Source organism: Colossoma macropomum, unplaced genomic scaffold, assembly GCF_904425465.1.
Source record: "Colossoma macropomum unplaced genomic scaffold, Colossoma_macropomum, whole genome shotgun sequence".
Classification (NCBI taxonomy): Eukaryota; Metazoa; Chordata; class Actinopteri; order Characiformes; family Serrasalmidae; genus Colossoma; species Colossoma macropomum.
Genome location: NW_023494793.1, coordinates 14,308,963 through 14,427,951, shown reverse-complemented (window position 1 = coordinate 14,427,951; position 118,989 = coordinate 14,308,963). Strand labels below are relative to the sequence as shown.

Below are 118,989 nucleotides of genomic sequence, written 5' to 3'. Positions count from 1 at the left end.
TCGCTGTCCAAAGAAAAACATGTACCCCATTTTTGTTCATTTTTATTTTTCTCCATCATTTCAACACGGCAACTGTCCTTTACATTGTGAAAATTGTGAAAATTTCATGATGATTGGACCAGTATGAATTCTCCAAAATCACTTGGAATAAAACCTCTTTACATTAACTTACAGAAAGTTAAGAAAGTTTGGCCCTTTTCTTTTTCTTTGGACAGTGACTACTGTGCTGGTTTTGCTGGTGACCAGCTATGCTGGTCTAAACTGTATTTTCTAACAGGGCATTTCTAATGTTTGTGCTATTTTATAAACCAGTCATAATTTATTTTTACATGACCATTTTCCAACCTCTCTGTATCCCTTTGATTTAAACAGACTATTTTTGTTACTGTGCCTTTAAGACTGATGCATGTAAATGATTGGCTGTCCTGTATTGTGCCTCATTCAAAACGCAACCTAGATTAAAACACTCCTTATAACTCGAGCATGAGTGGGCGGAGCTGAAGTGCTGCAGGCTGAATAGGTGGATATACATTGGTGTGATGGTTTGTATGACATCACAAAACAGTGAACTGAAAACAGGCTTTAACAGTGCTTATCTAATGCGTCAACCCACCACAATCAACACAACCTTCATATTATTCGTTATCCACTGTGTTGGCTAATTTGATTGTGTGGTGATTGTGGTGGTCACCCTTGCCAAGTTGGTCCATTTGGCATCTCAGATGCTGGCTGAAAGTTGCTAATATCACTCCATAAAATAAGACCTTAAATAAAATAAGGTGCTAAATAAGATACCACTGAGTAGGGAGACCACCACGGTCACCCCAACGGCAATGTTCTTATTAATGCAAAGATTTTAATAAATTATTTCATTTTTCAAAGCAATACCTACAGGACCACCACAGAGCACTGCAGTGATACTAGCGTGGAGTGCAGCTGGATTTTTTTTTTTTATACACTGTGTCCACTCACTGTCCACTCTATTAGATGCATCTACCTTTGGACCAACCACATTGTGTATGATGTAAAGTCAGAGACAGTAGCTCTTCTGTTGCCATTCAGTTTGTGTTGGTCATCCTCTAGTCCTTCATCAGTGGTCACAGGACGCTGCCCACAGGACGCTGTTGGCTGGATGTTTTTGGTTGGTGGACTATTCTCAGTCCAGCAGTGACACTGAGGTGTTTAAAAACTCCAGCAGCACTGCTGTGTCTGATCCACTCAGACAAGCGCAACACACACTAACACACCACCACCACGTCAGTGTTACTGCAGTGCTGAGAATGATCCACCACCCAAATAATATCTGCTCTGTGAGGGTCCTGTCGGGGTCCTCACAATTGATGAATGGGGTAACAGATCATGCAGAGAAACAGATGGACTACAGTCTGTAACTGTAGAACTACAAAGGGCACCTACAGGAGAGTTGCTCTCAGTTTTTCCAAGAAATCTGCAGGGATAGTTTTCCACACCTCAAAGTTCAGCCTTAGAAGTTTTCTGCTTCTCACAATCCAAATAATCCCAAACACATTCAGTGATGTTGAGGTCTGGACTCATTAGTGGTCAGTCCATTGTTCTGAGAACACCAGCAGCTTCTTTAATTTAATTTCCTTTTCTCATTTAGAGCTTCTTGACAGCTACACGTCCTTTCACACTCATAGCGCTGAGTTGTCTCCTCACAGTGGAGGGATGGACAGAAACACCTGAGGATTTTTTCAGATGTGAAGCAAGAGTGGAGCTTGATTTTCTCCTCTCTCTCAAAGATGAAAGCTCGATGGTGTCAGCTTTGGGGGTCTTTTTTGAATTCCAGTTTTGGAAACTCCTTTTTCATTCAAGCAGAATATCTTTTGTCTTTTATCTAATCTCCTCAGAAATATCTCAGGTGTACCTAATAAAGTGGTCAGGGAGTGTCTGTATTCACTTCCACACACACGCTTGCAAACTCCACAGAGGATTCTGCTCTGCATTGAGTGAAAACAACAGGGACTGCACTGAGGGTCATTGGCTGTGTTTTTAAAAGCATTTAGCCCTCTGGCAATTACTTAGGGCTTAATGTACAGTGTCAAAACAACCGTATTGATCCCCTGATTGATCAGTACACTCATTCTTTTTTCTCCCTCCTCTCCATGTCCTACATATCTTGTATATTGTGTGCAGTGATTTATATAAAGCAATTATACTACATGCTGTAGTTTTCATTTTCAGCAGCCCATTACTGTTATTACCCATTACTACATATCAGAGATGCACCAGTACAGCTTTTTCACAACTCATGGATTCTAAGAATACAGATACTGAATTGAAGATGGCTAATAGTCAGCCTATCTTTCATTAATGATAAGGATATATAAGCCATGCATGTGAACGTCAGGAGTGTAACAATCTTATCATACCTTATTTTATTGTTCAATACCCTCTCAATTCAATAAGCACAAGCATTAAACAGTACATTTAAAGACTGGGGCAAATTAGGTACAGTTTATTTCTAATAATGTTGCATGAAATATGAACAAAAGTAAGCCCAGTTTGAGAGAAACCCTTCTGAAAAAAACGCTTGCCTCCTCAAAATCGAGAACAAGGGGGAAACTGCCCTTGCAAGCGTATATTAGCTGGGGCTAACATATCACTGTGTGGATAGTGCATTATTCAGAAATACTGTACTTTTATAGATGTTAAATGTTCTAATAAACTTAAAATTAGTTCATTAATATGTCAACATAAGCATGATTTTCAGGCACTCCTCATTTTTGCTGTATCAAAATGTTTATCCAATCAAGACGCTCTTATATCAAATGTTTGTCCGAACCCAAACTGAGTCCAAAAATGACCAGAGCCCGATATAATTCTGTCTGGAACTGACCATCATCACCCAAAGTACTGAATAAAACCTGATAAGATGGCGCTGCCTAAATTATCGCATAGCGACAATAATAGCCATCATTAAGTCATGAATAAAAGTAATCTATAAAATGAGGTGATATACAAAATTCCATTTTAATGAATGTATTTATCAAGCAATGCTTTAGAACAACATTCCAAATGTTTTTGGCGTGGGCTTTGTGGACCTCGGTGCTAAATTCTTGAGTGGGTGACTCCAGCACGCTGTGGGAACTGTAACATGAAATTTGAACACAACCCGAGTGAACAGGTTCTTAAGAATTGACGCCCCATCCTGATCAAACCTGACAGAACTGGACCAAACCCGACGTAAGCAGTTGAGTCCCGTCAGATTCAGGCAAATGTTTCAAGCTCTAGTGGACGTTACTTCAGTGTCTTTCACTCCACATCATCTGCTTTGACATGCTTTCAGTCAATAGCACGTAAAGAACAAAGCTGTAAATCAAGCTGTTATGTGGCCTTAAGTCAATAAGCCTGACCATGTAATTTAGGCCTACTGTACGTAATCGTATTGACTGCTCTATAAACGCGGAGCCGTAAACAATTCACTGTGACTTACACAATACACACACGTACACACAAGCTAACATGGTAAGACATGACACTTTTATTAAATACAATGTATCACAAGTGCCCCAACGTCATTGAGAGCATCTGATCATATGGATACACGTACTGTAACACTGATGTCATTGTTCTGTGTCAACAGGGTTTTTGCTTGAGTGTGTAACCGCGTATAATATAAAGAGACCTGCTAAAATAAGAGACATTTAGTTCTCTCCACACATATGTACTGTTAGGAACTCCTCTTTTACATCCTTAACCACTGTCTCGTCCATCAAGCATTGTTTTCCATGAGGCCTGGACAGGTGAAGGCAATATGGCAGCAGTTTCCTCTAATCTGCTGTCGTCTATCCAGCCTGCCGCTTCAACAACGCTAATGATGAGGCATTCAGAAGATACGTCCTCGGGGCTGGAGAGTACAAGGCCCACAGCTTGCTGCCAGATGGCCTGAGTATGGACAGTGGAGTAGCTTTTAGACACTTAGAGGAGAAAGACTAGAGGAGAATGGCCTAAAAGATCCAGGTGGTTGGTTGATATGTACTCACAGTTTTCTGTTCCAATATAGAAGAGAAATATTGAGTTTAACATAAGGCAAGCTTAACTGTCATTCCTTTATCTTCATACATTACCTGCTTCAAAGGCCTTTTCACTCAGGACATGCCCTGTTCCGGCATGCCTGCAGGAAAAGACTGACCGGAAATGCTAACATGGCTAAAAACTTTTGAACCAAAAAACCAATAATTGACGTTTTTCTGGCCAAATGTTTGACCAAAATCGGCACCAGTTTTATAGCCATATGCATTTTTGGTCAACTGAATGAAAACCGATATTCAACAGTTAGCATTACATAAATGAGGTCATGCTAACGACCCTACTGGAAGTCATTCATTGTTAGCATGGTTAACATTTTTGGTCAAACTTTCAAGTTCACTTCCAGTTTTCGCCCGTACCGTCCACCACGGGAACCCAGTTCATACATTCACTCTGATCAATACACAAAATAATTTATAGACAGAAACCTCAACAAAATACAAAAGTGCATCCAGTTATGGTGGAATTCCACAGATTTGTACTAAATTTCTATATAAGAGATGTCATTTAGAGTGGTTTGATGGGAAATGGTTCACTGTTGAGGAAGTTACGATTCGGGTTCTTTGCAGTGGTGGTGATAGGAACCAGGAGTCACAACATCTACAACGCAAATATAGCCACTTTTTTTTTAAAACAAGTCGACCTACACGTGTCTCCTGAGTTTTCATTCGTAATGCTAATGTTAAAATAGTAATAAATCTGAAAAAAATGTTTTCTTTTGGTACTATTTTGCCTTCTAACGCCCTGCATGTACCTCCATGCCATGAATGTTTTTTTTAAAAAATACTGTTTAAGCCAAACTCTTCATATTCATAACTAATAACTTTCTGTGACGGATTGTCTTTAGCATTAAACTCTTCAGATGTCTGGTTCCTATCACCATCTCCACATCAAATCACTCTGAATGACTGTTAAGTTAAATCAGCAGAATTCCTCCTTAAATAAATAAATAAATACATAAATAAAGGGAACAAAAACAGCTCAAACATAAAAACAACTGACTAAAGCTAATTTTACACAACTTTACAAGTCTTTAGTGACTTACACCACAGTCTGACTACAACTGTGTTCATGTGTAGGTGCGCACATTTATATCAACTGACTCAGATAACTAAGCAGGGAAAAATGCGGAAAAAGAGAATTTATGTGTCTCAAGTCTCAAGAGTTCTTTGTTACTTCATGTGGTTATTGTTGTTATTAAAAAGTGCATTGCCGAAGGGAGAGTTTGTGGATACAATAAATAAAACTGTTAAACGGGCTGTGTTTTGGAAAATCATTTCAGACTCCCATTTTCCATCGTTTTTCTTCATTTTGTCCCTTTTTTCTCTCCTCTGCATTCCATGTGGGTCTTTGGGGAATAGGTGCTAATAGCAGACATTAGTACTGTAATGAAATATATATTACACCATAACAGCTGCGTAACCCCTGGCTTGAGCACTACATCACTGCCTCAACTGAATGGTAAATCAGAAGAGAGAGAGAGAGAGAGAGAGAGAGAGAGAGAGAGAGAGAGATAGAGGGAGAGAGGGAGAGAAGCAGGCCATAATTTAGCCTACCCCATCATAATCAGCCACTCAGGGTAATTGGGCTCCTGTCCTAAATGCGCACTAACAGTATTGAAACATGGGCATGGCCTCGTCTCAAATGACTCAATATCCCCTTCAGTAGTGCGCTATTAGGAACACGGCTGCCTTGAAGGCTCCTGGTGCTGTAGTGAGCAGGCTTGCCATTTGCCACATGACATTTGGTCAACAGCTAATGCGTACAGTTCCATTAAAGTCTCTAAAATGTGAAACCCTATTCGTCCCATTCTTTCCCTCAGAAGTCTGCGTATGTGGCCGTATATCACCATGCTATGGTTGCACTCTTTGTTTTTATGTATGAGCATGGGCAGAAAGGGAAAAGGCAGGATGAGATGGAGGAATAAAGGACTGCACTCCTCCATCGCTCACAGTTATGGTACATATTATACAGTTACTTTATTTTTCCAGTTCCGGAGGATGGACAGTGCTGTTCCTGAAGTCCTGGAAAAACTATGCGCGTCGAGACCAGACAATATTTACAGCGACACTGCGACTGCACAGCGAGTATCCGTTCCGTCCAAGTGGAGAAGTGATCTGATAGCGCGAAAAAAAAAAAACTCCATAAATGTCATTTTTCAGTGTCGTATTTCACTTCCTGCTCCTAATACTGATAAATGAGGCTCCTGCTGCCTAGCACGCTACACATTTAGAATGACAGGAGCAGGACAGGAGTGAAGGGGGGAACAGGAGAGAAGAAGAGAGGGACAGGGGTAACAGAGGCAGTTTTGGGATCCACACACACACAGACACACACATACAGGCACACTGCCTCTCTCTCAGCCCAGGATGTCCAGGTAGACGGGCGAGGCCTTGGCCAGGTTGAGCAGCAGGTTGTGGATCTCTTTGATGTTGAGGCGAGTGTGAGGCTCTCGCTGCCAGCAGCCCAGCATCAGGTCATACACCTCCTTGGGGCAGGTACGCGGCCGCTGCAGTACACGACCCTGAGTGATACACTCAATCACCTGCGGGTGGCGAAAGAGCATGTGGTCAGAAGCAGTCGCAAGAAAGAGATATGATGGACAGTTACATGATTGGTGCTAAAATGTTCTAGCAAGGGCTGGTTGATGCTAAAAATGTCCTTTTTTTCCTTATCATTTAGCATTCAGAACAAAGCCTTGTATCTGTTGCCCTTCAAATTGTGTTAACATTTCATATTATTAAATGTATTATATTAAATCATATTATTTCATACATTACATGAAGCAATAAAATGCTTTAGAATTACTTGGAAAAAAACTTACATCACATTAACTTCTAATCAAATTTAAAGCTACTCTATGTTTGTATTTGGAGACCTCTCTGGTGGAAATGTGTAACTGCGCACAACATGCAGAAGAACATATTGTAACACGAGTTGTGCTTCAGGCCACATCATACGACTCTTTCCCCCCAGCGGATGAATCTGTTGACTGCAAGCATGTTGAAAGAGTATTCGAAGAGAACTCAGTCAAAGCTTGGTGAAGGACGTGTCTTCCGAGGATGTGAATGAATTATCTACAACTGTCATCACATCTCCATCAGTATAATGTTGATTTAGCAATTGAGACCGAAACTTGGTGCCAGACCTTCTTTTTGAGTCTGTGCATGTGATAATAATATGTAAAGTCGTATGATGCGGCTTGAAAAACTCCGGCATCTCTTCCGACTTTTAAATTACTATTTTAGGGTTTAAAGGGTGACTTGCAGCAATACATGCACCATATTTCAGTGTGCTTTTTTCCTTCTGACTCAGTAATGCTACTTCTTTCAATCAAGTTTACATAGTGCAGCTTTAAGAACATTTTTTCCCTTCTCCTGAAAAGTGACCATTTTGGACATAGGAGGTTTTGACATGATAATGGTGATATGGTATTACTAGCAGGTTCTAATGCTCAATTTTAAGTCTGAGTAGTATTTTGGACTCTGACGAAAAAGGCTAATTCTGATGTATTATCCAAAAATAACTAGCTAGTTATGACAAAGATCACTCATGTCTAGTTCCAGAACTTTCTAATTGGATTCAGATTGCATGAGTCACTGCAGAACCCAGTATGAACCACCCCTATTTAAATATATCACCACAATAGAGATGAACAAGTGAATCTGAACCAAAAACACTCTCATGGTTAGAAAAACAAAATTCTAAATCGAACCTTCAGCAAGAGAATGAGATTTTATAACATTTTTATGATTATTTATAACATTTTATAACATTTTTATTAATATCATCTATACATTTTTATTATGAAGTGGTAACGTTTATGTGAAGAGAACTATCAACAAATAAAAAAATAAAAGAGGCAGTTAACAGAACTAAAATTGCAAGTAATGATGCATAGCTCTCTTCCTAATATAATTAATTATTTATAATTTATGCTTTTACAATATAGTATTTAAGACTGTGAATATGTGCAAAAATTGAGAAGAGACCATCATATCAGTCAGTCAACTAAAAAAAATGGAATCTAAAATTATAAACATATAATTATTTCAAGCAATATTATGGAATAACAGAATTACTAGATCTTTAAAATCTGTACTGTTATCAGCACAAAATTTCGGTCAGGCCCTAAAACTAATCCTAATGGGAATGTTCTTCTCTGTGCAGCACATAACACAGCACTCTGTACGGTACAGCACAGATAACGAATTATGAACAATCCACTCAACAGAGTGCTAATGCCTGTAGAGTTAGTGTGAGTGTGTGTGTGTGTGTGTGTGTGTGTGTGTGTATACCTCATTGTTGGAGAGCTGATACCAGGGCTGTTTCCCGTAGGTGAATATTTCCCAGAGCACCACTCCCAGACTCCAGACATCGCTCTCGGTGGTGAACTTCCTGTACATGATGCTTTCTGGAGGCATCCAACGGATCGGCAACATAGTGTGACCGCCCACCTTTAAAAGGCAAATTCAGAAGATCGAACGTCAAAAATACAGAATACACTTGCTGAATAAATTAACAAAGTCAAAACAAAAACAAATACTGTACTTCAGGATCAGAGTTTTCCTTGAGACATTTTAACACTGTTTCTGTTTCTGCTGGACAAACGTTTAAAGTGCCAGAAATATATTAAATGTTTCACATAAGTTTTTAAGATCAAATACCAGTGTTCAGCAGCTAAAAGGAATCCTGTTCAGGATATTCACGTACTTCCAAAATGTGCCAACCAACAAAAGCATTTTGCAAAGACCTTTTCTTGTTTTGGCTTTTGCAGTAGGATTAACTGTCTGTAGTCTAAAAACGTGGATCTGAAGTGGTAAACTGACCACTGAGAAAAGTAGACTGTACATATTCTTTTTCAGAAAACATCATTTTCATACAAGATGAACTTTATAATGTTTTTCCTCACCATTCTGGAACTTTAGTAGAGCTGGAACAGCCTATACAATGCACAATGAAGTCCAAATAATCATTAAGGCCTTTGTTTTGAAGTCATTTCCAACATTTTCTCTTTGTATTTATCAACAAAAACATTGCAGAAACGGGTAAGACTTTGAAGATAAAATTCCATTGTATTTACAAAGCTGGAGCTGAAGTAATACAGCAACTTTCTGAACGTTGTTGGCTCCAGGGGAATTGGACTGACCTAAGCTTCAACCCCAAAAAAACCATCGCTTCATTTATTAGCTTTTCCATAATGCGTTTGCACTGAAATATTAATTACGTATTTGTAGTGCAGTATGTGGATTAGCCTCATATTAATTGTTTTAACATACTGGACTCATCAAATATTAAGGGCCAAAGCTTTTAGGCTTCTTCATCAGTCCCACAGAGCCTAGACACTTTACTGAGTGGGAGAATCTCCAAAAAAGCAGTCTATCAGACCACTACTATGAACCTTAGTGTCTCCCTGTCTGACACACTCATACACTCATAAAGATACCTGCCAAGGCTTTTACTGTTGTGGACTGAGGTTATAGACCTGTGGGTTGGAATGGAGGTTTTGTAGGGCACTTCTCTATAAAGGTCAGCTGACCATACAGCAACTGACCAATTTATTACAAAAGCCGACTTGTCAACCACTCTTTACCCCACTGGCCAGTTTTTGACCACATGTCCACTGTTGACCAGATATTGTTTTAGGCAGAGAACCAAAAACTGACCACTGAGAACGACTTAGACTGGCTTAACACAGCAAAACTTTCATGCACCTTTAGCTACTTGACACATAAAACTAAATTCCACTTGAGTTGCATAATATAAAGCCTCCTGCAACTCACTTGCAACTCATTTGAGACTCAATCATCTCAACTTCTTGAAGCAAGTTTCCATGAAACAGCCAATAATAACAGTGCAGATGACTTTATGTAGACAGAGCTGTACGGTGTATTATAAATATAAGCTGTTGGCTAATAGTGGAGTGTTTGTCAAATTGCATGGAAACTGCATTGCACAAAACTAGTTGCATGAAAGTGTCACCATGTAAAACCAGTCATAAACTGTACATAAACGGAAAAGCTGCAGTATCTTTATAGGTATAATGATGCACATATTTTTATAGGTTTGATTTTATTACACTTTTTGATACTGAGGTCAAGATTCGATGACATTTTCAACCTTCAATATCAATAATTTATTTCTATTTTTCGACACTATGTTAAAATCTTTACCCCCTTACCAGCTGTACACCAGCAAGGTGGAGCTTCTAGTTATTTATTAGGGGTTTCTAATAAAGAGGCCATTGAATGTATAATTCATGCAGTCAGAAACGCTTAAGCTGGTAATAGCGAATGATGACTAGTTGGGACCGGTGTGCATTATGCAAATGAGTTCTTGCTAACCATCTCCATTAGCTTCTGTTTATAACTAGCCATGTTAGCCTTTATGAGTGATGTGCACTGTAACTCCCTCAATGTAATAAAATGACTTCCTCTTCTATATTTATAACAGATGGAGTACAGTTTTTAACTATTACACTATAAGGTAAGGGTTTCTAACAAGGTACGTTTATTTGTGAACCAAGTGAAGTACATGATTCATCAAATGAACACTGCCTCTTCCATTTGTCCTGGCTGGGACAGCTATCAGCTAACATGGCGACTATGCAGACTCAGCATGTGTCCTCCAGCATCCATGCCCTGCATTTACAAATCCATTGCTCAGCTTTTAAAGCTTCATGAGGTTTATGAAGTTTGATAACCACCATGCTGAATGGCTGCTGCATGGCAGCCCAGGCTTTATGCTCGTAATTCTCAGTAATGTCAGTAACAAGAGCTTATAGAGATTCATGGTGTCAGTGGTGTTTTATAAAGGTTTATAAACTCACAGAAATCTATGAAGTTTCATAAGGTCAGCAACAGTGATCTACAAGGCTCCATAAAAATGTCATTCAGCGCCAGATTCCAGCATTACACAACCAGCTTTCACAACCAGGCTCCGCCCCTCGGCCGCTGGCTTTTCACAGCAGCTGTTTCTATGGAAACTGATGTTCTATAGGGCTAATCAATTCTGCGCCTGAGGCTGTAACACACGCGCACACGCACGCACACACACACACACACACACACACACACATACACACACTTCTGACTTGCATTACAATCACAAAAGGGGCCGGGTTCGGCTCTTGACTCATGAGCTGGAGAGCGTGATCACGTGATCGGCCCCTAGAAATGCCTGAACTTCAGTAAACTTACTGGCAAGGCATCACTACTGCTGCTTTAAAGGGCCCCATACTCTACATTTACTTTTTGAAATTTTGTCTCTGAATTGCACTCGTTATTTGTGTGGCTTCATATATCACATTTTTGGGCAGTTTTCCTTTCTTTATACACTGTTTTTGTTACTGTGCTTTTAAGTATGTTAATATGTTAATGACCCCTGTTCTGATTGGCTGCCCTGTGTTGCACGACATTCAAAAAGTGGTCCGGGCTAGAATGTACCGGACAAACTGTTAAGGTTGGACTGAATTCTCAGAGATGTTAAACTTCAGCCTCTCTCTTCAAATCCTGGAAGACTGCGATGGTGGATTTGCCTCCTGACAGCCTGGAAGAGCACAACATTTAAATGTTTTCTCCTTTTCTTCCAGTCCAATAACTCTACTACAGATTGTGCGTAGTAACAACACTCTACATCGCTTCGACATGAATGGGCAGGGCTAAACTGAAGCAGGCTGAATGGACAGTCACAACGTGTTCATGGTTGAGGCTTCACACCCATTTCTACTACAGAAAAAAAATACAGCCATTCAGTAGGTCATAATAATAAGAACGTATCCCATAATTATGACTTCATATCTTATAACTGTTATTCAGTATCACATAATTATGGCTTCCTCTCTGAATTATGAGATCCTGTCTTATAATTATGACTTATCGTAATAGTGACTTTGTATCTCATAATACTGACTTACTATGTTATAATTCTGACTTACAATGCCATATTTGTGACTTAGTATCTCGTAATTCTGACTTAACATTTCATAATAACTTACTGTCATAATTATGAGTTGCTATCTCAAAATTACAACTTAGTATCTCAGTTATGACTTAATAACTCATTATGACAATTTAATCATTATTATGAGATATTAAGTCATAATTAAGAGAAACGTTCTCAAATGTTCTAAACCATTAATGTGAGATACTAAGTCATATCCATGAGACAGTAAGTCATAACTATGAAAAACTTCCTCACTATTATGACATCCTATATGACCTTCTTTTCAAGTGGTGTAAACAAGCTACCATAGCATGGATAGACTGCATGAATGGTATGTTTTGAAACTTTAACAATGTTTACATTAAAAAAACACACACTTGGGTTTGGGTTTCGAAGATAAAGATCTTTTTAAATGACACTGGATATTAAGGTGGATCCACTGAGGGGGAGAATTACAATGAACGCAACATCTCAAGTGTAAAATAACAGAACACCCATAATGGGTCTGTTTCTTTCTTTCTTTCCATCCCTATCCTTCTTCATTCCTCCCTTTTTCCATCTCTCCTTACTTTCCTTTTACTGTCTCTTCCCTTTCTAGTGCCTCTACTCCTCTACACCCCCCTGACTCCCCCCCCCTCCAGCTGTCTCTGTACTCTAGATGGCGGATGGGGAGGTGAATGCTAATCACAGTTCTTTAATGACTTTTTCAGTTTCTGTCTGTCGGCGCCGGCGCTCTTGTCCTTTTCCTTCTCCGTCACCATGGAAACCCCCCCCTTTCCTGTTCCCATGTCCACCCCTCTACGCCCCCCCTCCCCTTTAATCTGAGAGAGACTTACTGACGGTGAATGTGGGGCCACACACACACTCATGCTCATGCTCACGCACATAAACACTGCTGACATCACAGAGGGGACTGGGTACAGTCAGGACGCTTTCTCCAGAGCTGCTCAATAAGTGCGGGGAATAGAATATGGAGGGCATATTGATCCTCACTTATTTTCAGTGCGTCTGGATCTTATGTTCCAGCGCTCGTTCTCTGAGTAAAGCCTATAGATTCTGTGGTTTCCTCCTGTGTGCTCATAATCTGCAGACATGAACTCAGTGAGGTCTAAGAATCAACAGGCTAAAATGCTTAGGTTTCGCATGTTCTTCACCATGACCTCTGCTTTGATTTCTAACACAGAAGCCTTCCATCACCTGTTAAGGGTCAAGGCCAGTGGTTCACAACCGTTCTCCTGCATATTTCAGTGTTTTCCCTACTTCGACACGCTTGATACAACAAGATTATTAACACTGCACTACATAATTTCTGGGGATTTGGAGACTCTCTGGTGGAAATTTGTAATTGCACCCAATGTGCAACTTCAGACCCCTTCCCCAAGTGGATGAATTTGATTATTGCGTTATTATTAAGTGCGTTAATAGAGGGATGTCCTTGAAGGATGTCTCTGCTGAGGACGTAATTGAGTTATCTACTATTGCCATCATATCTTCATGAGAATAATGTTGATTTTGCGTTCTCCTGAATGAGTAATACTACTTCTTCCAGTTTTACAAGCCAAAACACAATTTGGGTGCCATTTAGCCCTTGTAACTCTTAAAAACTAAACTTTATTTTTAACATTTCAATGTCATGAGAAAGACTATTTGAAGTGTGAGATGACAAAATAATAAGGTGTTTGAAATGATAATATTTCAAGGTAAACTGTAGTTATAATGGTAGGGGACATATTTGTGAATTTAGAATCAATGGGATACACTCGGGTACTCCAGATCCGTACAGGAAAACATTACAATAGACTATTTAGTACATGACAAGTTAGTATGATGTCACTTAACTATCGTATTTTTGGTATCATTGTTAAACTATCACTACAAAAGCCAAAAACCTGACAGTTGGAGTTTGGTAGAGTTTGCATGGGAGGCATTTAGGAATAACAAAGTCTTATTCAGTGGAAGATGAGTTAGAACAGTGAATCAGGTAGAAAACTGCACAGAAGAAATGACAAATAAAAGCACAGATGACGGCTATGTAGGCCCTCATTCATTATATACTGCATTATTTTTAGACTCTATAGCCACTTGCTATTTATCTGTAGTGCAGTGGAGAATATCAAGTGCACTCTTACACAGTGCACATAAATCACCACAATAGGTAGTGCACAAACAAGTGGATGCAAGGGTTGGGTAAAAACAGGATGCATGTAACAGCGTTACATAACCAGGATACAAAAAAGTAACTGTATTCAGTAAAAGTTGCAGTAAAAAAAGACAGTAATCAGATTACAGGTACATTATAAAAACAGAGTGATTACTAGCAGATTTACTTTCAACTTTTACGTACATAACTTTTGTTGAAATGTGCCGTTTCAAATCATTCAGATCAAAAGTAGAATTTAAGAGTTTTAAGGATGGGTTGCTGCCATGAGAGATTTCTGAAGGATCCCCCCAACAGCAGCAGTTCACTGTGTTTTATTCAGCCAATCTATAGAATTTTTAGTAAGTATTTTATATTTAGTGGTAGAACTGATATCTGCAGTGTTTTCTTGAAGACATCTGAATCAGTCATTTCTGCTGGTTTCCATATGGCCAAATTCTACAGCAGCAAACTGATCTGATCTGGACATCAGCTCTTTTATTCTTGTTGTTGATCTGTGAAATTCTACAGATTGACCTGCTGTAAATCAAACTTGTGAGAACAATATGTGGCCAGATGTTAATGCCAAGGTGAGCCAACCTCAACTAACAGTTCTGAAATGCATAAAGAAAGCACAGTCCCGTCAGCAGTAAAGTTGGTTTCATTTTAGTTGTATGAGTTCTTTCTTCAATAGTTTTAGAATGACTGGTGCATATGTATATGTGTAAATTGTGAATATTTGTGTCTGAGACACTTAAACTTTATTTTTCATGTAAAATTAAATTCATTGGACACACAGATCTCTGTGGGTTGCTGAAAGCGCTGGGAGCTGAGGGAGTGTCTACGCAACAGAGAACACAACCAACTTCTATAACTGAACTTTGGAGGTGTGAAAAGTTTAGGTTAGTTTAATTTAATTGTTGGGGCTTTTGTGTACTTTACTGCTAAATTTGAATTCTGCTTTTTTTCCTGATGAACAGCTTGAAAGATGGTCTTGTAACAGTACTGTATATAATAATACACACACACCAACATTTTCTAAGACGCCTATCTTACTGAGTTGTGGGGTGGGCTGGAGCCTATCCCAGCGCTTATTGGGCAGAAGGCTGTATATAATAATGTAATTCATAAATTATTTGGTGAGTCACTTGACAAACATAACCTTTAAATGTGGCTCCGGACATATAAATGACGAAAAAATTAATCAATAAATAAAAATAGACAATCTAAGAAGTAAAAATCTCCTTGATTTGCAAATGAATTATGAGGACAATAAAAATGGTTGCTGTAGTTGTTTACGATGTTATAGTGTGCTAATTCTGTTGCTGTTATTATTATCTCTACTTCTGATATTTCTATATTTAAATAGCCACAAACTGTCAGACTGTAAAAGATTTCTTGCTTTAAAACAATGAATCTGTATTAAACTGACCTGATTACAGGACCACTTTATGCACAAGGAGAGAGAGAGAGAGAGAGAGAGAGGGAGAGAGGGAGGGAGAGAGAGGGAGGGAGAGAGAGGGAGAGAGAGACAGGAAGTAACACAGGGAGATGTGAGAAGCCCTCACCCGGTAATAATCTGTACTGTAGACGTCGCGCGACATGCCAAAGTCTCCAATCTTCACCAGCAGGTTCTCGCCCACCAGGCAGTTCCTCGTGGCCAGATCTCTGTGCACGAAGTGCTGCGAGGCCAGATAGACCATCCCTGCTGCGATCTGCTGAGCAATGTGCAGCATCTGAGACTGAGTCAGCTCGGCCTGCTGCTGCACCTGACCATCTGCCATCAACACAGCATCAGGACCATGAGCCCTGCAGGGACACAGAGAGAGAGAGAGAGAGATACAGAGATACACAGAGAGAGAGAGAGAGTCAGTAAAAGAGATATACACAGAGCGAATGACAGAGAAAGAGATACACAGAGAGATACAGAGATGCACAGAGAGAGAGAGAGAGAGAGAGAGAGACAAAGAAAGAGAGAGCAGGGAGCACAGACAAATAAAGAGTAGAAGTTGCATATAAGGCTAAATATTAAGTCTTGGTATAACACAGTTAGTAACACCTAGCTGCCCCCCACATGGCAGACAAGAGTTTGATCTCCCACCTGAGCAAGCACATCATGTTACACCACTAAGAGTTCTTGGGCAAAACACTACATTCACCTACCTCTGTAACATGACTAAATTATAAGCGTCTCTGGATGAGACTGATTGCCGAATGCATAAATATAATATGTATTTTTTGTAGGTAATAATGAGAAGCATTCTTCCTCCACGTTAAGAATCTGAACCTGACCGTAGCCAGACAAATATTTGGGAAATGATGTCCAAACCAGGATGAGTTCAAACAAATAATCCAGGCTCTAGCTGTAACTAAATATGCTCAAGTCAATAAAGCTTCAGTTGAACTGAATTCAATTGAATTGAGTCAGACACGCAAGACACCCACTGAGCAGCGTTTGTGCTGAGGGAAGTAGTGCTTACAGAACAAACGGAGGGGATGTGGGTGGTACAGTACTGAGACTCAGACATTTCTCATGTCTCCTGTGGATTTGGAACAGGTTTCGAAATGGTAACCGCACCCCTATCATTTAACAGATCACAGAAGGAAGAAGGACACAGAGGAAGGATGTGAGGAAGCACTGCTGGAAAACAGCTGCTATCACACACACGCACACACACACACACACACACACACACACACACACCTGAGGAACTTGTTGAGGTCTCCATGCTTCATGTACTCGAATACCATGATGAGGGGGTCACTCTCTACGCACACGCCGTAGAAGGTGACAATGTGCTCGTGCTGCAGGTTGGTCAACAGCTCGGCCTCACGATGGAAGTCTTTACGTGCATTCTCGCTGGCTTCCTTTAAGGTCTACATACACACACACACAGACACACACACACACAGACACACACACACACAAATTCATATTTACACATAAACACACATATCAGAGAGTGGTTAGTAGTTGGGGAAGTTTATACTTGAAGAAATCCTAACAGTGTTTGGATAATTGGACCAATTTCTTCTTACATTAGTCACAAACTCTTACCAACATGGTGAAAGTAATGAACTTTGGCCCAATCTCATTTCACCCCTCGCCCCTACCACTTAGCCCTACCCCTCCGTTTTGCGTGTTCACGTCTAGGGGAAGGGTGTCTCGATTTTTGTTGAGATAGAGGGGTGGGGCGAAGTGTTAGGGATACATTTTCAGAGGCACACTCCAAACAGAATGTTATGAGAAAAAAAGAAAATACGGCAAGATGGCTTTGCGAGCGACCAAAGAAACCCACAAATGTGAGAATTTTCTGCATTAAAAATTTGTGAGAACCATTGTCTTATCTTAGTTTAATGTCATTTCAATGTATTATGGCCCATTTCTTCATAACAAGCATCAAAAACCGCTTGTAGTATGCTGCTCCATTTAAGGTGGATCAGGAAAATTCAAGCAAGAAGCTGGTGAATAGCTGACTTCAGCTTCATATCACCGAAGAATTAGCGGTGGGCGATAATAAATAATTGTAGAATCCCCCTCTTTGAAAGGATTTGATGCCCTAAATGTAACTAAAGCCCAGCAGCGAGGTGGCTGAACTTTACCCTCCTCTACTATCATTGCAGACTGGCAGGGTCGCCTACAGAGCACCACTGGTTGCCTGTTAATGAAGTAATGTTCTCCTTTATTTGAGTGTTGTCACATTTCGTAGGAGAAGAGTTTCAACCACTACCCCTAATAACTCAGTTCCAAGGGACAGGGTGAGATAAGAAAACAAGGGGTAGGGGAAAAAATAAAAAATGGGATTTGACCTTTACCTCCATAATCTGATATCTCCCACAGGTTCAGCGCTGACCTCTGCCAGAAAATAAGAGCTTAATACAGAAAGAAAACAGGCTGCTGCAGGGCTGCTTACTGTGCCATGGCTCCCTTTGAATTATGGTTTAGGTTTTATTTTTTACACATTTGACAAATGTGGCTAATGATCAAGTCACAATCAGTCATATGCAAAAGTTTGAGTGCCCCTAGTTTGAGTGTTAAATTACATGTATTTTTGATTTTCTAGATGAAAATTACTTAACACATCCTCTACACACATTTTAATGCACAAGTACTATCTATTTGCTAACATATTGAGACATTCTAAGAAAAAAAACATAAAATGTAGCCTGTGCAAAAGTTTTACATTGCAAATTTTATGTTTCCCGAATATGTTAAACTCAAATAAAGAAATTGTACACTAAAATTAGCATAACAATCCCATAGATAAAGTTGTTCCCTGTTGGAGATGTGTTATTTTCAATTTGAAAAAAAAAAAAAAACATGTACTTTAACCAGGGGTGTTTAAACTGTCGCATACAGCTGTATATTTATTATTTTTGAGATAGTTTTAATATTTACCATGCAGTAACCAGCCTGTTTAAACCAACTTTTTTCCTAAATTATATGCAATTTGCCTCATGGTTCAAAATACTACTCAAACTTCAAACTGAGTGCTAGGAAATACCTATAAATATTAATCAACTGGGTAATTATCAATAAAAAATAAATTTACGTATGCACTTCTAGTCCTCACTCTCACAAATCACACACTTTTAGTAAGACTGTTTATTTTCAGTTTATTTAAATATGGCTAATTTTTCCTAAAACTGACATACTAAAGCTAACTGAAAAGATATAAACCATATCCTGTTCTCTAAAAAGCCAACAGAATGATCTTCATGTATTGTGGATGTAGTACCTTTACAGCCACAAGGATTTTCTCCTGGTCAGGTGAGAGGTTATAACATTCAGCTAGGAACACTTTCCCAAAGGCTCCTTCACCCAGCTCCCTCTTCAGGACGATGTTGTGCCTCTTAATGTGCTGGACAACTGAAAATACACACATACACGCTTCTTTAGGCTGGCTTTACACGATGAAAGTTGCACACAACTGTAGTTGCTTGAAACCTACAAGAAACTAAATTGCACTTGAGTTGCATAATGTAAAGTGTCCTGCAATTCACTTGAAACTCAGCTGCAATAGTTGTCTCAATTTTGTCAAACAAGTTCCATGAAACAGCCAATCAAAATACTACGATATGATACTAATGTATCATATTAATGTGATCATATCAAACAACATCATGTCAAACAACTGACTTGACAGGATCAACAGACAAGAAAACAAAATAGAAGATACTACATTGGATGGTTGAAAATAAGATTCTGATTGAATATACACAAGGTTGGTAGTTTCTCATTGTCAGTTACCTGAGCCATGACAACATACAAACAAGTCTACTGAAGCTAATGTTTCTGTAACGAGCTGGCTTAACTAGCCACTAGGTAACAACTGTTTAAATGGCTTCTTGTGCCACCGTTTTGTCTTCTTTAGTCTGCAGTTATTGTGATCCACATGTGGCCTTGTTAAAAAAGTTGAAAGTTGAGAGACATTTTACAAGAAACTATTTCACTTTTGAGGAAAAGTTTCCTGCCGGAGATGTGAGAAAAGCAGCTATAACTGAGCTAAAACTTAAAGTAGAGCAAAGTAAGTCTGTGTTTTCATTTATATTTTTTAGTCCATACTAGTAGCACATACTGAGACATTATTTACAGCCAAGATGGTAAAATGGGCATAAAATGCTGTGGCTCCCAAGGTGGTTTGATTTTGGTTAAAAGGACAAAATGGCTCTTCTTTACACTTTGGGTTGCTGACCACTGGTTTAACTAGTAGAGCAATCAAATGTGTTGCGTGTAACTTTCATTGTTTTTGAAGTGCTTTGTGTAACTGTAAAGCTGTGTGGAAATTATGTTGCATGCAACTCACAACATGCAATGAGTTGCATGAAAGTTTTACCATGTAAAGCCAGCCTTAAAGCTACATTTCCATTTTGACCGATGCTACTTGTAAAAGAAAAACTTGCACCTATTTTTTTGCAGTCCTTTTCAAAAGCAAAGTGAAGTGTTACAAATGTGCTATAATGTGCTTTTAAATGTGTAAAACAGGTTCTCTGCTTGGGATGAACAAAGATGCCTCACAGAGCTAAGTGAACTCAAACGTCCCCTAACAGAGTGAGGACAGTGTGGAGATAAGAGGAGATTAATCAGCCGTTTAGTGTGCTGTGCTAGCGAGAGAGAGAGAGAGAGAGAGAGGGAACGCAGCTCTCTGAGATTTATCTCTGATGTGATTAAGAAATGCTTTTGAAGAAAAACTAGCCAGTCAGCCGATTACATTAGCGAGGTCTAGATGATGAGGCTGCATCGATCTTCAGTAACTCACTGCACACCATAACCCAATATTAAAAGGAACCAGAGTGGGGAAGAAAGTACAGAGAGACGGAGAGGAGGAGGAGAATAAAGAGGGAGGTGAAATATGAGGGTGTAAAAAGGGAGCGTGTGTGTGTGCAGGCAGATGTGCATTACTCTGAGGATATTTTCAGATGGCTATCTATAGGCAGACACAAATAGCAGAACACACAGACATGCATCGGATTAAGAGGGACAGACAGACGGGCCTGGAGACAGACGGTGAGAACAGTGGGGCAGAAGGACGGCTCACAAGTACTGAAAGCTTATTCCAATACACAAATAGCTAAATTAAACTTTATATTCATCAGTTATTCAAATAAGACATGTTTACTGTAAAAATAGCACTATGATCAATTGTACATTAGTCTTTTTATATATAGGGTGTGACACAGAACTGCAGAGAATGTAGCAACACAGACATGAGATATTGTGTCTCAAGCTGACATCCACATCCATAAACCTGTAAATCTCTAAAATTCTAAAATAAGTAAATAACAGAAAGCAGTGATTCTGTTTGACTTGTGTTGAAAAAGAAACTGTACAACAACATTATATTTGATGTTTTACCTTAGGAACTTTATAACTTTTGTAAGCATTTGCTCATTCCAAATTTGATGCCTGCAACATGTTCCAAAAAACGTTAGGAGTAACTTGTTACATCACCTGTTACATCACCTTTCCTTTCAACAACATTTAATTACGTTTGAGGATTGAAGACAACAAGTGGTCCAGTTTTCTATTCTTCATTTTTCAAGTTTTCAGCTGCACATCTGGGCCTTCGTTGTCGCATTTTGCATTTGATAGTGTGGTTTGGTGTCGTCATGTTAACAAAGCACGAGCTCCACTGAAAAGGTCATTGTCTAGAACCCAAGTGTCAAACACAAGGCCCATGGGTCAATTTAAGCCTGTGGCACAATCCTGTTTGGCCTGCAAAATTATTTTCATTTTTTATTAATATTAGCCTATTTCAACACGAGCTGTACTACATTTCCCAGCAAGCACTCCACCTATTGGACAGCACCACAAAAATAAACAATAAAAAAAAGAACAGAAAAACCTACTGTACACTGGGGACATTCAAAGAGGTTTAACACTGATCTGCAACTAATGTAGTCTATTGTTTTATATAAAACAATTTGTTTTTATTTAAAATTATTTTTGAATTGTTCAAGTATTCAGTGCCTATTTTTTGCCATTGTAATTTTGGGATATTTTGAATAAACAATGGCCCGTTCAGGTCATGGCAAAATGTTAAGTAAAACTAAAAGGAAAACACAGCTGGACCATAGATTTGTTGTTTTTCAATATGGCCCTTTTAGTGGTTGAGTTTGACAAACCTGGTCTAGGAGCAGCATATGTAGCATATATATCCATATTAGTGCCTTAATAGATGTGTAAGTTGGCCATGCATTGGTACTAACACACCCACATACCATAACAGACCCTAGTTTTTTAACTTAATGTTGGTAACAATGGATGGTCCCTTATTCTTTGGCCTGGGGAACCTGACATCTGGTTCTATCAGTCAATTTCAGATGAGTTTGAGAATTGGGAGAAGTCAGCAGCATTTCTGGATATTGCTGGCTTCCACTATGCCGAAGTTGACATATGGCTTAAATAGTACAGGTTTAAGTTGCATTTGTGCATGCACCAACGTTTCTTTAAAATATTCCCAAGCCAATGTGGCGATATTCATTACAGACACATGGCTGTTTTCATACAGTGTTATTTGAGGGATGGAAGGTTACAGGCATACAGTTGTGGTTTTCAGCCTTGCCCTTTATGCACAAAGATTTCTCCCAGTTCCCTGAATCTTTTGATGATATTAAGCACCACAGAAAAATGTTGTTCTAAAATCGTTGGATTTTTTCCTGATGCATTTGGCAAAAGTGATGAGCCTCGACCTTACCTTGCTCATAAAGGACTAGGCCTTTACTGGATGCTCGTTTTATACCCAAATATAATTGCATCATCACCATATCCCAATGTTGCCAATCTTAAATTGATCCTGTCTCAACTTTTTTTTGGAATCTGTCACAGGCATCAATTTCATAATGAGTGTATATTTACAAAAAAACAATAAACTTAATAAGGTAAAACATTAAAGATCTTGTCTTTGTATTGTTTACAGGCCTAAGCAGACTTACAAATCACTGCTTTCTGTTTTATTGGTATAGTTTTTGGGAGTTTAGCTTTGTAAGTGGAGCTATATGTACAACTTTCAAAAACAAGACAAATGTACAGCGTAAAAAGTTAGAGTTGAGGGTAGAGATTTCATGCTGTAAGTCAATGCATAGTTTGTTAAATCACATGCGCTCATAACACAAAGATGAACCAGTAAACCTGAAGGGTCAGGTATGGATCATCTGCATAACAAGTAAATGTCAGACCTTTAATGTTCTTATTTTTGATTCATAACAATATAAAACATTAGTTTAGATACTTGAATACTGTTCTTTTAGTAGACAGCTGAACAGTAAATATAGATAAAACACTCATGTCTACTCACAGGTGTCTGATTTGAGCAGGCTGCTGGTGCTGCGGAAGTACTGGGGGTTCTCGATGACGGGGATTTTGGTCATACCAATGATGACGGTGTCTGTGTTCATGTCAGAGGACGAAGGCGTGTTGGAGCCATTCGACACGTGATGGAGAGGGCTAGCCGAGTCGTCATCGTTGCTAATGACCGACGATGGCCCTGAGGAGGAGAGTGAGTAAAGAACAAAGAGAAGATAAAGGTTTAAAGAGGCTCGTAAATTCCCTATAAAATTAAATGACTCGAGTTTCTTTGTCACGCTCTTATGATACAGCTGCTTACATTCTCTGAACTGAAGAGGACAGGCCCTAAGGGAGCTCTCCTGCTGCTTTATTTTTAGTGGATAAAGATACGCACGCTAGTCATCATGAATGCTAGTCATTATGAATGCTAGTCATCGAGAAGTCGTCTCTAATGACTTCATCTACACGGATCAGCCATAACATTAAAACCACCTCCTTGTTTCTACACTCATTGTCCATTTTATCAGCTCCACTTACTATATAGGTGCACTTTGCAGTTCTACAATTACAGACTGTAGTCCATCTGTTTCTCTGCATGCTTTGTTAGCCCCCTTTCACCCTGTTCTTCAACAGGACCCTCACAGAGCAGGTACTATTTGGGTGGTGGATCATTCTCAGCACTGCAGTAACACTGATGTGGTGGTGGTGTGTTAGTGTGTGTTGTGCTGGTATGAGTGGATCAGACACAGCAGTGCTGCTGGAGCTTTTAAACACCTCAGTATCACTGCTGGACTGAGAATAGTCCACCAACCAAAAATATCCAGCCAACAGCGTCCTGTGGGTTGTGACCTGTGACCACTGATGAAGGACTAGAGGATGACCAACACAAACTGTGCAACATGAGCTACTGTCTCTGACTTTACATCTACAAGGTGGACCAACAAGGTATGAGTGTCTACTGAAGTGGACAATGAGTGGACGCAGTGTTAAAAAACTCACTGCTGTATCTAAACCACTCGTACCAGCACGGCACACACTAACACACCACCACCACGTCAGTGTTACTGCAGTGCTGAGAATGATCCACCACCCAAATGGTACCTGCTCTGTGGTGGTCCTGTGGGGGTGGGGACCACTGAAGAGCAGGTTAAAAGGGGGCTAATATGCAATAAGTATAGAAACAGAGAGGTGGTCAGTGTATTTTCTAAGTCTGCTTCACAACAAAATGCTAACATTGCTAAAAAGCTTATGAGCTCATCTGCACAATGCTAGCTGGCTCATGCTAGCTTTCATTCACTGTTTGCAACATTATTACATATAATTTATTCAGTAACTCACACAGAACATCTTACCTGCAACGTTCTCATGTATAACATGCAAGTAACATGGTGGTCCACCAATTTTTTTCTGTCAGTTTTCTGGTAGGTTTTTAACATTAGCCATTAGCTTACCTCACATATGCTTATGCTATTTCTTCCTCACAGGAAGAGAGTGGGGTTTGTTGCCAGTGTTACTCTTGGCTTGCTCATTAAAAGTCTGCTAAAAAGTGCTACACAAATCAAGCGAACTGAACTGAATATTACAATGTGACTTAAGTTCCCATTCAGAAAAAGGAGGCTCGCTGAAGCGAAGGAGAGGCCAGTCTTGTATGTAGGACTTCCCTCTTTCTGTCCCAAGACAAACACATTGCTTGGCTGATAACATCTTGAAGAGCTAAAAGAGGGAGATCTTTCTTTCTTTCTTTCTTTTCTCTTCATCTCAGTGACCTAATGAACCTCCCTGGAATGGTCTTGTAATGTTTGCACATTGCCTAGCCCATCTGATAAATGTTCTCAGCACTGGTTCACAAACTAGCCGAACGGTAGCAGAAGCAGCAGAAGCGGCTCGTCCCACGTAACGGCACAGACATCTTTTGTAATCGCCTTTTGAAGTGCAGGAAAAACAGCGTACGAGCACAGTGGAAATGTGTCCAGAAATCCCACTCACAGTATCCTTTGTGTATTGTACTGGATGGAAGGGATGAATTATGGCAGTAGTCAGTCAGCGAGGCTAACTGGAGCACACTTGTCTGAAAGCTCACAGAGAGGATCGCCAGTGCTTTCAGTACTACAGCGTGGCAAACAATTCAATTATCCAGCTTTCAGTACATTCCGTTCTTTACTTCAACAAGCTAACAAACAACAAATTACACATGCTAATTTAACCCAGATGGGCAGAAATGCATCTGTTAGCATAACATACATAAGTTTTATTCAGTAGCATTTTACCACTGTTATATCAAAACCCATAGCTCTATTTTTCGACCATCTGGAAATGACAGACATTCAAATTGATGAGAACATGTCAGGATGAATGGACTTTGCTTAATTTTGGACCATTTCTATTGGCCCATTCATCATGTTGTTTTAACACAAGTCAAAAGGTAACTGGACTTTCCAAATTATGCAAAAAATTACATAAAATAAAACGTAAAAAATGGAGATAGGTTTTTTTTTTGCACACAATATACATATATTTGGATAATCCTACTGAATTGGTTCAAAGTCAGAACTGAAACTACATTTCAGACTTTAATGTTTAATGTTTTGAATGACCCTATCTTTAATTATGTTTATTTTATTAAAATAAATTATTAAACATTCCATTTTGTTACTAGCAAAATGATCATAACACTACTGAAACTTTATTGAATGTTTCAGTAGTGACTGTTTCAGTGGTGACAATTAGATAATTTTGAGCAGAGCCAGTACATGACTAGCAAACACAGCTTTAAATAGTTGTACACACATAAAATCTGATTATTTTCCATTAAAACACAAAAATTTACATAACTGCAAAAAAAAGATGTTTCAGTAGTGACAATTCTTAATGTTACACACTGACTTTCAGACTGTGGGACACATTTACTACAAAATAATGGGATCTAACTGCTCACTATGTGGCCGTGGGGGACAGGGATGCAGTCTCACTTCCTGGGTGTGGTTAATAAGACTAAAACTCTTCAGCAGTGACATGAAAATGTGGCACAGCATTTTCTGAATAAACTTTTTTTATTTAAAAATTTAACTTGAGTTGAAATTTAGGGGTTACGGTTTGGGACAGCCAACAGAAAGCAACCTATAACTAATGGTTTTGTATATATTTAGCTGACTACTATCTCAATTAATGCCTTAGGTTTAAATAGATCATAAGATAATCCTTGTAAATGTCTAACTTTTTTAGAATAGTTTTTTTTACTGTGGGACCAACATTTGAACTAATTAGGTAGAATGGTGTATGTATGTATTATATTTATATAAGAAACACTTCATTCATTCAGCTTTTTTCACCAGTAAAACAATAAATTTACTTGTCATCCTTGATCATTTCTCTTAAACTACAACTGCATGTGCACGTTTGAATTTTAATACATTTATACATATCGCTGTTGTCGGAAGAAAACCTCATATCTCCAAAATGATAACTTTACAGGAAAAGAACAAAACTCCTTTACTTTTAATGTAAGTCAATGGAATCAGAGATTTTTCCAAGTCATTTTGGGCTGTTTCTTTTGGTTCATTCATCATGAAATTTACTCACTGGTCTTGTTGATTTTCTAACACATCCTCCACAAAAAATACACATCTGTACATTTTAATGCACTGTTTAATTACTGTTTATTTGCTGAATTTAACACACACACACACACATTATCTAAGCAGCTTATCCTCCTGGGTCAGGGGGTACTGGAGCCTATCCCAGTGGTCATTCGGCTGAAACACCCTGGACATGTGGCATGGACAAAGGAGATGGCACATTTAATATATAGTTTTGTTTTTTCCAATATGCTAATTTCAGCAAGTAAGTATAAAAGAGGCTCTACAATGCGCACAAAGATACCAAATTTAAGTTTATTCCATTTAGAGGATGTACTAACAACGTTTTTAGATAATCCCTATTTTTGTTGTATCAAAAAACGCATTAACCACTGTGTCACATTAAACTGAGTTCTAAATTTTGTGAATTGTTACACTCCTAGATATAACACATTTTGTATTTGTGTAACACAGTGTGATGAATGTTAGGCTAAATTTTATGTTTGTGTCTCGTGTATTTTCCCTTCAGAATATGCCAAATGAGGCCATGTTTAAATTATTTAGTTACTTGATTGATTTAACAGTTGAAGAGTATTGAAAAGAGAGTAAATTTGATTAGAGATATTAAGCAATTTGGATATTTCCTGTGTTCTGTTCAATAAACACTGAGGGATCTAATGCCAAGTGTTTTAAATTGATTGCCATAGCACTGTGTGGCTTTGGTATCGTGCTACTACTCTTGGTATCAGTATCGCAGCAACCCCAGATCAGTGTCCAATGGCCTCTGGTATACAGCATCGCACACTTTCCATGTTTGGGTATTCTGGAAGACATGAAATCAAGTGGGTGTTGGTCGTCAATGGGTCATTTTTAGCATGAAAACCAACTACTATACCACAACACTACAGTCTGAACTTGTGAGTCATTCATTGATGGTTCAGGAGAAAGAATTGTGTGTTGTTGCAACATTTTCAGTATTTTTCAGTAATAGATCTTTTTTTTCTATGACTGGAACTGGTCATGAATGGAGCACTGAAACAGTGTGAGAAATGCTTTCAGCTGTTCTTGGAACAGAGGAACAAAACAATACAGCAACTGTCTTCCACACACAGTGAAGTAATACTACACTTGTGAGGTCCTACACTGAGTCTGGCGATGCATGAAGTCCTCACACTAACCTTTCTAATGATTTCCAAATGCAAAGCTTTGTCCTCTTTTACATTATTTTACATTATACACTAGTTTCTGTAATAATATGTAATATAAAATGTACAATAAAAGCTATAGTTTTTGTATTTAAAGAACGTTTTTCCTCATGAAGAGCAGCCAGATGTCCCCACAACCTCAAAATGTTCATGTTTTGATCACTCTGGGGACATTTGATCCCCACAAAAACAGAACACACACAAACACACACAGTACTGGCAGTGCTCTAGGGAGCTTGCACAGTGTTTGAATGCAGATAGCTGATTATGGCTATTATAAGCATATGTGTATCTTGCTTCATGACCTGAAAGACCATACAACCTCCCAAAACAACTAACTGTTATAAAAGAGCAAAAACAAAAAAGCTAATTATGCAGTAAAAACAAAACATATGAACTATGTGATTTCAGATCTGCACCTAGGGTGTAAATGTGATGCCTTTGCCTGATCCGTACCTAAAACTTTTAGACCTGAACTGACCAGGCCCAAACTGCTAAACGTGAAACTCCACCTGAACCCACTTACATGTGCATTGTTAGAAAGAAAGGTTCTGTGCAGATACATTTTTCAATCATTAAAGTACTACCAATGCAAAAGTGCCATAAAAGATACAACAGTGGTTTTAAGGTTGATTGATTATGTACCTTAAATAAGTTTTCCCAGGTGAAAACTACATATTTGTACCTTTTCATAATCTATTATTTTAAAACAGGACAATAAAATAAAAGCCTGGAGACGAGGCGGGGTGTATGGAGTCAATACCACTTAGAAAATATAATTTGAATGGATTACAGTACAATTATGTTCCCTGACTAAAGGTACCTTAGACGTAAGAGGGTATCACCCCAGTGACAATAGGGGTACGGCCCCAGTGACAGTTTCATGCTTTAATTTCAGAGAGTGTACTAACAAAGATAGAACATTGCAGACATAGTTTTATATTGTTTTGCTTTCTTGCTAAGTGCTTGAGTCGATCAACAGAAATTGAACTAATAAGTTCACACAGTTTCACTGATATGAGGCACCAAAAGCCATTTGAGTGCTACTGAGTCAAATTCATTCAAATCTTCAGTATGTTCTTCCAATGTTTGCGTCAAAAACGAGCCTGAACTTCAATATTTTCTTGGGCCCTGTCAGTTATCAGACCTCTAGCTGTGATACAGTGATGGTAACTGCATTAAAATTTACATTGTCATTTTAGATCTCGTCCAAAACAAAAGAAACATTTTCAGTCATTTCCTGAAGGAAAGAATGGCAGTAGCCGGTAGCTATGACCTTCTAAGCTGCAGGCAAGTTCTGTGGACACTAAGCCATCAATAATATCAAAGCAGGGCACTTTTAGCAGTGAACATTTAGTAGCACTCGTAACGTCTCTCAGTAACCCCAAAACAACCTCCTCAAAATGCCTGACATGTCAGCCCCTCTTTAAGGACTTGATGACAGTGACAGTAACAAGAAAACATTCCTAAGGCTCCAGTCAGCGATAATCCGGAGAGTATGTTTTGCCTGAGTTTCCCTCGGGAACAACCTGTCATCAGGTAACAACACAACATCACCATAAAGACCATTGGCAATCCAGGCCTCTATCCTGCACTGCGGCCCACAGCAAGATCCGCTCTGCCACAGAATGTGGGGATAATGATGTGATAATTAGTGGTAATACAGAAATGGACAAATACTCATTACATTCTGTCAGAAATAACTGGGAACACTGGTTTAAACTACTTTAAAGTAAAAGAAAGTCATTTCTCAAAAACCAATGATAGTCTGTGAACACTGAACACAGACAAAGAAGTCTGGACAATAAGCCTAGTGGTGATTATATTATAAACAATTTAGGTGTTTTTTTAAACGATTTAATAATTCAAGCATGATAAACAAGCAGTCTTCTCACATAAAGTTCTGCTGATCACTTTAACACAGTTTTAACAATAAACAATCTTAAATGTTGCAGTTAATATATAACTGCTAATTCACCCTTTAACCCTGAAGGTTGGCACGCAGACTGCTGGTCAACATAGCAATGCAGACAACATCTTGCCTAGCTAGGAGGGGGGCCAAATGTCAAAGAAAAGAAAGATTTAAAACGAACATAGGTAATTTGGAGACCAATGGACTTTCCATTTATAATCACTCCAGCTGGTATCCTGATACATTTAATCTGCAGCAAGAAACTGTCAAACACTAAAAAGTCATGAACCTGAAGTCAGCTTCTCATTCAAACCTTAAATGGTGCAGCAGTTACATTCTGGCATCTCATGGACCATTTAAGAAAAACATTTTTTCTTTGGGGAACCTTTTATTTTTGGCACTTTCTAGCAAAATGCGGGACTGGTGGTCACCCTACTCTGAAAACGATGTCAACAGTCACATTAAATGGACGTGGCCTAGCTAAAAGCAGTAGTAGCAGCCATCTTGAAGTCTAATTTTGACCACAATTGTGTCCATTTTTCTAGATATCAGTATGTCATACAGTGTCAGAGACAACACAAGCAAATCTGTTTGAGATTACTTAACAACTTGGTGCGGTTTGAGATAAACCATTTCTACAATGCTAACTGGTCAGTGTACACCTAGCTACATTAGCCTTGCATCTCCAGTGCAAAACTAAAGAAACTCCAAGGACTCATAGACTCCCAATGTACATAAAATAGGTGCCCATTTTGCAAATGCAGCCATCAGTTTGATGAAGAACATGGCTGAGGTGCAGACACATTAGCCTTAGCGACATCTGAGTAAACAGAGCCGGGAATCGGAGCTTGTCCTGATGCAACGGCTTGTCCGGTGGCACATGACAGTGCTGAGTGTTTACCAGAACACCATGTGCCTCATTACTGATGAAACAAGAAATGGCCATCTCTGAAAATGGACAGACAGTCTTACAGTTGACGCTTAGATGCTAAGACCATTTCAAAGGCCATTAGGGCATCATCAAGAGCGTGAATGATTCAGTGCTAGTAAACAGGTCTTCTTGTAGTGGGTTTACCGTAAGTTGTTCTGTTTTTACTGGTTACTCTTGCTCTGCTACTGTTTGCAGTAATCACAAAAAAGGGCCAGCAGAGTTGACAAAGGATGGGTCACATTTCAACAAAAAGCTGACCATCAGGCCTATGCTCTGGGCGACCTTGCTGGTTAGTTAGACAATGCAGATCAACTCACACACTCATACACTTTAACCTGTGTCTGAAACCCTCATGTCGCCAGGGAAATCTCTCTCTCTCTCTATTACACATTCACTCATACACACGAGGGGCTGGACACCGTTGGACATGTGCTATAAGTTTATGTCTGCAGTGAAAATCATTGTAAATGCAGTTTAGCTGCAGGGGTCAGATTGCAGTCTGCTATGAGGGTGAAGAAGGTGAAACGTACAGAGAGAAAGAGAAGGAAACAGAGACAGAAAGGCTGATCAAGTGCTTAACGGGTGACCAGGGGTCAGGACCTAACACAGCGTGGGAGCCCTGAGGCAGAATGGAGGTCAGGCTGTTGTATTGATCCACTCTGGTGCTCAGGAGCTAATTGAATGTTGAGGGTCTCCAAAGATTAACGGTCCTATGTTACTGATCGCCGAGTCAGGAAACATTCACACGAGCCACTATGGTAACCCTGTATTAGCACGGTAAGCTAATTTCGCTAGGTGCTAATGGGTTTCCCCCAGACCTTCCAACCCATATTCCACTGAAATCCTTCAAGTTTATTGAAATGTCAGTGAACAAGCTGACTAGCATGGCTGGCTATTGCCAACTACACTGTTTAATAAAGGTTCTGTGCAGGTACACGTTTCGTTCATAAAGTTACAAATAATGTAAATGTTCCCTCAAAGGTACAACAGTGGTTTTAAGGTCCAGTTGTGAACCTTAAATAGGTTTTTTCCAGGTGAAAAGTACATATTTGTACCTTTTCATAACCAAATGTTTTAAAACAGAACAATAAAAAAAAAAAGCCTGGAGACAAGACGGGGAGTGTGGAGTCAATACAACTTAGTAAATATAATTTCAATGGATTATCGTACAATTATGTTCCCTGACTAAAAGTACTGAGATGTACCCTTGAGGGTACAACCCCAGTGACAAGAGGGGAACTGCCCCCTCAACATCACTGAATGCTTTTGGGATTATATGGATTGTAAGAAGCAAAAAGTGAAACCAACTTCTAAGACTGAACTTTGGGAGGAAAAATATCTTTGTATATTGTTTTGACAAACTGAAAAAGAGAATGGAAGCTCTAATAAAGAGTCGACACACTAAATACTGAAAAATGTAACATTTAGTGGTTGAGATTTCTGAGTAATTTTCTGTTAAATATTTGGTTTATAGAAGTCATAGAAGAAGCCTTACATGAGTTGCTGGCCTTTCGCAGCTACTGTCTTCTAGTACTGCCATTCAGAAAATACTGCATTCACACTGACTGAATGGATATGAGTACACAGATAACTAAACAAATAAACAGTAATACAATTATTTAAAGCATTAATAAAAAATTGGAAAAATAGGATCATCAATTAACAAATAATTGTAGTATCAGTACAGCCTGATTAGCTATTCTTCTTAGTCCATTCACTTTGGGTATAATATGAATGACTTGCTTTTGTATTTAAGCAATGTGTAATGTAGACAGGCTGAAAATGAAGCATGTGTTTAAACATTTTGTCCTACAGTGCGTGTGTGTGTGTGTGCGTGTGTGGTGTGGCTAGCCGTATCTGCATCCGGTAAGGAAACACGACCACTGGCGACTTTTAAACTCTTGTTTTACTTCGAGGCAAGCTGAGAGGAAGTGATCTATTGATCTGAGGAGCTAATGAGGGAAGAAGGATGGAGGGATGGATCGAGGGGGGCTGGGGAGGGCAGAAGTGGAGACGAGTGGAGGGGAGTGGACGAACTGTCTTCCGGATTGTATTTCGGTTACACAGCAATACCGCGACCGGGGCCCTGCACAGAGTGCTCCCAAACGCTGCGGGGCCAGTACGCGCTAGAGCGAATATCAAATTCCCAAAAATAACACAGGAGATTTTTTTTACCCCCATTAATGCATGGTGCTATTTTTTGAAAACCAGCTCTTACCGTCTCACATGACACCAGAACTCCCTACATTCCTTTGAATAAAGCAAGGTGCAGTAATGGGACAAGGGCATGATCATGGAGGAGAGCATTTAACTCTTAGAAGCTGCAGTTATTGCAGAGATTTTATATGAATTATTTCTGACTTGTTCACTCTGAGAAATTCTGTTGAAAATGGGGAACTTTCGGGGTAACTTCTGTACTTTCTAAACTTATAGGAAAGGACATTCCCCTACAACCAATTTTATCGCTTCTTAATGATGATTCACAACTACAGCTCAATGAGAAACAATGGAAAATTTTGTTTGCTGGTTTGACCGCGGCAAAAAACTGATAGTTCAGCATTGGATGCCCCCTCATGTATTGCATAGTAGGAAGTGGTTATTTTATTTTCATGATATAGTTACGATGGAGCTCTCTACTGCTACAATTCACAGTGCTAAGGTTTTAACAATCTAAATATGGGAAAACTTGGCTTGTAACATCAGTGAACTACTTAATGCATGAGTAGAGCGTTTGGATGGGTGAGAGGGAGAGAATTCAGGGCGGGGAAAGCATTTATTTGTATTTATGTTGTCATTTTACATGTTTTGTTTTCTGTTTAGTATTAAAAATAAAAAAGTTGTTCACAAAAAAGAAAATGGGGAATTTTCACAAACTTGCGACAGCATATTTGCGTTAGGAAGTAGTTGAGGAGATATATTATTATGATTTAAATTAAGTGGAAATGTATTATTGAGTGCATTGTCTTGTTCTGCAGTAAGAAATAACATCCTTTAGATTTTTTGCCATTTTAATAACCAGTGATAGCTAGTCATCCAATTGGATGGCAGGGTTAAATAAATAAATAAATAAATAAATAAATAAATAAATAAAAAAAACTTTTGAGAGTTCCTTCCTAGAGACAACAGTAAAACAATGAAATAAGCTGTCTAGCTAACTAAATAGCATGCATAAATATCGGTAACATATCAATTCTAAAATATATTTTACCTGAATGTCTGTTTCAAGCAGTTATAAGCGTCAGATGTCATGGTATAAGTTCCAAATGTCTGTGTACAGCTGCTATTAACACAGCACTAACATAACATTGCAAACCCCATAGAACGCTTTTTGGAAATGAGCTTTATTAGCAGTGGTGTAAGTCAGCATTAAACATTGCCATGTCATCACATGCTCACAATCTGACTATACCTGACTCTCAGCGTAATAGTGATGTGTGATTCACGAACAAGCCCACTCTTTTTAGCCCTCTTTTAAGTGAACATTGAAACTCACGTTGATTTCTTTTTAAAAATTTTCTTTTTTAAAAGGCAAATCAAATGGGTAGATCTAATGACACTGTGGCTAAAAATCAAGGACTCTATTTAGGATCTTCTTGGAACATGCTCCTTCTTATCCTCAAACCTGCAGTCGGTTATGTTAGTTTGGTTCTGGGACCGTATAACAGAAACTTCTTATCTTTAGTCTTAAGTTAAAATCAGACAAGGTCAAGATAAGATTTTTCACAAATTCATATTACAGAAGCAAATCTTATCTTGAATTTAGGAATTATATCTTATCTTACAGCATCTGATCTCAAGTTAGGCAATCTTAAAACCTGTTTACACCATGCATTATCATGTGTATAGTATACTTCAAAATGACAGTAAATATGCTAAATTGAATGTACAAACAATAAGCACTAAAAACCCTGTACACACCTACTGTACACATGACACAATTATTTCTCAGTTTCTCTCCTTTTAAGAAAATTCCCTTTCCTTTCGAAGATTCCCATCAGTAGCAACCCTGCTCAGCTGATTTTTTGTCTCTCAATTGTTAGTAAAAGGCTATGCACATTTAAAACCTGTCTGAGGGGATTAAAAACTAGTAAGACCTTGTATGCAGGATAATAATCTGGGTGGTCCGAGGGGGACAAGCAGCGATCAGTGGGGTGCCAACCATATTAAGCATGTGGACCGATATTTGTTTGCTATCCCAAAATAAGAGGGAATGGTGGAAAATGTGTCTGCAGTGTCTGAAATTAAAAATGCAGAGTTAAAAAAATCAAAGTGAAACCACAATTTTGCAAGATGAATAAATGCAATGTCATTATGCCAGTTATAGTGAATTTCTGCTGACTGTCACAATTGCCTGAAAACAAGAGAAGCAGAAGGTTATAACATAAGTTAGAACAGTATTTAGGAAATTTTATCTAGTTAGGATGTTTTTGTAATGCTGTTTTGTTAATCTGTTAGGATTAGTTACGATAAGATTTAAGATAAGCTTATGGGTTTAGTTAGTTAGGATAAGATTATGAAGTTAGAAATTGTTTCTCTGTCCTAAAGTCAGTCTAAATGAGGTTGTCATGGTGACAAAACAGATGAGATTTCAGAGTTAGGATTGTTCTGTAATATGGCGCCTAGTTCTCACGTGTTTTCAGGTAGTTCTTGCCTCTGTTTGTTGATGGATTTGCCTGCATTTAGCTTGTCTGCTTATCTTGTGATCCCTGCCTCTCAAATGTCATAGAGTGAAATTACTTTTCAACATCTGACATATTTGATATTTTCACAACGAAATTTTTGTCTATTAGTTGGAAATTGTCAGCTTAAAAAAGTAGCCTAAATGTGTAACGACTCTAAGGGGCGTTATCCATAGTGCATCACAACACACTTGACACAGAATCACAGACTGGCTGGATGAATCCACAACTTGGGCTAGATGTAAAACATCTTAGCCATTTTATATTTTTCTCATGACCTTTTGGTGACGCTATTGCTCTTGGGCTTCTTGGGCTTCGAATTCATTATTAACAGCAAGTAATAAGATGTGGATGCCAAAAATTAAGCCCTATTTTGAGGCATTTTTTCCAGTGGGAGCGCTTAGGCCCCCTAGCCCATTTACACCAGCTGGCCCTGGTGATTACAAACAGAAAAAGTCATAAGTACAGAAATACAGAACATAATGCAACTGCTGGTGTAATTCACTACACGGCTACCAATGTTATTAATTAATGACATATAAAAGCATAACATGGAATTACATATAATTGTACAGCAGAACAACAGTGACTCCTCCGGACTTCTAACGGTTAAGAAGTTGTCAGGATTGGACTCTAATCCTGTAATCTCAAACAGCTCATTAGAGCAAAGGCTTTTATAAACAGGCCTCACCAAAAATCACTCCCAGCCTGAACGTCTGACCGCTAAGCAACAGTCATATAGCTGAACTTTTGGAATCTGCCCACAAGCAAATTTGGCAAAGTGAACAACAATTAAATTGGTTTCAACATAAACAGACAAATTGGAACGTTACGCTTCAACCCTTCAACAAGAACTCTCTAAAGCCAAGGCCAGAAAGAGGTCACTTCTTTAACTCTCGGTCGTTGCCTGAGGGGACAGCGGGGCCCACCTAGAGCTCATCACTCAGTACGCCGAGTATTTACCAAAGCGCAGAGGTGAAAAGTGACGAGAGCGAAGTTCAGAGGGAAATGCCTGTTTATTCCCCGGTCTTCTGTTAGGCTCTGCGCTGAAAAGCAAGCTTTCTCAAATCCAAAACAAACTCATTAAACCAACACCAAGACCCCAGAGCGGAGTTTAGGATTCACCCTTAGGAGTCACAAGTATCGCCTGTGATAACAAAAGCATGCTGTAATTTGATATTTATTATTTCTCACATGGAACAAACAATTTGGTACAAAGTTCAGAATCACTTTAGAATCACAATATCCTACATTCTTAAGTAGAAGAGAAGATGCTTTATTATGATTTGATGTGGCTGTGTGTTGATTTGTTTGTAGTGCAGACTTAACCTGTCAATAGAGAATGTAAATATACTGCAAAAAAACGGTATCTTGGCAAGTGAAATGAACCTAAGATTTCTCATTTTGAGAGTGTCGTGAGCTTATTATAAGATTATATAACTTATTACAAAACCTTTTTTGCCTGTTTTAAGTGATTATATTAAGTGAAATTATCTCACTATAATGACAGATAAAGAACCGTGCTTGAAACAAGTGGTACACCAAAGTGGTGTAAAGTTCGCTACCACTGGACTCTGGAGTAGCAGAAACGCATTATGTGGAGTGATGAATCACATTTCTCTATCTGGCAGTCTTATGGACGAGTCTGGGTTTGGCGAATGCCAGGAGAACGTCACCTGCTTGACTGCATTGTGCCAGCTGTAAAGTTTGATGGAGGAGGGATAATGATATGGGGTTGTTTTTCAGGGTTGGCCTAGGCCCCTTAGTTCCAGTGAAGAGAAATCTTAATGTTTCAACATACCAAAGCATTTTGGACAACTGTATGGTTCTAACTTTGTATGAACAGTTTGGGGAAGACCCTTTTCCGTTCCAGCATGACTGAGCCCCAGTGCACAAAGCAAGGTCCATAAAGGCATGGCTGGGTGAGTTTGGTGTAGAAGAACTTGACTGGCCCACACAGAGCCCTGACCTTAACCCCACTGAACACCTTTGGGATGAACTAGAATGGAGATTGTGATCCAGGCCCTCTCGTCCAACATCAGTGTCTGACCTCACAAATGCTCTTTTGGATGAATGGGCAAATATTCCCACAGACTCACTCCAAAATCTTATAGAAAGCTTCCCAGAAGAGTGAAAGCTGGTATAGCTGCAAAGGGGGATCGGCTCCAAATTAATGCCTATGGATTTAGAATTGGATGTCATAAAAGCTCCTGTGGGTGTAATGTGTAGGTGTCCCAATACTTTTGTCCATATAGTTTATTAGTGAACACAGTGAGAAAATTTCACTTGATGTGATCACGTAAAACAAGAACAAATGACTAGAAAATATATAAACAATCTTACATCAAGCATATAAGAATATCAAAATGATAAATACTACATATATTAAATAGAACTGAGATAATTTTACTAGCCAAAATAGCATTTTGCAGTGTATAATTCATTGCTAGGCCTGCAACACATGTTCAATAACATTCCATAAATTCGGTAATTGAAATATTCAACATGCTTCAGCACTTTTTCACTTTTATGAATCCACACTCTTCTGTGGGGAAACAAATGATTTATCAAGCTACATGTTAGCATGTCACACTTAGCATGCAGTTGCCAGCTCTGCCCACCACTCATTGGAGGCTGAAATATGGCACGGCTTGTGAAACTCTCAGAATTTGCGTTAATTGTATGGGTTTTAACTTCAGGTGCAGTCCAAACAAGTTTTTCACTGCTCGGGATTACCAGCTAAAGGCTAGCTAGCCGTCCAGAGCTGCAGGTAAATGATTCAGACTGCACCAAAACCAGTTCAGTGCACGTGGTATTAAACCTCCATCTTTCCTCCTTTTCTGGTAAGGGTTCACCACAAAGTTTTCCTCTTTAATACGATGTTTAAAAAGACACAGTTTCCTAGGCTTTTATTGTGCTGCTCACTGCTGTTCAGAGGATGCAACCTGTTCAGGGTTGCCAGATTGGGAAGGAACCCCGGTTTAGCATTTGAACACACCTTGCTACTACTTCTAATGTTTTTTTTATTACTTTGTAGTTTTAAGTTTGATTAAAAAGCAAATAACATAATTAGATGTTTTAATAACAATATAAATAAAAGGTTTTTTTTTCCACTTGATTTTTAAAGTGAAGTTTTTTCAGCTTTTCTTATTTTCAGCCTGTCTTATAGAATATCCACTGAAAAAAAAAAGAATTGCTTTGAATTTTCTTGCTTCAAATGTGCACATCGGTTCCACATAAGTGGAATACATCAACACAGTTCTTGCCAAAAATAATAAAATGAATGACAGGAATTGTGCTGATGTATTTCACTCATGTGGAACCAATAAACATTTGAATCAAGTAACTCAAAGCAATCTTTCTTCAGTGTTTGATAAAATATTCGAATATGAAGATATTGGATAGTGGCAATTATGTAATTAGTGATGTAAGTTTATTTAAGTAGTACTACAGAATGACAGTAATAACCATAGACTCCTAAGAGTTAAACCAACATTGCCTCAGCCAGAGTTCAGGACTGCAGAAGGTGCGGAGGTGAAAAGTGATGAGAGAGCGAAGTTCAGAGGGATCTGTACTTATTCCCCATTCTTCTTTTAGTCTCTGCATTGAAAAGCAAGTGTTGATTGCAAAAAGAGGCCAGGAATGTTTTTCTCTGTTCAGAGGACAAACGGCTTAGATTTCAACAGACAGTTAAAAAGAAAAGTGTGGTTGTAAAACTGTACAGAAATAATGTTAGCTTTAACACTGATAAAGGCAAGGGTAGGCTCCAACATAACCTATCTTCAACATAAAAGCTCCTAACAGTTTTGGCTTGGATGTACGGTTCTATAAAAATGAGTTATATGAAAATTAGTACAGAATCTTCACATGTGTGCAAAGTTCTTTCATATCTTTTTTAAAGCAGCCACAAAATGCAACTTTCTCCTGTTTTAGGGAGTACAACCAATCTATAACTGGAATTTTACCCATTTGTCCAGCAAACTGAGTCTCAATTTGGTGTTACTTCTTCTGGGACCTACCAGCCTTGGAAATGTGTAAGTTTTACAAAACTAAAGGCAAAAGGGATTGTTGCCTTTTGACCTTCTGTTTTGCCCAATTCTTGCAGTGAGATTGAGGGGTAGGGTGAAGTCTTAGGGCTACACGGCCCTCCAAACTGAGGTTTTTCAGAGACACACTCTAAACTGTGTGTTATGAGAAAAAATGAAAAACCGGCTGCGCGAGCGTCCAAAGAAACACAGACATTTGAGTATTTTCCCTGTTAAAAACTATGATAACCACTGTATTATCTTAGTTTAATGTAATTTCAATGTGTTATGGCCCTTTTGTTCAAAAATGTCTAGTAGTATGCTGATGTCTCTGTAGTTAGCTAGCTAAATTTCCTCGTTCCACCGTAAATGTTAAAAATTTAATTCGAACAAGAAGCTGGTGAATAGCTGACTGCAGCTTCATATCACCGAAAAATTAGGAGTGAGCGCTAATAATTAATCACCCCCCTTTTTGAAGGGATTTGATGCTCTAAATTGAACTAAAGCCCAGCAGCGAGGTTGCTGAACTTCTCCCTCCTCTGCTATCACTGCAGCGCTAGTAGCCTGTTAATGAAGTAATGTTCTTTTTTATTTGAGAGTCCCATTTTGTAGGGGAAGATTTCAACCACTACCCATTGTGACTCTGTTCCAAGGGGCAAAGAGACACTCGAAAACAAGGGGTAGGGGTAAAAATAAGAAACTGAATTGCTTCCAAGTGTTTTTCTGTCTCTAAATGCTTTTTTTTAATTGTGGTGGTTGTACAAATTGTTTGTTGTTACAAATCTTTGTGGAGAGGTGTGAACTGGGTGTTCTCACCCCTGTTTGCTCACTAGCAGCCCTACACAGTCGCAGCATTTCACATGCACAGAGCCATCAGTGCCCTAGTTCATCTGATAACAGAGCTACAGGGAGAAATATATTTTAGTTGATTATATTAATAAAAATATCAGCTTCGATATCAGCTGTGGAATGGCTGAAGAGGTTATCCTTTGAAAGGCCCTTCACACTCATTTATCAGCATAGCTCTTTTATGGCCTCACCCCACAGAAATCATTGCTGGCAGGTTTCGTTTGAAAGAGTAAGTGACAAAGTTAAAGTGCAGTGAAGTGAATGAGGACGTAATGTATCAGAATGAGCGCTCATTCAACTGGTCATTCTTCACACGGTGACTACACTGCCTAACTAAACATTCCTCAAATTGTTTTCCTCACTTACTTCCACACCATAGAAACTCTCTGCTGCCACTTTCAGTTTTCTCAGCCACATCTGTCCAGCCCTCAGTCATGCAAGCAGAACTGCAGTATCCACACACACACACACACAGACACACACATACATAAAGCAGCCAGTAAACAATGTGCCCACAGCAAACGCTTTGTTATACTGGAAGCATCCCTCTAATAAAGAATCGTTTAGGCCCTTGTAAATTTTCAAAGAAAATATGCAAAGAAAAACTTTAAACTACACAAGAAAATATATTAAATGTTTCAAATATCTATAAAAGTTTGTAAATGATAGTGAAAATGACATATGTGGTGTCCAAATCTTTGTAATCCTATTACCAAAATCCAATTTAAACTGCTAAAAGAAGAGAAAAACTCATGATTAACAAAGTCATATGATAAACATCAAATCACCAAGAAAATACAATGAGTAGATTTCATTGCAGGACATAAAAATTATTATAATTATTTTCATATAACAAGAAAGGGAAGCTGGCTTGACAAAGCCAATACTATGAAATTCCAGATGGTTACTAGGCCATCGCTATGGTATTCCAGGAGGTTGTTAAGGTGTTACTAGACCACTGCTATAGTGTCCCAGGTGGTTGCTAAGGTCCAAATAATACAAAATAATGAAATGTTCAAAACAAATTATCTTGGCAGTAAGTGTGTTTTAAAACTCAACATTAGAGCAAATACAAATACACACAAATAAAGAAAAACAGAACAACATTTGTTTGCTTTTAAAAAGGTTATTCATATTTTGAAGAACACAGGTTTGGTTCCTGACTTCTTACTGCACACTTGATTTAAATTCAATAAAAGACTGCTCAGAGAAACTAGGTATTGGATGGCAACTGCAAATACTGGGCTTCCTCTGGCACTTTGGAAACGGTTGAGCTAACAGGCATAAAATCACAATTGTACTGTTTATTTGTTTATTCTAACATGAGTTAAATCTTTTAGGATGTATATTATTTATTAGTTTTAGATTTCATCTTTGAGAGAGTGGAGACAATCAAGCTGCTTCAGATCTGGAAAAATCCACAGGTGTTTCTGTCCATCCTTCCACTGTGAGAAGACAACTCAACTCTATGGGGATGAAAGGATGTGTAGCTGTCAAGAAGCTCACTGAGAACAAGAAATAGACAAAAAAAGAAGAAAATCTACAAAACAAATAAGAAGCTGCTGGTATTCTTAGAACGATGGACTGTCCACCCCTCAAGTCCAGACCTCAACATTACTGAACCTGTTTGGAATTGATTTTATCGAGAAGCGCAGAAAGTGTAACCTACTTGTAAGACTGAACTTTGGAGGTGTGGAAAAATATCCCAACTGAGATTTTTTTCTTTGAAAAACTGAAAAACTAAAAACAGGTCTCCTGAAAGAAATGGAAGCTCTAACAAAGGCATAGGATAAGCACGAAATACTGAAAAATGTGAAACAATTTTGAGTAACAACTATATAATTGTTGTGTTTTAATGTGTTCTTTAAAACTTCATGGTGGGACAAAAAAGCTACAATGTTGGTGGAACGTCTCACTGTTTTTTTTTGGAAAACAGAAAAGAGAGAAAAAAAAAGATTTTTTAGGGGGGAAGAACAAGCCAAGTAACTCAAACACAAAAAGACCCAGTGCTTTAGAATGTGTGTGTATGTGTGTACACGTTTGTCTGTCTTGGCGGGATGCACGGAATAAGAAAAAGGAGAAGGAGGAAATTCTTCCACCTCCACAGTGGAATATGGCACAGAGGGACTGAAACAGCTACTCACTCCGAGCTCAGTTCACACAAAGTTTGCAAAAGCAGCTGCTGAGAAACCCCTAAAAACTCACGTTCTGCAATTATATTCAAAGTGAGATACTCGTGTATAATCATGTAATATGAATATTCTAACATTCTAATATTCAGTATGTTTTTGAGTTGTCTTTGAAAGAAGTGAACAAAAAGGATGTTTGACACCAGATAAAGAGAAACTCTAAAATATCTAAATAAATGCACATGTGAATTAAACTATACTCACTAGAAGGCAATAAATCAGTTTTTAATTTTAGAATTAAAATCACTATATATCAGTACATCTATAACAATGTAAGTACATGGTAACATTTCATACATTTCATGAACTCAACACTGCCTAAGTTGCTTATAGTTAAAATTCTATCTGAAACCACCGTGTGTGCATTATTTTCCCAAAAGAGTCATAAAACAACTGTTCAACAGCTTTTTTTTTCGAGACGAATGTAAAGCATCAACAGCCCGAGTGGGAGAGAGTCTAGCTTACTGCAGTAATGTAGAAGGTGCTGGAACTGCTCCAACTGAGAAATCATTTTTCCTTGTTTTGCTTTTGTTTGGAAAAAAAAGACATCAGAAAAAAATCATAACATATACATACACAGTAACTTGTAGGGGGGTAAAATGCATCAACACATCATGACAAATGCAGCCCTATCTGTTGATTTTCTATGTGAAAGTAAGTTGTAGCACATCCTTTACAGATAACTTAAATATGACACTTTTTTAGTTTTTAGTCAAAAATTTTAACTTTTGAGCTGAGTCACATTGGGGAAAAGAATGTTTTTCCAGAATACGTAAAAGTCACTGCACTAAAATATGCAGAAGTGTGTTCTCTGTAGGATTTGCTTGCCTATTTTCACTTAGAAAATCAACAAAACATTTCAATAGACTGGGGTGCCCACACTTTTGCACAGGACTGTTTATATGAAGGTGCAAATTCAGCTGCAACAATTTTTGAATATAGAATCAATTATAATCAATATTTAATAAAGTACAGTCATAACACAAAATTTGAACACTCCCTTGCAATTTAATTTTGTTTTATTGTTTTTTTAAGTGGAAATTAGTTAAAACAGCATCTATAGGGAACAAACCCAAATATGGCATTTTCTGCACATTTTCCTGCACAATTTCTATTTCTTTGCTGAGTTTAACACTTTAGAATAAAAATAATACCTAAAATATAAAATGTGTAGAAAACTTTTACACCGGTCACATTTAATGTTTTAAATATTTCCCCATTATTCTGCAAATAAACAGCATTTGTGCTTTAAAATGTGCAGAAGTTTGTTCTCTGTCAATTCACCAGGGGTGCCCAAACTTTTTAGACCAAAATGAAACTTTCAGGCTATTTTTAAACATAAAGGCCTTGTGTGCTGTTGTTATTGCCTATTATCATCCAGTTACATTTGTGATTTTAGTGTACTTTTAAATATATTTCTCAGTGCAACCAAAGGAATCACATCGAATTGAATCTGAGTGAAATTTAAGATTTCATGATAAATGAATCATGAATCGTTTCCTAAACAAAACATTCTAGAATTGAATCGTGAGGTCAGAGATTTAAGGCCGTTACACACCGAACGCAATGTAAATAAACAACACGAAAATGACATGATTTCTCAGGAACTTAAGGCGTGGTCAGTTTACGTCAGTAAAATTTAGCTGGCAAAAAAGACACTTTAATGGGAAATGAAGGAATGCAAAAATGGAATTTGCGTGTCTCACACGTCTCTCTCCTTTCACAGTAAAAAAAAAGAACTAGCTATCTAGCTAATGGCTAATGTTAGCTGTTCACTGAACTAAACATTCCCTCCAAAGCCAGATCAGGTCCGGAGAACAAACGGACAGAACATCTTCAAAAGGAAAAAGATACAATTTGCTCCTCACAAAATGGGTAAATGATGACGCTGGGGTGAAGAAAAGCGTGGGGAGTTGAAACAGAGATGCTAGCATCGCACGTAACAAAGCAGTAAACAAACTAATCCTTTTGACTCATTCTTTTGCTGGGACTCAGCCGATCAGTCAGTGGTTCTGTGAGTTCATGTCGCCTGCGAAAACTAACAAAAATCATCAGCTATACGTGTTTGTAGCATGCGCTACACTGGTTCATCCATACCGGTTGAATTTTCTCCTCAGAAATGAATTTGCCGCAAAGAAATGCAGATGATGTGGGATATAAACAGTGCAAACCATGCTAACGTTAGTCTCTTTAGCTGAGTGGCTGAGTCAGGGATCATCTCCTGTCTAGTCTGTTGCCTCTGAAGTAGCCCAATTCGTCTTCAAGGCTGTGGACATAAAGGAAGAGCCGGTCCTTTGGGATTAGCCTTAGCACGGCACAGAGCCACCACCTCTGTTTCTCTTGTACCGCTTGAGAAGCTGCTAAACTGTACGTTTACATTAGCAAAGGACAAGTCACTAATGTCGCCAGTTTTTTCTGTGTTGGAGGCTGCTCTTGTTGTCACGTGTGGATGAGCACACTGTTCAGCTTCTGACAAGAAAATGTAAAAAAATATGTACCGTTTTGTTTAAAATGATGATTGATCTGAGGAATCTGTTTGAGCTGTTCAAATAATTTAGATTGTAGCTTCATTGCATCACAGTTAATTTCTATAAAATACAGAAAATTTCAACACCACTTGATGCTTGTCACCATGTCGCTTGCCACATATTGCTAAATTGCGTGCTCCCATAGTAAACGCCATAGTAGACGCTCTGTCGTCCACTAATGTAAACATACGATAACTTGTTTAACTGTGTCAGGTGACGACAAGGTCTTGAGGCCTTGTGTGAGAAACAAGCTGTGGGCCGGCAGGTCCTGATAACGTGAGCGACTGTAATATTTTCCAAATTCAAGCAGTGTCAGATGGTCGGAGGCACGAGTGAATGGGACGCATGTATGAGGAAAAAAAAAATAACTTAAAAATTTTTATGAAACTTGTACATGTGCCAGTATGTAACAGCTGCTCCATTTAAGGCAGAACCAAACGTTCAAACAAAAAAGCTGCCAAATAAGCCAACTTCTCCAGACGGGCAACAACATTTAGCACCGTTTTGCCATGTTTGTGGGGTTAGGGTTAGAAAGCAATGTCAACAGAGGTTTATAAAAGTATTGTTCAGTTTTGTTTTTAATATTTCACAAAAATCTGTATCCCAGAATAATGAGCCAATGTGTATGTATGTATATGTATATATATATATATATATATATATATATATATATATACACCGATCAGGCATAACATTATGACCACCTCCTTGTTTCTATGCTCATTGTCCATTTTATCAGCTCCACTTACTATATAGGTGCACTTTGTAGTTCTACAATTACAGACTGTAGTCCATCTGTTTCTCTGCATACTTTGTTAGCCCCCTTTTACCCTGTTCTTCAGTGGTCAGGACCCCATGGACCCTCACAAAGCAGGTACTATTTGGGTGGTGCATCATTCTCAGCACTGCAGTAACATTGACGTGGTGGTGGTGTGTTAGTGTGTGTTGTGCTGGTGTGAGTGGATCAGACACAGCAATGCTGCTGGAGTTTTTAAACACTGTGTCCAATCACTGTCCACTCTATTAGACACTCCTACCTTGTCAGTCCACCTTGTAGATGTAAAGTCAGAGACGATAGCTCATCTGCTGCTGCACAGTTTGCGTTGGTCATCCTCTAGTCCTTCATTAGTTGTCACAGGACGCTGTTGGCTGGATATTTTTGGTTGGTGGACTATTCTCAGTCCAGCAGTGACACTGAGGTGTTTAAAAACTCCAGCAGCACTGCTGTGTCTGTTCCACTCATACCAGCGTCAGTGTCACTGCAGTGCTGAGAATGATCCACCACCCACAGAGTACCTGCTCTGTGAGGGTCCATGGGGGTCCTGACCACTGAAGAACAGGGTAAAAGGGGGCTAACAATGTATGCAGAGAAACAGATGGACTACAGTCTGTAATTGTAGAACTGCAAAGTGCACCTATATAGTAAGTGGAGCTGATAAAATGGACAATGAGCGTAGAAACAAGGAGGTGGTCATAATGTTATGCCTGATCGGTGTATATATATATACCAAAACTGTCAGAAATGTAAGTCATGTGATATAAATTTTTGGCCATACCAGCCACTACTGATATATGTGTTCAAATTCATTTATCGATATCTGCCAAAATAAACTGCACAAATAAATCACGCTCGGTGTGTAAAGGCCATTTACATTGTTGGTTTTCAGCATAATGTGTGACTGCAGTGCAGCTGTTAACTCACTGTCTGTTCTTTCAATGTGCGAAAAGGCAGAACAAAGAGCTATGATTCATTTATGAGGGTGTCCATTAAGATGCTGAGGCTGGAGCTCTGTCACTATCTCTCAGAGTCTCTCAGAGCATCAAGGGTCCATTTATCCACTGACACACATTCTACCACCCATAAACCCCCTCGCCCATCTCCCGGTGCCCCCCTTCTGTACAGGAGAGAGTGTCAGAGCAGTCAGAGCCAAAAGAATGACAGTCTTCCTTCCACAACCAATCAGAAGTCTCCCAAGGGGTCGTTTTAGCATATGCTGGCTGCATGGCTCTGGTAGTAGCAGATGAGATGAGCCATAAACCTGTCTAGTCTCTTTCCCAGAATGGTCCATTCAGTCCAGTTTGTACCAGTATGTACTGTACAGAGGGTCAGTCTTATCGGCCCACCACTTCCACTGGAACATTATGAAATAAAACAAAACCTAAAACAAGACAAGGTGCAAGACAACACAACACAACAACAAACAACACAATAACAACAAAAGACAACAAAGAATAGCTGTAGTTACCATCAACAAGAAGTAAACACGACCATTCAAGAGTTTGGAATCACTTGTCATAATAATAATCTTTGAATTCTATATTCAGGCTGTTCTAAGGAATTAGTTCAAACTGTGGTCCCACATTAAAACTAAAATAATTGTTAAAAACAATTAAGTATTTAGACCTTAAATATTTACAAGGATTACGTTATGATCAATTTAAACCCAGTATATTAACTAAGACAATAATAAGTTAAATATACACAAATTTATCATTTATATGGTACTTTGTATTGGGAGGTTGCTAAACCCCTGAATTTCAACTTGAAAACGTGAAAATATATTTACATTTTTTGCCTTTAAAAGTTTGTTTCTAAAAAGAAACTGATTTCTTTTAAAGGGACGTTGAAAGAGTTAGATTTATGAGTTTAATTTGTAAATAACAAAACTTTATTTAAAAACTGCTGCCCCCTGTTTTCATGTCACTACCGAAACACAAAGACTTTTAGTCCATGGGCGGAGCCTTAGTTTAGCCACGCCCCTGTATTTTAGAGCAGGAAGTGAGACTCCATCCCTGCCCCTCATGGCCACATGGTAAACACTTAGATCCCATTGTTTTGAAAAAATGTGTCCTAAAGTCTTCAAATCAGTGCGTATCTTTGTGTGTGTATCTAAGAATTGTCACTACGGAAACACATATTTTCTGCAATTAAGTAAATGGTTTTGTGTTTGTGAAAAATATTATGATTTCATGTGTGTACAAAGCTGTACAAACAACTGTATAGTGTACTTATATTAATGTATACTGATAGCATTAAATATGATGTCTCACCAGCAATACATTCAGAGACTTTGGCTTTGTCCCTTTTAACACTTTAAATCTACCCCGATAGTAGCTGATGATGTAGCTTATAATATAATGGATTATTACTTCGATAATCATGTAATTTGACATTGGGTGCCCAAATTTCTTTTTCTGTAACATATCTATTTATTGATTATATTGACTGTGCTCTTTGAACAGGGAATCCAAACCTTTGAATGGTATTGTGAAAAAAAAACAAGAACATAAATGGAACAAATACAACATATGAGAAAAGAACAAGAAGGATAACTACATATACAAAAAAATATTTTTTAATTAATATATTTTTGCTATCATAATATAACCCAGAATACATTTAATATGGCCCCAAGATGTCAGGTTGTTAGTTGTTATTAATGCTGTGTTATTCATGTTATAAAGCAACATCTAAACGCTGGGGTTATTAAAGCGATAGTTTGGTAAAAAAAAATCAACATCAGGCCTCAAAACTGCTAAAAACAGCACAAATGAATTATGTCCATACGCAAAACTAAAGAAGCAAACTTGAGACGTCGAGCTTGTCTAGGCTGATCGACTATATTTGAGGTAAAGGGAAAATTTTCACCAAACTATCGCTTTAACGTTAGTAGTTCTGAGGTGATGTGTGACTGACGTCTGAGTATCAGAGTCCTAGAGCGTGTTAGAGAAGTAAGCTGGGTTAAGCAGCAGCCTGTCATAGTCTAATGCCGTTACACTGACCGTGGGCAGGATTCACAGGGGGTGGACACATATGGTCCATGGAACATCAGATATAAACCAACGTTTCTCGTAGCAACAAGACAAACAGCCCGCCTGGCAGAGCCAGTAATCATTACTGATCAACAAACATAACCTGTCAGCCATAAAAAACAAAATCAGAACATCTAAACACAACCTGGAGGTTTGAGCTCTCAGAGGAGAACATCTATCCAAGCATGCGTTTGGCAACCCGAGCGAGTGAGGACAGGGATTTGGGGACATTAGCTTGAGCCAAGAACAGAAGACGAACACAACATTACTGCCCATCTCAAGCTCATAATGCATCCCAGATGTAGCAATAACAGTAACTGCCAAAAGGAGTGATTCTTTCTGTTTACGCTGCCAGATACAAACCACCCTTTCACAAAACTATACACCTAATTTAGCCTTTTTGTGCATGCACTTCGTTACAAGTCTAATCACCATTGTCAACCCTTCCGTCCCATGTTATTGTTGTGATTTTGCTTCAAGTTCAGTTAATTGTATGCATTATATGATTAAAGCTGCAGTATGTAAGATCTTTTGTTAAAACTAAGGAGCATTACTGATGGATATGGACATGAAGATGAATGTTTCTTCACTACTGCATTGGCTGCATTTGGCTGTTATTAAGGGGTTCCTCTGCACAATCCAATTGAAAAGTCATTATTTGAGTAAGCAATTTAAATTTTTCTAATACATCAGAGGCCCAATCCCATTTCTTGTTTTACTTCATCTTGCATCTTTGAGTTACAAGGGGTAGTGGTTAAAATCTTGTCCTATGAAATGGGACCCTCAAATAAAGAACTTTACTTCATTAATAGGCTACTGTTCAGGCACTGCTCTCTAGGCGACCCTGCCAGTCTGCAGTGATATCAGAGGAGGGTAAAGTTCAGCAACCTCACTGCTGGTCTTTAGTTTATTTAGGGAATCATATGCTTTCATAGAGGGGGATGCAACAATTATTTATTATCCACCCCTAATTCTTTGGTGATATGAAGCTGAAGTCAGCTATTCACCAGCTTCTCGTTTGAATTTGCCCATTCCACCTTAAACAGTGCAGCAGTTGTGACACCTGAGGCATCAGAATGTAACTGCTCCACCATTTAAGGTGGAACAGAAAACAGAACAGAAAAGGTCCCATGGCATGTGGGATCGTTTAAAAAGTGGAATCATTGTTTCATTGCGCTGTAGAGTCACTCAAACACCACCTCCCACCTGATTGGGTAAACACATTACATTGGTCAGCTAATTTGCATGAAGTTTAGCTCCACTTCTCCCATAGAAAAACGAAAGGGATACAATGTGGTGCATTGACGTGCTGGAGCAATGTCAAGCGTCTTTACGTATTAACATCACGCACACAAGTTCAAAAAGCAAAATCAACATTATACTGATTAAGATTTGATGACAATAGTAGATCATTCATTTAAATCCTCAAAAGATACGTCCTTCACGTCAAGTTTTGACTGAGTTCTCTCTGAATTCTCTTTGAACACGCTCACTCTCATCAGATTCATCCACTCAAGGAAGGGGTCCAAAGCACGATCCATGTTAAAAAATATGTGTACACATGTTGCGTGCAATTACACATTTCCACCAGAGAGGTCTCCAAAGCTCCAAAACTTACATAGCGTAGCTTTGAAAAAATGAAACAACATAGTAACTGTTTAGTTAATTATGCAATTAACTATATTTACATTTGATGTACATTCTGTTATTCTTTTTGCATGTTCCTAAAAATGAATCTGAAGAATGCTTGCTTTCTTTTTTTCAAAACAAGACTGTGTGCACACTAACAATTCAAATTCAAATCATGAAATTTCTCCTCTTCTACTTAAACACAAATGTGGTACAGATTGAAAGTTTACAATTGATACTTTCAACAGAATGTCCCACTTGTTTTAATGAGCTACAAGAAATAACAAATACAAAACTGCACAATGCTTTGGTTACTGTCAGAAATAACTGTGAATTCAAAGGTTATGTTTCCTGGAAACATAGTGTAAAAATATTAAACGTGTGTATGACACTAAACCTGAGTGTTATATTAAGCATCCAGCAAAGTTTGAATTAAAAAGAAGATTTAAAAACCAGCTGACCTCACTGACAGTACCTATCTGAGAACTGTCTGCGCGTGGTCTAATATTCTAATGTGCAGCCTTGATTAACATTCCTCTGTTCAGGACAACCAGCCTGCTCCACTCATACTGGACTAAACACAACAGCATAAGCGAGAAGAATTTAGTAGGCTGTACATGTGCAGGTGGTTTTGTAGGCTATTCCAGCTATTCATGATCTAGATTTTATGTGGCGATGCCTTAAGGGGTGTTCAAATGACACTTCTTTAAACACAAAGCACACCGTGTCTCGTGCACAAAAAGAAGCTGGATGCACTTCTTAAGGGGGTGAGCTAATGCATTTGATTGACAAGTAGGTAAACATGAGAGAGCGATTTGAGGGTAATCAACCAACCGAGATGAACGATAAACATTTATACACTGAAAGCTCTTTTTTCACGTTTAGTTTGTGTTAATCTTTGAGCCGAGTGCTGTTTAGCTCTGGGTGCTAGCCAGAGCGAGTTTTTCCTCCTGTTGTGGGTAGAGAGACGGCAATCTCGATATTGATTGGCAGCGGTGAAGACGTAGCAGAAATAAAGCAGAAATAAAACAAGAAAGCCGCACTGAAAACATCCGAATCTTGTCTACATGAGCTGACAGGACCACAGTTGTTATGTACTTCACATTGAGGACCTCAGGGTTGCGGGTTTAGACCCTCCACAGTGGACTACAGAAAGCCCTATTTCTAATAATCCTGCTGTTACTGCCCCCCAAGTTAGACAGAAATACAGAAGGCCTAATTAATGCTTCATTCATGTGATATAAATGTGATATAAGATTATAGGTTTGATTATTAGACGGCAGAACCACTCAGAGTCTTTATAAGAGCACAGACATCTATATCAGCACAATTCATTCACAGTCACAGAGCGTTAAGAGTGCTACTATAGACACAGGTTACAGAGCGAGAGGGAGAGAGAGAGGGAAGGAAGAGATGGACTGAGCAAAAGAGGGAAAGATAGAAAAAACAGAGGGAGAAAGAAAGAGAGAGAGGGAATGAGAAATTAAAACAGAAAGATAGCAACAGGGAAGGAAAAATGAAATAAGAGAGAGAGAAAGAGAAAAAGAGATGGAGTGAGAGAGAGGAAGAGGGGAAATCAAGTGAAAAAGAAACAAGGAAAGAAAGATGAAGCAAGAGACAGAGAGAAAGAGAAATAATGAAAGAGAGAGAGAAAGAAAGAGAGAGGTAAGCAGAGCTGAAGGGCGCGCATGGAGGAGAAAAGACGAAGCAAGATGAAAAGAGAGAGTTAGGGAAGGTGAGAAAGATAAGGAAAGAGAAAGTAGGGAAAAAAGAAAGAAAAAAGAAAGAAAGAAAGAAAGAAAGAAAGAAAGAAAAGGTGAAGGAAAAACAGAAAGCATGAGAGATACAGGGAGTGAGAAAATAGAGGAGAAAGAGGAGAGAGAGAAAGATAGAGAGGGGGAATGAGAGAGAGAGAAAGGCAGAAAGAGACAAAAATAGAAAGAGAAGAAATGAGAGGAGGAAAGGTAGAGATGGAGAGAGAGAGAAAGAGAAGTAAAGAGACAGCGAGATGGAGAGAGGAGAGAAATAAAAGGAGAGATGGAGAGATGGCCAGAGAAAGAGAGAGAGAGAGTGAGGGAGAGGGAGCAGGAGTACGGCAGAGAGAGAGAGAAAGAGTGGGAGGGAGAGATGGAGCGAGAGAAAGAGTGAGTGTCTTTGCTCCCTGCAGTTTGTGATTCATACTTTGTGGGAATGATTCATTTTTCGAGTGCTGGCGATGACGCTCGTTTCTATGGCAACAGCGCATTTGGTGGGCAGTCAGGACCACCCCCCAACATCTTACACACACACACACATTCGCTCTCTCTCTGTCTGAGTTGGGAGCGGAGTTGCTCTGAATGGCCGGCGGAAGTTGCAGTTTGGCGATAGCAGCTTTTAACGCTGTGATTCATTGTTAGCTGCAGGTCTGGAGCTCAAATCTGACCATTTTAAGCAGCTACTGATTTAGCCACATTAGTCCTTCACTGGACAAACAGGAGAGTGCTAAAAACAGACAACCAGCACAGTATAATGCTTCGTGTGCTGTTGTTGCAGGGCATGTATTTATATTATTGACCATATGAAAACATTTTAGACTTCTTATTATCACTGCTTATCATGCTTATTATTAAGTACATTTTTTTCCCCATCATTTTTATGTGCCCTCATCAGCCCACTATGGGCCACTGCCTCCCCCTCAGTACAGACCTGAACACCATCAGAGGGTGCTTTGTGGACCACTTGAGAAACCTTTGGTCACTCTGGTCTGTGGTCTTCAAATGCTACCATTAGCTAACGGACCTATGTATCCTTTGCCAAAGGTAACGTTCATTTGACCCAAGAAATCTGACTGGGAAAGGCGTTTCTCACTCACTTCAATGCTTACTCTTGTTTTGCTGATATTTTTAATCATGGCCTGCGTGGAAGACAATTAACAACAATGCTACTGGCCAGGTAACTTGACAGACGGGCCTGTGAAGTTGTGTGTCATGCCCACATTAGGAACTCCAGGTCTTCTCTATTAAAAAATGAATGCCATCTTTGAAAGTCTGCTATTCAACTTTAACACATTTACATATCAACACCAGCTGCTCAAACTGCAGCCTAAAACTGCCGAAGCCTCTAACCTACCACATTTGACAAAGCTTACTGGTTTGTGTGGGATATTTTGGTGAGGTGTCCAGTTTTGTGCTGTCAATTCAGTTTGTAACAGCTTACATGTAGCAATGGTCATTTTTTGTAATTAAGAGGATCTGGCAACATTTGGAGGAAATGTGTCGATACGGCAAAGCGTATCAGCTTTAGAGCATTTTTGTTTACCACAGGATGTGGTGGTGGTGTTTGGATATGGAAGCTCAACATCGTGTGTTGTTCACTGAAAGCATTGTTGATGCTGCTGCCCCAATTTAGCATTCTAATTGTACAACTGGGCAACTGGGCAGTTGTTAATGTCAAACCCTAGTGTGCTGGGAGAATCTTGACCAATTCCAGTTCCATGGGAGTTTCTCTGTGGGTGTTTTGATGACTTAAGTTATTCAAGTAACCCAGCAAAAGCTAGTTTGGACCGTGAACAGTGATTCTGCCAACTGTTGTTCGACAATTCACTCTCCTCTTTTCAGCTGGTGTTACTTGTGTTTTTTTAATTGCTTGTCAGACTAAATTAGGTCAGACTCAGAAAATGTACTTCACATATACTTATTAAAGAAGGACGAGAGGAAGATGGCACGTTCTGAGACACATAAGCTGGACGCCCGTCCCACTGCCATCTTTTAAAGATCAAAGCATAAACTTCGTCTCCTCTGCAGACCAGTTTCTGCTCCCGCCATGTTGAACGTTATAACCTTTTGCTACGACGCGAACGCACTTAAACTTTCCAATTGGGAATGCAATCGGATACAGGCGTTTACATGGATATTATTCCTCTGTTATTCCTGAATTCTGAGAACTTGGGCTGCTTCTGCTTGGAGCTAGAAGGCCAGACTCCCCCTTTTTGGATGGTAGCAGAACTGACATAGGACTTAGGAAGAGGGAAGAGATGTGGTGGTTGTTGGACTTGCAAAAACTTTTACTGACTCACCAATGAGTTTTTATTATTTTGCAAGGTGTACCATAATCGCAGTACGTAGCAATACTATCACAATACTAACGCAATTCTAAAATGAAAATAAGAAAATAAGTGATATTTACGACCATATCAAACAAGAACACACTGTGAGTACACGGAAAAAACACACTCGGCTGAAAAATGTTGGCATTTGTAAAAGTACTTCATCAGAGGAAACGATCTGAAAAAGTTAGCAGAAGGTCTGAATCCATCAAGACCCTCTGGATGTATGAATTCCTGTTGCTAATGATGCAAATGATGATATTTCCAAGCCTCCAGGTCAAAATGAACTCAAGCACTTTCACATGAGATACTGCAGTGAGCATCACTGACCATGAAGCGATCTCTGTTACACACCAATTACCATCAGTGACCTCTAAAATGCTCGGGCGCAGGAGGCCTGCAGTGCAGATAAACTGTACCCTGTGGTACTGTATTAAATACAATAGGTTTCACTGCAGTGGCCTGTCATACAGATCAGTGCTCACAGTCACCATTTATAAGGGGGTCCTATGCCATTTATAGATGCTTTACAGTGAATTCCTTAAACCTCAAGTGTATTCTTAAAGGTGCGAAGGGTGTTTGGGGAATCTTATCCTCAATGTTTCAGCTTCCATTTTTTCCCTTACCCTATATGTAGTTGATCAGCCACCAGTCAATCATTTGGTGTCTAATGTTTTCTTCTTTAGTTGTGCACTGGAGCTTCAAGGCTAATTTAACTAACAAGAAATACATCAAAATAATCTTCAAGATAGCTGCTACCACTGTTCAGTTTTGAAGCCTGAATTTAGTACTTCTGTATGTTTGTACAGATAACATTGTCATACAGCGTCAAAAACCACTTTAAGTGGCTGCTACGTGTCGAATTGAATCGACCAATTACTACAGTGGAAAAATGTGAAATGCAATGCAAATATGACATTACTTTCTATACTGACATGCAGAATGCCTGCCAAAATGGAAAACAAACTCTCTATTACTGGAAAATAGTGCATGGAGGTTTGCATTTTTAAAAAAAAGTGCTGAATTCTACCAAAAAACAACATAAAATCTGATAAAATACACCATTTTTCAAAAAATAATTTAAATTATGATTAATAATAATCACCATAAACAAGTATTTTGCCAAGAAATGTAGTTCCTTTAGAGTGTGGTATAATTGCCACACATGCATGGACCGCTGAATAAGGAGAAAGTTTGGTCACCCATCACTGTATATTGCGGTCATTTAATGATTTTTTAACATTTTTTGGGTTAGGACTCCCCCAATCACACGATATTATTAACGCTAGGAGGGTGAAGACTAACACAGGCTTCCTCCGAGACCTGTGAAGCCAGCCACCGTATCTTTTCGAACTGCCGCTCACGCAACGTCATTGGAGGACATTGGAGGTCATTGGAGGACAGCGCCAACCGCCAGATCTGTTGCGTCAGCTAAGAGACGCCTGCGCTGACTAGTATCGCACTGAGTGAGTGATGGGGGGAGAAGAGGGGGGCTCTCTCAATTGTGCTCTCTTGGACTCCAGGCTACGGATGGCTGTAGCATCACCGGGAATGAACTCGCGATCTCCTGATGATAAGGCCAATGCTTAGACGGTTGCGCCACTTGGGAGCCCCATTTTTTAACTTTTTGTTATATAACAATGAACATATGATAACACAGCACTGTTTAATGCAAAAACTTTCTCTTTACAAGTACTTTTTGGTCACCAAATTACCACCACTAGTCTTATTTAGCACCAATCCAGCGGTGCCCCTCGTGTCGTGCTGGAGCTGAATCTCAAATGGCTCCCTGCTGCCTACATAATGCACTGCATAGGAATTTAAATACTGGATCCTGCACCTCAGTGGTGCAGAATATAGCCAAGAAATAGTCATTTGGGACTCAGCCACAATCACACTCAATAAAGGTTGCACTATATGGCTACAGAAACTAGGATTTCTGAACTTTCATAGCTAGCACACTATTTAGGGAATACGGAGCTGTTTGGGATTCAGCCTGAGTATGATGCTACTTCTAAATGAAACATGAACATTTGTGATCCATTCAAATGACATTTTATAGTCTTTTATACTACCGTAAGTACTTTAATTCAAGCCTGTGATATTGAAAAAGGAGTTGTTTAGGCTGTTGGCTATCTTTTAGCCTGTTAGCTAGCTGACCAGCCTAGTTCTAGTTAACAACATAAGTTGCCAGCCCCTCAGTTTAAACAAAAAAATGAGTTCTTACTTCATTAATATACTCTGTGGTCCATGCAAGCAGCATGAGAGTAAAGATCATTCCATTAACAGCACAAGGGATTTTCATGCTGTGGTGTAGTGATACACAATTTGGTTGTTGTGCGGCGGTTTATAGATGTGCCTTTACCACGGCTTTGAACGCAGCTCAGCCAATCAGATTTCAGGACTGGAACTATCTGTTTTATAATTTTCATTCTGGCACATATTCAGCGTGTCACTATGGTAATGATGTGTGTATTGCATTTCATGTTTTTCCACTGTAGTGACTGCTTTTTAATTTGGCACAAATTCTTCTCCACAGTGTGTAGTTAGGCTATGTGCTTTTCTCCAACTTGATAGCTGATACAGTGCCAGAAACCAAGGAAGTCTATTTGAAATTACACAACCAGAGATGGGGACTCGCGTTGCATGCTGACCTGACTTGCAGCTCGACTCAAAAGTGCACTCAACTTACTAAAACTTCAGATGGATTAGCTATTACACTAGCTAGCAAGTGTCCCTACAATCTATAGACTAACCAGCCATTTAAAGTTGTTTGGCTCCTTTATTTTAGGCACTGAATTCACTGGGTACAGTGTTTCAGTTCTGTCCTGAAGACTGAAGGTTGCTCTTTAACAAAAGGCTCGTTATTTAAAGCTGTGTCGATCCTGATGTTACGTCTTGGCTGGCTGATTATATACAAGAGGGGAACCTGTGCAAATTTGATTGCGAAATTGTTCTGATATATAATACATTTCTGACAAGTGGAGCTGGAGGAGAGAGGAAAAGAAGAGGAAGAGACGAGGAAGAGAAGAGGAAGTGGTTTTAGTGCACTGGCCTTATTGCTGAGCCAGTGGAAGAAGAATACTTCTGACCTTGACAAGCTCCATTGATTTTTAGACAAAAAAAAACAGAGAAAACTGATACCTGTCTCTGAATCATTGATAAGCACAAGGTTGCTGACTATGAATGTCTCTCTCTCTCTCTCTCTCTCTCAGAGCTGCAGACACCCACACTTCATGAACTCCAGAGCTACAGTTTCACCCCTACATTTCCCTCATTTCCACTCTTCTGCCCGAAGAGCCAGCTTCTCTCCGCAGTGTGTGTATGTATGTGTGTGTCTTCGAGTCACAGCAAGGTCAGCATGTAGAAACTAAGTTAAAGCGCAAAGAAATAATAAGAACAAGCCTCAAGCAAACATTTATATTCACCAGCACATGCATTTCATCCTTTTTGGAACATATTTTCCTTTATAATTTCTGTTTCTGGAAGCCGTATCAAAATATTAACTCGAAATTACAACTCATTTTCTCAAAATATTGACTTACTATGTCAAAATAACCTTATAAAAATGACTTATTATTCCAAAAGAATTACTTTCTTGAAATTGTACAACTCATTATTTCAACATAGCATCTCAAAATCTCTTATTATTGTTATTATTATTATTATTATTTTGAGAAAATAAGTCATTATTTTGAGATATTAAGCCAATATTTTGGCAAACTGCTGCCAGAAGCAGAGATTTTAGATTTTTTCTCTTTTACCTGGCAGGATTGGGCTTCCATACACACAGAGAGTAAACCAGACCACAGTGTGAAAATGAGCCCCTCAGGACATCTAACCCGGCACTTCCTTGCAGAAAAACCACAAGAAACAATCACACACACGCATTCGTAAACTACCCCCCAGCACTTCCAGTTAAACAAACACACCCCCACACGTACGCAGAATGGATTTCCAGATCCCCTCCAACCTCGCATCACTGGGCTATTTTGTGTCAAAAACAAAACTCTTAAGATCACGACCGATTCTCCCAACCGTCTTACCATTAACCACTCCAAGATCATCCCAACTTGCTGAGAACCAGCTACAGCTACAGTCTGACAGAAAGCAGCAGTGCAGCATTAGCATCTTAGTAACTACCTGAAACATCCTCTAATGTTAAAGGTCTAGTTTCATATTAAAGGAGATGAGAATTTACATCATTTTTCTCTTCAAATGTAATCAATCAGCCAATACATGTTTGGTATCCAAAGTTTGCTTCTTTATTTTTGGACTGGAACTATGAGGCTAATGTGGCTAGCAAGTAACTAAAGCTTACACCTTCCAATTAGCAATGTGTAAACTGCATGGCTAAATCATCATACTTGCCTCAAAAAGTTGAGTTACTATAATATAAATAATAGTGGGCTGGTGTCCAAGCTAACCCCCAAAACCCATTATTCCTTCCACATCTCTCCATATTTGTCCACTGTCTCTACAACAAACTGGACCTCAAAACAGTGCTGACTGAGGGCTCCCGAGTGGCGCAACCGTCTAAGCGTTGGCCCTATCATCAGGAGATCGCGAGTTCCATCCCCGGTGACGCTACAGCCATCAGCAGCCGGGAGTCCGAGAGAGCACAACTGGCCTTGCTCTCTCTGGGTGGGTGGGATCCTTGCCCTTCTCCCCCCATCACTCACTCAGCGCGATGCTAGTCAGAGCAGGCGTCTCTTAGCTGACATAACAGATCTGGTGTTTGGCGCTTTCCTCCGAGCGCGTTCGGCTGTCCAATGACGTTGCGTGAGCGGCGGTCTTGGAGGAAGCCTGTGTTAGCCTTCACCCTCCTAGCGTTGATAGTATCGTATGTGATTGGGGGAGTCCTAACTAGCGGGTGGAATTGGAGACGACTAAATTGGGGAGAAAATCGGGTAAAAATTTTAAAAAAATAATATTACAGTGCTGACTGAACATCACTGAAACATCCCTTTTTCAGCCATTCAGCTAAATGAGCTAATCTTAGTGCTAATATTTGTGCATTGTGCTATTTGGCCTTATTACTAGTATAAAGCTTATGATTTGTTGTAGATAACAAATGATCGAAGCATTAGGTTGTTACCATGATATAAATAATAGTGGGCTGGTGTCCATACTAGGCTAGAAGCTAACCCAGAAACACACTATTCCTTCCATATTTCTCCATATTTGTCTGCTCCCTCTACCACAAACTGGACCTCAAGACTGAACATCACAGAAACATCCTTTATTCAGCCATTCAGCTAAACGAGCTAATGTTAGTGCTAATATGTGTGCATTGTACTATGTGCCCTTTTTACTGGTATGAAGGTTAAGATAAAACTAATGTAACTAAGGACTGAAATGACTGAAGTGTTGAGTTGTTACTATAAAATAAATAATAGTGGGCTGGTGTCCATGTTAGGCTAAAAGCTAACCCCAGAAACCCATCATTCCTTCCATATTCCTCCATATTTGTCTATGCCCTCAACAAAAAACTGGACCTCAAAACAGGGCCGACTGAATGTCACTGAAACATCCCTTGTTCAGCGATTCAGCTAAACAAGCTAATCTGCTAGTATTTGTGCATTGTGCTATTTGCCCTTATTACTGGTATTAAGGTTATGACAAAACTAAGGTAGCTAATAAATGATTTAAGTGTTGAGTTGTTACTACAATAATAGTGGGCTGGTGACCATGCTAGGCTAACCCCAGAAACCCATCGTTCCTTTCATGTTTCTCCATATTTGTCTATGCCCTCAACAACAAAGTGAACCTCAGACAGTACAAGATAGTGCTGCGTTTCACTGAAACATTCCTTAGCAATTCAGCTAAACAGGCTAAACTGGTTGTAACAGATAAACTGTAAGCTAAAACAGTAGCAGCAGCCATTTTGATATCTGAACTTTTGTCCATACTTGGTCAGTAAGTTTATTTGAGACAACTTGACATGGTTTGTGATTGTTTAAGCAGGCTGTTGGATGCTAATCAGTGGAGTAACCGTCCATTACTTGTTAGCTACATTAGCCTTGTAACTCCAGTACAAAATTAAAGAAGCAAACTTCAGACACCAAACATATCTTGGCTACATTAGGTGTAAGTGGAAAATTGTGTAGATTTTTAATCAAATATTCCTTTAATTATTTATTAATATTAGATCAGTAAAAGGACACAGCTAGGAAACAAGTAGAAGGTTTAAATCCAGACACAAAGCTTTCAGAGACAGGCTGGTTAAAGAAGAATGGTTGAGTGTTAAGCGATTAGTGAAGCACAGAGAACAAGACGAGAAACAGCCTCCCTTTGCATTCCCCCCCTATTGAAGGTTTACTGAGGCTTTCATTACCCTCTTCCAGCTTCCTCCACAATGTCTCCCTGCAGAGCCGGGGCTCTTAACAAGGGTCTGGCAGAGAGAAGAGCCCGGCTGAGAGGTGCTTACCTTTAATTCCGAACTTTGAGTTGCGGCCAAACTTCAGGACGACCAGCATCAGCACAAAGCCGGCGAATGTGACGGCGGCGATTCCCACGACCACGTACACCTACAGACAGGAAAAAAGAGTGTTTACACAGTATTCCCACACTCACACACAGATACACTGACAGCTATCAAGAATATAGGCCTAATGAGCTCTATCTGTCAAAGGGCCCATATCAATTTTCAAAGACATTTTCCTCACTTCCTTTTAAAATAAAAAGTTTGTTGTAGTATATGGACACCGTTAAAGTTCGAAAATGTATAAATGATTCTCCAGTCCATATACAGAAACAAAGCTGCAAAACCAGCCTGTTTGGAACCAACTGTTTTGTGATATCACAAAAAAAAAAAACATTTGCATAACCATCTATTCAGCCCACAGCAGTTTAGCCCTGCCCATTTACGCTGAAGTTACAAGGCCTGATTCCACCCAGACTGCTTTTTATATGAGGGACAATGCAGAGCAGCAAATCAAATAGGTCGTTTACATACATATCAGTGTTAACAGCACAGTAACAAACACAGTTTGTTTAATTTTCAAGGATGTAAAATGTCATGTAGAAATGAATGATGACTGTTTTCGACACATAAATCCACACAGACAACTCATGATTGATGAAAAAGGTTTACAAAGCAATCCCCTGTAGGGTGGTCCAGTGACACTGTTCCTAAGAGAACATTTTATTGATTTTAATATGAAAATTCTGGGGCATTTGGGGAAATTCTGAGAATAGAATACATGGGTAATTATTGTGGAATTATATCATTCATTGATCTCAACAACTATGCAAATACAAATCATGTCTGAAAAACAATACTGTTTTCTAGGCATCTTCACTTATTTTGTTAAAAAACCAAGGTCAGAGGGTCAATGTGTATGAAGTCTGGCAGACATCTCCTTTTGAGACCCCACATCTATTAAAAATAGTGGCCACTTTGCCCATAATTTGTGTTCTACTGCCTTCAAAATTGCATATGGTGCTTGGACCCCGATGATTGCTATTTCTGATGTGATTGTAGACTGTAGATTGTACTATAACCCATAAAAATTAAATACTAAATCTGTGTTGGCAGAATAATGACCCAATAATGAATAATAAGGTTTTTCTTCGCTGTGTTTGGGAATGAGGATAGATTCATCGGCAGAAACACCTACACACACAAAAAAAACATAAACTCAACAGATCTACACAGTTAACGTGACTGAAATGTTTATCATTCAAAAGAGCTAATTTTATAAGAAGGTGACGAGTTGGCATGTGTGATAAGTGGACTGCAAGTGGAAAAAATAAAAAGCAAAAAAAAAGGATATGGGCCCTTTATGACACCGTGGTAAAGTGTAGTACTAAATATCAAACAACAGGGGGCCCATTTCATAGACTTGCTTACATGGTTACTGACACTGTATGACATCCAGTTATTTATAAAAATGGACAAAAACGTAGATAAAATTCAGGCTTCAAGATGCTTTTGTCAACTGTAACAAATACACCAAATTAATACACTTTTTCATGCCCATCTACAAAAATAATCAGAAAGTTCTCACTTACAGCAACTCGATCCTCAGGTGGTCCAACAGGTGGGTCGTCTGCTCAAAGAGAAACAGACAGTGAGTGAATGTAAAGGAAAAGAAGAAGAAGAAACTGCATGTGAAAGAAGAACCTTTGAGTGAGTTTGTGTGATTTCATTCCTACCTGTATCTTGAATGTAGGCAGTAGCCAAAAGGGGAAACAGATGAAATTAATATGGAAATTCAATATGGAAACATATGCAATACTTTACTGCTTGGAATAGCCAGTGTTATTCTTATTTCTGTGTCCAAAAGATAGGAAAAGATGACTCACCGTAGTATATTGATTCCGTAGCTGTTGTATCTTGAGCATGAAAACAAACAAGAACATAATGTAGTTAATAGAGTGTCCTATTTTCTATCATAGCTCTGTTAGTTATTAGAAAATCTGCTGAAAACCTGGTTATCTTTGACAACTAAAACAGATATTTTTGATGAATCGTAATCAGGAAATTATCTTTAAAGGGGAATTACATTGATTTTTAAAAACTTTGGGAAAAAAAATAATTGTTAAAATGTAAACAGAGTCATACAGAGTGGTCTGATGTATGTTCCACTCTAGAGAAGCTATCCAAGTCACAATTTTTCACAGTGTTGGTGATAAGAGCCACACAACTGAAGCATTTAATAAATCTAAAAGCTACATCACATAAAGCAATTACATGAAATAGTTGATGCCTGAGACATTGTTTATAATAGCTTTGACATAAGGTTTTGGCCTAAAACATATATTTGAATTATATTTTAATATATTCATGACAGAGAGCTACATGCACAGTGTTATAAGGCAAGACGCATATAACAAAATCATTACATTACATGTAAAAGAAGACACGTGGGTTCACTAGTGGTTTTGGATAGTAAATAAAATGTCTGCATTTGCATTCTAGACTTCTATTTACGCTGCAACCTCTGGTTCTCATCACCACCACTGTAAAGAAATTTGAATCAGTAACATTCTCTACAGTGCACCATTTCACATCAAATCACTCTGAATGACATCACCTACATCTAAATGACTAATTTCAGTAGAAATTTAGCAAAATCAGAATCTCCCTTTAATGAAATAACTCATGATGATGGCATTCATTCAAATTTACATAACTTCAGTTAGCGTTGACAATCACCAACTTTTTAAGTTACAGTGGAAGTAAATGTGAGTTTTAATAAAAAGTCACAATATAATATCAATATAATCAGTGAAATACTAACTGAAAACAAGCTATACACATAATACACATGATAAGCTATAAACAATAATAACATAAAATAAAATAAAATGTGGCCTGTGCAAAAGTTTTTTAAGATTTTTAATATTTTGCTTTAGTTTTTTTACTAATACATTAAACTCAGCAAATAAACTGAAATTGTGCACAAAAATTTGCAGAACAATGATATATTTAAGTTCCCTGTAGGTGAAGCACTAACTTATTTTCACTTAGAAAACCAACAAACCATGTAATTCAACCAGGGATGTTCAAACTTTTGTATAGTTTATGTTACCAATATCAGGTTTATGCCAAAAAAATGGTTAATTTCAGTCACCTGATATTATGATTTTCATACCGTATCTTCCCTGACCACAGTGAAGTACTAGGGTTAAGCAATATGTAAGTATTTTTCATTATCATGCATAAAATTTCGCCCTTTTTTATAAGCGTATTGACATTGTCAGTACTTAAAGAACATGAAACATTTGTTTAATTAAACCTGGTTTTATTACACAGACAGCATAGACCTGATTTAGTGCAGTGCAGTTTGTAAACAGTGAATAAAAATAACTGCATTCATAATTTTTTAAAAGTGGCACTACTGGATCATCTTTGTCTGCTTCAACTCATCAAACTTCAGAAAAAAAATATTATGATGCATATTATGTATTGAGAAAATGTCTTGAAGTTTCATAACATTTTATTTTTGTAACATTTTACACAAACATGCACATGAAGAATTCATGGCATGTTCATTACATAACAGTACAAATACAGAATAATTCATTAAATACATTCATTAATGAGTAATGGATTTGATTAATGAATTGAAAATATACTCAGTAACATTTAGCATGTATTTCATGATGTGATCATGAGTAAATTAAAATCTGTTCAGGTAACGAACAAGCTACAGTACTAAACACATCACAAGTCTACTCCAGAGATATCCACATTACATTATTGTTTAAAGTGTTTATGGCTACAAAGCATTTATTTATTGATTTATACAACACGTATGCAAATTACAATACCTAATCATATTCTTGTGTTAATGAACTGTACAGTAACATTACAGTAATATTACATTATTGCTCTGGTTCCATGATAAAGCTCTTTCGTTTATCCTTGTTCTGCAGTAACAGTGCATAGAGCTAACAGTGTTTTAGTGAAGTCGTAGTGAAGGAAGGAGGCTAATGGATCTCTATCCAGCTGGAAATTACATTTTGAGCTTTTTGTGTAATGTATAAGAATGTCGATCATTGTATTAATAATGAACGCAATATGGATATCTTTTGAATATAATATGGTTAGAATTGTATTTGGTCTCTGAAAATAAGGAATGTGTATTTTAATGTATTCATGATCATATCATGAAGCATACAATAATTCCCTGCCAATACTGAGTAGCGATACCAATACTAACTCTGTCTAACCAAACTAGCTTAAAAGTCCTGATATTTATACATAATTCTGCTTAAATATTCCACCTTAATTTATACATTTATATTTAATTTATATTATATTTAATTTATATTTCATTTTAATTCCACTTTTTTTATTTCGGTAAAAGCTAAAATAAAACACACTAAGAAGCTTGCTGAATTCATATATTCCGATCTCTTCAATCTTGTTATTTCTCTGAGCATCAGGCTCTACTGGAGTTCAGTAAACACGAAAGTCGTTCATGCTGTTTGAAGCAGCGGTTTTCAGTGAATTTCTCGCTTTAATTAAAGCAACAGGTCACGAGACCACACTACTGTGTGATACAGCTGACCAACAGAGGGGCAATGCAGATGGGGCTAGTGAATACACTAGCTCGGTCAGCTGGCAGCTATGCTAAAATCTAAACCAAGGCTAAAGGCTACCATGAGACAGATGGTTTCTTCCATATGCATCTCTAACGTTTGCTCCCTTAATTACAACCTCGATTGACATTAACTCTGACGACACCATGGGAGATGAGTGATTACTTAAAGAGTGTACTGGTCATAGGTATCAGTGCAACCCTAACACTAAGCTTTACTGAGTGAGTTTATAATGCATTACATTATGTGTTCATCACTCAATAATGAATGTATTTAATCAATGTTTCAAAAAGGATTATGATAAGAATTGTCATAACTATTTCATGTACATGCAGTTCATGTTTAGTGTTGCCTTATATTTCCACCATATTGCCCAGCAACAATATAAAAAAATGACAAAATAACAAAATCCCCACAAATCTGTTGTAACACAACAACTGTACCAATTTAGACACTTTACTGATGGCTGTACGGTAAAACCTTTAGAAAATGGGGTCAGATCTTTCAGGCTAGACTTGCTATCAAAATACAAATACAAAATACAAATCATAACTCACCGTTCCAGGGGTCGTGCATGAAGTGGGCAAATATGGACTTTCTGTCCTCTCCGTAAACGTTCCTGGCGAGCAGTGTGTACTCGCCGTTGTTGATGTGTGTAGGGCTGTCCAGCTGCAGGCAGCCATGGTACTCATGCTCGGAGTAGTCGTGGATGCGGGTGGTGATAAAGGCCCCCTCCTTTATGGGCTCACCACGAAACAGCCAGCGCAGCTCCGGCTGCGGGTTGCCAGATACGCTGAATGGGATGCACCAGTGGTGATCCGGAATGCCATCCATGAGCTTGCTGATAATTGGGGGGACTAGCGACCCAAGCACAAAGAGGAGGAGGAACAGAAGTAAAGAATGTTGTCTTTCAAACTAGCTTACTTACAGATTTTATTAGGCTATATATATATATATATATATATATACATTTACACATATAGTATATATATATATATATGATTGTAGGCTGAACCGTTCTGAGCTTACAGAGAACGTCGAGTTGAACAGAAGCTTCACTCCCTCCTGCTGTGTTGTCGGAGCTGCAGCTGATTTTACATTCGTTGTCCAGTGAGGAGAGATGGAAGAGTCTGAGCTCGGAGGATTGTCCTGTAGACACAATCTGAGGGAGTGAGAGAGAGAGACAGAGATAGCGAGGGAGAGAAAGAAAGAAAGAAAGAAAGAAATGTCAGGTTATCCAAGATCCATATATACAGTGCAAAATTCAGAGACCACTCCTTCTTTATGTAATTTCAAGTGAAAACAGACATTAAAAAACAATAGCTTCCTGAACAGGATAAAAAAATATTAAAAGATAAATAGAAAATGTGACTCTGAACAACTATGCAAGAGCTGGTAGACCACCTAAACTGTTCCCATTAGCTAAACAGTGCTTAGAGCTTTCATCTCTGAGAGAGAGGAGAAAATCAAGCTGCTTCAGATCTGAAAACATCACTGTGTTTCTGTGCATCCTTCCACAGTGAGAAGAATGACTATGAGTCTGAAAGGATGTGTAGTTGTCAAGAAGCCCTTACTGAGAAAAGAAAATGGACAAAAAAAGAAGAAAACATACAAATCAAGCTGCTGGTGTTCTCAAAACAATGGACTGACCAAAACTCAACATCACTGAATGTGCTGTACTGAATGTGGGATTACTTGTAAGAAGATGTAACAGCTTCGACTCTTCTGGGAAGGCTTTTCACAAGGTTTAGGAGTGCGTTTATGGGAATTTTTGACCATTCTTCCAGAAGCGCATTTGTGAGGTCAGACACTGATGTTGGACGAGAAGGCCTGGCTCGCAGTCTTCGCTCTAATTCATCCCCAAGGTTTTCTATCGGGTTGAGGTGAGGACTCTATGCAGGCCAGTCAAGTTCTTTCACACCAAACTTGCTCATCCATGTCTTTATGGACTTTGCTTTGTGCACTGGTGCGCAGTCATGTTGGAACAGGAAGGGGCCAAACTCTCCCAAACTGTTCCCACAAAGTTGGGAGCATGAAATTGTCCAAAATCTCTTGGTCTGCTGAAACATTAAGAGTTCTTTTCACTGGAATTAAGGGGCCGAGCCCAACTCCTGAAAAACAACCCCACACCATAATCCCCCCTCCACCAAACTTTACACTTGGCACAATGCAGTCAGACAAGTACTGTTCTCCTGGCAACCGCCAAACCCAGACTCGTCCATCGGATTGCCAGACAGAGCAGCGTGAGTTGTCACTCCAGAGAACACGTCTCCACTGCTCTAGAGTCCAGTGGTGGCACTTTACACCACTGCATTCAACGCTTTGCATTGCGCTTGGTGATGTAAGGCTTGGATGCAGCTGCTATGGAATGGAAACCCATTCCCTGAAGCTCTCTACACTGTTCTAGAGCTAATCTGAAGGCCACATGAAGTTTGGAGGTCTGTAGCGATTGACTCTGCAGAAAGTTGGCGACCTCTGCGCACTATGCGCCTCAGCATCCGCTGACCCCACTCTGTCATTTTACGTGGCCTATCACTGTGTGGTTGAGTTGCTGTCGTTCCCAATTGCTTCCACTTTGTTATAATACCACTGACAGTTGTATTTAGCAGTGAGGAAATTTCATGACTGGACTTGCTGCACAGGTGGCATCCTATCACGGTACCAAGCTGGAACTGAGTGAGCTCCTGAGAGATGTTTGTATATCACATATTGTACCACATAGGTTTGTAGAAGCAGTCTGCATGCCTGTGGCCATGGAAGTGATTGGGACACCTGAATTGAATGATTTGGATGGGTGTCTGAAAATATATTATATATATATATATATATATATATATATGTGTGTAGTGGTGTGGATATATATATATATATATATAACATATTGAAATTTACAATTTAAGGTTACCTCGTAGCTGGATGCCAGCTGGCAGGCGTTCCAAGTGAGGTTAGGTGTTGGCATTCCTGAAGTGTTACAGGTCAGTGTCACATTCGAGCCCTCAAGAACAGTCACTTTTTGAGGGTTTAGGGTGACCTTGGGAACAACTGCAGACAGAAAAGAAAAGTGTGAATTAAGACCAGTTCTCCTGAGTTCTGCCTTAGGATCTGTTTGTATCATTGATATTCTAAACAACTTGGGCTACAGGGCTGATCCTGGATCAGCAATATGACCCAATAACAGTAGATACACATGAGACCTAGTCCACTGAGTGAGAATGGATGTGATAGTGATGACACACAAGGTGATTCCAGATACTGCTTTCAGGACTGTAGGGGACTTTCCAGTCACGCGTTCTTCAGTAACTGTTTTCCCAACCCCTCAACGAAGACACATTTTCATTGTCTTTTCAGAAACAGGAAAGATCATGCAAATATGCCTACTGAGAATGTGAATTGTGTGAATTGGTATCATATACACTACAAGAGTGTTTGTAGACACCAGCTCATCTGCTGTTTCTCCTGAAATCAAGGGCATTAATAGGGAGTTTCTCCTTCGTTTGCAACATTAACAGCCTCTATTCTTTTGGGAAGGCTTTACATACACCAGATGGCAGAACATTGCTGTGAGGACTGAGTTTAGTTACAGTGTGATGAACAAGTGTAATTATTAATTAACTAAATATTAATTCATGAACTACAGTAAAAACATTTCTCATTGGTTCAGTCGCTGTGTGGAAGTGGATTTGTTTCTGGACACTTTAAACACAGCTGCAAGGTATTTAACGTCAGTGGGTACTTAACTTCTGCTGAATGCACCTCAAGCCTACAGCCCATTTGTCTGGATATCCAGCCTACTTAATGTACTTGATATTTTTTGATTTGATTTGTTTACTGTTGAATATTTCAGTCGGTGAGCTCATAAATTAGCTTGTTAGCCAATGCAACTCAAACAGAAGGTAATGACTGACACTGAGCAAACTAGCCTGCTAATGTCTGCCATTCATTACAAGCTAGTTAGGCATCTACATGTAAACTAAAAGTAGCTGGACACTGAATATTTTTGACAGTCTAGATCACATCAATAAAGAGGTAGTTTAGTATTTCAGCTAAAACAATGAGTGTTTTGACAAGCATTTGACATTTTGCTGGCTTTTTATAGTCTCTCTGCTCTGTTGGAAAGCTTGTTTGGATTCCTGTGTATTATGTCGCTGGTTAACTGTAGTTTCAGTGAAAGTGCCATTGATTTTTAGAAGATGTTTTTTTCATTTGATGCTGTTTAATTTTTAGAAAGTGTCTTTAGCCCTTAATTTCTAAAAATTTCTATAATCGGATTTCTGCAGTTATCTGGTTATTCAAATGGTCATATAAACAGTATACTCCAATTTTTTAGATCTGAGTAAGGTCTAGAAATCCGAATAAGAAATCTGATAAAGAGAGCTGGATTTTAGCTCAGTAATCAGATTTCTCACTGCATGTAAACTCTTACTCTGATTTCTTTCGGATTTCTCAGTCTGCGCATGTGCGAAAACAGTACCAGAACTTCGCCGCAAGATGCAGCAAAACAATTTTGGAGCGACGCTGAAATCAAACACATGCTTGATGAAATATAAGATTTAAATATTCTTCATCTTCTAGATGATGTATGTTCATATTTTCCGGTAAAGTGGCTCAATGTTTAAAAAAAGGCACGGAATGAAGTTTGAGTTTTACATCATGTTTACGTCACGTCTTCTTCCGTGAGTTTATTGGCCGGTTGCAAAGCAGAAATTTGATTACTGCCTGACTCATGTAAACCTGGAGCTTCCCCATTATCTGATTACTCAAGTGCATGTAAACGCATTGATTAGATTACTGACAAAATCTGATTTTCTGCAGTTAGTGGATTATTAAGTTCATGTAAACAAACATTCAAAGAACTATATTTTCTTCTCTTTTGATAGTTCCTTTTTTTGCTTCCATAGTTTTCCTCCAAAAAACACTATAAATAAATAAATAAATAGGTTTAAGGACTAAAATTTAAATTGCAATTTGAATGTGTGGATTCCCATGCAGAATTAAGTGTTTTTGTTCTTTCAGCTTTAAAAAAAAAGTCGGGGACCCCTGATGCAAAGAAGTAATGCTAAGAAACAGGAAAAAAAACTTTCAGCTTTGAGTTCTTGACATATTTTACTATGCACAATGAAGGAAGTGCATTACACCAAAGATTTGTTGGTTTATTACAAAAATCTATGATGGAAAGATTTTAAGGTATATTTCAATGTGAAAATGTGCCACAAACAGGCACTTGAGGACACATTTTTCCAAAAAAACTACCCTACCCCCCTCCAAAGGGAAAAAAAACAACTATGACTCCCCCACAAAAAACCTGGCTGCTTCCACTAAATATAGCAATTTGAATGAGCTTGTAGAAGCTATAACACATAGCAACTGTGAAAAATAAAACCTAGAAACACAAGGACACAAACTGTGATGAGACTCTAGAGCCACAGGCCTGTTTCAGAATAGAAACAAGTACAAAAACTGGTCCCTGTCTATGTCCACTGGGACTCTGACGTCCCTCGGTAACTCTGCACCTCATTTGAACCCTGGAAAGTCCCTTTAACTAAGCAGAGTCATACCGCAGTGGGGCAGCTTGAGGTTGGACAGAGGCCTCCTCTTCCCTCCTTCCTCCACACACAGCAGCTCAGCCTCGGCCTCCTCCCCTCTCCACTGCTTCATCCACATGTTCTCACAGGAGCACTGCAGTGGGTTCCCCGACAGCATCCTGAAACATGCACAAACACGTTAGCACAGCACACAAGATCAGTGTAAGAGCAGCACATACGTCCCAATATCCAGCTCATCCAGTATATCTTATGAAATTAATGGTATTAATAGGGAGTTGTTAACAAACACCACTCCAGTTCATGCCATAGGTATTGGATGGAACTCCCTCACTCCAGAGAATGCAGTTCCACTGCTCCACTGCCCAAAGCTGGAGGGTTTTATATCCCTCTAGCTGAGACATGGTGACCTTATTGGCCTGTCTGCTCCATAATAATAATAACAATATTTAGTGGCGTCAAAGTTCATGTGTTTATAATGCGTTAATGCGCTATATTATTAACAATGTTAACTTTTTGCACAACACTTACACAATGTCCTAGTTTGACCATTCAAACCATTGTCCCAGCCATATTTATCACTGACTCCGAAGTATCATTAACAGTGATGCATGATGATATCAGAATCATATCAGTATCGCCAGACAATTACTTAAAAAAATTATCAGCATCGGACCGATGGTTAGATTCGGTTGATGTTTCAAACTGATACTTGATGACGCAGTTATTGTACTCCAGAAGAGCAGAATATTTGGGATGCAAAGCTAAATCTCTGCATTTTTTGCCCTCCAGTCTTGTTTATTATAGCAAACAGAAAAGATACAGAGTGTGATAATATTATGTATAATTGCAGTACAATGACATACTGAGAATTAAAAAAAAGCAACAATTTAAATACAATAAATAAATATCAATAGCCCTGCAATCAATATTAGCAACATTAATACCAAAGGTTTCACAAGGGTACAAAAACACAGCCCCGTTCACCATAACCTACTCATTTCAACACTGCAGCACATTGATAAACCACACTTGATAAAACTTCTTAATCTTTTTATTATCTAAATAAGCTAATCTTTCAAGGGGGGAAGATATTATATATTGTTTTATACCACTGACTTATACTAGGTTGTGTGGACGAAGTTCAACTGACCAAGATGCATTTTCTTGCAACAGCGAGGAGAGCCCTAATCAGTAAATCTTGATCAGTAGAGGGTCCATTAAATGACGCCCCTAGAACTAAGTCTAAGGGGTCAAAAGGCACAGATACATGTGAAAAACGCTTCATTTCGGAGCAGATCCGACCCCAGAACTTATTAATATATGTATTATGTATATGTAAGTCCACATGTAATGTGAGAGCGTGCCCTTGTTTGTTTGACATTTAATACATAAAGCTGATCTAGTTGGAAATCTCTGCATTTTTAATGTTTCTGCATTTGTAACCCTACAGAAATACATATTAGATTTCTCTGTAACGCAAACTCTGTAGCCGCAGCTAAAAAATCTCCTTTGGATTGTAGAACATTCTCTCAGCCGATGTGAAGCCCAGACTCACATCCTCGTCCTGAGTTCACTTCACCAGTACCGTCGGGCTGAGTTAGCAAGTTAGCATGTTTTCATTATCATACTAGCCTTTACAGTTAACTGTAAAACTTCTCACTGGTTTGAATTCAGTTGTGTGCTAACTTTGTTGCTTTTATTTATGAATTTACTTAAGCTCACAAAAAGTCAGGCACACATATAAATAAACACCAAAAACATGCAACAATTTTTTTCAATGAGCTAGCTCCACCGCAGCAAGTGAAAACCTTTGAGGAACCTTTTCTTGCCAGCAGAGGAACTGTGTGTGTATGTGTGTGTGTGAATCTGCAGTTGATTTGTGTTCTTGTATGTTGTCGAAATTATAAAGCAACGTTGCGTTTTAATTTGTTTCATAAGCAGCTTTGCATTGTCCGTTTAGCAACTAATGCTAATTTCTGCTAGCATCCCTATAGGAATTTGCAGTGCTGTTAGTGCCAATCTAGCGCTGATGTATAATCACATTCGATGCCAATTCTAGTTTAAACATGGGCATGGTAAGCTTGCAACAGGCATGCAACATTCTTCATCCTACATGCAGTTTTATTGTGACTTAATTTGGAAAGGTTTGAATCTGAAGCCTGTTTCTCAACATTACTGAACCAGCCTGCTAGCCTATTAGCAACCTGCTGACCTCATCTAGTAAAAGTTCAGTTGCAGAGAATACAAAGCGTAAAGCAATTAAATAGAGTCTGCAACAGCAATCAGTGATGATCAGCACTCAATGACACTTATTATTTTATTATTTTTATTATTAGTAGGAGCAGCAGTATTAGTATTATTCTTATTATGTCCCAATTTCTACGTTCGATAAGCGTTCATGTATTGCCATTTGCAGATATTTACATGCAAACTATTGGATATCGGCACTGTCCCACAGTTCCCATATCGGTGCATCCGTAATCACTTGCAATATCAGTAACATTAGCACTAGAGGGCACCTTCAGCAGATCATGCTCACGAAAGAACTGTAGATAAATCAGGTTCCCCTCAAAACAGGATGTAATGTAGCAGTATGAGAGCAAGAGGGCTACAATCCACTGTTGTTCCCACTGAATGATGCTGATGAAAATAAGGCGAAGGCAGATTTCAGTTTGCTTTTCTTGTTCAGGTTGAAATAAATACATTCTGATGAAGCTCATTTTGTCCACTCCTACAGCTAGAACAACATTAGCTGCTTTTTAAATACGAAAAAAAAATCTCCTTTTAGGCTCAAATTAGTGCAAATAGTCATGATTGACTACACAAACGAAAGCAAATAATTGTGATGAATTATTTTAATTGTTTGACAGCCCTGATAATAATGTTTAATGTGTTTATCTTAAACACAAGGTCCTTTCACAACAAAAACGCTCCCAAGCGTATTGCTAATGCTTGCTAATGTGTGACCAGCATCAGCAAATTTGAGCAATGGCACCTTAACTTTACTTGAAACATGGCTTTAAAATGAGAGCTGGTACTTACAGGTAGGAAATGTTCAGATGGCGAAACGTCTTCCAGGACAGAGAGGACAGATTGTTGTCTTTCAGATTTCTGCACATAACAGTTAGTCATCATTACTAACACAGTTCTGCAAGTCCAAATCTTTCACACCTCTTATTCTGCAACAAATGGCCAGCATGGCACAGTCAGTGGTTTAAAGACATGCTGCTGTATAAAATCCAATGAAAATCATATCATTAGACATTTGATTAATTCCAGTAACAGTGTATGATTACTGTCTTTTTTAAAAAAGTCTGTAAATACTGTCCCTCTTGTAAAGCACGCACCAGGACAAAGCATGTCTACATACTTCAAACAATATTTTTTAGCTTTGTATATTCATTTTAGTAGTAGTTTTGTTGGTGTTAGAAAAATATATACCAGTGGTATAACACCGGTGGTAAAACCATATCAATGTCTGATAGTACGGTATTAGAATTTTCAAACTGTCTCACTACACTTTCAAAAAGATGTTTCTATGTGCTTCAATGGCTCTTTAGTAAAGAAAATGGTTCTACACAGAACCATGAGCGCTTAAAGAACCCTCTGCATGATTAAAAGGTTTACTGCATCGTGAAAGGGTTCTTCAGACTGAGGTAAAATGTGCTGTAGATGGTTCTTGAACCTTTTTGAAAATGATTCTATATAGCACCAACAACAGAAGACCCCTTTTGGGTGGTATATAGAACCCTTTTAGCACATTCATGCAAATTTTCCATCAATCTGAAGAACGCTTTCATGATGCAAAGAACCCTTTAATCATGCAAATGGTTCTTTGAGTGCTCATGGTTCTATATAGAACCACTGATGCACCATTTTTTTTAGTAGTATGGCTACGTTCACATTACCAGGTTGATGTGGCACAAATCCGATTTTTTGCCCATAATGTGACTCAGATCTGATGTTTTCAGGGCTGCGTGGACACACACATCTGATCTTTTCAAATACGACCTGAGCCACATTCATATGTGGTCTTAAATTGGATATGTATCCGATTTGTGGCCATGTGACCTTAATGTGAACGCTCAGATCGGAATTCATGTGCTTTTTTGCCCACTGGGCGTGCTCCATCATTCAGTGTTACCATGCGCCAAACAGAAGTTAAAGCCTGTAAACAGTGGAAAAGCAACCCATCTCACCTTTTCCACCTTCATCTCGCTCTAATAATGAACAGCCGAGAGCTCGTTCTGCTCGTTAGTTTGTTTGCTGTTCATGACACACATGAATGTGCGCACGTGGGTCATTTCAGGACGCTGGTGCGTTCACATTAATAACAGATTTGAGTCACTTACCTAAATGAGTGTGAACCATCATGTTAGAGAGATCAGATCTAAGCAAAAAATTGGATTTAAGCAATGAAGCTTGTAACGTGAACACAGCCTAAGAGACTGTTTTAAGACTACAACATGGCAAAAAAATGACATGCCTTTCCGTTTACCCCATATCCAGTCAAACAACCGAGACATGTTTGTTTTCCAAGTTTTGCTTCTTAAGTTTAGATCTAAAGCTGCTGGCTAACTGTACTAACAAACACTGGAAGTCAATTGTCACCCTAACTGTTTTTACAAATACATACCATAATTTTCAATACGTGCTTCAAATTATGTCGATAAGCTACGTATGGCATGTATAGAACATATATACACATTTAAGCTAAAACTGGAACTACACAATCAACTGCATAACCTCCTGTTTTCCGTTACTATTCCACCTTCATACTCTGAGCGGCTACATAGTGCTAGCACAGCAAGACCTAAGGTTGCTTACTGTAAGAGAAATAGACGCTGCATATTAATTAACGACAAACCTACAAAAATAAGAATCAGAATCGGTCTGCATCACCTGGCACCTGCAACAAGGTCTTGTCATATTAGGACTCACAGGATCTGGGGAGTCACTGGAGCATCCAGCATGCAACTGATGCATTTTTTCATGTATATATTCAGGATCAAAAACAAATATGGTTGAAGCTTTTTTCCATTTTTTTAGTTTGCATTGACTCATAATGTGTTCTAAACCACATTGACTTTTCTGTGTGAACTGAACTAAGACCTGGATGTGGTTTTAGCAGGTTGAGAGATGTTTTGGGCAGTTTAAAGCAAAAAAGCTAAACTTGGACACAACCTTGTCTTGGCTGATCAAGTGCAATTCCGGTAAACGGAAAATTATGTAAATGTAATTTTTTCACCAAACTATTCCTTTGAATGATCCAATTGTTCAAGTACATGTTGTTGTGCAGTAATCGCATTGGTCACAGTGCCTGATGAATAGTTTACATACCATAACAATGAAAAGTAGAAGACTAAAATATTGACAAAGTCATAACGAAGCACTCACAGATACTGCAACTTGAGATTGTTTTGAAAGGCCTGTCGCGACACATACGTAAGCCTTGTGTTGGTCACTGTCCTGTTGGAGGAAAAGAATACAGACATCAACTCCCATCTCATTTTGTAAATAGACGTAGAGTTACAACTGTAGGTCTGTTTGGAAGCACTCACAGATTTCTGAGGTTGCGGTAGAAGGTCAGGTCTTTTTCGTTGATAGATGAGAAAGTGCTCTGATTAGCAATATATCTGTCAACAAGAAGATAAAAAAAGTTTTTTTTTATCTCTGGAAAAACAAAAGCCAACATTCCTTTGCTATGATTTTCTATGTGCCATTCCCTTTGCACAGGCCACATTTTATATATTAAATTCTGCAAATAAACAGTAAAGAAGCACTGAAATACGCAGATCAAGAATGTGCAAACTTATTTTTACTTAGAGAATCAACAAAACAAAATTACAAGGGGTGCTCAAACTTTTGCATACAACTACATACAATCTTTGAGCAAACTGTACATTTAATGAGAATATGTTATTACAGCTGTAATTTATGGCAGAAACTAGATGTTCCACAAAGGAGCAAGATTTTCACAACATTCCTAACAAAAAAAGAAGAGCCTCTATGATGGATCTATGAACTAAGCTGAAATTCCAGAGAGGCCCTTGATGTTCACTTTAATCACAACTTCCCTTGCCTTCGTAAAACCTCACTCCTTTTCTCTTTGTGCTGTTTTTACGAGTGAGGTGAACCAGACCTTCGTAAACATTCATAAAGCAGGATAAACACACCCGATGCTTATTTATTCACTGAACCAGACTGCACCAAAGCTTAGCACTCTTTCAGTGCAACTTTAGATGGCCAAAAATATTTGCTGACATATCTGAGGTCATTAAATTCCTTAAGAACAATTCTGAAGCCAATCAATCTTAATTTTTAACATTATGAAAGAAGCTTATTAGTGAAACTCATTAGAAATGCCCTGGCAGGTACAAATAAGCCGCCAAAAGACCCCCTCCCCCGTCAAGACCAATTATACCTACTAGCTAGATCGCCATCTATTACATAATGCTATTGCTAATGCAATGCCATTGGGACAGTCAATATCTGTTGTAAAATCTTTCCAATTTGGGGGAACTCACATTAGAGATTCTTTAAAGTGGAGCATTAATTCTGATCATATCATCAATAAATCTCAACAAAATACGAGAAGAAGACTTTATTGGTTAAGTTTTATTTGTTCATTATCGAGAGTGTTCTTACATCATCTATTACAGTTTGGTACAGAAATGTAGATATGCAAACTCAAAATAAATTGCAAGCTATTGTCAGTAAAGCTTCAAAGATTACTGGAATATTGCTTCCTTGATTTGGCTCTATTTATCCTCAACGCAACCTTAAACAAGCAAAAAATAAACATTACAGATTCCTCTAACTCAGCGTATAATCTTGTACAACCACCTCCTTCTGGGAGATGCTATAGATCTCTAAAAACTAAACTTGCTTAAAAAAAAGCGTTTTCCTATCGTGATAAGGTTACTAAACTCTTGTAAGCAGGGTGTATCATTATAGTCTGCCCAGCCTTTGTAAGAACGCACAGATGAAACTACTGTGTCATTTTCCACGATTCTCCTATTCCAAATGTTGCATATTGTCCTGTATATTGATAACTGTGTATATATTATATCGTGTGTTTATGTGTATTGTGCTGAGTTGAATTACATCTTGATTCACTGGATACAATTACTACTGACGTATCATGCAGCAATAAAAGAATCAATCAATCAATCAATCAATCAACACATTTGGAGAAGAATGCTAACTGCTAATTCCGTTACTTCAGCTAAAAGATGCCCACACTTGCTAGCATCATGCTAACAGAGTTGAATTCATCTTGATGCACCAGATACAGTTACCACCAGTTTGTTGTGTGGCAATAAAAGAATCAATCAATCAATCGATCGATCAATCAACACAGTGGAAGGAGAATGCTAACTGCTAATTCTGTTACTTTAGTTAACAGACACACACACTGGCTAGCATCATGCTAACAGGGTTGAATTACATCTTGATGCACCAGATACAATTACCACCAGCTTGGTGTGTGGCAATAAAAAAATCAATCAATCAATCAATCAATCAACATATTTGGAGAACAATGCTAACGGCAAATACTGTTACTTCAGCTAACAGATGCTCGCACTGGTTAGTATCATGCTAACAGAGTTGAATTCATCTTAATGCACCAGATACAATTACCACCCGCTTGTTGTGTGGTAATAAAAGAATCAATCAATCAACACATTTGGAGAAGAACAGCTAACTGAGCTAACTGTTAATTCTGTTAGCTAACAGATGCCTGCATCGGCTAGCATCATGCTAAGTAACGGCTCTTTCGGATTTCCAGTGTAACGAAAACAGTTGACGGCGCAAATGTTCAACTACTTACATGTAGGACTGTAAATGTTAAAAGTTGTGGCTAAAAAAATACAAATCATGACACGAAAGTGTGGTGCACATTGCTATAGTTACGTCTCTGTGTTTAGCCTAGAAACCTACTTGATATATTAGATTAGCAAGTATATCATAAAATGGCCAATGCGTTTAGGTTCAAGGTAAGTGTCCGTAATAAGCAGCTCAGCGCTGGTGTAGTGTCTTATTCCATGTCTTATTCTTGAATATTATTTGGTTCTAATGTTGCTACATTAACATTCCACAGACGTGCCTGAGAAGTATTGTGGCCAGGCTAACCAGGACAGCTGAACTTAGAAATATATTTCAAATGTTAGCTCAACTAGCCAACATGCTTCCACACCATTCATTGAGCAGAAGCTAATTTACCTCTTGTAGAACACAATGACGATCCCTCACCTAACATCACACTGTTAGCTCTAGCACTAGCTTATCTACTGATTTAACCCACAGTAGCTAAAAGGTGTAAAGCACTGTATTATGAAATATATGTGAGATTAAAAAAATTCTAATGATTTATGAATATTAGGAATTGTTACAAAGGTACAAAGAACAATTTTACAAGCCTATTTAAAGGTGCAGTGTGTAAGATTTAGTGGCAACTAGCAGTTAAGCTGCAGATTACCCCTCCCTCACCCTTCCCGTTCCAAGCATGTAGTAGAACCTACAGTGGCTGTCATGTTTTCTGCCACTGTCTGACCCGATTTTTGCATCTTTGACAACCGGGATTCACCCTGTCTTGCTTTTTCTTGTGCTAAATAATAAGTATGATCCATCATTCATCAAAATTTGGGTTCTCAAACTTTTCACAACACAAAATGGTTAGCCAGCATCGGCAGCAACCACTGATTCTGTCTTCCAACTGGTGCTATAGCGCCGCCAAATTTAAACTGGCACTTAACCATAAAAACGCGACAAGCACTCTCTAGAGCCACTGTTTGGTCTGTTCATTCTTGTCTACTGTAAAAACATGGTGGCGCAACATGGTGGCTTCTGTCGGAAGAGGACCTGCTCCATATGTAGATATCAAGGGCTCATTCTAAGCTAACAAAAACACAATGATTCATAGTTACCGGTGATTATACAGTAGTGAAAACGTGGCTTTGTATACTACATTCCATTTCTGCTAATAGACCTCCCTAAATCTTACACACTGCACCTTTAATTGTGAGCTAGGTAGTTACACTGGAGGCCTCAAGCCTCTGCAGCAAGCCTCAGCAGTATTACGAGTGGGCCATTTACTTTCTTTGCAACTTACATGATTAATAAGGGTAAAATAACAAATGATGTTCAGCTAAAGAGGTGAACATTCAAATGTAGGGTCACTGTGATGAATGTGCTGTAATAAAGCTTGATTATACTCAACAAGACAGACTAAAATAGCTTTACTGGTCATTGTAAAAAGCTAAAATTACTGTGCTGGGGTTATATGACCATTTCCTTGGGGGGCACTGAGGGGACCCCCTTCCTTTAAATATATACTTATGTGAAATAACAGAATGACCAAAAACAGGTACAGTTTCCCCTCATAATGCGCTGGTCTCTAAGAAACTGTTTTTAGTAGAAAACTGATTTGTTTTGGGGGGTGTTTTGCCTCATAGAGTGTGCCAAAATTATTTAAAATATTTTTTTAAAAAAGCTAACTAGTATAACTGTATTTCTCCTCAGTATTTGCTGGCCTAGGGGCAACTTTGCTTCCACTCCAAGTTCTCTACAAGTGACAGTACAACAGTTCATGTGAAAGCTTTCTTCTTTCGAATTCCAGCAGTGATTCAGTCAGCAGATACCCTAACTGAATTAAACGCAGCTCATATAGCAAATGCATGCAGTTAACGGTAGTGAAGTCACAGTGACCAGGTGTACAGGCCTCGGGCAGCATGTGCACAATCTCGGTGGTGTTTACACGTGCGCTCCGCGCACAACATCCTAAACAGTGTCTCCTAAAGGGCTTCCACGCACATCACCTTCAGTATCTGCACCAGCACCTCCATCTCAGAGACTAAACCAAGCCATATTATTATCAAAACTATGGCCGTTCTACATTTGCAGCATGAGGAAAAAGTGCAAACATACATGCAAGACATTTTTCATCTGGGCAATTACACAGACATCAGTGTAAAGGTGTGTACATATGTGCATATCTGCTGCACAAGCCAGCCTGTAGTGGGGACAATCTGAGTGTGTTTTAAAGCAGTTTGATAGGAAAGGGGCTCATTGTGAAAGTTCATTTCTGCAACGTACAAGAGAAGAAAGTCTTTTTTGTTTCTGGAAGCAGTATCCCCTAATTTTGACTTTGTCTGAAGAATGTTTCACTTTTTTATTTCAAAATAATGACTTATTTTCTCAGAATCTTGACTTAGTATATCAAAAATAACTACTTATTTACCAAAATCCTGACTTAGTATGTTAGAAAATAATTACTTATTTAGCAATATCTTGACTCAGTATGTGGAAAATAATCATTTATGTTCTCAAAATTTTGACTTAGAATGTCAAAAATAATTATTCACCAAAATCTTGACTTACTTGAATTATTTACTTATTTACCAAATTCTTGACTTAGTATGTCAAAAATAATTTCTTATTTACCAAAATCCTGACTTAGTATGTCAAAAAAATGACTTATTTACCAAAACCTTGATGTAGTATGTCAAAAAATAATTACTTATTTACCAAAATCTTGACACGTTTTCTTAAAATCTTTACTTATTACCTCAAAGTCTTTTTTTCTAGATATAATATTCCAAAATAATTACTTACGTTCTCCAAAATTTAAGAACCAATTATTTTGAGATAAGTCAATCAATCCACTAAGCTATCATTTCCACGTAATAAACCAAAAATCATAGTTTTTAAATAAAAAGTCAAACTTTTGACATTAGTAAAAATGCTGACATGCTGCTGCCACAAACAAAGGAGAAAGATATGTTGTCGTGTTTCTAATAACTGGAGAAAACGGATTTTAATTGCCGGTACTGTGGCCCTGCACGTGGAAGATTTAAGGATCAATTCTTTGTTCAGGCAGAAACGCCGTTGGTGCGTGTTCATCAATAAGAGTTACCGTGGAACACTTCTGACGCTGCACCCACCTACCATTAACCATCTATATATATATATACTGAGAGAGAGAGAGAGAGACAGCCCGCGCGCACTTACATGTCTGTGATGTTCTCCATCTCGGGCTCGGTGAGCGCGGGGAACGCAACGAGGCTGCGCTCCGGGTCGGCGCACGATAGCCTGAAGCCCGCGCACGTGCACGCCGCCGGGCACGCTGCACCCGGCCTCCAAAGCGCGGCGAGCGCGGCGAGCACGCAGCAGAGCCCGCGGGCCGCCCAGCGCGGGCTCCGCCGCCGTGTCGCGTGCTGCATGTCCGCGCGCGCGCCTCCGGGGTAAATAAGGCAAACGGTCGGTCGCAGCTGTCCTTTCGCGCGGGGAAAAAAAACGGAGTCAAAACAAAAATAGATCCCGTCTCGCTCTTTTGCTCTTCCTCCCTCTTTTCCACTGTTCTTGTTTTTAAAGCTCGCGGCCTTCTTTAAGAGAAGCTAGAAAAACGGCTGGCTTAGTCCGCGCGAGGAGAGACAACCGTGCGTGTGTGTGAGTGAGTGACAGAGAGCGACGAGTGAGCGAGCGTGTGTTTGGAAAGGAGCGCGAGCGCAGTGGAGGGGAGGAGTGCGCGCGTTATCGATCGTGGACGGCGCGCGCGTGACGCCACACGCTGCAGCGCTCCAGCTGAAGGCGTTGAAACCGCGAGCGCGAGAGTGATCAACCAGACAAGAGCAATTAAACGAGCACCGGCCGCGCGCTCGAGGATTGGAGCTGATATTACGAGGCTGAAGTCAGCTTCTTATTCACCAGCTCCTTTCCGTTCCACCTTAAATGGTGCAGCAGTTAAATTCTGGCGCCTCAGGCTTCTTATTTCCGTTCCACCTTAAATGGTGCAGCAGTTAAATTCTGGTGCCTCACACTTCTTATTCCCGTTCCACCTTAAATGGTGCAGCAGTTACATTCTGGCGCCTCAGGCTTCTTATTTCCGTTCCACCTTAAATGGTGCAGCAGTTAAATTCTAGTGCCTCACACTTCTTATTCCCGTTCCACCTTAAATGGTGCAGCAGTTAAATTCTGGCCCCTCAGACTCATTTTACCCGTTCCACCTTAAATGGTGCAGCAGTTACATTCTGGCGCCTCAGACCCATTTCACCCGTTCCACCTTAAATGGTGCAGCAGTTACATTCTGGCCCCTCAGATTCGTTTTCCCCGTCCCACCTTAAATGGTGCAGCAGTTGCATTCTGGCCCCTCAGACCTATTTCACCCGTTCCACCTTAAATGGTGCAGCAGTTACATTCTGGCACCTCAGGCTTCTTTTTCCCGTTCCACCTTAAATGTTGTAGCTGTTACATTGTGGCCCCTCAGGCTTCTTATTCTGCGTTCCACCTTAAATGGTGCAGCAGTTACTTTGGCCTTAGGCGCCATAATGTATTTGCTGCGCCATTTAAGGTGGAACGGAAAAATTGAGCAAGAAGCTGGAAAATAAGCTGACTTAAACTTACTGCTGATAAGGTTTATAGAGACATTATGAGGCGTGTCCGCGCTCATATGAGGCACGCGCATGTTTACATGGACGCTTATGAGACATGCGGTGAAGAGCGCGCCGCCGGTAAGGAGCGCCGTTACCGAACGCGCGAGCACGAGCGCGCAGACGCACCGGTCCGCCACCGCAACCTCCATTCCCAGCGTGACGTGGGGTTTGACGCACGAAGCGAGAGTAGCAATATAGGGTATGCGGGGGGCGGAGGGGTAGGGGGGTGCCTATTACGAAAGCAGGTGTTTTGTAATGGGTGGTAAACATACACAGTCCTCCCGTTTATGAGCATTCTTACAACCGCTTCAAGTCTATATGGACATAATCTAATGATAAAGCCCGGAGGCATTGGGCTATTAGGCTGTGTAAACTATAAAGAAACTGACACCAGACTGAGGGGACTGAGTGCATTGGCTGGGAATTGGCCGTTTCACTGAGCAGTTCAGACGTGCTCCGAGTCCAGTGGAAAAGCCATTAACGAGCGGCAGAGGGAGCCACGAGCCGCTGCTGCCGCCTACTGGTGACAAATGAAACACACAGGCAAAAATGGACACTTGCTCCTTCTAAATCAGCTTTATCACTTTATTCAAGTATCATTCCAATCAGTGAACGGTAACACGTAAAATAATCGACGTCACAGCTCCACTCCTGCTTCAAATCTGAAAACATCCACAGCTGTTTCTGTCCATCTTTTCACTGTGAGAAGACAATTCAAGAGTGTGAAAGGATGTGTAGCTGTCGAGAAGCCCTTAGAAGAGGAAATAGACAAAAAAAAGGGAAAAATTGCAAATCTAACAAAGAAGCTGCTGGTGTTCTCAAAACAATGGACCGACCACCCCAGAGTTCATACCTCAACACCACTGAATGTGTTATTACTTGGCTCATGAGGAGCATAAAATGCAACCAACTTCTAAGACTGAACATTGGAGGTGTGGAAAACCATCCCTGCAGATTTCTTTAAGAAAATGAAAGCAAGTCTCTTAAAAAGAATGAAAGGTGAAATAAAGGCAAAGTGAGGCACTAAATACTGAAAATTGATATATTTAGTTAGGCATCTGCATAATTTTCAGTGAAGTGTTTTCAGATGCCGAAAATGAATAACTTGTAAATAAAAAGAACGGTGGTCTTTGCCTTTTGCACAGTGCCGTACGTGTGGTGATATGACAGTGAGGCTGAACCTTATTCATTCTCTACTGCCTGGTCAGAACGCTTACATCACTATTATTAATATAGTTAAGCACATTTGGATCATTTTACTAATTATGTGTAGATGTGGCCTAGTTCAGAGGTGCAGGTTGGGAGATGGGGTAACCATTTGAAACCAATTTTGGCGACATAGATAATCATTTCAGACTGATTGTAGAGACGCGGGTAACCATTTCAAACTAATTTTAATAATGTAATTAACTAAAATGTAAAAATAAGAATCTGACAGCATTCACAACGGTTTCACATTTAACCAAACTTTTTGCAATCTGTAATTACAGCTGGACTCAATTTAGTTGTCTGCTTGCTGTGTTACACTCATGTACTTTTGGTTTTACTGTCCCATGTGGAGCATTTAAGATATGACAAATCACAGCTGTTCATACACCCTGACAAATCATGTTCCTTAAGACTGCACTGTTTCTATACACATATAAACAGATATACACACACACACACACATATTATATATATATATATATATGTATATATGTGTATGTGTATAGAAACAGTATATATATATATATATATGTGTGTGTGTGTGTATATGTGTATAGAAACAGTATATATATATATATATAAGTAAATTGCTACATTCTAACATGGCTCCAAGTTTAAGCTGGTTGGGAAGCCGTTAGCATAATTCAAAGGGGAATTGAGATCTAAACAAAGACATTCAGAGAGTTTTGCTGTGAAACGGCACATTATAGAGTAATTTACTGACTAATTTCTTTACAGAAGTGGTGATGGGAAGGAGCTGCTGTGATAGCTATGGAACAGATATAGCCATTTAACTACCCAAAACCACCAGTGAACCTACATGTGTCTGAGTTTTTATAAGCAATGTTGAAAATGTCGAAGTAGCAGTAAATCTGAACACATAAGCTTTCTTTGGGGGATTATTTTGCCTCATAATGCCACGCATGTACCTCTCCATTATGAATGGACTGAAAAAAAAAAAAAACATTTTTGACCAAAACCTTATATGAAAGCTTTCGTTAAACAATGTCTTGTAATGTAATAACTTTTTGTGAAGGAGCTTCAGATGTCTGATTCCTATCATCACCTCTTAATGACTGTTTACAAGTCAACAAATTAATTATACAGAAATGGGGAACTCCTCTTTAGCTTATATAATGGTTACTGTCCCCTACTAGCGTCCATTCATCAAGAACCAAGACAGCATCTTTAGGCACAGAATTCCATTAAGGTAGCAGCTTTTCTGTATTAACTCCTCCTCTCCGTTACCCTCCTCTGCAGTTCACAGCACTCTCTGTCTGTTAAAGGATCAGTTCTCAGTAGCACGCTTTTCCCCGATGGCTCCAACCGTACATTCATCACACAGCACATATCCACCAGCTCCCTCTGACAGTTCTGTATTCCAGCGTCCACCACTCCGCGCATTGCTGGGTCCTTCCTTAGTGTCCTGGATTCTGTCGCCGAGAAGCCAATCAGATTAGTTAGCAAAGTGTCACACAGATCCACATCTAGGTATGCAGTGCCGTCCGATATGGTGGCTCCAAGTTTCCATTCCCCGCCACTGTTGCGCAGGTTTCCAAGCAGGGTGACAATAAAGGCCTGCAGTCGCACAACTTGAACAGTAGAGGGCAGCCAAACACCAGCCTGCAAAATGCACAGGTAGTTGAGGACAGACATGTCAGCACTCACTTTATTACTATGTTTATGTGCAGAAACCTGTGCTTCCATTTGAGTGCTACTGTAAAGAGGATCATATCTGGCCATCTTTGGTTCTGGGGAGGAGAAGGAGCCATCTAAATCACCAATTACAGCCATCTGATCTGTGGATCCTCTACGGTAACTGTTGTGCTCATTGACAGGAGTTCCAGAGGCAAAACTAAGGTGGCTTCGTCCTCCAGCTGTGGGCTGGTTGACGTGGCTGGCTAGCCTTCCTGAGTCTGAGCTTGGAATGGTCGGTTGTTCCATCCCACCAAATTCCATTGCTCCATTCCTGGGAAAGACCTCTGTCTCTGTAGGTGTCATCATGCTGTCCAGTTCTTCCATCGGAATGTCATCAAAGTCCTCTGGGGCATTGCCAAAGTTTTCTGGAATATCATCAAAGTTCTCTGGAATGTCATCAAAGTCCTCAGGTACATAGTCAAAGTTATCCGGAATGTCATCATCTTGAGAATCATCCAAATTGTGGCTGTTAAAAGGAGTTGTCACCTGAAGGGAAGGCTCTACCTGATGGCTGTAAGACTGCTGAGGTCCCACAGAAGCTCTTAAGATTAGGCTGCCGCCATTGCTGTCATAACCACTGTCGACAGATGCCCCTCCTATCTGACGCTCCCCCACAGCCTCCACACTAGCAAGGAGCTCCTGATCATTTGGTTCTGCTCCTTGCATCTGGTTTTCCTCAGGCAACCCTAGAGTCCTACAGAGCACTCTGGCCTGAGAATGTCTCTCCACCAACTGCTCCACTTCCCCACCGAGAACCCTCACATTCTCTGATTTCAGCAGCAGCACCCCCAGACGCACCACCACCTTTCCCACCACCTGGAGCTTGGTGCCCGGAGGCAGACTGGAGTTAAGGGCTGGGATGGGCTGGTACTCCATTCCCTCCAGGCTCTGCACCCCATCAGTGAGTTGTAGTATCAGCATGCGCGTGGGCTTAGCCTCCCACGGCTTCTGGGTGGCCTGTGTCACGGCAGTGACCTGTTCGTTGGTACAGTCGGCACCACGAACACGCTGCAGCTGAGAGTAGGCCGGCTGACTGACGTCCAGCAGGGAGTCCACTTGTAGGCAGTAGCAGCCATTCAGCTCCATCTTCTCGGCTTCGGAAACACCAACAGGCAGGATGGGATGGGCGAGGTCACGGAGGTCAGTGAGTAGCCACTGTTCCAGAACTTGCTGGTTGAGTCTGGCTTGAGGCACGGCTGCACCTGCCGCCTCCTCCAGGACCCATTCCACACAAGCATCCAGCCAAGTTTGAGGTACCTGGACCTGCCATGTGGAGCGCAGCCATGCCTGGGTAACCTGGGCATCACCTGCTGTTGGCATCCTCTTGCTCCCCACAGGACCAGATTTCTCTACACAAATAGTGAATAAACAAGTGAAAAATCTCATAGTCCAGTCATAAAAATCATAATTTATACTGTACTTAAAAACTTGTCTGGCAGACCATTGATAGATTATATATGACAGGCACATATAGACACAGTCCACCTGCTTACTGGACATCTAAAATGTCCAGTGCTTGGAAGTACAAGGTAGCAAATTGTGATAGGAACCAGGGGTCATGATGTCTACAAGGTAGACATAACCATTTTTATGATTTCTATGAAATGTTGGTAATGGTAAAATAGTAGTAGATCTGATAAAAATACATGTTTTTGAGCACTATTTTTCCTTAGAATGGCCTGAATGTACCCCTCCACAACTTTTTTGTTTTCATTTTAAAATACACTTTAAACTTCATTACAAAATTATTCTTAAGCAATATACTACTGACTAACATAGTCAAAATTGTTCACAGTGGTGGTGATAGGAACCAGACGTCCAAAGAGTTGAATGCCTCTAAAAGCTTCCCCAAAGCAAGTTAGTACACAAAACAGTTGTGAATATACTGCCTGACAACGTAGATATTGTTTAAGAATAGTTTTGTAATAAAGTTTAAAGCGTATTTTAAAATGAAAGACAAAAAAGTTGTGGAGGGGTACATTCAGGCCATTCTAAGGAAAAATAGTGCTCAAAAATATATCTTTTTCAGATCTTCTACTATTGCACCTTTAACAACATTTCACAGAAACCAGAAAAGTTGTAGACATCATGACCCCTGGTTCATTTCACCACCAGTGTGAACAAATTTGACTGTGTTAGTTTCTCTGGAACTGAGCATTTCACATCAAATCACTCTGGATGAATTTCTTTATGCCTTAACCGTTTAATTATGCAGAAATGTAGAAATATCGGTAGAATTCCCCTTTAAAATGTGTGGGACGCTCTCAGATTAACTGCTTCTATGCGTTACATCCAATGGACAGATCCCACCCTAAAATAAGTCTTGAAATATGTTTTTCCATCTTTTTTTTTTTTTTTACCGAAAGCGTGATTAATCTTTCCGAAAATGTACTTGATCTTTGCTGCTGTAACACCCCGGTACAACATCTGTTTGAGCTGGATCTTTATCTTCAACGTTACCGCGACACAAACAGAAGTGGACAGACTTCACTTACAACAGCAAACATACTCACCAGGCAGCTAGCGAGATTTTAGCAAAGATGCTGCAGGTCGGTTTAAGGTTCGCAACGACTCACAAGCAGCTATAATACTTAAGCTGAGTTTAGCGCCACTGTTTATCTCCTCTATCATTCCTCTAATAGTCTCTGAAATAAACTTTTAGGTGAAAGTAGTGAAACAGCACAAACGTGCCTTCACAGCTAGTCAGTTACCAAACAGCATCAGTACAGCCGAACAACCCTGCTAAGGACGCGGCGGGTGGGGAACTTAAGATTGACAGCTCATTTGTCCAATCATTGCTTCGTTTCCCGCCCTTGGATCAATACGGACCAATCAGAGTGCTGTTCATTATGGCGGCACGAGCTTTCATTGGCCGAGGCTGAAGCGGCTTTTTCCCCCTTCTCAAGTTTTTATGCATCGTCGTTCGTAAGGGGGCGAACGCTGAGCAGGTTGGTGCCGTGTTTCTCGTTGTGTGTAATAGATATAAATGTACACGATATTTATTCATAATTGCTTTAAAACTGTGAGCGTTCTGCGTTTGAGTCTGCTTTCTGAAATTAGTTTTAATCACTGGAAAGCGACGTTAATGCTAATGTTGGTGTAACTGGGAGGCTCTGCTAACCTAGCTAGCTAACGTTAGCTAGGTGGGCAGTCGAGTTAGCCAATGTTTCATTTTCAATTTTCCGGTTTTTATGTCGTCGCCAGTATATTAAGTAGCTGAATTCACAAGTGCTTCAAAGTAATAATAAGATTTAGGCACATAACTGAACAGTAAGTCATTTAACTAATGTACTTTTTAGGTTTTTAGTGTAACGTAGAAACGCCGATAACGTTAGTTGCTGCATCCAGCAAGAGGAAGTTAGCTTAGCACAGCTAGCCTGAGCCGTCTATTGTTAATTAGCCAACCTGGTTTTCTGCTTAGCAGCTGAGCGCTTAACTGTTGCATTATTGGGTACCTAGATAATGCATTTTACGAAGAAAATACGCCTTTTAAATATTCTAGGTTAATTCTGTTCGACGACTGAGGGAAAGTAATGAAAGGAATGGGCGAGTGAGATTTCTTCGCATCTGTTGTTTGCATTTTTTCCTCTTTGAATGTTAGCATAGCAACTGAAGAGCTTAGCTACCCTCCCCACCACGTCCATTTGTTTTCCGCTTAGCTTATAAAGCGGCTTGTCCAAAGTCCTGGAACAGTTTTCAGTTAAATCACCCTGACCGTAAGCTGATATGATGAAATATTAATCGGTGCACGCCATCATTTTCCATTAGACTCGACGTGAGAGCGTGATCTCGACGCGCTACTTCCTTGTTCAGTGGTTTGGTTTTTGTGTGATAATTCGGCGGTGAATGTTTGTCATGTTTCTCATATCTCTCATATTTCACCTCTGCGCTTAGGCTGTACTTAGCTCGTTCTAACATCTCTGCAATGATGCAGAGCAAGTCAAGCCGTTGAAGTATGTATTTGATTAAACTAAGGTCAGTAGTGACTCGATCTGTAAGATCTGGACCAGCTGATCTGTTTTTGTCAGTAACATAATCATAAATAAGACAAACTCTGACCCTAGATCAGCACTCCTGTTCGGAGAAGGTTTATGAAACCTAGCCCATTCTGATCTTTTTACCCTTTTCAGTTGGTGTGCTTGTGGGTCTAATCCCTGTTGGACATCAGCAACCTAGTTTGGCTCTGAAATTTGTGGTACGTTTTAAAAGTGATAGGGTAATGATATTTTCTGACATTTTTGCCATGCTTACAGTTTTCTTTTATCATCCTGTTCACCTTTGTTTCAGATTTGCAGAGAAAGCAGTTGATCACTGCAGGCAGTGTAGATAGATAATGGATACAGATAACGAGCAGCAGGAAGAAGAGACCACTTTCAGCCCAGAGAGCAACGGTAAGATATGGGACCATCTTGGATTTCTACTTTGCTGTGTATAGAGTTATGTTAATTTTAGGGATGCAATGATATGGGAATTGTGGGCAGATGGCATTACAGAGAAATCTAAATTGGATTTCTGTAAGTTTACAAATGCAATAAAATAAATAAAATGCAGACATTTTAGCCCAGTATTGTCTCAACTTTCTGTTCTTACAGAGTACAGTAAATATGCTATCAAATCTGTTTGAAATGTCGGTAAAATTTAATAGTTTCTGAGATGCTCTGAAAGAAGTTGGGTTAAACGATTTTGCCAAAATATCTAATTGCAAATTTTCTGACCAATATTGCGATTACAATTCAAATGGCTGTTCTTTATAACTGACGTATAAATTGAGGTATGGGCCTTTTTTGGGCAATGAAGACCAGCGTGCACTTCTTCTGGCTTAAGACTTAAACTCCTAACACAGTGCGCCAGCCTACTAGTTATTTGTTGTTGTCATGTCACAGCAGTTTACAAGCTCCATGTAGGTGAAATTTCCCTACTTTTAAATTTGATCGTGTCAACATTGTTCATAATACACTGTACACAATACAAGACTATAATAAAAATTGCAGCTCTTGCGATTTGAAAATTGCACTCTTTCAAATTGTGTTTTCAATAAAAAATTATTTATTTTTCAACCCATAACCTGAAGTCACAAAGGCTTCATAACATCAGGAATTTCTCTACGTTCTGTGTGAACTGACTACTTGGTTAAAAGCGAAATGCATTCTGTTTAACTCCTGAACACAATATTGTTCACATGCCTGTACATTTCATGGAGTCCCTGTTTCATGTTGATGTGTGGATTTTTTGAGGAATAAAAATAATCTGTTATACTTAGCCACGCCTAATTTTTTTACATCATTCAGTTAGTAGCCAGCTGTTTTAAAACATCTGCTTCAAACAGGAGAGCTCCAAACAAACCTAAATGTTTGTCTTACTCGTTTCTACCATCGCTACCAGTGTGACTCAAATCATTGTGCATCCCTTTTTAATTACACGTGAAGGCTAAAAAACATGATCAGCATCTAAACAAGATTGATGCAGGAGTGATGTATGTTGATGTTACTAATAGCTATGAGATGAGTCTGTGTTAGACCAGAAGTTTCACTTTATCTTTTTATCATCTGTGAATGTAATGATATTTAAATAGCAAGCATGTGTTGTTGATTACTGTAGCTCATGTTTGTATGTGTCTCCCAGGCAAGCGTCCTGCACAGGATGGTGACGACGAGCCGACCTATAAACGCTCTCGAAAGTCTGATGATATGGTGGAGCTGCGTGTGTTGCTACAGAGCAAAGTAAGTGCCTTTATACTGGCTTACAGCGCAATCGAAATGTTTCACAATACCGATTGGGTAACTGCCTGTCCTATCAATCCAGAATGCAGGAGCTGTGATCGGAAAGGGAGGCAAGAACATCAAAGCTCTGCGCACTGATGTGAGTACGCAACTGTCTACTTTTTGGAGCTAGTATGCACACGTCCACATATACTCACATGTATACATTTACAGAGGCTGTAAACTGTGATGGGCAGAGCACCTTTTTCTACTGTAGGTTTATGTTACCATGCTAATATTTCTGAAAAAACTCAACTTCTGCTACTCAGCTTTGCCACCCTGTTCCATAATTTAATGAACTAATTAGTTTTTCAAGGGAATTTTGAATCCTAGAAGTTGAAATACTCTTTGAGTAAAAGTAATTAGCGGCAAGCATTTATAGACCTATAGTATTTTATGCAGGCCAAAATACATGCTCATTGCTCTTTCTTCTTGTCCTGTCCTCCATTCTCCTCCAACTTTATGAGAGTATGAAATCGCAGTGAAATTTTTTCCAATTAAAAATGTACTCCTCTTCCACTCCCTCTCCCCTTTTCCTTGTTTTTGTTTTATTTGTTATTTATTTCTGGCCAATTCCCATATTCTGGATCGACTTGTCCCGCCCACCTGCGTTGCCGCCTGACCTCCTGACTCCCTGGTTGGCCCCGCCCATAATCGTGCCCTCCCTATTGGGCGCCTTACTTGATTGACATCTGTGTGCTTGATTGCTCTGGGTGGTTGGCCCTGCAGTACAATGCCACTGTGTCAGTCCCAGACAGCAGTGGGCCCGAGCGGTACGTGCCACTCAGATACTCCAACCTCCAAGTACTGTCAGCACTGTTACTGCCAATACCAGTACTGTTAATGATGTCCTTCATGTACCAGAATACTCCCTACTGCCATAAACGACCACTCATAAATATGGTTACAATACTGTCATAGCTGTCAGTTATAAGTGCTGTAATGTTATGTAAAGTGCCTGTGCTGCCATCTCAGTCATTTAATGACTCCCTCCCTTTCAAAGGTGCTATCTCTCTTCGTCCTCACCCAAAGAAACCAAAAGCACACTTAGAAGTAGTTTATTTGACTTGCTTAAGCTTTTTGAACCATATTTACATTGTTGATCAATGTCTTCTAGTTTCCATGTAAACATTTTTACTAATGAAAAGATAAGATAAGTACATAATGGTGAGGGGGCAGTGCAAAATACATGAATTCCTTTTCTCTTGTTCTGTTTGTGGTGTGATGTGTTCGTGTTTTTTTGGCTAATTTGGAAAGCCCAAAGATTGTCTTATTGCTGCTGTGCATCTCCTCTCCTCAACATTCTCTCTGTTTCAAATCTGTCCATCTTTCCTCTAACGGTGAAGGACCTCTTGCTTCACTTACTCATTCCACACCTTAGATTCTTCTCCCCACTCTGTATAGCTTTTGCTCCCTTGCTCTCTCTCTCTCTCTCTCTCCCCCATTCAGTTCCCTCTCCCCCATTCAGTTCCCACTCTTTTCCATCCTCTGTCATCAGAGCTAACGTGTGCTAAAGTTCTTGAGCACTTCTTTACTATACACTGTGCATCTCCTCCTCTTCTCCATCCTGCCTTTTCAGGAACCGGATGGGGCTTCACCTTTGTTTGTTTTCTCTTTTGCTGCGCCTCATCACTCCTTTTCTGTACAGTCAAAAGCATGAGGGAGTGCATGACCACACACCTAGCCTGTGGATAATTTATTCATACACAGCACAGCAGACAGGCTCTGACAGGAGTGCAATGTTTCATGAATACCCTACACTCTTCTAATGTTTGTTTTTGCTCTTATCTCTTTGTGTGACGTAATACAATCATAAGGATCCTGAGTATCAGTGCGGACATCCCAACTGTAGCTGAAATTCTGCTGAAAATCATCCCCACATTAGAGGAGGTGAGCTCAGTTTCTCTTATTTTTGTTTTGTACAGATCTTTTCCAAGTTTCCATTGATGTTCTACAAGCGATAAAACGCTTTACGAAATGTTGTCATAATGTAGTGTCTTCCCTGAGATCACTTTTCTCTGCATATTGAGATGTTTTACAGTAACGTTTAGCTGTTTGTGTTTGATTTTTGTTTATTGTAAGAGATGAAATGTCAAACACTACATTTGAGTAAATGTGTTAACAAAAAAGTTCGAATTGTAGGTTTTAGTATCGATTTTTCTGCCACAGTTAAACAGGGAAAAAAAAGTGTTGTAGACATTAATAAAATATTGCCAACAGTTTCCGTTTCCATAGACGACATCAGCAAACTTTTGGAAGCATCATAAAAGACCCTTTGGATGAAAACATAAATGTTGATTGGCTCTGTTAGAAGTGTTTAAATAAAATATTTGTTTCTGTTTTCTGGTTGGTGCAGTACCAACATCACAAAGGTTTGGACTTTGACTGCGAGTTGAGGCTGCTGATTCATCAGAGTTTAGCAGGCAGCATCATTGGTGTAAAGGGAGCCAAAATCAAAGAGCTACGTGAGGTAAGAAAGTTCTGGATTTTTGTAGAAAGGATTTAGTGTACCTTAATTGGGTTGGTTACAACTTCTATAAAACAAAAACAGTGTGACTGCTCCACATTGTAATGGTTATTTTGATTTATTTATTATTGTAGAGCACCCAGACAACCATCAAGCTGTTCCAGGAGTGCTGCCCTCAGTCAACTGACCGTGTAGTGCTCATTGGGGGCAAAGCAGAAAGGGTTGTCCAGTGTATTAAGACCATGCTGGAGCTCATTGTAGAGGTAAAACCTGACCTCACACTGTTAAGTGTGTCAGTGTTGAGTTCTTGTTTATTTACATGCTTGCATGCTTGTTTCACTCCAGGCACCAATTAAAGGTCGTGCCCAGCAGTATGACCCCAACTTCTATGATGAAACATATGACTATGGTGGGTACACCACAATGTATGAGGAGCGCGGCCGTCGTCCAATGGGAGGCTTCCCCTCACGGGATCGTGGTGGCGGAGGCGGGTTTGACCGCATGCCACCCCGCGGTGGGCGTGGAGGTCACCATATGCCACCCAGCAGGAGAGATTATGATGACATGAGCCCACGCAGAGGCCCCCCACCACCCCGAGGAGGAGGCCGAGGAGGGGGCAGACCTCCACGGAATATGCCCATGGGACCGCCCCACCACCGCAGAGGGTAAGCAGACTGTCACTCGTACCATCCCTGCATTATATGTTACTATTGATGTCCGATTCCATGGAATCGTGCTTTGATTATGCTTTTATTAGTTAAGCTTTTTCGTTCAGAAGTTTGGAATCAGTGTTTTTAACTAGTGAATTTGCGGTGTAATTAGACAATATAAAAATGATTCAAATATGCTAGTTCTGTGTAACTTCACAGCTTTCATATAAACAGTAGTAAGTGAAAATGAACAAAACGAAGCTGTGACAAAACGAAGCGAATTATACTGTGGTGTTCTGTATTTTATCAATGTATTGTGACTGGCAAGCAAGCTTGTGTCTGTTGTTAGTGTCTATCTGTTGTAATAACCTTTTTTAAATTTATTATACTTATTAAGGAAAATATTCTACTACTACTAAATCTGTCCAGTGCTAATACTTTTGTTTGATTTATTTTTTATAGCAGCTGTTTCCCAACACTGATATGATTCCAGTGTCATTGTGCATAGTTTTAGTTTGATTGTTTATCAATTAATAGCTTCCTAATCCCAAAAGGCTTTAAACATTGCATAAAACATCTAAAGACACTTTTATAATCTTGAAATCTACGTCGTGTAGTTGCTATTGTGTAAAATGTCAAATGGTTCCTTTTGAACAGTAGTGTAGGTAGGGCTTTAAAAGTTTAAAAATGACTAGCCATATAAGGTGGGATACGTTTGTAAGTATTCATTGGTATTGCCTGATGGGGGCTGACATACTATGTGTACATACTATGTTCACAGTGACGACCAGTACTACAGCTCCCACCGCAGCCACTCAGACGACAGACAGTAAGTCCCTTACCGTAGTGCAGCAGCTCTTTTTGTAGTTTGTGTTATAGGACACTGCTGGTCTAGGAAGGGTTTGTAGAGCTACATTTCACGCTTTCTCACCACATCTCATATTCCATGTGTCTGGTGTGTAACCTCATTGCTTAATTTTTATGTAGTTTTCTGCATGGTTGCTCTTCAGCATGCTTAAGCCAGACATAACTCTAAGATAAATACTAGAAAAATTACTTAAGTAGCCTTTTGAAAGTAGCTATGTAGGTTAGCCAGTTTTTGTCCTAAATGTCTCAGGTTGTATTTTTTTTCTTCTTCGTTTTCTTGTCAGCGGGGACAGGAGAGGGAGACCCCGGGACCGTTATAGTGGCAGCATGGTGAGTACATCCTAGGACCTCACTTGTTGGTTAACTACAGACTGTATGATGAAATGAAAGTGGATAGCGAAGATATGCGAGCTTGAAAAGTGGTGCTCACAGCAAAAGTGTTTTCCCACTCTTTAAAGGGGCAGATGGTCAGACTGTGACAGACAGCAGCTGCCCACTGTTACCTGGCAACAGACATTTGAATTGCTAGTTGCTATAGAAACGGGAGAGCTAACAGATCAACTGAAGGCGGGCATTGGTTTATTGTTAGTTGGCTAAAAGCGTGTGCAGGTTTGGGTTTCTTACATTTTTCCTCTTTTTCTCCACCTCTGTAGAATGATGGCGGATATGGTAAGTGTTCCTTTTAGAGTACTTAAGCAATAATGTTGAATTTTCTATTCATTAGTAATGGAAAACCTATTCGTCATCTGTCTTCCGTTTTCTCTTACGTTCACATTAGACAACTCCTCCTCTTGGGACAACTATCAGTCTGGTAAGTATTCTAACTCATTACAAACTAGGGCACTGGAATTATACTACAAGCAATGTTGATTGTTCTGAGATCTCACTCTTGTCTGTATGCTTGTGGTTCAGGTGGAAGGGGTAGCTATGGTGATATGGGAAGCCCTGTCATCACAACACAAGTGACAATTCCCAAAGATGTAAGTGTTTTTTACAGTGATGTTTCACAGTACAATACTGTACGGTACATGCCTCCATGTGACGCTCCATGAGTTCTGCAAGCAGAGGTAGATTGAATGCAAACAGAATAAACTTACTCATGCCTTTTTCCCAGTTGGCGGGGTCAATCATTGGAAAGGGAGGCCAGAGGATCAAGCAGATCCGCCATGAATCCGGAGCATCGATCAAAATTGACGAGCCGCTCCAGGGCTCTGAAGATCGCATCATTACCATCACGGGGACCCAGGACCAGATTCAGAACGCACAGTACCTGTTACAGAACAGGCAAGTCCTACAGAGTCTGCCTCTTGCTCTTCCTTTGTCCCAAACACCCCCTACCATGTGGTTTGTTTGCAGGCATTCAGTTTTTGTTTATTCTATTCAGTTGATATGTTGCATATATTTGTCTTTTAAATAATTAGTCCTTCATGTCTGACCGTGTGGTAATTTATTAAATTTTACAATTAAAGATGCCTATATAGATGTTATCAGTGAAGACTGTTAAAACTTGTTTAGGCAGTTGCTCTTTTCCTCGTCTACATTTTCATCCAAACATTTTCTTATGAAACATGTTTTAACACTTTAAAAACTCAAAAAAAAGTGGACATAGGCTGTAGAAACAAATTGATAATATTTTTGGAAATGTCAAGTTTTCTCTGTTAAACTATAGCTGCCTTTTCTTTCCCCATGAAAAATAACATTCATACATTCATTTAGTGTCATGTGACAGATCTTCCTTTTGTGCCTCATTACATCAAATACAAACAGCATGGGATATAGCTGGACTGAGGAATGAATGCTGCCACTTTTCAGCTCTTACAGATAGATGTCCAGAAAAGGCTAAAGGCTTTCTATATGGAAAGTACTCAAAAAGCTTTGTATGGCAAAGAAACAATCCAACGAGGGGGAAAAATGTCCTTATCACTAGGTGATGGGAAATCAGAGAAGCTCAAGGTACACAGGTTTTTTAGAAGACTAATTTTTATTTACTTAACATTTTTTGAATCAGTAATTTTGTTAATTTTTTTGTTTACTGAAAATCTGTACAACCCTTTTGCAGAAAATAGAAATAAATCGCAATATTTGCGCAGAAAGTCTTTGGAAATGTAGTTAGTGCTGTGTTCTCAGAGAGGACTGGGCTTTTATGCTGTTTGGTAATTTTAGGTGCAGTAACTTTATTTATATTCTTTTGTTAGCATTTCAACTACTCTAGACCCTGCGTTCCTGTAGAGCCTGTTAAACCACTGCTGCGGAAATTTGTTTGTCTCTGACGTTTGGAAATTTAAGGGAGGACCTTTTGGCCTCACTCCACTGTTAAATTTCATTCAGACAGTTGGGTAACTTTTGATGGCCGATTATTGCTTTTATATCATGGCAGCAGATATCCATGGGCCGGTTTTCCGCTAAATTGAAGCCAGATCTGGAACGTTGAGAGAGAGAGAGACTCACTAACCCTCATGATAGCTTTCTGTGTCCGGTTTGCTTAGCTGGCTCATGAGATTTCGTTTGAATTTTGTACATGCATAGCTTGCATAAAGTCAAGCGTGTCCAGTCCTGGGATTCAGGAGTCCGGCACAGTTTGGTTATTTCCCTGGTTATGTACACCCTGTTAATTAACTGATTAGTTGGATCTGGTCTGTGTGACTAGAGAAGTCACCAAACTGTGCTGTACTAAGGGTCTGCTTAAATCCAGCCAGTCTTGAATGTACCCTAGATACAACAAGCTATTGGCTTTTGTGAGATTCTATTATTAGTGTAATTAGCTTTAGACATCATTGTAGTTGCTCTGAATACTTCTACAGCGGTGCCTGACTCCTCTTTTCTCAATCATCTTTCTCTCTGCAGCGCTCTCCACCTCCTGAGACACCACCACGACTAACCCGGCCCATCCCCACTTCTCTCAGGACCTCCAGCCCACTGCAGCTCTGCTCCACTCCAGCTCCTCGCTCCAAGCAGTGCTGCCTGACTCCTAGCACACGAGACCTGTTTGTGAAAACTCTTCTCCATCTTCTTGTATGCTACAAAAACTTATATTTTCTGGTTGAGTATTTCCAACCCTGTGTGAAGGATATATTCAGATATCCTCCAAACTTCTTATCTTTGTTAAAATGCCAAGCAAAATATTTTTTTTTTAAAATCTCTGATTTTGTTAGAAGGGCCACACTTCCAGTGCTTCACAGAATCACCGTATTAGGTTTTTGCTAGATGTTGTGCAGGTCCTTTATTTCTTTCAAGTCAGCTTTCTGTTTGCAATTGGAACAGCTGTGAGCATTTTCTTTCTTTTTCTCAACCAACCATCCTGAATGAGTCCAGAATGTACACAGAAATCTGGGATTTTTTTTATGATTTTTTAAAAAAAAAAAAAGAAAACTGCTTACTTTTCTCTCTTACTGAGTTAAAGAAACTTTATTGGGGCTGTGTGGAGAAAATTATATGTAAATATTCAGTGATTTATATGAAAAGAAAATCAATATATTCACCAGAATTCCCGTACCTGTCCTGTCAGTGTGTTGGTGTTTCCTCTGCCGTAGAATTCCAGGCTTTATCGCAGCTCCTCCGCTGGAAGCCGTGATGCCTGGAGAAATGATTTAGATGTTGGTGATCTGTGTATCCCTTTTTTTTTTTCTCCAGTCTGTCGCTGGGTTTTTAAAACCCAGTATTTATTAAATTTGCTCTACCTCTGGAATTTTTGTAGGTCTGCCACTCTAGAATTAGGCCCACAGTCATTTCCCCTCCCCTTTTCATTTTTCTTTCTGACTTATTTTGAGGAAAGTGGATATGAAGTTATGCTTTAGATTGTATTGTCAGGGCACAGCAGCAATTGTGGGTTTCCTCCCGCCCTCCTTTTTTCTTTTTCTTGTTTTCATATTTTTATTTTATTTTTTTACTCAATGTCTTTGAAATTCCTCTCCCAGACACATTTGAAGAATTTTGTCCTTTGTCTGACATAATAAAGAGATGCCAGTTTTTATGAATTGTTACCGCTGCAGTGTGGTCTATGAATAAGTAAACAGATTCTTTAAGGGGAATTTAAGGGGAATTCCAGTAATTCTAAAGATTTCTTTACAGCAGTGGTGAGGAACCAGAGCTTACAAAGTCTAGGATACAAATATAGACATTTTATTGCCAACCAGTGGATCTACACATCTTTTGATGATGTTAAAGGTAAAATAGTGGTCAATCCCTGAAAATTAGATCCTTTAGGTATTATTTTGCCTAACAGCACCTTGTATGTCCCCATCAGCTTTTCAAAAAGTACGTTTTTATGACAAAAGCCTCATCACACAATGCCTCAAGTATCATGGAGTGTATTTGTAACCAATTTCATGCAGTCATTTTCTGCTAGTGTTCCTATCACCAACACTGAACAATTCTGACTAATTTCTCTACAACAGAGCATCTCACACTAAACCACTCTGAATAACTTTTACATCTTAACAATTTAAGTATTTGGAAATATAAACTTTGTTATTTAAAACATTGCCACATACAATAGGACTTTTTTTTCAACTAACCAATTTTCCAATGCAAAGAAAATGAGTAACTCTACCATGTAGTCTTTGACTCAATGCTGGACCAGAGCCAGTTTAAGGGGAGCCTGGCCACTTCTTATTTCTCCCATAATGTCAAAAAAAATTGCAAAAAAGTTTCCCGTAAGCAGATCCTACATGACTTGAATAGAGATGAACAGCTCAACATGAAAATGTAAATAGTTTTTAACCGAGAACTTGTAAAGGTGAATAATCGCTCCGTAATGTCCTCCGAGTTTTTCAAACGCTAGAGGGCGCTGCTGAGCGAGTCCAAACTGAATGGGTTCAAACGGAGCATTCGAGCAAAATCATAGTTTTTCATTTTTAATATAAAAATACATTCATGTTCTGAACAAAGAAGAGCTTAAAACATTTTAACACTGCTGTTATATTTTTAAGAGCTTTAATACTCGAGTTATAGGGCTAAAAATGACGTCATGAGCACGAACACACAATGAGCTGCTCCGCTCGCCAACCACCCAGCCCTCAGTAGCAGTAATGTTAGCGTCCTGCTGAACAAAACCCGTTTGCTGTAGATAAAGGAGACACAGGTGAGTTTTCTTTCCTTTTTTTAATGAAATAAATCCTTCTACTTTCTAAAATTAAAAAGTTGTGGGCAGGTGATTAGAAACTGTTTTAACTTGTTTTTAGCCGTTTAGCTCCATTCACCCCATTCAGTAAGGTCTCGCTCGCGGGCGCCCTCTGCTGTTCTGCGGTCCACTTTTTGGTATAACGGGGGAAATAGGGAGAGGCCAGGTTGCATAAACCGGCCTGGTCTTGCACTCCGCGGCGCTGGGTGGCGCTGTAGATCTAGTGAAGCAAATGTGTTTGTATTTCTGAATGAACGTACTTTGGCCGGTGAAACTTTCCTGCAAGCTTTGCTTCTCCTTCCTTCTCGGGAGTTTCTTTTTGGTGCACCTGCAGCTGCAGCTCGTGTTCTGGTATGTCTGTTCTGCAGTTACCAAACAGATTCATGAAGCGCGTTGATTTAACGTTTGTAACGTTAGTTAGAAATAAGCCCAAGTGAGTTTGCGTCTCTAAGGTTACTAGTGAGGTGTAGAGCTCAGTGCCCCTCAGACTGTGTGACTTCTGTGGGCTTTTACCACATAATAGGGGTATAACGATACACACACGGATCAGCTGTAACTTTAAAACCACCTCCTTGTTTCTACACTCATTGTCCATTTCCTCAGCTCCACTTACCATATAGGTGCACTTTGTAGCTCTACTATTACAGACTGTAGTCCATCTGTTTCTCTGCATGATCTGTTACCCATTCATCAGTTGTGAGGACCCCCACAGAGCAGGTACTATTTGGGTGGTGGATCATTCCCAGCTATGCAGTGGCATTGATGCGCTGGTGGTGGTGTGTTAGTATGTGTTGTGCTGGTACGAGTGGATCAGACACAGCAGTGCTGCTGGAGTTTTTAAACACTGTCCACTCACTGTCCACTCTATTAGACACTCCTACCTTGCTGGTCCACCTTGTAGATGTAAAGTCAGAGACAGTAGCTCATCTGCTGCTGCACAGTTTGTGTTGGTCATCCTCCAGTCCTTCATCAGTGGTCACAGGCTGGATATTTTTGGTTGTTGGACTTTTCTCAGTCCAGCAGTGACACTGAAGTGTTTGAGAACTCCTGTAAACTACGTTTCAGAGACAAGGAAAACTCACTACACTTCCATTAAAGATTACAGGAAAGATATTATTTTAAATGGTGGGATATGATTATGAGCAGAATGGTGAACCAACAAGGTTTAAAATAAAAGGTACATTTAGATTTCAGGTTTACAGAATGGACCGACCCCTGTCTCCTCGAGAGTCTGGTCAGTTCGTGGCGGAGCGGAGCAGAGATGTGTCTGTGGATGAGGATGGGGTGAGGAGAGTAGCGGAGATGCTCTACGGGCTGAAGGACAGTGAGGAGTTCACGGCCAGCGGCTGGAAGAAGATGAACCCTCTCGCTCCCTCTCCGGACTCAGACGAGGCTATTAACTGGGTGTTCGTGACGGACACCATGAACTTTTCCTTCTGGCCGGACAGAGAAGACCAGCAGTGTGAAGTCATCTACAAAGGAAACACCTACCGTGGATACATGTCTCTGTGTGCAGCTGTCACCAGGGCTATGGACGAGGGTGAGTGCATCTGCAGTGTCCTACAGTCACACGAGTACAGAGTCAGGTCCTAATAAAAACCAATACTCTTAATAAATAATAATAATAAACATAATAACAATAATAAATGCATTATTCAAAAAGTAAATTTCATTTTAATATTATAAAGAATGCTGAATAATAGTAGCAAATGTTAAACAAATTATAACAATATTAGGATGCAAAAGTAATAATAATACGAAATTAATAAACAGATAGAAATAATAGATAATAAATAAGTTATAATACAATTACACTGATATCCAGAAAGAAATCATCAAGAATGAAGTTAATATTTTTATAATATACAGTGATATATAATAGTAGTAAATGGTAAACAAATTATAACAGTATTAGTATTCATCCATAATATAATAATAATTATAATATACAGAAAGAAATAATAATGATATAATTAATGTCCATAAAGAAGGAAAATATGACAAATTATAACTAAATTAATATCCAAAAAGAAAACCTCAAGAATTAAGTAGTAATAAAAATATTTTATGGAATAATATAAAAGAATAGTAAATCCTAAAAAATATATAAAAAAATGAGTATCCAAAAAGATATACTACTAATAAAATAGGAACAGAAAGATCATATTTAATAATAAGTAATAAAAATATAGTTTAATAAATTAATGTCCATAAATAAATAATAGATTCATAGGCAGAAAAAAATTATACATTATGATAATACTAGAAATTCTGTATATCAATTTTATCACAGTGGTGATCAAGTAGATAGCTTGACTAAAAAGTATTATAATGAGGTAATTACATTTTATCTACACATATTATACTATATATGTTGAATAAAACATCTTCTTGTTCCCAAAATGTTTTAAATATTGAGCGATTAAAGTATATAAAATACTTTTTGATGCTTAGTTCATAATTTTTACACTGGACATCATTGTTGTATATAAAATAAGACAAACTTTTGAACGTAGTGTTTTGGTTTCATCCAGCCTGTATTTTTATTGAGTGATCAGTGGCTGAGCTGTTGAAATGAATCAGCTCTGGTTCTGAATCGACTGATGTTCTTTCTGCCTTTTTCATAGGCGTGCCTATCACAGACCCCGCCTACTTCTCCAAGATCAGCCAGGCGGAACTGGAACGTGTCCTTCGTTCAGATAGTGCCACGCCCATGCCCATGCTGAAGGAGCGTCACCAGGCCCTCACTGAGGCAGGGCGAGTGCTCATGCAGCATGGTGGATCCTTCCGGAACTTCATGAGTCACGGACAGAACGATGCGGAGAAGATGGTGCGATACATTGTGGATAATATACCGTCATACAGGGATGAAGCCACCTTTGAGGTATACATAATGTAACACGAATGGACAGGCTAAACCTTTGTAGGTGGAACGGGCTGTTATATGCAAATATGTTCATGGTAGTGACATCACAACCGTGAAGAAGCCAAAATGGGTTGTTTTTGCAGCTGAACTTCTATATATATATAGACTGGGGAGTTTGTAAACACTAGGGTGTTTACATGGTGGATAAATTTTTTTAATTCCAAAAAGCAAGCTTTCCATGACATTTGGCCCTTTAACAGAATTACAGTGAATATTCATACATTGACATATTAACAGAATATCAACTAGAATATTATTAGACTTATTAGAAACTAAATGGATTTCAGGCACCTTTTATTTTAATTTCTTGTCTTAATACCCTCATTTGTGTGCAATGTTGAAAACCCAGGGCCAGAAGATTTCCTTCTATAAGCGGGCTCAGATCCTGGTGGCTGATTTCTGGGGGATCATGGAGGCCAGAGGGGAAGGGAACATACCCAATCTGGACTACCTCACCATGTTCGCAGATTACAGGGTACCACAGGCCCTCGTCTACCTGGGGGCACTGCGCTACTCAGATGCCCTTATGGAGGCACTGAAAAAGGGTGAGTTGTGTCTTTACCGTCACCCAGATCAACAGAACTATATGAAATGTTAATAACACTTTATTACTTTATTAACTGGCTTTTGGAAATAATGTATGTATATACAGTGACCAGCCACTTCATTAGGTGCACCTCCTTGTATCTACACTGTTTATTGATTTTATCAACTCCACTTACCATATAGTTGCACTTTTTAGTTCTGGAATTACAGACTTTAGTCCACCTGTTTGTTTGTGAACCCCCCTTTCACTCTGTTTCACTACCAAAATAATACCTGCTCTGTGGAGGTCCTGTGGGGGTCCTGACCATTGAAGAAGAGGGAAAAGACATTACACCTCATAAGAGAGAGACAGTAATAGGGGCTGGGTGATGTCACAGCTATCCTGTAAAGGGGGAGCAAAGCCAGAGTAAAGCTGTAGAGAGAAAAGAGAGTTGATTAAAGCTATAGCTAAATGTGAATGTAAATGTACTTACCGGTGTAGAAATGAGAAATGGCCTCGTAAATATAGTTGATGTTGCATATTCATATCGCTGTTTTTAGGAAGAAAACCTTGTATCTCCAAAATTATAACTTTACAGGAGAATAAGAAAACATACTTTACTTTTAAGGTAAGTCAATGGAACCAGACATTTTTCCAGATCATTTTGGGCTGTTTCTTTTGGTCCATTCATCATGAAATGTACACAATATATGTAAAGAACAACAGGCACTTTCAAACTATGTCAAAAACTAAAAACCAAAAAAAAATGGTACGAGGATACGAGGTTTTCTTTCGACAGCAGCGATATACTATTGGTTGATGGTAAGTCAGTGGTGTATTTGTTACCCCTGTAATCTGTATTTGTGTGTTCCAGCCTCAATTAGTGTAGGGCTTAGACTACAAAGCCAGACTATAAGGGTTACTTGGGGGAGTGAAGGAGTAGGGTCAAGGGAGCCATTGTGTGTAATGTTATTGACCTTGTGGCTTTCAGACATGTTTAGGTGCAACAGGCAGATTTTTAGGCTGTGTTAGTCTATCCGAAGTTGACCAGAGGAGGATGGGTTCCCCTTTTGAGTCTTGGTTCCTCTTAAGGTTTCTTCCTCTTGCTCTTAGGATGGTTTCCTTGCCACCGTCGCCATTGGCGACGCTCATGAGGGCTTGGACCTGGATTTTTCTGTAAAGCTGCTTTGTGACGTCTGTTGTAAAAAGTGCTATATAAATAAACCTTGACTTGACTGGCTGTGAGCATGAGTGGCTGCTGGATATTAGCTGAGGAGCTCCAACACTACTGTAAATATGTAAATATCTTATTTGCTGGGCGATCAACAAATGATCGCTTGAACTTACACGGACTTGAAGGGATACCAAAAGCATCTTTCCTACTCCTCACACTACTGTTGATATTGTGTCCCACTACATATGAGGACGACGGTGCACCATACTATACATATGGTAACACTTTGTGGCCACCTGTGTCCAGCACACTTTGGTTATTTTCATGCATAAAACCTAATAAACCTGATTAGATTGAATCAGGTGTGTTTAAGGCAGTAAATCACTGTGCTGGACTGCGGCTCTCCTCCACCAGACCTGCCCATTCCTGGACTGTACTGTAACAGATAGCTTTCCTTACCCATGGTGCAAACTGAATGCTTTTTTCTGCTTCTAGGTGAGCTGCTGAGTTCTGGTGAGAGGCGAGAAGTGGAAATCCGAGGCTGTTCTATCTGGTGTGTGGAGAGAATTAAGAACGTCCTGTGGAAACTTGTACAGGAGAGAGATGGACAGAGCTGTAACATAAACTCAGCCCTCATTGACTTCTACCTGTGGCCTTATGCGAAACAGCATCACAAAGAAATGGCTCATATCCCCATTCATCATACTCGTTGCATCTACTATTGACACCAAGGTCACACATGTTGACAGAATCAGTCGCTAACTACTTCAGATGAGGGCAGGTAATCGTTCTGGGGACCATGGCGACTGGGCCCCAGAAAAGGTTTATTGGGCCCTTAGATGCTCTACAGATACTGGCACAGTTGTACACCCATGACTCACAAAAAGATCTAACATGTACCTCACCATTCAGCTTCCATCAGCACTACACCGACCGCCCTGATGTCTGTTTATCCCCCTCTTCTTCATAGTGATCATTTTAAAATCTTAAATGTTCAAATCATTCCATTCAATTTGTAGATCCAATTATGTATGCTGTAGAGAAAAGTTTCTCAGGAATCTATGTAACCTTCTTTTTTAGGTCATTCTCATGAAACTGCCTCAAAACATGTCCATAAATATTTCATAAGCATCACGCAGATAAACAGTATTTCTACCATTTAGTAGATCATTCAGAGCTCTATGGTACAGCAAGACATTTTAGTTCATTTTTGTATTTTACATTTTTTGGGCATTTATTCTCATTACTGCACTGTGTCCGCGTCTGTGTTTCTCATTAGTGATATTTTTCATTTTGTCCCTTTTTTTTATGAGAAAAAATGAGTTTCCATCACTTTTAACTCTTGAATCTCTTTATCTTAACAGTTCTTTGTAAACTAAAAGGATGTGGAGCAACACAACCAAATGTTTTGTCATGTGGCTGTCAATGTGTACGCTAATGAAATAAAATCACAAAATACAATATATTATATTTAATAATCAACTTCAAAATACTTTAATCTGACAACAGTAATGGGAAATTGGTCACATCAATTGGAGAGTGTTACAGTTTATTAAATGATGTAGGTGTATTTTTAATTATTCAACCAGGCAACGTCTGTATATCCAAAACATTAAGTCATTTTATTAATTTCAAGCTGCATTCCAGTGTTTTTCATGTTTGTGAGAATAACCCATTTGCCCAGTGGCATGTCAGACATCTAAAGTGATGTAGAATTGCAATTCAAAAAGGTAGTTTAGCTTAAAGATTTAGGCTAATGGTAGGTTCTAGTGGGCAGAGTGCCATTTCTTCAGGGCATCAACTTGTTAGAGACATAACAGTCAATCAACAAGCAAATTCCATGGTCGTTTTTACTAATTGAAAGTAATTTTCATATGGGGGCACATTTCTTGCTCTGAGGCCCATCATGTCCTTGTTATGCCCCTGGACATAATACTTTCCTTGTAATTCAGTCTGCCAGACATATCTTGTGTCTACACAGTGCTGATATTTTGGAATGAAAAGATATGAAAAGACAAGACTTGTCTTATGGAAGTCATTATTTTGAGGTACTATCTCATTCTGAGATGCAAAGTCATTATTTTGAGATACTATCTCTTTATTCCTAGATGCTAAGTCATTATTTTGAGATGCGTTACACTTTTGGGATGAACAAATAAAGATTTAATAAAAATTGAGATAGTATCTCAAAATAATGACTTAGCATCTCAGAATGAGATAATATCTCAAAATAATGACTTAGCATCTCAGAATAATGAGATAGTATCTCAAAATAATGACTTAGCATCTCAGAATAATGAGATAGTATCTCAAAATAATGACTGCATCTCAGAATAATGAGATAGTATCTCAAAATAATGACTTAGCATCTCAGAATAATGAGATAGTATCTCAAAATAATGACTGCATCTCAAAATAATGACTTGGCCTCTTAGAATAATGAGATAATATCTCAAAATAATGACTTAGCTATGAGGACGCCGAGGTCTGGACCTCGGTAGTTTCAGAAGGTTTCTGAAGAGTTTTATGAGATCCAGTGTGGAAAAAAGCGATGTCTACCCATGAGCAGTGACTGATTCTCAGCTGACCTGGGAACAGCTGTGGTTCGGCCACAGACTGAACTGCCCGCTCTGTGTATCTCTGTACGAGACGCTACACAGCTGAGTACCAGAGTAACTTTAACTGCTTTTAGATGTTCAGGTATGCAGCACACATGCTATAGGCTAACATATGACACTTCCGTGGTAAAAATGTAACTAGCTAATAGTTTGTGAGCGCAACTAACACATTTTATAAGCAAACCCTAAATTTTCTTTTCTGTTTGGACTGCTCGTGATGCTAAATCTGGCTAAATCAGCATGCTTTAGCTTTAGCTCCAGTGACTGCTCAGTTTAGGCTACAAGCTCCGTTGTCGGCTATATTAGTGATTCGGTGAGAAATTAAAGCTGTATTGTGTTACCTACTCATAAAATACCACAGCCAGCATATTGATGATATAGCATCATGTAGCTAACATTATTAAGATTTTAGCAGGAACGTTTTGTCTCATTAACTGAGTAGCTCCCTTTCCCGTTAGCTGGAGTTTGGTGAAGACAGCCATTTATATCATGTTTAATGTGTGCTTTTTCAGTTATCAGTGAGGGCAGAGATGTAAAAGAGACAAGCATAGATAGATAGATAGATAGATAGATAGATAGATAGATACATAGGGAAAGAGACGTAAATGAAATAAAATCAATATGAAACTATCATTTGATTTAGTGTATTTTCAGCCGAAAATAATCATAAATGAATAGTTAAACGATTAAATAGATTTAAACAGGGCAACTGGAGTCAATTCAGTTTATGGAAGAGTGGACGGATAGGGAAGTAATAAATAAAAGAAAAAGATGCCTAACAGTTATGAAAGGGTAAAAAAAGGAGAAATGATTTGGCGATCCTAGTTACGGTGTTCTGACGAACTACCATGTCGAAATGTCCTACCGTACCGCATATTTAAAGTAGCGCTCTGCATAAAACTGTAGGTGGGATATTTTGATGGCCTGAATGATCCAATCAGAAAATGCTACCAGTACTGAAATCTATGGGTAGTGTAATTTGAAATCTCCTTATCAGTAACGTTAAACGTTACCAGCATTAAAAGAATAATTAGGATATTGTGATCGCATAAATCACCTTATCAGCGAGTAAGTAATAATATTAATCGGAGTATGTGCTGAATTAACGTTAAAAACAAAACGTTTAAAACATTATTACGCTATAATTATGATGCGCGCATGCTCAGTAGGACCGCTCGATGATTAGCAAGCAGCCTGCTTTCTGTAGGATTAAGCAATAGAGTGAAGATTTAATATATTTTATTTAGAAGGACGAAGTACTGAAATAAATAACTCAATAAAATATTAATGCATAAATCAATGTAGGAATACATGAATGCAGATATGAATAAAACCTTTATTTATGAATTTTGGCTTTAAACGTAATTAATTCATTTTATCTTTGAAGCCACGTGATTGGTGGATACACTTTGCCCAGAATTCCATTTATGGGCAAAATGCGTCCACAAAACGCGGTGACGTCATAGAGACTCGTATCCATGGTGACGGGCGGATATAAAAGCAGTCGGTTCGCTCACAAACGGTGTTTCGTCACAGAAGAGTCGTCGAGCGGTTCGTCAGTGAGATCAACGAAAGGTTCGTGTGACTCTCAGATTTATGCAGCTCTGTTAATATTATACGTCATTTTTATATGAAAAATCATCCGTATGAAATACTAAGTCATACTAATGAGATACTAAGTCGTAATTATGGGAAACTTTCTCATTATCGTGTCTTACTAAATGGCTATAGACTGTTTCCTGCGGCAGAAACAGGTTAACATACATATTCAGAACATATTAACAGTATCTAATGTGCTGAAATTAAGTAGTAAAGTTAGTCTTTTTGGTTATGAAATTGAGTAAATGTTAGCCTCGACTGTTATTACACTGCAGTGTTTAATGCAGAAAGGAATGTTTTAATGCACTTCATAGCCTTCAGTATCCATCCGAAAGCACTATGCTAATTTCTGCTAGCGCCCTGAATTAGATTTCCTAAGTTAGCGCCAAGCTTTAGCATTAAACTCTTCATTCTTTGGGAAAATGAACTGAACTTCCCATCAATAAGCCCTACTAGATTAAAAAGGCTTTATTAATGTAGTTTCCCACGCAGGAGGGTTAAAATTCAGTACACAGTCATTTGGGAAATTCTGATAATCATTTTATGTTTTTAACATTAAGGACAACATTTGAAACTCTCAGGCTGAATTTGGAGTGTAAACTGTTTCTCATTCACTCTTCTGATAATGAAACAGTGGATGGTGAAATGGTTAAATCCTTAAACAATACTAATAACTCTAAATTGAGAAAGATGAGGAGAATGAAAAAACAGTGGAAGACGATGCAGGTACTGCATTGATAGTCCACAGCAGCTATTTATCACACACTTAGTAACCTCACCTCTATTAACCCAGTCATTTTACGTCTTATAGTTAACAGATCCACAGGAGATGGAGCAGGAGAGAGAGCTGCGCCCCCCACCCAGTCCCACAGCCTGCGGGTGCTGGAGCGACTGCTTCACCCTCTTCAACAGGAGGGACAGAATCCAGGAGAGGCAGAGTGAGGAAGAGCTCCAACAAGTTCAGAGAGAGAGCAGAGAGATGGACCTCAACAAGAGAAAGGAGAAACGAGAGAATGACATCAGACGTTTGGAAGAAAGACTGAAACAGCAAGAGATGGAGATCATGAGATTCCGGGAGCAAGAAGAAAAGCTGAAAGAAAAGCTAGAGAAAATCAAAGAAAAAATAGCCAAGAAAGAGCGGAAGACTCTCAAAATTGTACAGAGAGATGAGAAGCTGAAGACAGAGCTGCAGGCGTTGAAGGAGAGGCTGGAACAGAAAGACAAACAGACAGAGGAAGAAAGGAAGGTCACCAGCCCGAAAACAGTGGAAATGACAATCACTGTAAGAGCAAGAGAGAAAATGAAGATGGACAACGACATGGAAATGCAGCAAGAGGAAGAACAGAAAGAGAGGACAGAGAGACAGAGGGCAAGGGAGAAGTACCTGGAGAGGAAAGAGCAGCGTAGGGCCGAGCGGATGAAGACACTGTTTCCTCACAGAGAGCCTAAGCCGTCCACTGCCTCCTCATCTGACCCCGGCACACATCCTCATACAGAGGACAGTGTGAGGGACGAGAGCGACATTGTCCCTCAGGAAGCCGGCCCACAGCCTAAGGCCTTCACTAAATCAGAAGATCAGGCTTCAGAGGCTCAGACTCAGGTCCAGGCTGATGGGTCAGAGAGTGGACAAGCAGCTAAGGAGGAGATGAAGTGGACTGGCCATGACAGTCGGGATGCGGTGTGCATTGAGGTGGAGAACCTAAAGGTGAGTCTCTACTCACTACTTTGAGTGATTCCTTTACCATTATCTTACATTTAGTTTGGATCCACTAAGGCCCAATCCCACTTTACCCCTACCGCTTAGCCCTTAGCCCAATCATATCTAAGGGTAGGGCGTCCTGATTTTTGTTGAGATAGAGGGGTGTGGGGAAGTGTTAGGGCTACATGACCCTCCAAACAGAGGTTTTTCAGAGACACACTCCATATAGAGTGTTGTGCTGTGCGAGCGTCCAAAGAAACCCACAAATATGAGTATTTTCTCCGTTAAAAAATTACGATACCCACTGTATTATCTTAGTTTAATGCCATTCTAATGTATTATGGTCCTTTTCTTTATAACAAGCATCAGAAATCGCTAGTAGTATGCTAATGTCTCGGCAGCTAGCTGGCTAAATTTCCTATTCCCCCTTAAATAGTCCAGCAGTACTGAAGCCTGAAGCACCAGAATGTAAATGTTTCTCTATTTAAGGTGGAACAGGAAAATTCAAAGTAGAAGCTGGTAAAAACTGACTTCAGCTTCATATCACCAAAGAATAAGGAGTGGATGACAATAAATAATTATTATTGTTTATAATTATAAATTCATAATTAATACTAATTAATAATTATCCCCCCTTTATTATCCCCCCACTAAAGCCCAGCAGTGAAGTTGCTGAACTTCACCCTCCTCTGCTATCACTGCAGACTGGCAGGGTCGCCTACAGAGCACCGCTAGTAGCCTGTTAATGAAGTAATGCTCTTTTTTATTTGAGGGTCCCATTTAATAGGGAAGATTTCAACCGCTGCCCATTGTGACTCATTTCCAAGGGGCAGGGTGACACTCGAAAACAAGGGGTAGTGGTAAAATAATAATAATAAAAATGGGATTGGGCCTAAGAGTCAGGGAGAGAGTAAACTTATCCAATTTAATGTGCTCATCAGCTGATAAAGTCTGGATTGTTGTTTAGATTCACTCAGAGCTCTAGAACTCACACATTCTGTGTTGTTGTGTTAAATAACTATGGAAAGCTGGTTAGATGATATAATCTGCACCTTTTGGTAAACACAACCATGTTTTAATCTCTAAGATGCAGCCTGCAGCACGGAGCTCGTCTGGAAGCTGGATGTTGCAGAGTGTGCTGTCCACAGTTCGCTCCTTCGTACAGGTACGTATTTCCTTCTGCTCTGTACAAAAAGATGCCATTATTAATATATGCGAAATCCGTTCAGCCTGAAAATTAAGTCAACAAACTGTGAATTTTTATAATATTTTTTCTGTTAAAAGTATTTCAGTCAAAATTTGAACTTGCCTTCATTTTAACACCGCAAGTGCACATTGAATAAGATAAGCTTGGGTTAGCTCTAAATAGAACGGCTCTACTTTAGAACTGGATAATTGTTTCTGACAGATTCAGAAAAGCCTTCAGTGTTTCATTCAGTGAATTATTGTGTATGTTGTTGTTAACCTTTTTATCTCTACCCTGCAGCACCTGAGATCCCATTTCTCACCTCGGCATGTTCAAGCTGAGGAAGAAGAAAAGCAGGAGGAACTTTCTCCACCACGTCCGCTGATTCCACTCGGAGCGCCGGTTTGTATCATTCATTTTTAGGACAAATGAAATAGATGAATTTAAATATCTCTCTATTTGAGTGTGTATAAAGGGTAAAATCACATTAATAGTGACTGCATTAGGGAATGATGCTAATGAATGTCTTTGGCTAATAAAACACGCTTGAAATGTATATTGTTTTCCTTCGACAGGCAGGGGTCCTGACTGTACACCTCAAGACCTGCAGAGGCTTCAGTAAAGCTGGTATGTGTAAAGTTGATGGCAGTGTCAGTGTTTAAAGTCTAGTCTTTGCGTTTGTGTTTGTACTAATATCTAGCCACGATACTAATCACGTGCTTTTGTCTGCTTTGATCAATAACATTGGTTCTGGTTTGGCTGTTTTTCTGCACCAGCTCTTTTGAAGAAAGGCGCTTGGGCTACTGTGAGGGTCACTATTGGGAGAATGGTGAAGTACACCGAGCAGCAGCCCTACAAAGACCCCATGAGCTTCAATGAGTGGAAACAGTTCTCCATACAGGTTAGTATTACTTATCAATGACTTCTCTTTGTGCACGGCAGACAAATGATTCTTTACTTTCTGGGGTCGACGGGCATTTTCTCTATTTTTGTACATCTTCTTAAAACAGGATACCCGTATGTTTCATATCATAATGCTCCGTTATCTGCGTCGCTCTTTTACAAAACCACTGCAGCAGCTTCAGCGGGTGTAAACTCTTTGTACACCATTTCACATGTGTCTCCAATCTTGACTGAATAAAATGGTTTTTGATTTTTTTTTGGACCCCAGAAAGTTAAAGTTAAAACTGAAGATGCCCACATCATGAAATTTGGCAGAGTCAACCAGATAACTATGTAGTCATGACTGAGCAGGGGCACCAGATTGTAGCACACACTTGATTAGCATGAACAGTTATTTCATTGCATATTTGTTTACTCAGAAAAAAAACACAACAACTTTCAAAAAGTGCTTATAATTGCCAGTGGCAAATATTTATGAAATGTATTTCTGTAAAAAGTATAAAAATTGAAAACAAAGTCCCCCATCCAAAAAAAATCATAGAAGTGTTCCACAAAAAAGGCTTTTAATCTGTTTTAATTAGTTCTTTCAGATAAACCAGTTAAGGAATATAAAGAGTCAAGCTATAAATATTGCTTCATCCATGCTACAAGCAAGTTAACATTAAACTCAAATTGCATTAAATTGACAATGAATGAAAGTAAGACTACTTCTGTTCTATAACACTGTTATAACAACACCAGCTGCTGAAACTCTAGGCTACAACTGCCAAAGCAATTTAACTACCACACTTGGCAAAGCTTGCTGAACTGCTTGTCCAAAATAACTGAAATCCTACTTGCCTTTCTTGTCTATTTGTGTTTGCAGATCCAGCAGGAAGACGTTTTGGGGGTTCAGCAGTCCAGTTCGATGGTGGTGGAACTGCTTATTTGTGATCCTGACTCAGCTGCCCCCAGACTCATGGGGAGAGACACCATCAAGCTGCAGGAGATCCTTAAGGTAAGCCACGTTCTCATTCTTCTACCTGTATAAAGTTTTCCTTAAAGCCACTCAGTGTCACTGATTACCAATAATAAGGTAATCATTTTTTTCCTCTTTTCCTACAGAAATCTTCAGTCAGCCACCAGTTCAACTTGAGGCTTAGACACCAGGTAAAGTATACGTTTGTAAAAGTCTGTTATTTTGTTTTCTGCTTGTGTGGAAGAGAGAAAGAGATATATGATTTGATTTCTTATGTTTTCAGAAAGTATGCAAGTTGGACGCAGAGCTGTCGTTCACGTACGGCTCCTTGGGCTACGGGTACTCTCACCAGGTTTGTGTCTAGAACAGATGTTTTCAGTGCAAATGTACCAGCCATGTTATTGCTTATAATATTAAAGATGGTGATGGTGATCATGTTGTGTTTTCTCTCCCTATAGATCAAACATCCAGGAAAAACAATGAAGAATCTGGTGGAGAAATCTCTCTTTCCCCGCTGTCCTCCTAATGAAGATCAAAGAGATCCGAACTAGTGAGATATACACCTTTTCATTACAATAATTATTAAAATAATGCTTACACATTTATAGGAAATGTATTGTTCTAAAATTTTATTGGGTAAGCCACATTTAAAGCTATTGTAAAACGGTAAATATACTGAATTCTATGTAAATTCGAAGTTATTAAAAACTATTGTGGTGTTAATGAAATAGTCCTTTACTGTTATGTAGCTTGGCAACCATAGTTCGCTGTTAACAAACTACATTTCTTGGTGAAATAATTCTTTACTGTGATTATTTTTAGTAATTATTACATTGCATGTTGTTATATCATAATTTGTCTGTGTAAAATCACTGTTACGCACAGCCTTTCGTGGCTGATTGCAATTCTGAAATATTAAAAGATTTTTAATTATCTGTCAAAATAATAAACATTTCAAGGTTTGCATTTATTTTTACTTTTTTCTATATTTGTCATATAGACAAACTGACATATCAATCTCTCTCATTCTCTCTCAGTAATGTGACAACACCCTCCACACTGCCCCGAGTGGACATCATTCCCTCTCTGATGCAGCAGGACACACCAAGAGGCACAGAGTGCAGGATATCTGCTGGCCTGATGGACAGCATCCAGAAGAGAGGCAGGTCAGTGTCATGCTCCATCAAGGCCTGAGCTGAGACTAGCATGAATGAGTCACATTCAACTTAATCTAAGCTCGGGTTATTTGTGTAGTTACGCTGCACTTTGATTAAAACTACGTAATAGGAACGTAAAGTTTAGACATTCCCAATTTGTATTTAACTTTCATGATAATCCCTTTAATAATTTTTTATAAATTTGAGTGAATCTAACACTCTATGATTTGAGTCAGATGAACAAATCTTTATGGTTGTGTTTGTGTGTTTTTCAGGTTGTTGCAGCTACATAAAGGCCTGGAGGAGTGTAAGACAGGAGAGGATAGGGTGCAATTCCTGGAGAACCTTATTCTAAGGAAGAGTCTTGGCACCAGCTAAGCAAGAGCTTTGAGGTGTGTGGGTGTGGTGGTGCATATGCTTACTGATTGTACTGAACTCCAGTGCTAGTGTGGTGTTTTGTTGTGTTATGTACTGTGTTTAAAGCAAGGTAATATTGTATGTGACAGGTCCTGTCTAAAGAGGAGGAACAGAAGAGGAATGAGGAGGACGAGGACGATGGACCGACAGAGGAAAGACCAAGATCAGGAAAGGCTAAATGCAAGACGAGAGTGTAGAGAGCAAAAAGAGCAGAGGTCCGTCTCCATTTTACTCAGCACTAGCCCATCTGTTCCTCTTTGTCCTGCTCCATTCCCACCATCTCGACTTGCCTGCAGCAAATAACAACAAAATAATAACAAAAGTGCTGAATCTCTACAAATAAACAAACATCACAAAACCTGGTCAGTTTATCTTTCTCTGTCACTCCAACACCAGTCACTCAGCGTCTGTCACTCAGATTTGAGCTTTTAGTTAGTTAATTAGTTAGGTAGGAATGTAGGCAGGTAGGTAGGTAGGAGGGTAGGTGAGTGGGGGGGGTGGGGAGTTGGTTGATTAGGTAGATAGGGGTTCGTATTTTTTAATCCCAGAAGGACACTGAGTACACTGAGCTGTAAACATTAAAACTTTAAGTAAAAAACAACCCAAAACCAACACAAATAAATATATGCACAATATGTACACAGTTTTATACAGTGTAAGATTTTATGGCTTACTAAAAGTGACCGGTGTGTGCAGTTAGCATAATAATACTGAAAGACATAAATATAAACACTGAGTTACTCAAGTGACTTTTATTCGTAGTGGGTTAGTACAAACTGGTCTTCCAGCAGAACTATTAGCCTGCTAATGTTAGCTTAGCTTGTGCTAACGTTGACAACTCTAACAACTTTACACACAAGTTTATTAGAAATAGAACAAAAGTTCAAAACCTCAAGTTTTAAAGCTTTTTATTTATTTTAGAATTTCTCATATTATTTTTCTGAGAGCAAAATGAGGTGCCTTGCTAGTCTCCCATAGCAGACAGCTAACGGCTAACTAGCTCTTAGGAAGTGAGGTTTATTTTCGTTTTGACATATGAAGAGTTCAACATTAATGAATTATAGGATTAGCTCCGAGTAAATGTCAGAATGAAAGCTATTGGTACGTCAAACAAACCAAACACTGCCAAGCAGCCATTTGTTTTGGAGCTTTCCGAAGTTTCCAGAAGCTGCTTTAAGCGCGCTCTTCCTGCCTCCACAGTGCAGTGATGGCTTGGATCTCAGTACGGGTGGAATCCACCATCCTTAGTTCGGGTAGATCCTGCCTTAGTACGAGTGGAATCTACTCTTATGATTTTAGCTGACACATGTTGTCGACCCCCAGTTGTACCCGGGCCGATACTGATGTGCCAGTGCTGACTCTTAGCCCAATCTGCCAGGCTGTTAGTTGGGTTATTGGCCCGCTAGCATGTTATCAAGCTAACAGTCAGCCTACTGTTACAGGGATGCACAACTCCGGTCTTGGAGGGTCGGGGTCCAGCACAGTCTGATAGTTTCCCCTCCTCAAACACACCCACCAAACCTGGCAAGTAACAGATGAATGTAATGAGGTGTGTTTGAACGGGTAAATCAACAAACTCTGCTGGACACCGGCCCTCCCTTGTACTATTACCAGGGCAAAAGATACTTAGTCCAATTTCAGAGAAAAAAAACTTTATAGGAGTGATGCTTATGCAGCAAAACCTCTATTTCTATGTGTGGTTTTGTACATTTGTACATTACATGTGATTTACTCTGTTATATAGCCCCATGTTTATAGGGAATTACCAATTCGGTAAAATGAAGCCCGGTTTTCAAACGGGCTAAGGCAGGTACTTAAGCACATGTGCAACCCATTTAAAACCTTACATCAACTTAAAATTGTCAGGCAGCGTGTCGGTATGAGGTGTCATGAACTCACTAAAGGTTGTTGATTACATTTAGCAAGTTATATTTTTCACAGTGCAAGTGGAACTAATCTAGTTCAATCAGAAGCTACCAAAAACCCATATGGTGACTGATGAAAAAGCAGTCACAACTAACTAGCAGTCTGGCACATTGTTTAAGCCTTAGCCCAGAAAAAGTGAATGTTTTGTTTTTTGTTGACAATCTTCAGTTATAGAATAATCAGACTTAAATTACAGTGACAGTGTGCAGAAAAATTTCAGTTAAATATTTTTCGCAGGTCGTTAATTCCTAATTTCAAGATAGTAAGTCAATATTTTGGTGTACTGATGCCAGAAACAGAAAAAGGAAAACAAAACATTAGTGATACTTTTTTGTGCTATGTCAAAAACAAAAAACCAAAAAAGATGGTACGAGGATACGAGGTTTTCTTTCGACAGCAGCGATATACTATTGGTTGATGGTAAGTCAGTGGTGTATTTGTTACCCCTGTAATCTGTATTTGTGTGTTCCAGCCTCAATTAGTGTAGGGCTTAGACTACAAAGCCAGACTATAAGGGTTACTTGGGGGAGTGAAGGAGTAGGGTCAAGGGAGCCATTTGTGTGTAATGTTATTGACCTTGTGGCTTTCAGACATGTTTAGGTGCAACAGGCAGATTTTTAGGCTGTGTTAGTCTATCCGAAGTTGACCAGAGGAGGATGGGTTCCCCTTTTGAGTCTTGGTTCCTCTTAAGGTTTCTTCCTCTTGCTCTTAGGACGGTTTCCTTGCCACCGTCGCCATTGGCGACGCTCATGAGGGCTTGG

The 118,989-nt window shown here is 39.2% G+C and overlaps 4 protein-coding genes across 6 annotated transcripts; 2 read left to right on the top strand and 2 right to left on the bottom strand.

Moving 5' to 3' along the window:
• Positions 1 to 5,011: 5,011 nt before the first annotated feature.
• On the bottom strand, positions 5,012 to 82,559 carry ntrk2a (neurotrophic tyrosine kinase, receptor, type 2a). The gene is made up of 19 exons (XM_036578580.1): positions 81,950 to 82,559; positions 76,498 to 76,572; positions 76,334 to 76,405; positions 73,979 to 74,047; positions 70,949 to 71,094; positions 68,299 to 68,435; positions 66,423 to 66,555; positions 65,951 to 66,250; positions 62,649 to 62,678; positions 62,499 to 62,504; positions 62,355 to 62,392; positions 60,769 to 60,868; positions 22,930 to 23,118; positions 18,871 to 19,001; positions 16,836 to 17,008; positions 15,700 to 15,940; positions 8,349 to 8,507; positions 6,392 to 6,595; positions 5,012 to 6,167 (listed from the first exon to the last, which is right to left on the bottom strand). The coding sequence occupies exons 1-18, from the start codon at positions 82,159 to 82,161 to the stop codon at positions 6,410 to 6,412; spliced, it is 2,397 nt and encodes a 798-aa protein (XP_036434473.1). The 5' UTR covers positions 82,162 to 82,559; the 3' UTR covers positions 5,012 to 6,167; positions 6,392 to 6,409.
• A 2,615-nt stretch (positions 82,560 to 85,174) lies between these two features.
• Positions 85,175 to 89,024, bottom strand: rmi1 (RMI1, RecQ mediated genome instability 1, homolog (S. cerevisiae)). Its single transcript, XM_036578010.1, has 2 exons — positions 88,791 to 89,024; positions 85,175 to 87,626 (listed from the first exon to the last, which is right to left on the bottom strand). The coding sequence occupies exon 2, from the start codon at positions 87,595 to 87,597 to the stop codon at positions 85,807 to 85,809; it is 1,791 nt and encodes a 596-aa protein (XP_036433903.1). The 5' UTR covers positions 87,598 to 87,626; positions 88,791 to 89,024; the 3' UTR covers positions 85,175 to 85,806.
• A 149-nt stretch (positions 89,025 to 89,173) lies between these two features.
• hnrnpk (heterogeneous nuclear ribonucleoprotein K) lies at positions 89,174 to 100,000 on the top strand. Of its 3 annotated transcripts, XM_036578577.1 has the most exons (17): positions 89,183 to 89,225; positions 90,408 to 90,472; positions 90,565 to 90,668; positions 91,900 to 91,997; positions 92,080 to 92,136; positions 92,766 to 92,809; positions 93,854 to 93,926; positions 94,393 to 94,506; positions 94,638 to 94,766; positions 94,849 to 95,168; positions 95,935 to 95,982; positions 96,305 to 96,350; positions 96,674 to 96,689; positions 96,799 to 96,831; positions 96,933 to 97,000; positions 97,135 to 97,304; positions 98,865 to 100,000. In XM_036578577.1, the coding sequence occupies exons 3-17, from the start codon at positions 90,611 to 90,613 to the stop codon at positions 98,896 to 98,898; spliced, it is 1,308 nt and encodes a 435-aa protein (XP_036434470.1). In that variant the 5' UTR covers positions 89,183 to 89,225; positions 90,408 to 90,472; positions 90,565 to 90,610; the 3' UTR covers positions 98,899 to 100,000. The 3 variants fall into 3 exon arrangements, with proteins under 3 accessions (XP_036434471.1, XP_036434470.1, XP_036434472.1); XM_036578578.1 differs by lacking the exon at positions 90,408 to 90,472 and having other exon boundaries at positions 89,174 to 89,225; XM_036578579.1 differs by lacking the exons at positions 89,183 to 89,225; positions 90,408 to 90,472; positions 90,565 to 90,668; positions 92,766 to 92,809.
• Positions 100,001 to 101,363: 1,363 nt separating this feature from the next.
• Positions 101,364 to 107,221, top strand: cunh9orf64 (chromosome unknown C9orf64 homolog). Its single transcript, XM_036578576.1, has 5 exons — positions 101,364 to 101,490; positions 102,327 to 102,679; positions 103,767 to 104,023; positions 104,415 to 104,610; positions 106,261 to 107,221. The coding sequence occupies exons 2-5, from the start codon at positions 102,343 to 102,345 to the stop codon at positions 106,488 to 106,490; spliced, it is 1,020 nt and encodes a 339-aa protein (XP_036434469.1). The 5' UTR covers positions 101,364 to 101,490; positions 102,327 to 102,342; the 3' UTR covers positions 106,491 to 107,221.
• The last annotated feature ends 11,768 nt before the right edge of the window (positions 107,222 to 118,989 follow it).

Excerpts from the sequence above, each read along its gene's own strand:
- cunh9orf64 (XM_036578576.1), top strand. The coding sequence starts at position 102,343 with ATGGACCGACCCCTGTCTCCTCGAGAGTCTGGTCAGTTCGTGGCGGAG. Across the intron at positions 102,680-103,766 it reads CACCAGGGCTATGGACGAGG|GCGTGCCTATCACAGACCCC; the intron begins GTGAGTGCATCT and ends CCTTTTTCATAG. Across the intron at positions 104,611-106,260 it reads TATGGAGGCACTGAAAAAGG|GTGAGCTGCTGAGTTCTGGT; the intron begins GTGAGTTGTGTC and ends TTCTGCTTCTAG.
- rmi1 (XM_036578010.1), bottom strand. The coding sequence starts at position 87,597 with ATGCCAACAGCAGGTGATGCCCAGGTTACCCAGGCATGGCTGCGCTCC.
- hnrnpk (XM_036578578.1), top strand. The coding sequence starts at position 90,611 with ATGGATACAGATAACGAGCAGCAGGAAGAAGAGACCACTTTCAGCCCA. Across the intron at positions 94,767-94,848 it reads TGCTGGAGCTCATTGTAGAG|GCACCAATTAAAGGTCGTGC; the intron begins GTAAAACCTGAC and ends GTTTCACTCCAG. Across the intron at positions 97,001-97,134 it reads AAGTGACAATTCCCAAAGAT|TTGGCGGGGTCAATCATTGG; the intron begins GTAAGTGTTTTT and ends CCTTTTTCCCAG.
- ntrk2a (XM_036578580.1), bottom strand. The coding sequence starts at position 82,161 with ATGCAGCACGCGACACGGCGGCGGAGCCCGCGCTGGGCGGCCCGCGGG. Across the intron at positions 62,679-65,950 it reads CATGCACGACCCCTGGAACG|ATACAACAGCTACGGAATCA; the intron begins GTGAGTTATGAT and ends TTCATGCTCAAG. Across the intron at positions 15,941-16,835 it reads GACCTCAACAAGTTCCTCAG|GGCTCATGGTCCTGATGCTG; the intron begins GTGTGTGTGTGT and ends GTGTCCCTGCAG.